At 29.3% G+C, this 144179-nt stretch overlaps 40 protein-coding genes across 40 annotated transcripts; 20 read left to right on the top strand and 20 right to left on the bottom strand.

Annotated features, from left to right (window-relative positions):
• Positions 1–2245: 2245 nt before the first annotated feature.
• GO595_010953 (60S ribosomal protein L23) lies at positions 2246–2698 on the top strand (the record flags this gene model as incomplete). The annotated part of the gene is made up of 1 exon (XM_067913688.1): positions 2246–2698. One exon carries the CDS (start codon positions 2246–2248, stop codon positions 2696–2698), a length of 453 nt encoding a protein of 150 aa, XP_067769691.1.
• A 2025-nt stretch (positions 2699–4723) lies between these two features.
• On the top strand, positions 4724–5170 carry GO595_010952 (Activator of 90 kDa heat shock protein ATPase -like protein 1; the record flags this gene model as incomplete). Its single annotated transcript, XM_067913687.1, has 1 exon — positions 4724–5170. The coding sequence occupies one exon, from the start codon at positions 4724–4726 to the stop codon at positions 5168–5170; it is 447 nt and encodes a 148-aa protein (XP_067769690.1).
• A 602-nt stretch (positions 5171–5772) lies between these two features.
• GO595_010951 (uncharacterized protein) lies at positions 5773–6384 on the top strand (the record flags this gene model as incomplete). Its single annotated transcript, XM_067913686.1, has 1 exon — positions 5773–6384. One exon carries the CDS (start codon positions 5773–5775, stop codon positions 6382–6384), a length of 612 nt encoding a protein of 203 aa, XP_067769689.1.
• Positions 6385–9310: 2926 nt separating this feature from the next.
• On the bottom strand, positions 9311–11482 carry GO595_010950 (uncharacterized protein; the record flags this gene model as incomplete). Its single annotated transcript, XM_067913685.1, has 1 exon — positions 9311–11482. The coding sequence occupies one exon, from the start codon at positions 11480–11482 to the stop codon at positions 9311–9313; it is 2172 nt and encodes a 723-aa protein (XP_067769688.1).
• A 562-nt stretch (positions 11483–12044) lies between these two features.
• GO595_010949 (Charged multivesicular body protein 4a) lies at positions 12045–12647 on the top strand (the record flags this gene model as incomplete). Its single annotated transcript, XM_067913684.1, has 1 exon — positions 12045–12647. The coding sequence occupies one exon, from the start codon at positions 12045–12047 to the stop codon at positions 12645–12647; it is 603 nt and encodes a 200-aa protein (XP_067769687.1).
• Positions 12648–12943: 296 nt separating this feature from the next.
• On the top strand, positions 12944–13858 carry GO595_010948 (Serine/threonine-protein phosphatase ppe1; the record flags this gene model as incomplete). Its single annotated transcript, XM_067913683.1, has 1 exon — positions 12944–13858. One exon carries the CDS (start codon positions 12944–12946, stop codon positions 13856–13858), a length of 915 nt encoding a protein of 304 aa, XP_067769686.1.
• A 2114-nt stretch (positions 13859–15972) lies between these two features.
• Positions 15973–17916, bottom strand: GO595_010947 (cytoplasmic heat shock protein 70; the record flags this gene model as incomplete). The annotated part of the gene is made up of 1 exon (XM_067913682.1): positions 15973–17916. The coding sequence occupies one exon, from the start codon at positions 17914–17916 to the stop codon at positions 15973–15975; it is 1944 nt and encodes a 647-aa protein (XP_067769685.1).
• Positions 17917–19469: 1553 nt separating this feature from the next.
• On the top strand, positions 19470–20093 carry GO595_010946 (60S ribosomal protein L3-2-like; the record flags this gene model as incomplete). The annotated part of the gene is made up of 1 exon (XM_067913681.1): positions 19470–20093. One exon carries the CDS (start codon positions 19470–19472, stop codon positions 20091–20093), a length of 624 nt encoding a protein of 207 aa, XP_067769684.1.
• A 198-nt stretch (positions 20094–20291) lies between these two features.
• Positions 20292–20657, top strand: GO595_010945 (60S ribosomal protein L3; the record flags this gene model as incomplete). Its single annotated transcript, XM_067913680.1, has 1 exon — positions 20292–20657. One exon carries the CDS (start codon positions 20292–20294, stop codon positions 20655–20657), a length of 366 nt encoding a protein of 121 aa, XP_067769683.1.
• Positions 20658–21493: 836 nt separating this feature from the next.
• On the top strand, positions 21494–23878 carry GO595_010944 (uncharacterized protein; the record flags this gene model as incomplete). Its single annotated transcript, XM_067913678.1, has 1 exon — positions 21494–23878. One exon carries the CDS (start codon positions 21494–21496, stop codon positions 23876–23878), a length of 2385 nt encoding a protein of 794 aa, XP_067769682.1.
• An 8-nt stretch (positions 23879–23886) lies between these two features.
• Positions 23887–24501, bottom strand: GO595_010943 (small GTP-binding protein; the record flags this gene model as incomplete). Its single annotated transcript, XM_067913677.1, has 1 exon — positions 23887–24501. The coding sequence occupies one exon, from the start codon at positions 24499–24501 to the stop codon at positions 23887–23889; it is 615 nt and encodes a 204-aa protein (XP_067769681.1).
• A 6666-nt stretch (positions 24502–31167) lies between these two features.
• Positions 31168–32631, bottom strand: GO595_010942 (uncharacterized protein; the record flags this gene model as incomplete). Its single annotated transcript, XM_067913676.1, has 1 exon — positions 31168–32631. The coding sequence occupies one exon, from the start codon at positions 32629–32631 to the stop codon at positions 31168–31170; it is 1464 nt and encodes a 487-aa protein (XP_067769680.1).
• A 1763-nt stretch (positions 32632–34394) lies between these two features.
• GO595_010941 (leucine-rich repeat domain-containing protein) lies at positions 34395–35627 on the top strand (the record flags this gene model as incomplete). Its single annotated transcript, XM_067913675.1, has 1 exon — positions 34395–35627. The coding sequence occupies one exon, from the start codon at positions 34395–34397 to the stop codon at positions 35625–35627; it is 1233 nt and encodes a 410-aa protein (XP_067769679.1).
• A 646-nt stretch (positions 35628–36273) lies between these two features.
• Positions 36274–37332, bottom strand: GO595_010940 (uncharacterized protein; the record flags this gene model as incomplete). Its single annotated transcript, XM_067913674.1, has 1 exon — positions 36274–37332. One exon carries the CDS (start codon positions 37330–37332, stop codon positions 36274–36276), a length of 1059 nt encoding a protein of 352 aa, XP_067769678.1.
• A 996-nt stretch (positions 37333–38328) lies between these two features.
• GO595_010939 (V-type proton ATPase catalytic subunit A) lies at positions 38329–40170 on the bottom strand (the record flags this gene model as incomplete). The annotated part of the gene is made up of 1 exon (XM_067913673.1): positions 38329–40170. The coding sequence occupies one exon, from the start codon at positions 40168–40170 to the stop codon at positions 38329–38331; it is 1842 nt and encodes a 613-aa protein (XP_067769677.1).
• A 482-nt stretch (positions 40171–40652) lies between these two features.
• GO595_010938 (small GTP-binding protein) lies at positions 40653–41267 on the top strand (the record flags this gene model as incomplete). The annotated part of the gene is made up of 1 exon (XM_067913672.1): positions 40653–41267. One exon carries the CDS (start codon positions 40653–40655, stop codon positions 41265–41267), a length of 615 nt encoding a protein of 204 aa, XP_067769676.1.
• A 133-nt stretch (positions 41268–41400) lies between these two features.
• GO595_010937 (uncharacterized protein) lies at positions 41401–42720 on the top strand (the record flags this gene model as incomplete). Its single annotated transcript, XM_067913671.1, has 1 exon — positions 41401–42720. One exon carries the CDS (start codon positions 41401–41403, stop codon positions 42718–42720), a length of 1320 nt encoding a protein of 439 aa, XP_067769675.1.
• Positions 42721–42737: 17 nt separating this feature from the next.
• On the bottom strand, positions 42738–43139 carry GO595_010936 (ribosomal protein L40-like; the record flags this gene model as incomplete). Its single annotated transcript, XM_067913670.1, has 1 exon — positions 42738–43139. The coding sequence occupies one exon, from the start codon at positions 43137–43139 to the stop codon at positions 42738–42740; it is 402 nt and encodes a 133-aa protein (XP_067769674.1).
• Positions 43140–44719: 1580 nt separating this feature from the next.
• Positions 44720–46318, bottom strand: GO595_010935 (MatE family protein; the record flags this gene model as incomplete). Its single annotated transcript, XM_067913669.1, has 1 exon — positions 44720–46318. One exon carries the CDS (start codon positions 46316–46318, stop codon positions 44720–44722), a length of 1599 nt encoding a protein of 532 aa, XP_067769673.1.
• Positions 46319–60121: 13803 nt separating this feature from the next.
• Positions 60122–61822, bottom strand: GO595_010934 (TBC domain containing protein; the record flags this gene model as incomplete). Its single annotated transcript, XM_067913667.1, has 1 exon — positions 60122–61822. The coding sequence occupies one exon, from the start codon at positions 61820–61822 to the stop codon at positions 60122–60124; it is 1701 nt and encodes a 566-aa protein (XP_067769672.1).
• An 8394-nt stretch (positions 61823–70216) lies between these two features.
• On the bottom strand, positions 70217–75620 carry GO595_010933 (Clan SB, family S8, subtilisin-like serine peptidase; the record flags this gene model as incomplete). The annotated part of the gene is made up of 2 exons (XM_067913666.1): positions 70217–70800; positions 72707–75620. 2 exons carry the CDS (start codon positions 75618–75620, stop codon positions 70217–70219), a joined length of 3498 nt encoding a protein of 1165 aa, XP_067769671.1.
• A 3462-nt stretch (positions 75621–79082) lies between these two features.
• Positions 79083–79559, bottom strand: GO595_010932 (uncharacterized protein; the record flags this gene model as incomplete). The annotated part of the gene is made up of 1 exon (XM_067913665.1): positions 79083–79559. One exon carries the CDS (start codon positions 79557–79559, stop codon positions 79083–79085), a length of 477 nt encoding a protein of 158 aa, XP_067769670.1.
• Positions 79560–79683: 124 nt separating this feature from the next.
• On the top strand, positions 79684–80876 carry GO595_010931 (65-kDa microtubule-associated protein 1; the record flags this gene model as incomplete). The annotated part of the gene is made up of 2 exons (XM_067913664.1): positions 79684–80767; positions 80848–80876. The coding sequence occupies 2 exons, from the start codon at positions 79684–79686 to the stop codon at positions 80874–80876; spliced, it is 1113 nt and encodes a 370-aa protein (XP_067769669.1).
• Positions 80877–92277: 11401 nt separating this feature from the next.
• On the top strand, positions 92278–94566 carry GO595_010930 (dnaK protein; the record flags this gene model as incomplete). The annotated part of the gene is made up of 1 exon (XM_067913663.1): positions 92278–94566. One exon carries the CDS (start codon positions 92278–92280, stop codon positions 94564–94566), a length of 2289 nt encoding a protein of 762 aa, XP_067769668.1.
• Positions 94567–94606: 40 nt separating this feature from the next.
• GO595_010929 (rio1-domain-containing protein) lies at positions 94607–96013 on the bottom strand (the record flags this gene model as incomplete). Its single annotated transcript, XM_067913662.1, has 1 exon — positions 94607–96013. The coding sequence occupies one exon, from the start codon at positions 96011–96013 to the stop codon at positions 94607–94609; it is 1407 nt and encodes a 468-aa protein (XP_067769667.1).
• Positions 96014–96389: 376 nt separating this feature from the next.
• On the top strand, positions 96390–96821 carry GO595_010928 (EF hand family protein; the record flags this gene model as incomplete). Its single annotated transcript, XM_067913661.1, has 1 exon — positions 96390–96821. The coding sequence occupies one exon, from the start codon at positions 96390–96392 to the stop codon at positions 96819–96821; it is 432 nt and encodes a 143-aa protein (XP_067769666.1).
• Positions 96822–97020: 199 nt separating this feature from the next.
• GO595_010927 (uncharacterized protein) lies at positions 97021–97371 on the top strand (the record flags this gene model as incomplete). Its single annotated transcript, XM_067913660.1, has 1 exon — positions 97021–97371. The coding sequence occupies one exon, from the start codon at positions 97021–97023 to the stop codon at positions 97369–97371; it is 351 nt and encodes a 116-aa protein (XP_067769665.1).
• Positions 97372–101158: 3787 nt separating this feature from the next.
• GO595_010926 (AMP-binding enzyme family protein) lies at positions 101159–103138 on the top strand (the record flags this gene model as incomplete). Its single annotated transcript, XM_067913659.1, has 1 exon — positions 101159–103138. One exon carries the CDS (start codon positions 101159–101161, stop codon positions 103136–103138), a length of 1980 nt encoding a protein of 659 aa, XP_067769664.1.
• A 175-nt stretch (positions 103139–103313) lies between these two features.
• GO595_010925 (Guanine deaminase) lies at positions 103314–104612 on the top strand (the record flags this gene model as incomplete). The annotated part of the gene is made up of 1 exon (XM_067913658.1): positions 103314–104612. The coding sequence occupies one exon, from the start codon at positions 103314–103316 to the stop codon at positions 104610–104612; it is 1299 nt and encodes a 432-aa protein (XP_067769663.1).
• A 1128-nt stretch (positions 104613–105740) lies between these two features.
• On the top strand, positions 105741–106739 carry GO595_010924 (uncharacterized protein; the record flags this gene model as incomplete). Its single annotated transcript, XM_067913656.1, has 1 exon — positions 105741–106739. One exon carries the CDS (start codon positions 105741–105743, stop codon positions 106737–106739), a length of 999 nt encoding a protein of 332 aa, XP_067769662.1.
• A 4630-nt stretch (positions 106740–111369) lies between these two features.
• GO595_010923 (Anaphase-promoting complex subunit 6) lies at positions 111370–112602 on the bottom strand (the record flags this gene model as incomplete). Its single annotated transcript, XM_067913655.1, has 1 exon — positions 111370–112602. One exon carries the CDS (start codon positions 112600–112602, stop codon positions 111370–111372), a length of 1233 nt encoding a protein of 410 aa, XP_067769661.1.
• A 280-nt stretch (positions 112603–112882) lies between these two features.
• On the bottom strand, positions 112883–114094 carry GO595_010922 (Pyridoxal-dependent decarboxylase, pyridoxal binding domain containing protein; the record flags this gene model as incomplete). Its single annotated transcript, XM_067913654.1, has 1 exon — positions 112883–114094. The coding sequence occupies one exon, from the start codon at positions 114092–114094 to the stop codon at positions 112883–112885; it is 1212 nt and encodes a 403-aa protein (XP_067769660.1).
• A 992-nt stretch (positions 114095–115086) lies between these two features.
• On the top strand, positions 115087–115593 carry GO595_010921 (acetyltransferase, GNAT family protein; the record flags this gene model as incomplete). Its single annotated transcript, XM_067913653.1, has 1 exon — positions 115087–115593. One exon carries the CDS (start codon positions 115087–115089, stop codon positions 115591–115593), a length of 507 nt encoding a protein of 168 aa, XP_067769659.1.
• A 321-nt stretch (positions 115594–115914) lies between these two features.
• Positions 115915–118695, bottom strand: GO595_010920 (protein phosphatase 2C; the record flags this gene model as incomplete). Its single annotated transcript, XM_067913652.1, has 1 exon — positions 115915–118695. The coding sequence occupies one exon, from the start codon at positions 118693–118695 to the stop codon at positions 115915–115917; it is 2781 nt and encodes a 926-aa protein (XP_067769658.1).
• Positions 118696–118924: 229 nt separating this feature from the next.
• GO595_010919 (zinc finger protein, C2H2 type family protein) lies at positions 118925–120196 on the bottom strand (the record flags this gene model as incomplete). The annotated part of the gene is made up of 1 exon (XM_067913651.1): positions 118925–120196. One exon carries the CDS (start codon positions 120194–120196, stop codon positions 118925–118927), a length of 1272 nt encoding a protein of 423 aa, XP_067769657.1.
• A 340-nt stretch (positions 120197–120536) lies between these two features.
• GO595_010918 (uncharacterized protein) lies at positions 120537–120908 on the bottom strand (the record flags this gene model as incomplete). Its single annotated transcript, XM_067913650.1, has 1 exon — positions 120537–120908. One exon carries the CDS (start codon positions 120906–120908, stop codon positions 120537–120539), a length of 372 nt encoding a protein of 123 aa, XP_067769656.1.
• Positions 120909–124205: 3297 nt separating this feature from the next.
• On the bottom strand, positions 124206–125981 carry GO595_010917 (GTP-binding protein; the record flags this gene model as incomplete). Its single annotated transcript, XM_067913649.1, has 1 exon — positions 124206–125981. One exon carries the CDS (start codon positions 125979–125981, stop codon positions 124206–124208), a length of 1776 nt encoding a protein of 591 aa, XP_067769655.1.
• A 2123-nt stretch (positions 125982–128104) lies between these two features.
• Positions 128105–129367, top strand: GO595_010916 (erythrocyte binding protein; the record flags this gene model as incomplete). Its single annotated transcript, XM_067913648.1, has 1 exon — positions 128105–129367. One exon carries the CDS (start codon positions 128105–128107, stop codon positions 129365–129367), a length of 1263 nt encoding a protein of 420 aa, XP_067769654.1.
• A 78-nt stretch (positions 129368–129445) lies between these two features.
• Positions 129446–130102, bottom strand: GO595_010915 (uncharacterized protein; the record flags this gene model as incomplete). The annotated part of the gene is made up of 1 exon (XM_067913647.1): positions 129446–130102. One exon carries the CDS (start codon positions 130100–130102, stop codon positions 129446–129448), a length of 657 nt encoding a protein of 218 aa, XP_067769653.1.
• A 12084-nt stretch (positions 130103–142186) lies between these two features.
• On the bottom strand, positions 142187–142897 carry GO595_010914 (CMGC family protein kinase; the record flags this gene model as incomplete). The annotated part of the gene is made up of 1 exon (XM_067913645.1): positions 142187–142897. One exon carries the CDS (start codon positions 142895–142897, stop codon positions 142187–142189), a length of 711 nt encoding a protein of 236 aa, XP_067769652.1.
• Positions 142898–144179: the final 1282 nt, after the last annotated feature.

Genomic DNA, 144179 nt, shown 5'->3' with positions numbered 1-144179 from the left:
GAAGAGATTTGTTTTGATGGTTCTGAACCTTCATCTAAATCAGTACAATTTCCTTTATCTTCTATAACAATGATATTACATCGTTCTTATTTACATTTTGATTATGGTTTAGAATTCTTTTTAACAAGTCAAAAGTCATATTTCTTCTTCTTTAATAAAGGGAATCGATCTAAAATATTACAAATAATGAAAAATAGTTCATTACCTAATTTGAAGCCAGGAGGATTACAATTAACATCATCTAAAGAATGTATATTACCTTATACAGAGAAATGGAAGAATGGATTAATCTCAAATTATGAATATTTAATGTATGTTAATTTAATAGGTGGAAGAAGTTTTAATGACTTATCACAATATCCAGTATTTCCATGGGTATTAAGTAATTATTCATCCGAAACTTTAGATTTAAATGATCCTAAGAATTATCGTGATTTATCTAAACCTATTGGTACATTAAATCCAAAACGATTACAAAAATTAATCGAAACTTATGAATTATGTCCTGATTCACCAGAGAAATGTTTATATCGATTACATTATTCGAATGCATTTTATGTAGCACATTATTTAGTTCGATTAGAACCTTATACTACATTTCATATTAAAGTTCAAGATGAAAAATTCGATAAACCAAATCGAATGTTTTGGAATATTGAAAAAAGTTATAATGCAGTAACATCATTAAATAATGACTTCCGAGAATTAATACCAGAATTCTTTACATTACCAGATTTCTTAATTAATCATAATAACTTTGATTTAGGTAATCATGATGAATTAAATCTACGTATTAATGACGTAGTATTACCTCCATGGGCTAAAGATGCTGATGACTTTATACATATTCATCGGAAAGCTTTAGAAAGTCGTTATGTTTCACAACATTTAAATGAATGGATTGATTTAATATTTGGGTATGCACAAACAGGAGAAAATGCAGTTAAAATGAATAATACATTTCATGCGTATTGTTATCAATCATCGATTAGTAAATATAATGCTAATTCTAATCCAGAATTAATCAAACAAATACAAATCCTTGCAAGTAATGTTGGTATTATTCCACGACAATTATTTACGTCAGCACATCCTAAGAAATTATATTATTATCCACCAATAATGAAGTTAGGGCATACATATTTGTTTCATTTATTAATCACGTTAAATATGAATATATGTTATTTAACATTCTTTAATGATAATTTATATATGTTAACTAATCATTTACAATTAATATCAATGAATTTACCGAAAACTTTTCGGAATTCAACATTCCAACCAATATTTGTTAATTTAGGTTCATTAAATAAATATTTATATATAACTAATAATGGTACTATACCACCAAAATCTTTAGTCTTCTTAACAGAACCTTCAAGAATTATAACTTCTTCTTTATGGGATAACTCTTTTCATGTGTTTCGAATAGAACAAAATAGTATTAATCATTGTTATTCACAAAGTCAAAAGTATTCTTTGATATCAGCATTATGTAATGCTGGTGGACAAAACCTTTTGACTTCTTGGAGAGATTCATCATTAACTTTATGGAATATTAATCAACTTGAAAAGAATAATCAGCCATTATATCGTGTTACTCCACATTTAACTTCATTAGTTGATATTGACGCAAATCAAAATATGAAAATTATCGCAAGTTTGGATAAGAATAAACAATTAGTTTTATCACATTTATCAACTGGTAGATATATTAGAGCAATCGATATCGACGTACAAGGAATAGTACAAAAAGTTATGTTGTTCGATATCGGATACATCGCAATTGCGTCCGGAATACAAAAACCTGCACCGGAAACAACAATAAGTATTTATAATATTAATACAAGGTTTATAAAGGAAACTAAATTCGATAATACAATCCAATATTGGAGAAAAGTAGAAGTGGATAATGGATTTAGTGGTATTGGTGTAGTGTTAGAAAATGGATGTTTCATTTTGTTGGAATTACCTTCGTTGGAAAAATTAATGAATATTAAGTTGGATAGAAAAATTATGTCTTTCATTTTCATCCAACAATATTTGACTTTCTTTTTAGTAGATGAAAATAATAATTTGTTGTATTTGGATTTAGAACAAAAAACGGCATTTAAAAGAAAAGGTTCTCAAAAGAAAATAGGAAATTAAAAAGAAAAAAAAAGCGATTTTTAAATAAAAAAAAATTAAAAAAATTTTTTTTGTAGAAAGGAAATCACTTGTAAAAAGTGGCGTTAACGGTCGTGTTATGGCTGGCAAAACCGTCCCCTTTTGGAGGATGTCAAAGAGAGGACGTACTGGTCAACAAGGGACAAAATTCGCAATGACACTTGCTTTACCAGTGGGTGCTGTTGTTCAATGTGCTGATAATTCAGGTGCTAAAACAATGTTTGTTATTTCAAAACGTGGACATAAAGGTAGATTAAATAGACTTCCAGCTGCTACAGTTTCTGATCTTATTGTTGTTACAATTAAGAAAGGTAAGCCAACACTTCGTAAAAAGGTTATGTGCGCAGTTATTGTTCGTCAAAAGAGATTATGGCGTCGTAAAGATGGCGTTGTCATAGGATTCGAAGATAATGCAGGTGTCGTAATCAATGATAAGGGTGAAATGAAAGGTTCTGCTATTACAGGTCCTGTTGCTAAAGAATGTGCTGAACTTTGGCCAAAGATTGCCAGCGTTGCTCCTGCAGTTTTCTAAATCAAATACAACAACATGATATTAATTTTTATTAAATATTTTTTTAAAAATGAGAACTTTTTGTTACTTTTTTGACCTTTTGACTTAAAAAAAAATTGTGAAAATAAACCACTGAAAAATTGTGGTTGAATAAACATTAATGTTAAAAAGTGTCAAATGGCAGATATTTATTCATAAAAATAAATGGTTTACATAGATCAAACTGAAAAATGAACGAAACAGAAACAAATAAATCTTTAGATTATGCTCCACCTTTATTAGAATCAATTCATTTTGATTCAAATCCATGTACAGCACTCTTCTTTTCATTATGGATTTTTTGGACAGCATTTTTCATCTTTAATGTTGTTCTCTTTTTTCATCTAAAAAGTTCTTTTTACATCAGATGTAGATCACCATGGCTAATATTTTCCTCTGCTATAGGTCAATATTTAATGACAACAACTTTAGTATTAAAATTAATGGTTGGTCCAACCAATTTTTACAATTTTTTTGATCATTGGTTTATCTGGTTTATGCTTCCTCTACATTTTTTCCCATATCTAGTTCGTTCCCTCCGATTCATAATTATTTATCACATCCATCATTTAGAGTATATAATAGATGAAGCTAAATCTAAGAATCTGACACCAAATCAAAATCAGTCTGATAACATTAATGAATATATCAAAGACAAAGGATGTTTTATTAAACTTATTGCGAAACTTTATGAACATAATAAGTTGGTTACTGATACAACCTTTTTAATTCTTCTTTGGATTATCATTGGTATAGCATTTATTGTAGGGCTTATTCGATGTATTGTTGTTGAACAAAATCATTGGGGAATTCGCTCACAAAGTAATTCCGAACTGTTTTGGGTAACAATTTTAGTATTTTGGGTTATTGTTCAAATTCTTTTGTGGATTGCTGTTTATTTCCTACGGAAAATTCATGATGAACTTAAATATAATTTTGAACTTACTTCGATTGGTATTTGTTGGCTTGTATTTATTGGATTATATATAATTATAGGATGGCTTGAAGATACTCCAACGATTGTGCCATCAATCATTGCTAATATTTTATGTATAGTATCAATGCTTATTTCATTTGGTATGCCAATACAACTTGCATATGTTAAACCTCCTGAAGTTAAACTTGGCGGAGGATTTGATAAACTTGCAAATGTGTTAAAGAATAAAGAAACATATAAGATATTCCTTGACTATGCTGTAAAAAAAAATTGTCCACAAAATATATACTTTTACAATGCTGTTAAAAGATTCAAAAAAATTACAGATCCAAAAGAAATAAGTGAAGAATATTTGAGAATAAAAGATAAATTCTTGAACAATGATAAACCAATTACTAAAGTAAATGTTCATGGAGAAATTATAAAGGAATTAGAAAAAGTTAAAGAAATAACAACAGACGTATTCGACGTTATTCTGATGGATAGTTACAAATTAATGGAGACTGATACATTCCCAAGATTTAAGACATCTTGTAGGGAATTCAAACAATATGTAAAACAACAAATGGCTAAAAGAGATTTGATCATAGAAAATTAATTAAAAAGAATCTTGGAATAATTTTTATAAATATATATAAAAGTTCGTTAAAAACTAAGATAAATCAAAGCATATATTTTGTTGTTATTGAATTACATTAACACATTCATGATATTGAGATGGTGAAGAAACAAACATAAAAAAAATACTTTTTTTGGCTCGGTGTGCAAAATAGGGTGAATTTAGAGAGAAAAAGAGTTATAAACTGTAGTGAAAAACCTGTAGACCGACTCCTTATTATAACCCACGCCTACACTGTGGCATTATTTATAGAGAACATGTTTAGTAATATATATTATAAACATCTTAAATTTGATATAAATGATACAATATTTGATCTCACAGTTGAAAAATTTCTTATATAAGAATGACTGCCATGTTGTGCATTTATCTTTTTCCTCGACATGTTGAGAGAGAAGCTTCATTCAAAAAATGATCGTCTTTCTTGATAAGTGGCCGGCCATTTTTTCGTATGAGCACCTGGAATTCAGGCAACTGGTTTTGGGAAGAACACAATGCCAATAAGTGGGCTAAAGAAAGATTAACAGAACTTGTCAATGCAATTTCCGTTGAAGGTTGGACTTTTTCTGACTTCGACTTCAAATCTATCCAAGCTGCAAAATCAATCAGAAAAAACCGTGAAATTCGTTCATTCGAGATTATTCTTGAGTTCAAATGGAAGTATGGTGATATGGAAGGTAAAATTTCTTTCCCTGATGTTTCCAACGATTGCGTTGACTCACCTGATGAATGGGAATATGAGCTCACATTCACAGGAGATAGCAACAAGAAGACTGCTGCTGAAAAGAAAGCAATAAGAGCACCTGCTGATTCAACAGTTATTCCTTTATTCCGTAAGGCTTTTGCTCAATGGGCAGATGAGTTTAAATCACTTCCAGCTACACCAAAAGCAGAGTAATGTAAAAATATCATATGACTAATTTTTTAAAAATTTCCAAATACCGAAAAATTAACACCAATTTTCTCATATTTTTATTTTATATGGAATTCGTTGTGCTTGAAGTTCAAATAATAAAACAAAACAACTTAGATTTAATTAATAATTTTTATTATCAAATCTTGTTATCCATTGATTATTTGGAGAATTTAGGTTGTTACTGAATTTGCTTTTGATTAAAAGCATCTCTCCTTTTTGTAATTTGATCAAAAAAAATTACCAGAAATACCATTTTTATTGAAATTCAGAAATAAATATATCAAGGAGTTGGTGTTGCATCTGGAAGTACAGATTCTTGTGGGTGATGTTTTGTACTTCTTCTTTTCTTTTGCTTTTTTTCAACAGGTGGATGCTTCTTTAGTGCCTGTTCCACAAACCTAGAAGCTATGCTACCAATGGGGTGATCGTGTTGTTGCTGATCAAAGAGCTGTAAGAGTTCTTTCTGGCTTGGCACATTCATTTTTAAATTCTCTTTTGCTAATCAATTATCAAAACCGCAAAAAGTTTTTCAAAAAAAAACATTTACTAAAAAGTGCTAAATAAACATCTGAACTTATGGGAAAATGGCAATCAAAGATGTAGAGAAAGCAGAAGAATTTCTTAAGTCTGTTCTTGGAAGAATGTTTCTTAGGCCAAGGTGCGAATGGGGTTCTACAGAAAACGTGTTTACACAAGTTTTTGGTGAGCTAATTCAAATTCAAAAAGGATGGTGGAAATTATTCAAACAACTCGGAATTTTTTATTTTCGAGAGCACCTACTAATAGAATGCGAAAAGTTTGCTTTTTTGCTTTCTGTAACACCACAAGAATTCATTGCAAAAATTGAAAAGGATAACTTTAGGGCAATTCCGATCCCAGACTCCCTTAGGTCAGTACTGCTTCAAATATTTACTGAAGATGATTTAAATTATTGGACATTATATGCAATTCCTCATGATAATTCAGCTAATAATTTGCTATCTCTTTTGTCACATGTTCAAATGCCATCAATACATGAATTTGGTGAAAACCAAGCCAAGGAAATGCTAAAAGGAGATTTTAAAACTGTTGAGATATTTAATTTACCACCAAGTACTGCCATTCCTCCAGACTTTGGTATTTATTATCAAAGCTTAATTCCAGAAGAAAGGGTACAGCGCGGTGAGAAATCATGGATTTTTGTGACTGATGAATAAAATTTTATATTATAGAATTGTTGTTATACCTAAAAAAAATCATTTTTTTTAATGAAATGTTTGATAAAAATTTAAACATTTATTCATATGAAAAATATCGTTTGAGTACATTTTTTTCTGCATTTATATTTTTGAAGTGGAAATTTGTTGATTCAGGAATCGGATTTGATGACACAAGTAGCTTTATTGCTTCTTTAACATTTCCTGCAGAAAGATGAATTGCATTCAAAATTGATAGAAATGATCTTTTTTGACCTAAAAATATATAAATAGAATACACAGTTTGATAAAATTCATCACTTTCACTTTCTGTGTCTTTAATTTCTTTTGCAAAACTCGAGAGACGTCGTGAAACAATATCTATTCGATATTGAGTTCGTGATTCTGTTGATAAAGGTGGTGCTTCGAGTGTCTCTGATGTTTTTTGAGATGAATATTCCTCTGTTTTTGAAAATGAATCTTGGGTAAAATTTTGTGAATTATTTAATATATACATAATAGGATCTTTATCTTCTTGCTGTATAAGCCCTTTATTCTGAGTAGGTTCTTGAGTGTTTTTATTAACTTTCTCTTGTTTAATCATCGAAAAAAAACACCCAAAGATACGATGTACGTTTAAAAAATACTTCATGAAATAAGAAATCCAAGAAATGTCAACCAAATCTCAATCAAACATCAGGCAAACAGTTAGTGATAACTTTAGTAAAACTTTTTCTACTTTAATTAACATTGAGGTTTGTATCAAATTTATCTCCTTTTATGATCCAGCATATACAAAATCATATAGGCTTAGAACATGTGAAAATATGTGTTAAGCAATAGATTCTAAAATACTCGTAAATTCTAATTTAATTTTTCATTTTTTACCTCAAAACGATACAAAGACGTTAACAAAAAATACATGAAAAAGGAAAAAAAAATCCCCAAAAAAGAGGAAACATATTGGGAATCTCCACAAATACAGCAAAAAATTATTGAAGAAGCCAAGTCTATAGAAGCATATATAATTAATCAAAGACAAAATTTAAATAATACTAATACATTTACCACCTTGGAAACTCTTTTCAATTTATTTAAGTCAGAAATGTCTATTAATCTTTCTCTTCGAAATGAAATCCTCAAAGAAAGAAAATTAATTTCGAAAAATGAACAAAATTTAAATGATTTTTTTGCAGGAATAAACAAAATCACTAAGTCATCTGTGACAACTTTTCAGGACGTTTTAGATTTAATTTTATCTCAAGTAAATAAATTTGCAAATTCAAAATCCCATTTCAAAGATGTTACCCAATCACTTCAATCCAAAATTCAAATGTTAGAAAACGAAATAACAGAGTCTAGCGATAAAATTAAAGAACTTGAAGATGCACAAGCATTAAATCAAAAGCATATTAATAAACTTCGATCAAAACTTAAATCATCAATTGCGCATAATAAACAATTATGTTTTTTTCTTGTTCAATCCAAAAAGAAAATAAAGCATCTTAAAGCGCATATTAAAGAAACTAATAATGATTCAACAAAATGTCAACATGAAAATCGAAAGACAAATGAAAAAAACCAATTGAAAAATTTTGATGATTTGATACTTATTAATGAGAAACAAAATGATGAAATTCAACAGAAAGAAAAAGCAATTCAAGCAAAAATTGGTGAGGTTAAGGAATTAAAATCACAAAATCATCAACTTAAAGAAAAGATTAAAGAATTTATTTCAATTACAGAAAACATGAAGCTTCAAATTGAACAATCAAATAGTGAAATAGAAAAAATGAAAAAGCAAATGAAAAAAAGCAAGAAACTACATAATGCTATTGTGCAAGCATTAAAGGAAGAGCATAAGAACAAAATTATTTCTCTAGAAAATAATGTTGAATCTCATATTATTCGCAAAATAAAAAATATACAAAGTGAAATTGAAATCAAAAAACAAGAAATCATTGAATCTAGTAATAAAATACTGGAAAATCAGCAACATATACAAGAGCTTAATGAAGTTATTAAACAGCAAGAAAGAGCCAAATCAAAATTAAATGATACCATTTCAGGTTTGCAACAGGAGAACGAAAGGTTACGAAACATTATGAGAGAGAAATCCGATTTACAAAATAATTGCACACAAAAAGATTTCACAAATACCAAAAAATGATGTTTGTATTTAAAAAAAGATATTTTGGTGATATCTTATATTATTGTTTGTAAATATAAATTAAAAAATTAATTTTTTTTTAATTAAAATATTGTAAATAATTTGTTATGTTTTTAATGAGGTATTCATATGTTTTATAATTTTTGAGAATAATCATTAAGATTGTATAAAGTCGTAAAAAAAAATATTCAAGTTTCTGTAATAAAAATGGTTATAGTTGAAAGATTCACAATGATTTAAAGAATTATCAAAAATAGTACAAGAGTAGTGAAATATGTTATAAACATCAAAGGAAAACATTTCATTATTCATTTACTTTAATTTTATAGCTTTAATACCATAACAAAACATTTTCTCGTATGATTCACTCAATAAAAGATATCACTAAACACCACACAATAATTCATTTCATTATTCATTCACTTCATATATAACACTTATCAACACAATAATTCATTTCATTATTCATTCACTTTATATATAACACTTATCAACACAATAATTCATTTCATTATTGATTCACTTTATATATAACACTTATCAACACAATAATTCATTTCATTATTGATTCACTTTATATATAACACTTATCAACACAATAATTCATTTCATTATTCATTCACTTCATATATAACACTTATCAACACAATAATTCATTTCATTATTCATTCACTTCATATATAACACTTATCAACACAATAATTCAAATGTTTAAACATTTCCTTCACTGCAAAACGTTCTTCACACATATCATTTATTTATTTCTCGTCCCATAGTTCACTGCGCGTGTGCCATTTCGTTCAGTATTTGGAAGAATTCTCCGTAAATTTTTGCAGCGCTTGTTGGCTCCAACGGCAGCACCTCGTTGAAGTACTTTGGGATCATATCGCTGTTTCCCATCACCTGCGCCAAGCACTTGTGCAGCTCCTGCGCGTTTGCCTGCGCCACCTTCCGATGCAGCGCTCCTATTTTCTCGCACGCCAGGCGCCACTTGGGCACTCTTCCGTCGAACAAATCGCAAGTTATCACTCCGAAAGTCAAGTTGAGCACATTTTGTATGAAGTTCGAATCATTGAACAAATTATTTGGTAATGCGCATATGAAAGCGAATATGTATGAAATTGTTTCAGGTATTTGTATCAGTTTTGTAATTATTGTACCGATGAAGTTTAACAAAAATGTTAAAGTTTCGATATTTAATATGTTACATATCGATGTTGAGAACTCAAATAAGTTAATGATGATCGATTTCGCTTCTTTAACTTCTTCCGATGCTTCATACCATTCATTAATTTGTTGGATATATGCATTCGCTTTAGGTATTAAATCATTCATTATTAATTGGATCCAATTATTATCATTCGGTATTTCCTTTGATAAATAATATAAATTAGATGTCTTAAATACTGACGAAATCGATTCCATACCATTCGCATGTTTAGAACATTCAATAAATAATTCAAAGCCAAATGGTCCTAATGATTTATAAATGGAATCAATTAAAACTGATAATAATTCATCTGAAGTACTAACAAGGCCAAAGATATTTTGATAAAATTGTATTAATACATTGGAGTCTTCAACATTTGTACTCTTATATTCACGAAGAAATTGTAAAAATGATAACATAAACTTTTGCTTGTTATCAACCTCTGAAAATATCTGTGTAAAGCACTCAAATACGTTTTTGAGTATGACAACTCTATCGTTCTGTGGTATATACTTAAGAAGTTTGGCACTGATTGGATATAACGACGTGTTTTTGGACTTAATGAAGCTAAAAATGATTTCGGTGCTGACAGCTATGGTTGAAAATTGTCGAATATCGATGAATTTGTTTAATAGATCAACAAATTTTTCATTCTCAAAATCATTCATATCAAAAATACAATAATAGCATAATGTATCAAATACCTTTTGATATAATTCTGGCCCGATAATGGCTTGTTGACGTCGAATGAAAAATTCAATAAATGATGTAAGTGCTAAATAATGATCACGTGAGATTTGTGGTTGACATAAAACGAGTGCTTGGATTCCAAATGGTACTATATTAGACATGATAATTTCAGGTGGATAAGTATTGTTTAGAAAATCTCGATGAAGATCAGTTAAAACATGAAAGATAGATGTATAAAGATAAAGACTACAATTAGCACCAGGGGTAAATGCCTGTATAAGAAACTGTGTAAATACTTCGGGATTAGTTTTGGCGCATTTGACCAAAAGCTTGAGGATTTCACTGGTGAAGTGATCAATTTCAATTAAATCGGTTTCGCTCTCAAAATGATGTGAAAGGCGTAAGAACGCCTTAGGAATAAGGTCAGCTGCTTTAGGAGGACTCACTTCAGCATAATTACTAAGGAGAGTAAGCACAGATTCTGATACAAGTGGATTTGGATGTGCAAGAAATGAATCAATTGCTATTTGATAGATTTGATCAGACGGTGCTCGATTACCTGCAGTGGAAATTAAAGAACCAAGATCACATAAAGTATCAATAGGACTATCTGCAATTGCTGTTGAAACAACTTCAGAAAAATTAATACAACTCAATATTCGATTGACATCATCAGGTGAAATTTCTTGTTGAATAAGCATGGAAATAATACTGATGCAATCACGTGATGTGTCAGGTTTATAAAGACCTTGAAAAATAATGTTCATAACATCACTTTGAATTATTGGTAAAGGATTAATAAAACCTATCATATTAAGCAAAATACTAAAGGCCATTTCGGAATTACTATGAAATGCATCCAAAGCATACTGAACAATAAGAGATTCGGAACCATCAATTGTCATCGTCAAAATTATTCTTTGGAATGCTTCCAAATTTTCTGTACCAAGTTTTGAAAAAGAGGATACAAACTGGAAGACAAGTGATTGAGGAAGTTTAAGAAGGCTTGGCCAAAAATCTGGCCAAATATCAGGATATGTTGCAACCATAAAACTAAGTTGTACTTTTGTAAGAGTTGTTGAAAATAAGACAGGGTGTATTTCAGTTAGTGGAATTGAAATTGAAAATAATATGTTATGAATTTGTGTAATTATTTCTGGTGTTAATTGTTGATCGTAATTATTACGAATCCAATCATCAATAACTAATAACACTATGATCAGTGTTTGAGTATTCCTAAAATTATGAAAATTTGAGATACAAAAAATAAGTCCATCAAAAGTATGTTGAATTTGAAATAATTGTGTATTTGCTTGATTTAGTTGATCAATTGTAAACATGTTTTGATTCGTAGTTATAATCGAAACTAATTGCTCAAATTCTTGGATTTGAGCTTCCATCAAAAAACAAATCTAAAAAATAAAGGCCGTTAATAAACGTTCCACAAAAAGTGTCGTTAACTTACGAGTACTTTTTATGATAAATCGGTGATTTTTTTCCGTCAACTGCTTTTAACATTGAAAAAGTTCTCAAACCGTAGTGTTTTGATGGTTGCGGTTTTAATCAATATTTGTTTGAAATTTTGTCAAAACCGCCGATCATTTGGTTAAAATGTCTTGGCTCTTTGGTAAGAAGAAGAAACCAGCCGCACCAACCCCACAAGAACAGTCCGAAAACATCAGCAAAACTATCGAAGATCTTCGTAAGAAGGAAGAATACTACGATAAACAAATTCTTATGGAAGAAAAAAAGGCAAGAGAATTTATGAAGAAAGGTAACAAGAAGAGGGCCATGGAATGCATGAAGCGTAAGAAACTTATTGAAAAAAGCCGTGATAACATGTCTGCTATGGCTTTTAACCTTGAACAACAAAAGATGAAAATCCAAGAAGTTCAAACAACAGCTAATGTTTTCGCTACATACCGTCAAAACGCAGAAACAATGAAACAACAATTCGGAAACGTCGATATCGATAAAATTGATGATGTTCTTGCAGATTATGAAGATATGCAAGCTGATATGGATGAAATCACATCTGCTATGACACGCACAATAGGTCCTGAAATGGATGAAGATGAACTTGACGATGAACTTGCTGCTCTTATGAATGAGGGTGAAGAAACTACACTTGATACAACAACTGAAACACCACAAACAATGCAAGCCGATGAAGATGAGGGTCAAATTGAACAGTTAATGGGTGGTTTTGCCTAAATAAAACTCAATTTTGAACTCCAAATGATTTAATGAAAAAATTGTTTTTATATGAAATTCTTAATAAGAATTAGGTTATGGGTAAATAAGTTTGGATTATGTAATTGATAAATAATTTATCGATAAATTTAATATTTCTAAAATCAATTTTTTCTAAATTTAAGAAACTCTCTATATTCAGCGTAACTTTACAAATAGATTAAAACCTTATTTTATTAGTATTTTTGACTAAGAAAAGGAAAAAACAATTTTGGCAAGAAATTTTTCTTTCAAATTTTGAATTTTTTTCTGGAAAAATGTCTGAACCTGAAGAATGGATCAAAATAATAGAGAGTGGAAATAAATTAAGCGAAGAACAGTTGAGCACATTGTTTGAGCTTCTTAAAGAAATTCTTTATCAAGAAGGAACAATGCATCCACTTTCAGTACCAATAACAATATGTGGTGATATTCATGGACAACTTTATGATCTTTTTGAACTGTTCAAGGTTTCTGGCGGGATTGATAATAACAAATATCTCTTTCTCGGTGATTATGTAGATCGAGGTTATTTTTCCATTGAAACTTTTGCTTATCTTGGCTCTCTCAAAGTCCTTTATCCTGACCGCATATACTTACTTCGTGGTAACCATGAGTGCCGACAAGTTAATCAGCAGTATGGTTTTTATGAAGAATTTTTCCAACATTATGGTCATGCTGGTCTTTGGCGTGTCTGCAACGAAGTGTTTGACCTCTTGCCAATTGGCGCTGTTATTTCCAACAAGATTTTTTGTGTTCATGGTGGCTTATCACCAGAAATCAAACTTATTGATCAAATCCCATTAATAGATCGCCAAGGAGAAATCCCTAACACTGGGCCATTTGCTGACCTTACATGGAGCGATCCTGAAGATATTGACGGTTGGGCAATCAGCACTCGGGGCGCAGGATGGCTCTTTGGTCCTGATCCAACGCACGAATTTTGCCACAATAACAAAATAGACCTGATTTGTAGGGCGCACCAGCTCGCGATGAAAGGTTACCAATATCTTTTCGGCGAGGAGCAACTGGTGACAGTTTGGTCGGCGCCAAATTACATGTACAGATCCGGAAACGATGCATCAGTTCTTAAGATTGATGAGAACTTTAATAGAGAATTTGTCATATTTAAGGCAGTGCCTGATAGTCAACGTGTAATACCTGAACAGGCAACGCCAAATTACTTTGCATGAAATGAATTAATAAATTAAATTATTTAATTTGATTATAAAATATTGTAAATATTATGTGATAATGGGTGAAAAAGAAATAGAAAGTTATTTTGTAACAATAAATATTTTCTTCATCAATTTTTATGGAGAATATCATTCATTTAACAAATGATTTAATATTAAAAATTCTTTTCATGTTTACATTTCAAATTTTATTACAATAAAAAATTCACATTCTAAAAGAACAAAAATTAAAATAAATTTTATCGCTACTTTAGAAAACAAAGTCATCTGCCGTGTAGACAAATCTTTTTGGGTCAACGATTTCTTCCTTATCAGCAAATATTATTCGGATCATCCCATACTCCGATATTACCGTAAATGGGTTCGACATCAAAACCTTTCGCAGCTTGGAGCAATCATCAAACAGAATGCCGAATTCCTCTGTTTTTGCATCCGCATCTGCATTACTCGTACCATAGCTTATAGCTACGTTGGATAAGTTTTCGCATTTGCTAAACGCTTTCTCTCCAATTGACACCTCTCTTGAGTCAAAAGAATTTTTTGATGGAATGCATTTGAAGATTAAGGAAATTAAATTTTTATTACTATCAAAAGCCCAATTTCTAATACAAGTTACACCAGGTGGAATGGTATAACTATGTTCTTTGTTTGTAACTAGATATGTGTGTAAACTAATTTCAGAAAATGTTTTCTTATCAATCTGGAATTGAGTAAAATATAATAGAGCACCATCTGTAAATTTATACTTTGTGTTGTTTTTGTCAATTTCTATAGTAGTCAAGCTATAACAATGAGAAAAAGCTCCATCTCCAATATTATCCACACTAAATGGTATGCGTATCGATGTTATTTTTGTGCAGTAACAAAATGCAAAGGCACCAATGGAAGTCAAGCTATTAGGAATAGTAAGAGAAGTTAAACTTTTGCAATTGTCAAATGCCCTTGCGCCAATTGAAGCAACTCCATTTTCTATAATAACAACATTTATATTCCCTTTAAAGGAATCCCATGGTGTTTTATTTATCCTTGAATAATGATTCATATTTCCTTTTCCAGAAATAGTAAGAACACCTAATTTTTGCTTGAATGAGTAAGTTAAAGTTTCTCCACATGTGCCAGAAAAACAATCAGCAGATGCGTTTGTCTCCATGGAAAGACGGGATCCGTTAAAAAAATTATTAGGATACCCCGAATTACCGATCAACAAAGGCGGTTATAATGAACTTGTTGTTGCTTCAGGCATAAGAAATAATTCAATTTGTTTCCAAGCAACGTTATTGTTGTCTAACTACTTTTTGTTAAATCTAAGAAAGTAGCAAATGTGCTGAAACAGATTTTGCTATAATTCTATTAGAATTTAAAAATTAATGATCTTGACATTCGCTTGGACTAATATGTTCTTGAAGTCTAGTTCTTGAATAAATTTTCTCATTTCATCACTTGTGATTGAAGCATGAGTAGCTTATGATTAAGGACCTCTTTAAAATTATAACTTCCTTCATTCGGCTGAAGCCACGAAGTTGTTCTGCGTAAGCTTAAATTTTTATTTGAGAATGTGTTTAGTATATAATGAGGAATAGATTGTACAGCAACTTCATCAAAATGTTCAAAATGAAGATGTGTTGTAATAATTGCTTCAACTTTGGTGATATACTTAATGGAAGTTCGCAAAATGGGTAATTCGTGTGTATTGATACAACAAGAAAAGTACAAAAAACTGGAAAAAAAAAATCGTTCTCATTAAAATCCTTTTGAATGAGTTGTTTACCCCATGACAGAATCCCTTTTTCATCAATTTTAATTAATGATTACATTTATATACTAATTTTGTTTGTGTTTAATATTATTGGGCAAGTAATCATGATTGTTTTTCAAACTAATAAAAAAATTGGCTAATTTATAATTCGGATGTATAATACACTTATAAATTTCGATTCTTTTACTCCATTTACACTCAAGATTTATCCTATACGGAAAGCAAATGATTTACTTTTTTATTACATTATTTCTATTAATATAAATTCTGCAAATAATCATTTGTGTTATTAAAAAAAATCCTTTTGAAAATGGATTAAAAATGAAAATTATTCATTGTATTACATTTTATTCATTTAATCGACTTCTTCAACGCGTGGTCCTGATGAATGTCCACTATTTGCTGATGCTCCACTTCCTCCTTGCATGTTCGCGCCTGGCATTCCGCCTTGTGCGCCGCCTGCTGCATGTTGATAAGCTGATTGCATAATTGGCATCAGTTTGCCTTCGAGTTCCTTCTGCTTAGCTTCGATTGTAGCGACGTCTGCGTCTTGGTTAGACTCGATCCATGCGAGCGTGTCATTGATTTCCTTGTTAATTGTGTCCTTATCTGATTGTGACAATGCGTTAGCAAACTGTTCTTGATTTAATGAGTTGCGTACGCCGAAGCAGTATCCTTCGAGTGCGTTCTTCGCTTCCACTTTCCTACGCACTTCTTCATCTTGTGCTTTGTACTTCTCTGCGTCTGCAACCATTTTGTCGATATCTGCTTGTGAAAGGCGTCCTTTCTCATTCTTAATCGTGATCTTCTTCACGTTACCTGTCGACTTATCTTGTGCCGAAACGTTCATAATACCATCTGCGTTAACATCGAATGTAACTTCAATCTGTGGTACACCGCGTGGTGCTGGCGGAATACCTGTTAAATCGAATGTACCGAGTAAATTGTTGTCGCATGTTCGCGAACGTTCTCCTTCATAAACTTTGATTGTAACTGCTGGTTGGTTATCTGAGAATGTCGTGAAGACATTTGACTTCTTCGCTGGAATTGTCGTGTTACGTGGAATGAGCACTGTCATCATTCCGCCAGCTGTTTCGATACCTAATGAAAGTGGTGCAACATCTAACAACAAAATATCTTTCACTGTATCTGATGTATCGCCTTTGATAATTGCCGCTTGCACTGCTGCGCCATATGCAACTGCTTCATCCGGATCAACACCACGGCATGGCTGCTTGCCATTGAAGAAGTCTTGTAGCAATTGTTGGACACGTGGAATACGTGATGAACCTCCAACTAACACTATATCGGTGACGTCTGACTTCGACATGTTCGCATCCCTTAATACTTGTGCAACTGGTGTCATCGTCGATCTGAATAATTCATCATTTAAGTTCTCGAACATTGCACGTGAAATGTTATCCATAAAGTCGTGGCCTTCATATAATGAATCGCAAACAATGGATGCGGATGTGGCTGTGGATAATGTTCGCTTAGCTCGTTCGCATGCTGTTCGTAATGTACGTAATGCACGTGGCGATTGTTTTAAATCACATTTGAACTTCTTCTGGAATCGATCTGCAAAGTAATTAACCATACGATTATCGAAGTCTTCACCGCCAAGATGTGTATCGCCTGCTGTGGCACGAACTTCAAACATGCCACCATCGATATCAAGCAATGAAACATCAAATGTACCGCCACCAAGATCAAAGATAAGAACATGACGCTCTTTATCAGATTTCTCGTTAAGACCAAATGCAATTGCAGCCGCTGTTGGCTCGTTGATGATACGAAGAACATTTAATCCTGCAATAACACCGGCATCTTTTGTGGCTTGACGTTGGCCATCATTGAAATATGCGGGAACTGTAATAACTGCGTCTTTGACTTTGTCTGTAAGTTGGCTTTCGGCAATTTCTTTCATTTTGCCTAAGACCATAGCTGAGATTTCTTCTGGATAAAATTGTTTCGTTTCACCTTTCCATTGAACTTGAATCCTTGGACGATCTGCTTCACCACGGACAACTTTAAATGGCCAGTGTTGCATATCTTTTTGAACAACTGGATCACTAAATTTACGGCCAATCATACGCTTTGCATCAAAGACTGTATTTGTTGGATTCATGGCTGCTTGGTTCTTTGCAGCATCACCAACAAGTCTTTCATCTTCTGTAAATGCAACATAAGATGGTGTTGTACGATTACCCATATCATTTGCTATAATATCAACACGATTGTGTCTGAAAACACCAACACAACTGTATGTTGTACCTAAATCAATACCTATAGCTGACATAATAAAAAAATGATCTTATGAAGGCATTTTTTGGTTGAGCATTTAATGATTCAATTTAAATATTCGACCATTTAAAGTATTGAAATTTCTATAAGAACGTTTAATAAAAAACGGTTGAAAATCAAGTTCTGAATCTTAGATATCACAACAAATGATTTGTAACTCTTAAAAAAATAATAAGCTTTGAATGCTCTCTTACCCAGGACCAGTCCACAATAATTTGCATCTTTGTCACAAGATTAAAATATCAAAATTATTTAATAATATTTTATTCAAACAATTTATATTCCTATAAAATCATCATACTCTTCTTCCTCTCCAATAAAGAACAAAGGTTTTGTCTTTGAGTAAAGAGATTCATTTTCATTTTGTATCCATTCAGCTCCAAGAACATCCTCAAAGAATGGATGCTCTGCTATCTCTGAAGCAGATATGCGCTTCCTTGGATCGACTTCAAATATCTTCTGGATTAGATTCATCATGTCTGGATATTGTTCAAATATTTTTTCGACGTTGCCATGAATCAAGAATAAAAATATGAAACCATAACTTAAGGCATCTGGCGAGTATGAAGTTGGATCATTATCATATAATTTAATCGAATTTTCAAAATTTGTGGTTTTGGATCTTCAGTTTCTATGTCATTTATAAGTATATTAGATGGTTGAATATTTCTTAATAGAATATTGCTGCTATGTAATGTTGAAAGAGCAACTGCAATTCGATACATAATAATTGAAATAAGGTGAATTGAAAGATTAGGAAACTTTTGTAAATCAAACAATGTTTCGTTGAATGTGTAGGGCATAACAACAACTCTATAAGTTTCATAATCAAATTGTTCTAAAATAGGTGTTATGTATGGATGCTGGATTTCTGCTTGCAATTGGCTCTCAGCGTAGGCCCTTCCCATGTTCTCTTTTGTCATAGGAATAAATTTGAGTAAATATTTTTTTTGATATTTTGTTGCAATGTAAATGCAAGAAATATCAGTGCTCCAACAGAGACACACAAGTTCATATCCATTTATATCATAATTAAGTTGACTGAACATTTAAAAACAATGAACTTCCTCATGATGACTTTATTACACTCCACCAGAAGGGTTTTCATTCAAATTATCAAAAAAGTGACGTTTTTGATTTTTTTTGCTGTTTTTCTGCTGGATTTAAACTTTTAAACAAGATATATTGGTGATTTTTGCCAAGAAAATAAAGTCTTTAATGATCGATATTGTATATTTAAAAATTTCTTCTTATTGTATAACTAAATTTATCTATTGTTGATTCTAATAATAACTTCAAGATGTAAAACCAAGTGTTGGTGTTCTTTAAATTATCCCAAAGAATAAACAAATACACTCATTTCATAACAAATTATATTCATACATTTTTATTTATGGGATTAAATTACCATCACATTAAATCAGTATTTATGAATGAGTTAATCTTCTTGATCAATGAGAAATCATAATTTTTAAAATAAGATCTTTCCAGTGTCACTTTTTTAACTATTTTGGAGGTTTGACGGTTTTGGTCCGTCCTTTTTGACGAATGTCTCATCGTAAGTACAGTGCTCCACGCCGTGGCTCACTCGGTTTTCTCCCACGTGGTCGCGCCTCTCATGTTCGTGGTAGAATAAGGTCATGGCCAAAGGATGATCAATCCAAGCCACCACAACTTCAAGCATTTCTTGGTTACAAAGCTGGTATGACACACGTTGTTCGTGAAGTTGTTCGTGCTGGATCCCGTCTTAACAAGAAGGAAGCTGTTGAACCAGTTACACTCATCGAAACACCACCAATGGTTGTTGTTGGTCTTATCGGTTACAAGGAAACAGTCCATGGTCTTAAACCAGTCACCACCGCCTGGGCTAGCTTTGTTGGTGAAGAAATGAAGCGTTGCTATTACAAGAATTGGGCTCAATCCAAGCAAAAGAAGGCCTTCGGCAAACTCGACAAGAAGGCTGATGACATGAAGAAGCGTATCCAAGACATCAAGGAACAATCCTCAGTTGTTCGTGTTATCGCTCACACCCAACCAAAACTTGTCAAACTTGGTTCCCGTAAAGCCGAACTCATCGAAATCCAAATCAACGGTGGTGATGTTGCTGCTAAAGTTGACTATGCCGTCAAACTTCTCGAAAAAGACAATCAATGTTGGAAACGTTTTCGCTGAAGGCGAACAAATCGATCTCATCTCCGTTGGTAAAGGCCGTGGTTGGGAAGGTGTTATCCATCGTTTTGGTGGCAAGCGTCTTCAAAAGAAGACCCATCGTGGTCGTAGGAAGGTCGCCTGTATTGGCCCATGGCATCCAATGAGAGTTCTTTGGACCATTGCACGTGCCGGTAACAATGGTTTCCACCACAGAACTGAATGAACAAGAGAATCTACAAGCTCCAACTCGTCGAAGGTGGAAAACTTGATGAAAGTGGTTCAACTGAATACGATATCTCCAAGAAGTCAATCAACCCAATGGGTGGTTTCGCTCATTATGGTAATATCACAAACGATTTCGTTATGATCAAAGGTTCCGTTTGTGGTGCAGTAAAGAGAACAATCACACTCAGAAAGACAATCAACGCTAACACAAAGAGAATCGCCACCGAAGATATCAACCTCAAGTGGATCGATACAGCATCCAAGTTCGGTCATGGAAGATTCCAAACCAAGGAAGAACGCAACAAGTTCCTCGGAAAGCTCAAGCTCTCAAAGGTTGCTGCTGAACAAAAGAAGGAGTAAACGAACTCTAATTATTAATTTCAGTTTTCTGTTTAACTTAAAAAAAATATTTTGAGCAAGAGAAAACAATTACAAGAAAACATTTCTTAACTGACATTAGATAAATTGACATTTTGTATAATAAAGAATTTCATCTTTGATGCGCCGTTACAGTGACTTACACATCAATACGTCAATACAATTTATACTTTAGATTTTATTGTTTCAGAAGAGAATCTAATTATATTTCCATATAAGCATTTTCTAGTCATTGTAAAAGATAAACTGCACCTAGTTTAGTATATTACAAGAAGAATGGGTAATTTTGAGATTGGTGCTTTGACTCAAGGATAATGGTGAATTGTTTAGAAGATTTTTGATTTCACTTTTTGTATGAAATTAACGGTTGACTTTGGTCTGGTGGAATGACCATTTCGATGTCTTTTGAAGAAATCATTGGGGGCATTAAAAAATTTGGAGCTACTATAATTTCGGGTGTAAAGCCAAGCGCAATTGAAGTCCCAATTTATGATCTAAAATTTGAAGATTTTCAAGCAATTTCTTCAAATGTTCAAACTTCCAATGATTATGAATTAAAAATAGGATTTGCTTTTGCACTCCGAAAGCAACTTTCAAAAATATTCAATTCATTCACAGAGGAAAATCAAAAATCAACAAAAGATTTTTTATTAAATTATTCACAAGGAATTACAGATGAAAAAGAAATATCAGGCTTATTAGCTGCAATTGATACAGTGTATCAAATATCTGGTGGAAATTGGCCAGAATTAATTTCATTCATCTTGGATTTAAACGATGATAAAAATGATTTATTAAGAATTCATCTTTTATCATCTATGTCATTTCTACATGAAGAAGAATTTGTTGATGCTCATAGCAATCTGTTAATACCAGTTGTACAGAAATTATTAAAATCACCATTCCCAGTTTCAAAGGTCATGCTTTTACTTATTTATGCATTATGCAAGCAAGAATCAATAAGTGAGACAGAGTGCAATCAAATATGGTTTGTTGCCATCGAAATCGCAAAAACAGATGATTTCAAGAAAATTTATCCAGCCATGAATAAATTTACCGGTATTGAAGGCTTCAAGACTATTACAGCACAGCCAGTTAAAGATATTATATCCAATTTTAACATTGAAAACATTGATTCGTTGATTCCATTGCTTCGTTTATTTGCATTCTTAAACGAAGAAGCCATAGTTCCTTTGATGCATATTCTTCTTGATATATTATACACACACTTTGATATTGCTTGTAAAGTTATTGATTATTTACAAGATAGTGATCTTGTATTACTTGATGAAGAATTAATTGCGACAATATACTCCATACTTTCAAAGGAGCTTGCAGGCGAAAGGCACAATGCAGCTCTTGCACTTATCTCTCCACTTGCAGAAGAAATTGTTTCAGTTTTTCCTGAATCGGAAGACGTTATGATTGAAAACATCAGAAACTCGCTCAAAAGTGACAACTTTTCTGCCTTTATCGCATGTAAAGTATTGAAAGACATTTCACTTCTATTTGAAGAACCACATTTTGATTTAATCGAAGATTTAATACCATTATTAACATCAGAAGATGAAAAACTTTTAATTGCTGCTAATAAAGTTGCCATTTCACTTTCTCAAACGGGTTTATATTCGACACCTGAAGTTGAGAAGCAATTTATTGAATTATTACCAAAATATAACGAAATGAATTACGACAAATTTTCCAAATTAATTATCTCCGTTCTTACATCAGATCCAGAACCAGGATTATCATTAGTTGAACCTGTATATGATTTAGCTATGCAATTATTAACACCAGAAAAGACAAAAGCCGAAAATGCAATAGCACTTGATTTATTTGCAGAGATTTCACAGATTGAAACAGAATATGTTGAAGATCAAGTAGTAGATGGCATTAGTGCTTCAGCTAACATTCTCAAATCAGAAGAAGCAAAATATTTCCCATCTGCCGCATACTTTCTTTCTGCTATGGCCGAACAATTTCATGATCAATCGCGTGATGCAATTCTTGAACTTCTTCCAATACTAACTGATATTGTTAAAGAAAGAAAAATTAACATGAAAGAATATGTAAAAGTTGCTCAAGCAACTTCTGATATAATTTCAGCTTATGATATTAGAGATGTTGCATCTGAACTTGTCGGATTTTCTCTTTCATTACTCGATGAGAAAGAATATGAAGAATGTGCTTCACAAATTATTGTTACACTTGCAAATTCAATTCTTCCTCCTAATGCTATCGAATGCTTTACAATACTTTCTACTAAAATAGATACAATAGATGAAACAGATACAGTCGAAAACTTGATTCAGGCGCTATCGTTCATTTTGAAGAAATACAGAATTCAAATTCAATCGGCTCAAGTGGTCGCCGATAAGATTCTTGAGGGTGCCCTAGCGGCCGTTAAGCCACCAAGTCTTATAACCGATACCGATACGAACATTTTCGGTTATTTCAAGACTTTCATTAAGAAGTTCAAAGAAAAGAGTACACCTTTATGTGAAAGCCTTATGGCTATTGTTCCTGATGTAGAACTTGAAATTCTTCCACTTTTACTTGAACCAATTGAAGCAGCAATTGATCAAAAACTTTTAACTACAGAAACTATTTCTAACTTCCTTACTATCATTATTAGCATGCTTTCAGAGGATGATCTTGAACTTGACACATCTCTAATTACATGTCTTATTTCTGTCAAACGAAATTATCCACAGTCAATCAATGCACCAAATCTTCTTAAGTTCCTTTCAGACCTCTGGGAGAACATTGATGAAACAGAAGGTGATGTTGAGTTACCAATGGCCATTTGCATGCTTACCCTAGAGCTTTATGGCGATAATGAAACAGGAGAAGGCGTAAACGATCAACTCTTACTTGATCTATATGCTCTTTTACCACTTCCAGCAGATGTTTGCGATCTCCAAAATGTTCTTCAATCTGTCATCAAAATCACACAGAAAGAATGGGCGCATGAAACATTGCTAATTCCATCGTGTATCTTCCTTGCGAAAGTTCTTTTACTCAAAAAAAACAAAATCGATGAATATCAGATATCTGCAGATGTACTTTCCAAGGCCAAGAAAACACTACAGATGATCGCTGCAGAGAATCAGCAAGTGAGAGATGCACTTGTTGAGAACTATGGCGGAAACAAAGCAAATACAGAAGCATTAAAATCTATTTTACAAATTAGAACTAAATAAGTAAAAATTTAACAACATTTATTTTGGGAAGCATTCGTTGGCATTTCACTAAAACTTGTGAAATTCGTGTTGAAGCCATTAGGTTGAGAGCTGAGAGCTTCTCTCCCAATTTCTTTGAATAATGATTCAATATTTGTACCATTTTTGGCAGATGTAAAAAATATCTTTGGTATGTCATTATTGTACTTCGCAATGATTTCTTGTGTATAAGAGGTAAAATCGCCTTCTAAAAGATCAATTTTGTTGATGGCTAATATTATTTTGGGGGTTTCAATAGATTCATTAATTATTTGTTTCCATTTTCGAATATGCTCACATGATTCTGTGTTAAGACAAGAAGCAACAATGATACAAACAGATGAATTTTGAAGATATAATGGAACAAGTGGTGCAAACTCTTCTTGACCAGCTGTATCCCATATCATTAGTTCAACCTCAGTGTTGTCAACCATTACTTTAGTTCGAAGATGTGAAGAACCATTGGTTTGAGGGATTAAATAATCAAATGATTTATGAATCTGATAATTTGCAATAGAAGTTTTTCCTACAGCAACATCACCAACTAATATGACTTTGAATTGTGGGCATTCTGATTCGCATGGTGAATTTGATCTCCGAATCATCGCTTAAGCTTGCCTTAACTTCCTTGATGTGAAAAAGTTAAATCAGAATTCTCTATCGTTTGTTAAAATGATAACTTATTGAACAAAAAATGAACGTTTCATAATTCAATTTGTGTGTTAAACAACACTATAGATATTTTTCTAATTGTTTTTCTGTAAATTCTCTTCGTGATTTCTCTTCTTCATATAATTGTTATCGATGTTTGGTTTCTTTTAACATTTCTTCCTTTTCTTTATCTTATAGTTTTTTTCTAGCTGATTCCTATTCTTTTTCTTTTCTGGTATAATTAATTTGTTGTTGTCTAATATCATTATTATTTCTCATATTATGTATAGCATCCAAGTTAATATTTGGAGGCGTTTGAGATATTGATATAGGAGCCGGAGATAAAGTGCTTAAAATCCTAGACCAAGCAGAATTATGATTAAAAATATTAATATTAACGTTATTAGTGGTATTATATGATTACTTATTAATATGTTTTAATGCCTTTCTTCTAAGTGATTTTTAATAGGTTTTTTATTCTTTTTATTTATTCTTTTAAGATATTTTTTAGCCATAATATTTATATAAAAATAAAACCATTAATAATGATACTTTATTGATAATATACTAACTTTCTCCATCCTTTCCTTCATGTTCTGGAGAAGCAAAAAGTGGAATCGAACTTTTAATGGCATCATCATTTATTAACATATTAAATAATGAAATGCCAAAATCAATGATCTTTGGAAGACCATTGTTTCCTATAACAATATTGGAGGGCTTTAAGTCGCGATGAATGACATTGTTATCGTGGAAATATTTAAAACCCTTAGAAATAACAATACATTTTTTGAAGTTTGTCATAAAGTGTGTCTTTTTCACATGGTTCAGTGATCTTTAAGTTTGAACATAATTCCATTTGAAAATAAAATGAAATATTTTTCTTTTGTGGATTGTGTTCAAACCATATGTCAAAATATTTGACAACATTGGGATGTGAAATTTGTGATAATATCAAGATTTCATTAAAAATATTATCAAACGAATTATTTTTAATGCGTTTTATAGCATAGCTTTTTCCAGCAGAATTGTAAATAACTGAGAAAACAGTTACGGACGTTCTATTTCCAATTTCGCTGAATTGTAAACTTTGACCGAAATCGTGAAGATAAGCTCGAATTCGAATTGTGTTTGTGTGATTGCTTAAGTTTATCTTTTGTACTTAATGTTTGATCTGTTAAATTTTTGACGCAAGTCACTAAATTTTCAACAATTTCCAGTAAACGTTAGTTTGAACTTTGTTAAACGGTCGTGTATAAAGGAGATCATAACCGTTTTTTATTATGTAAAAGTGAATATTAAATTGTTTACTTATGTAAACTAAACGAAGCCTATCAATTTTTTAGTATTTTAGAATGGGTTCAGTTGTTGTTTTGTATTCAAATATTCCTCAACTAAAACAAAAATATCTTCTAAAGCAATGCACATACTGTGATAGCAAAGGAACAAGAAAAGACAAAATTTTTTATTCATTATTATATCTCGATATCTAAAAAAAATTTACATATTTGGAACCTGTAAATTGTCAATTTCAGTCACAGTAACCAAGGAACCTGAAGCTGCCGACCGCAACTCTTTATGACATTTCCAACCAGAACGAACATTTTGAAACACACGAATAAAACATCATATCTTGCTACAAGGATATCGCTTCTCCATATTTTCTTCTTTGCTGTCACTCTAAGTAACTATTTCCATTATTATTTGTAATTATCATTTAAATTTTCAATACCAACTACATCAAATCAAAAAAGGACAGATTTTACCACCTCTTAGGAATATTCCTTTAATATTTAATCATAATACTACCTCCAAAAAATTCAACAGTTTGATTTTTGATTATCATCAATCTTTAAATTTTCATAACAAATTATATTTCCCCTTAATTTTTCTAACAAATTGTTCTTTTAATTTCAACCAAACATATTACCATTCATTTCCTTTTCATTCTCATCAAGCAAATCAAAAAATTTTCACATTTCAAATATTTAATTTTATTTTGAAACAATTTTTAGAAAACAATTTTTGTATCTTTAAAATCAGCAGTATTTATTTGATTTTATCTTTTATCTTTTTGCTTTTAAAAAATTTTTGTTCAATTAAATCTTTTTTACTAAATAAAGGCCATAAAAAATATCGAAGTGAAAATTTTTGTTTAATTTTTATTTTTATATTTTTCACAAAATGTTTCTCAACTTTTGATAATTCAACCAAAACACTTACTATTTCCAATTCAGCAGATTATGATAATAGAATGTTGTATAAAAATGAAACAATTCATCTTATTATTGGAGGTTCCATCACTGTAATTGCAGATAATTGTTTTTCTGAGTGGAATCATTTGGAAAGTATAAAAATGAATGAATCAATCACTGCAATTGGAAATTCTGCATTTTATTCATGTTCTAATTTGAAAATAGTTTTTATTGGAGAAAATGTAACAACAATTGGAACTTCTGCATTTTTATATTGCACATCATTAGTAAATATTACAATTCCAAACAAAGTAACAGAAATTGGAAATTCTGCATTTTATTCATGTTCTAATTTGAAAATAGTTTTTATTGGAGAAAATGTGGAAAGAATTGGAACTTCTGCATTTTCAGATTGCACATCATTAGTAAATATTACAATTCCAAATAAAGTAACAACAATCGGAATTAATGCATTTTCATATTGCAGATCATTAGTAAATATTACAATTCCAAACAAAGTAATAGAAATTGGAAATTCTGCATTTTATTCATGTTCTAATTTGAAAATAGTTTTTATTGGAGAAAATGTAGAAAGAATTGGAAATTTTGCATTCTATAATTGCACATCATTAATAAATATTAAAATTCCAAACAAAGTAATAGAAATTGGAAATTATGCATTTTATTCATGTTCTAATTTGAAAATAGTTTTTATTGGAGAAAACACAAATGCAATTGGCATTAATGCATTTAGTTCATGTACAAAACTTAAATTCATTCATGTTTCGAATGAAAATTTATATTTTGCCAATTATCAAAATGATGGAATTTTATATGATAAACAAATCAATAGAATAAATATTTATCCATCAGGAAATTTAAATGTTAAATTTGAAGTTCCATTTTCAGTAAAAGAAATTGGAAGTTATTCATTTGTTTCATGTCTTAATTTAGAAACGATTTATATTGGAGAAAATGTTACTTCAATTGAAGCAAATGCATTTTCATCATGCGATAAACTCAAATGCATTTATTACTTTGGAGAAACAGAACCAACAAATTCATCAAATACATTTATAGATGTAGCAGCAGAAATTGTCATGACAACAAATTCATATAATGGATCAACATTTGGCGGATTAAATGTGGCCAAAGGAACAATAATAAATGAATGCGCCTTATTAACAAATACATTTCCTAAGTCAAATACATATACTAAATCGAATACATTAACGAAATCTAATGCATTTACGAATTCATATGAAATTTCATTTGTTGTTTCGAATTCATTTACTTTTTCATATTCGAATGGTATAACATTAACGAATACAATAACATTAACACAATCACTATCTATTACGCAAACAATAAGTATTTATAATTCGACGTATTCGAATTCATTTTCTGTTTCTATTTTTAATTCTGTATTAACATATGTTTTGAGTGAATTTATTTATTACGAATATACTGTTGTTGTGTATTCGACTTATTATTACATATATTATAGTAATTTCTTATTATCAAAATGAAAATATTAATGATGATAATAAAAACACAATTATAATTATAAGTGTTTGCGTTGCAATTGTCGTAATTGTAATAATTGCAATACTTATCATAGTTTTGATGCGAATTCATAATAAAAAACAAATAAGTATTGAACAAGAAGCAAAAAGTTTCGAAGAAAATGAAAATGTAAAAGAAAATACATTTGCAATGGGAACATCAACAAATAATATTGATGAAGATCCATTTGCGGATGATTTTAAAGAAGAAAAATTCATTAATCACATTTAGCATAAAAACATTTGCTTATTAATTAAGTAAAAATTCGGTAAAATTTAAATTTAAGAGTTGAATAGTATTTTTATAATGAGATTTGTTGTGTTTAACATTTCAAGAAATTTATGATGTAATTGGATATCACTGATAACATGTTAGAAATGGAAATCAAATTGATAACACAAAATCAGAATTTCAACTACAATTTTGATAAAGATTTAAATTTATTATGATGAATTTATTAATAAATTATCTTCTCAATATAACTTTATAATAATGAATATTTCTGAAGATATTTTTGTTTTAGATCATTTTACGGTTTTGACATTCCGCCGGCGGAAGATGTACACCTTTGCGAACATAAATTCATCCGAAAAAAAATTTAAATTAAATGCTTTGAAAGAAAATTTACAAATATATTTATTATTTATTAGAATCTATGTTTTCACATAATGGCTGTTGCAAAACTTTGCTTACGAAATCATTAACTTGAGCTAACAATGATGAGTAATATATTTGGATATGCTCTGCTTCATCTGTTAATTTTTTATCTTTAATTGATATACTTTTCGATATTTTCAAAATAATACTTATTGATGTTAAAATTGCGATCATATCAGGTGCAAACGATGAAATTTGTTTACAAGTCTTAAAAATAGCAATAATTATATTAAGAAAAGTAAAAGAATTTGAAGCCAAAAACAAAAAATTTTCTTTTTGTGACAACTTTGAATCAAATTCTTTAAGAACATTTAATACTGAAGAAGAATAAGAAATCAATGATAAAATTGAATTTTCAGATTCTTTATAATATGATTTTAATATATTTATACAATTTAATATATCATTTGGAAATATATTTAATATTTCAAATGTTTGTTGATATAAAGAAGAATTATTATTCTTTAAAATATTTAACAATTTTTCCTTTTCATTTAATATTTTATTTAAATTATCAATTAATTTTAAAATGTTTTCAATATTACCATAAATAATTGGCGGTGTATCTATTTGTATCTTTTGTATTTCTATTAAATGCGAATATATATTTTTAAGTTCTTCTTGATAACCTTCATTAATAAGTTTATTAATTGGATATGATAAAATATTTAATAATGTTTCCGATCGATTATATATAATTGAAAAAATAGTTAAATAAAATTGATTTAACCATTTTTCAAATTGTTTTAATGATTTTTGTAGTTTTTCAAAATATGTAAATAATAATTGTTTTCTTTCAGTGTCAATAGTGTTTACTATTAATTTATTTAATGAACGTATTAATAAATGAAATGAACAAAAATATTTATTTTGAATTTCATCAAAACTTAAATTTTTGTTTTTAATTTCTTTTAATTTTTCGATTTCATTAAATAATTCTTTTTCTGATCCTTCATTATTAATAATATTTGACATTTCAATTACAATTTTCATAATTTCATTACATAAATTTTGATTTATTATTGTGATATTTTTTAGTAAATTTAAAAGTGTTTTTTCTGTGAAATTAAAATCAGATGAAATAATTGAAATAAATCGTATAAATGATGGTAATATTATCGTTGAAATTTCGGTATCAATTTCATATGTTTGAAGTGTTGACATTAATGTATTATAAATTGATATGTATTCATTTCCATAACTTTCTACTTTATGTTTAAACAAAGAAAATATTTCTTGTGATATTTGAATATGTTTATTAATTTCAGTTTTATCTAAATATGATTGTGATAATGTTTCTGTGATATATGAAATATCTTTAGAAACATTTTGTAAAATTATATTATTCAGCATTTGAAGTGAAATCCTAAAAAAGATTGTGGATGATAAAAAATCAACTCGAACATGCTCAGCAAGCATAATAATCTCATTAAAAATATCAAAAGCACATTTGGATAATAAAATATGATTGGAAGATTTAACCGTTAAAAGAAGTTTTTCTAAATTTGAAATTTTTTGGATCCATAACTTAAAAGCTTGAAATTTTTTTGGGTCTTTATGAATAATATCGACGTCTGCGACAAGGAAAATAAGTTCTATTTCAAGCTTATCAATTGCTGTTAATGTAATGGAAATTTTGGTGGTGATTTCATCAATAGATTCTTGATCAGGAAGTTTTGAAATTAAAATGTTTCTTTCATTTTCAATAAATTCCTTGATTTGAACGAATTTATTATGGATGTTCTTTGCTTTTTCTTCAAGAGTTCCTAAAAAACGAACCATTGTTGTTGATGTAATCGAAATAAAATATGGAATAAATGAATTAAACTCATTTAATTCCTCAATTGCTTCATGTAATTCATTTTGTTGTTCTTGAGATAATATAATTTGATTTTCCATCATAGTTATGAAAAATGAAGATAATTGAACAATACGACAATAAATTTGTTTGATTTTCTTTTGTGGTTCAGTAGCTGTCAAAGGAATGATTACAATAAACTCCTTTAATAAATCACAAATATTTGATATCATTTCATATGCGTTTTCAATTATTTCTTCTTTTTCATCAATACGAATTTTACAAAATTCTTCGTTTGCAAACGAATCGTTTAAATTGATGTTGGGAAACTTCGAAATCGCTTGTACGTAACTTTTGAAGTTTCTCATTTTCCATTCAAACAAAGTAAGTCAATTTTGTTTTATTTACATCTTAACGTTCCCAATTGACCTGTTGTTTTCCATGTTTTTCTTGGGCATTTTCATTGATGATCTTGTAGACAACAGAACCTGACTTCCTCTCATTGAGGAACTTGATATACTTTTCTTATGTGCAGTTGCTTGATGAATTTCCGTATTACTCAACTTAATATGTGCAAGTTGATCTTCATAAGGTTTTCCATCCCAAAGAAATGCAGCTCCTTTCCGTGATTTGTACTCTACAAGTGCTAACATTAACTTCTTTTCTATTCTTGGAAGAAGTGATTTGATTCTTCTGCACATTTGTTCATTCTTCGCAACTTGTTTTTGATCTATTGGCTTCTTTTGGTTCTTAGGATCCTTTGTCTTTTTATTTTCTTCCATTAATTGCTCATTTTGTTGAACAAGATCTTCTCTTTGTTTAATCAATTCTATTACTGGCTTAAGTTCTTTAGCTTTTTGGCTAAGTGTTTCATATCTTTGATCTAACCAATCATAGAAATCATTAATGTTTTCTGGATCAATTGGATTTTCTTCAATTTCTTCTTCTGAAAGGTGAAGCTCCTTTTCGAGTTTACTTATTTCTTCTTGTTGTGTTTTAATGATTTGTGGGAGCTTGGATTCGCGTAAACCTTTCAAATCGTTAATTAAAGTGTCAATTTTGCTTAACGTCTTTTTGCCAACGGTTTTTAACGTTTTCACAAATGAATCTCTTTCCTTCTGTGGGATATCAAGGATGTTCCAAAGCTTTTGTAATGTCTTAAGCTTATCCTGATATTCAGCTTGATATTGTTCACGAGTTTGAAGAAGTATGTCTTTATGGTCATGTAATTCATTTATGCTTTGAACAGAAACTTTTTTCTGTGTTAAGATTGTTAATATTGATGGTGGTATTTCTTCTTCAATTTCTCGTGATATACTTCGGATCTCTTTCTCAAGTGTTTGGAATTGATTCTTACGAGTTGAAATTTCAGAATTTAATTGACTTATTTTGGCCTCATAACGACTCAAACGCTCTTTGCTAAAGTCAGATTTGCCAATTTCCTTGAACTCACCTCTATCTTCAATTTCAAGTTGATCAAATAGTTCATTAATTTGTTTTTGCACGGATTTAAATTTGTCAAGCATCTCAGCATGTTGCTTAATGAACATAGAGTATTCATTGTTTAGGTTAGAAAGTGATTCTTTGATTGTTAATGTAAGGCATTTTGAAACTTTTGCTTTTACAGCTTCTTCTGAAAGACCAAATGCTTGAAGTGCTTGCTTATATTCATCTCTTTTCTCAGAAACTTGGTTTTTCATTTGTTCATATGTTTGTGAGAGCTGATTTTGATAATCTTCTATTGCTGATTGAATTACTTTTGAAAGTTTTTCTTTTTCCTGAAGAATTTCCTCTTCGCTATAGCCTATCGACTGCCATATTGAGCTAATATTTTCTTGTTCAGCTGGTTGTAATGCGCTTAAATACATTAAATGTGAAAATTAAACGTACCGAACCGCTCGTTGTACGTTATACTCTTTTGAAATACGTTTAGCATGATATCACAACAGTTTGATGAAAAATACTGTGCTTGATGTTCATATTGGCACGCCAAATGATGAAAAACATCCAATAACTTCTCTCTGAGACAAAATCAAACAAGTAAACTTCTTTTAAGGGTATACTCGAACGACGATCAATGTTAACTTTTTGAATACTTGGGAAAAATCTTTGTTTTTTAAAATATCTTATATTTAATTGAATTTTTATTGACAGCAATTTGATATTCATTCCATAATTGAGTGTAATCCAATATATTATGTCATTTTTATAAGTTTATTATCAATTGTTCAAGTAATAAAAAAAATTTATATATTAGTTTATACCAGTGAATCAGTATATTAAAAGATATTATCGGATCAAAAAAAAAGATGAACGATCAATATTTGAAATAAATTGAATGTATCGTCTTTCCCGATAGATTTTGATTGATTTTTGATCGGACAAAGAGTAATTTCTTATTGTAAAAAAACCATAGAGAATTTGAATGAAAATGGACTCCTCTCAAATTGAGGAATCTGCCAAGAAATTTTTGTATTAAAATATCAAAAATATATGGATAAAAAAAGTGAAATTTAGAACTCCATGAAAAAAATCTTAAAATTTGCTTGCATTTCCAGAAATATTCAAACGAAGGGTAATTAAATCATATATGTAATTTTTTATAAACTCTATTGAGATGAAGTGGATCATTTGGATTTAGGATGATTTTTGGTTCGAACATTAATCAAAATTTTTACAACTGAATGTGAAATAAAAATCAATAAAACTTTTATGAAAATTAGAATATGTAATGCCCTTCTAAATTCTATTGAAATGAGAAAAAACTATTCAATATTTATTTTAAAACACATTCTGCAGTTTTAGGTAAAAAATTATATACTATAAATGATCCAACATTTTTTTACCTACACAACAGTTATTCTCAATATATAATAATATTAGAAAAGGGATATATCTATAGTTTTCCGGAAATTACTTTTTGTTCTTGGAAATAAATTATGTAATGAGAAATTTTGGATTTTTTCCAAAAAATCTTCGATTTTTTCAAGTAAACCTCAGAAAAATTAACGTACAAAATTTTAAAACAATCGAATTGTTTTTGACCCTTGATTGTCAAAAATTTAAACCGTCGTTTTTCAATTTAAATTGGTCGCGTTTTAGGGGGGCTTGAAATGAAAGAAGCGAAGAATGAATTTCACCTCCGCTCGATGACGAAATTCAAAAAGAAAAAGAAGAGCACTCTAATAACGACCGTTAGGGTTTATCTATTTTAAAACAACATTATCTTTTGCTATACAGCCTTCTTCAAAGTACTTCCAGTTCTCTCTTTTGGAACTTGATCTCTTCAATATTGGGTTGGCATCCCTTACAACCTTTTGAAAAATTTATTTCAGCTTTCTTACTTTTTTCAGGTTGAATGACTTTCACCTTAATAACTTATGCAGCTATTACCAGGTGCACATTTAAAACGTTTGACACAATTAATACTGCACAAAAAAAACTCGGTCAATTCTTATTTTCAAATTCCGAAAACAATGCAAGGAACACCTCAACATATAAAAGAAATTCTTATGTTTCCAACACTTGCTTTCATGTTAACATAAAACATTTTCTACATCTTTTTAATTTTACTGGATTATTCGATCTTTTCTATTCGCATATAAAACGCTCTTTACACAACACAATATCAATGCCATCACAGGGGCTTCAGGTTAAAGCAAATTATTTTGATACATTTTTATCAAATCATGATTATAAAATTCTTAAGATTTCATACTATAGTTGCAACGCAATCCCAAATTTCTTTTCTCTCTTTTTATGCATTTTAGTATTAATAATTTTATTGTATATAAATTATTTCTCGGAAAACGAATTTAAGCCAAAATCTGTTGAAACGAATTTTTTCTCATTTCTTTTTATATCATTTTTTGCTCAAACATTTCAGAAATATATTAATGCCAATGAAACACTTTTAATATACAATGAAAAAGACTTTTGGAGTGATCACTCTAACACAACTGTTAGTGTTATCATAGATCTAAATTCATCAATTCCAAGCGGTGAATTCGGTTCATGGCCTCTTCTGACTTATGTTTACATCGGCGACTTAGTTACGTCAATTGGAGGCTATGCGTTTTCATATTGCTCTAATTTGGAGACAGTTATAATTGGCGAAAACGTAAAAAAAATTGGAGGTTCTGCTTTTATATCATGTACAAAGTTATTGAACATCACAATTCCTTCTTCAGTTACTTTAATTGGAGGCTCTGCATTTTTCAATTGCTCTCGTTTGGAAACAGTTATACTTGGCGAAAGCATAAAAGAAATTGAAGATTCTGCTTTTGCATTTTGTTCAAATCTAAAATGTATTTACTTTTACGGAATATCAGAACCAAGTATTGGACAAAATGCTTTCTCTAATGTTTCGGCACCAGTAATTGTATTGATTGAATATAAAGATAAATTTTTAGGAAGTTTAGCTGTCAGCAATGATACAACTGTTGATGGCTGCGCGCCGATGCCGACGCTTCCATTCACGCAGTCGAACACGTTCTCTACTTCGAACACGTTCGCTGCTTCACTTCGCGGAGATATTTCGCAGACGTTTTCGTTTACATTGACAGTTACTTTGTCTGTTTCATATTCGCTGACGTATTCTGCGCTTGGCACGCAAACGCTTTCGTATTATTTGAGTAATTCGATGATAACTTATGTTGAAACGAATTTCATATACTACAGTTACACAGTCATTGTATATTCGACATATTATAGCTATTACTCGAACTTCTTCACGTATGTGTATCTGAGTCCAAGTGATGCATCGGGCGGAATGACAACTGCGGCGCTGATCGGAATAATCTGCGGCGCCGTCGCATTCGTTTTGATTGTCGTCGCAGCTGTTACGTTTTTTGGGGAAAAGTAATAACAGAAAGGAAAAGTCGAGCGTGAAGCTGCAGTTTAAGGAGACAACGACGTCAACGACAAAGCAGTACGACGATGTCGACAGCATAGTGGAAGAGCTCGCGAAAGAAGACGAAGACAATTGGATATGACGAAATTGTTGAGTAAAATATTTCATTTTTTATGTGAAAGAATTTGATTATCCATTTTAGGGATACGTAATAGCATATAAATAGATGTAGACAAATTTAGAGTAAGATATAATGATTTTAAATTTATAAACGTTACAATACTTTTTATAAGCAAAACATTAATATAAGGAATAACAAATCAATTCCCTTGATAAACTAGAATTCACAAGCAATATAATGAAAAGTTTGAATAGAATTTATTTGGTATCTATTTTTGAATGATGTCTTGAAGTAATGTTTCGTTCAACCACATTAGTTAATCTATATCTTGATGTCGTTCGTTCCTAATTTATGTTCTAAATTCCACGAATAAAAGCTCTTTCTTTAGTAAATACACCATTATATTGATTTCCACAATAAAAAATTTTTATGCAAAAATACTTTCGGAATTTTATTCACATGTAACATAAAACACAAAAACATTTAGGCGAATATGTAATGTTTTAACAATTGGAAAAACTCATATTAAAGAAACGTTTAATTATTGCTCTTACTGCTTCCAACAAACACAACTGTTGCCTGATTAATTTTCTTTCTATTCAAACAATGGTGGACTATTATTGCAACAAATCCTCCGACTAAGCACAAAGCAATAATGACGCCAACAATTGCTTGAACATATACCTTTGGTTGCTTCCACTTATAATGACTATGTGCCCAGCAACCGTTTGTTATAACGGTCTCCAAATCGGCGAAATCGTTTTCGTTAATCTCAGAAAAAGTGGAATTGTTCATTGACAAAACGTTGTTGATGTCATCAGTTAAATCTGCGCTACTTCCTTTGTCAAACTTGCAATTTTCGACAATTATCTTTGCGTCATTAAGGTAGAAGTACTTAGTGCATTCACATTTATAGAAAACTACAGATTGATATGATTGAACATAGTTAGAAACGGTTATGAGATATGAGTCTGACTTGCAATTAATGATGTTAGAGTAGTTAAATGGAGAGTTTGGTTGGATGTTGACAAATGATGCAATTGCATTCTTTGATACAACATTAGAGAGTGTTATATGTGAAATATTAAGCCAATGAGTAGGTTGGAGTGAAAACGCTGCACTGTTTGTGAGACTTATGGATGTGAAGTTGGATGATTTAATGACAATATCTCTGGCACTTGTAAAGAGTACTGATGTACTTGTTGAATTATCCTTCTCTTCGAAGTCATCGAAGTAGCTGCCTTCGATTGAAATGTTTGTGGTAATATCAGGAGCAAAAATTGCTGCACCATATGGAGCAAAACAATTATTAAAGCAGCCTTGTGTGAAATTAAGATGAGGTATAATAGAGTAAATAGCACCACCCTTAATATTAGAAGAACAATTGCTGAATGAACTGAAATTGCAAAACATATAAGTATCAGAAATAACAAAGATAGCACCTCCAGAAGAATCAGAGTGGCAATTGGTAAATGTCATTTCGGTAACAAGTATTTCGCTTTTATCTGAAAGAATTGTTTGCTCGTTATCTATATCAATTCTTAAAAGTTCATATGTGCTTTCTATATGAATTGGGGATGATAAAAATGATTGCATTGAGCTTCTTGAAAATATGGCTTTACCTCTAAACAGAGTTGATGAATAAAATGGACTTAAGAAATAAGATAAGCGAGATGAATCAAGTTTGAAGCTAGTTCTGGAGTGCGACGAAGCAGCATGGATAAATGGTGATGAAGACAACGAAGATAGCACCAAAGATGCAAGCGTCGTATTCAACATTTTTGGATTTCAAGAAAACCACCAAAACCGCCCCGCTTTCAATGCGCAACTGTCAGTGAGTTATTTGAATTAGGGGCCGTTTATTTAAACAAAAGTGCTAATGAAGACTTTCTCAATAAGTTGTGATTGAATTAAAAATGAACGTCTAAACCTATGAGTTCACACAGCCAGTTATCCTCTCAAATAGCAAAGGGGGCTCAAAATTTCTTGCAAATATTTGTGAAATCAAATTTGGAAATATGGTTTCCAGACTTATGGAAATTTATAGTTGCCTTATTTTTTTTTTAAAACTTTGGGGTTGAGAACACACGCTAGTAACCAGTCTTCTTCGAGAAGTCTATTTTCTAGAACCTGAAAGTTATGACATTCAACTTATACCAAGACACAAATCTTCAATATTTATAATTCTTTTAGTCATCGGAGTTGTCATTTTCTTCTTTGGTAAAAATAAAAGCAAAAGCAAAAAAGAATTTTCGAGTCAACTTACAGAAAGTCAAAACGCATATTGTTAAAGATTTCAATGAATATGTTGTATATGAAGAAGATCAATGGCTTTAAGGCGTTGCTTGTTTCATAATGAAACATCTGAGCACAAAATTTAATAAAAATTTCGCATAATAATTCATGTTTCGAAAGTTTTTCATGAAAGTCTTTATGTTCGTTATCTTTGATCCATCAAATCCGTTTTAAATTCGTATAAACCAATTCCAATAATTTTTAATTGGATCCATAACACAAAATATCACTGTAAAATAAAAATGCTTCAAATCGTTAAAACAATTTCAATTTCTTTAAAGACGGTTTATTTAATCTTTAGTCTGTAAATGCTCTGAATCTATCTTCGATTTCGTTGTACAATTGCTTATAGTGGTCGACACATTTCTCTTCTCCGTCTTTAGGATCCACGAATTTCATTTGGATCAGCTTTTGTATCTGTGGTGCCAAGAAGTTCGCTATTGATTCGTATGTCACTCTTTTCTCTCCTGACGCCGCCTCATTGAGTTCGTGTTTCGCCAAGTCGTAGAAGTGCAGCATGTTCTTCAGCATCCAGAATGTCTTCCACATCGGCGACACTTTATCGTACGGCGTGTAGCTGTTTTGCTGCAAGAAGTCCTCTCGAATCATTCTCGCGACTTCCAGTGTCAACTTGTCGGGTTCCGCCAACGAGTCCTTGCCGACCAATTGCACAATTTCCTGCAGCTCTTGTTCCTCCTGAAGCAGTTGTCTCACTTCAGTTCTTAACGATGGGAAATCGGGATCAAACGACACGAAGTATGGCCTCAACACGTCGTCGTACTTCGAATATGATAATGTCCACGAGACAGAAGGGAAGTGTTTCCTTTGCGCAAGCTTCTTATCGAGTCCCCAGAACACTTGCACGACTTGCAGTGTGGCTGTGGTCACTGGATCGCCGGCGATATCACCGCCAGGTGGAGACACAGCGCCGACAACAGTAACTGATCCTTCGCGTCCAGGGTTACCAATTGTGCGCACTTTGCCTGCGCGCTCGTAAAATGAGTCCAAACGAGCGCCCAAGTACGCAGGGAAGCCCGAGTCTGCAGGCATTTCGGCCAAACGACCGGAGATTTCACGTAACGCTTCGGCCCAACGCGATGAAGAGTCCGCAAGCATTGTCATGTTGTAGCCCATATCTCTGTAGTATTCGGCTAATGTGATGCCGGTGTAGATGGAGGCTTCACGTGCGGCAACGGGCATGTTCGAAGTGTTCGCAACAAGACATGTGCGGTCCATAATTGGATGCTCGACGCCATTAAGTTCGCAGGTGAGTTCGGGGAACTCCATAAGTACTTCGGCCATTTCGTTTCCGCGTTCGCCACAGCCGACATAGATAATACCATTGGAGTTGGAGTATTTGGATAACGCTTGTGAGATAACTGTCTTGCCACAGCCGAAGGCTCCGGGAATTGCACATGTACCACCTTGGACAACTGGAAATAGACAGTCGAGAACACGCTGGCCAGTGATAAGTGGATACGTACCGTTCAATTTAGATGCAAATGGGCGTGGAGTACGAACTGGCCATTCTTGGAGCATTGGATATTCACGTTCTTTGCCATCAAACTCAATGCAGACAATTGGCTCTTTGACTGTGTATGAACCGGATTGTGCAAGCCATTTGAGTGTTCCATGTGCTTTAGGTGGTAACATAATTTGATGACGAATTAATGAAGTTTCTTGAACATAACCTACAATGTCACCGCCTGTTAAAGGATCACCAACTTTAAGTTTGTCATTAGGTACAAATGGCCATTGACGATCCATATTTAAGGCTACTGCATCAACACCACGTGGAATAAAAACACTTCCACTCTTTTCACTGATATCTTTAAGTGGACGTTGAATACCATCATAAATGTTTGTCATAAGTCCAGGACCTAATAAAACAGAAAGTGGCTTTCCAGTACCTGTAACAGGATCGCCAACTGTAAGACCTGAAGTTTCTTCGTATACTTGAATTGTAGCTGTATCGTGTTCTAATTGAATGATTTCTCCTACTAATTTTTCTTTACCAACACGAACTAATTCATACATTGCGGCACCAGTCATCTTCTCTGCAATAACGACGGGACCACTAATCGAGTAGATGGACCCACAGAGCTGTTCTTGGCGATTTGCTTCGACTGTTGTAAACATTTAAAATGGTTTTGCTTATCAACGACGGTTATAAAGAAATGTTATGTAAAAAATGATAAACTTAACGATCTCCAATTGGTTTTGCATAAAAGAATTCATTTCTATAAAATAAAAACAAAACAAAATACTCATTGTACATATTTTAAATATTTTAATATTTGTAATAACATATTATCGATTAATTATAAAATTTAAAAAAAAACAATTTGCAATTTAATTGATTAATAATTATTTAGCTACTATTTAAATTAATTTGACTAACTAACATATAAGTAATTTAAAAAACTATTAAATGATATTATTTTTTAATAATGATAGACTCATTAAATGAAGCTATCTTTATAATTAGTATAAATTTGACATCGAACCCAAAATTTGTATGGGAGTAAACCCCAAACCGATCACAACTGATTCCTATCGGGGATTGAAAAAACATTTGCATTTGAATGTAAGTTGGGGGTTACCATGTACCACAATTCATTATGGACGAAAACGAGGTCAAAGTAGTTCTTCTTGGTCAGTCAGCAGTCGGAAAGACATGTATTGTTTCATACCTCATAAATGGAAAGTATGATGATTCTGCTTCACCAACTTTAGGTGCTTCATATGCTTCTAAAACTCTTGATGTTGATGGAAAGAAAGTTTCTCTTCAAATTTGGGATACAGCAGGTCAAGAGAGATTCCGTGTTTTAGCTCCTATGTACTATCGTGGTGCTCAAGCAGCTATTCTTTGTTATTCAATTATTGACGAATCTACTTTCACAGAAATTGATTACTGGTCAAGTAACTTAAAGGAAAATGCTGGCCCAGATGTAGAACTTTTCCTCGTTGGAAACAAATGTGATCTTGAAAAAGATCGTATCATCTCTGAAGAACAAGGTAATGCAAAAGCTTCATCAATAGGCGCACAGTTCTTTGAAACATCTGCTTTAACAGGTTCTGGTATTGAAGATCTTTTCACAACAATTTCCAAAAAATGTCTTGAAAATATGAATGAACCAAATGGAGGTGCATCAACAGGCGATGATGACAAACCAAAGACAGCTGATTTAGCAAAATCTGAACCTAGTTCACAAAAGAAGAAGTTCAAGTGCTAAAAATTAATCGTTTAATCAAACTTACAATAGCTAAAAATCACGTGCAAGCATTTTTTATATTGGAATTATTTTGTTTTAATGAGTTTCGATGATATTTTTTCTTCCACGGTTAGATGGAGACCGTTTGTTTCATATGAAAACAGAAGAAGAATTCCTTGAATTTCAAAATCAACTTGCTGATTTAGGTCAAGAAGTTGCTATACTAAACGAAAAGCTTGAGCGTTTAGAATCTGAGAGTGGTAAACTTACAAAATTAAAATTAGAATTACAACAATGTGAAATCAATAGGGAAAAATTAAAAAAAACTCATGAAGATACAGTAAAATCAATCAAAGAACAAATCGCTCAAAAAAGAAAACAAGCTCAAGAAGAAGCAGAAGCAAAGCAACAAGAAGTTCCGAACAAAATTAATGAAATCAACAAAAAAATAAATGAAGCAATTAAGCAAACTAAAGAAAAACAAGACCTTATTGCTCAACTTCAATCCCAAATTCAAAATCATGCAGAAAAACTTCGTGAAAAACAACAGCGATATGAATTCTTACAGACAAAAATAGCACAAATTACGCCCTATGCTCGTTTTCTATCGCAATCTCGTTGCCTTCCGATGTATATCGAAGATCTTACAATGAAAGTTTCTACTCTCCATAAGCAAACCATCAATAATCACACATCTTTAGCAGAACTTGATCAAAAAGTCACTGATCTTCATCACTACAATGATACCATTGGTCAAAAAATCAAAGAAAGAGCTTCACAAGTCCAACAACTTCAAACAGAACATCAATCAATTCTTGATCAAATATCTGATTTCAACACAAAAATCCAAAAATCTCAAAACGAAATTGACGAAATACCAGAAAAGCTTAAACAGGCACAAGAGGCATATGATAAAGCACTTATTCAACATGAAGAACGACTTAAAAGCCACAAAATCACAATCAACGAACTGAACACTAAACTTAACGAGAACAAGAAAAAACAAAACGAACTCGAGCAACAAATCGAACGTATCAAAGAGCAAACTGAAAAAGAGAACGAAGAGAACACAAAAAAGATACAAAGTCTTCGAAAAAAACTTGCGAACATTCGAAACAATGGAATTGATGACGAACGTCCATCGATTGATCGGGAACTTCAGCTTCAAATAAACCAACAATTGAACGTGAAGGCAGCGCTTGAAGATAAAACGCAAATGCTTTTGGAGGCTGTTTCGATTGTCGAAGCCGATTTGCGTGAGAAAGACAAGAAATTACAGATTTTAGAGTTCCAGAAAATATTACCTCCGAACTTGTTGGCGAATGAAGAGCTACAGCAGAGAAGAAAGGCTGTGGAGGAACTTGTTTTACAAAATATTCAACTTCGTGATGCATTTATAGATATGACAAATCAGAAATTACGATTAATGGAAGAAAATGACTTGGTGAGAAAAAGAATAAAAGAAACTGAGTAAAAATGAGTTAGTGTTGTTTAATCCTTTCCTGCTTTCTTGGCACGGATCTTCTTGCAATGACCACAGCGCTTATGACGGCATTGTTCAGCACGGGCTGAAAGACGTGCATAGCATTTGCGGCAAATTCTGCGTTGAACGTTTGTCTTTTCAGCAAGAAGACGAAGGGATGGCTCATAGCTATCCTTACCACCGCCACCACGAAGACGGAGAACAAGATGGAGGGTGCTGTCCTTCTGAATGGAATAGTCTTGAAGTGTGTTACCATCTTCTAATTGTTTACCAGCAAAAATCAAACGTTGTTGATCTGGTGGAATTCCTTCCTTGTCTTGGATCTTGGACTTAACATCTTCAATACGATCGGTTGGTTCAACTTCAAGTGTAATGTGCTTTCCTGTGAGTGTCTTGACAAAGATTTGCATCCTGTGAAAGGGTTGGACCAAAACCGCCGTAAAAGGGCACCCCAAAATAACCGAAAGAAGAAACTGACAAATTTAAAATCGTTTTTATTTCTTTCATTAAAGTAACAACAAAAGCACTTCTTATTTGCAAAACTGGAAACGACAAAAACAGAAATTGATGTATATTTATGGATTTATTAAATAAAAATTGACAAGTTATGATTTACATTAAAATTCTTATTTTCGCAAGAATTGTTCTAGATCTTTCCGAAGTGAAACTGACTCGCTAGTGCTTTGTTTGCTTTCTTGTTCATTTGGTTGCAAGTATTGGGAATCCATATTTGGAAGGAAATAACCAAACGAATTAGAAAACAAAGAAAACCCTGAATGAAACAATGGCCCAACCTGAGAGTCAGTTGGATGCGGTGGTTGGAACGTATTACTAACATTTAAATTCGAAAATAAATTCGAATTCTGTTGGTTTGTTGGAACTTGAACAATTGGTGGCGGCAAAATATTTTGGAATGTAGGAGGCTTCAAGTTTATTATTGCTGGAGGAACTCTTTGTGCATTCAAACGTATTTCATTTGGCTGAGGTGTTGAATAAACAGGTTGAGCTTTCTTTTCTTTCTGTTTTGTAGTTTCTACAAAAGTGTATCTTACTTCTTCAAGTTCTGTAATCATAAAAAATTCGAAAATTGACATGGAAAGAGGTAATTGAATATGTGAATTACCATGTTGTGCATAAAGCGCAACTTGAAAGTTGTCTGAATTGCAATTTCCAAGTTGCTGTATGTAATTAGCGATTGATCTTAAATGTGTTCCATTTGTAACTTTAATTCTCTGTAATGGATTTTTTTTGTTCTGCGAAATTCTTTTGTTGTCGACATTTTTTAGGGGAACTATCTTTATGTATTGTTCATCCATTAACCTAAGACCGAGTCGGTTTTGCAGAGTCGCCCCATAACGATAGCTATCATTTGGCGCCAAATTATTTCCACAACATTTCATTATTATTCATTTGAAAACTTCTTCACATTTTCATTATTTTTTTCTTTTATATCTCCTTCAACAATTTCACAATTATTCATTCGATAGCCTCTTCTACAATTTCACTATTTCTTCACTATATAAACTATTAAATATATGTAATTCAATAAAATGAATCAAGACAAAGATTTATATAAATATATCTAATGAATAATTATATAGTGTATAAATGTTTATGTTTAAAATCTTTCATAAAGTGATGTCTCGATATTTTGATTAAAGTCTTCATGTGATATTTCTTTAAGTTTTTCGATATTTATATAACTTCTTCTACAATTTCACTATTTCTTCACTATATAAACTATTAAATATATGTAATTCAATAAAATGAATCAAGACAAAGATTTATATAAATATATCTAATGAATAATTATATAGTGTATAAATGTTTATGTTTAAAATCTTTCATAAAGTGATGTCTCGATATTTTGATTAAAGTCTTCATGTGATATTTCTTTAAGTTTTTCGATATTTATATAACTTCTTCTACAAAACTTTTTGTGAATTTGAAAAAGTTATCTAATTTTATGTTTATTGAACAAATTACTACTCTAAAACTCTTTAATATTTTTCAGCTCAGTATCTTTTTCTGTATCGATTTGATTTTGTGACGATGACGACGTCGAGTTACTTATTTCCTTTAGCTCTGGGTCACCGTCTTCTTCTTCATCTTCTTCGTTATCATTAATTCCTTCGGACTCCTTTGATTTCTTATATATTATATAGAATGAACGCGCAATCCAAATGAACGAAATGACGAATGCTGTCACATAACTTGCCGGATAAGCCCACAGCACTCGCGTTTGGTCATCAGTTGGCACGTAATAAAAGATGAATGCAAAGATAACGATCGTAACAAAGTTATTAATAAAGCTTAAAACTGTTGCTTGTGTACCTTTTTGTAATGCTTGCAAAAACGTTTGAGCATTATATCGAAAAACTTGGAAGATAGCAAACCCATTACAAATGGTGATGATTGAAGAAAATCGAAGATATCCTTCTTCCGTAGAAAATATCATTGCAAGATATCGTGGAATAGACCACGTGAGTATCGACAAAACTGCTGCCCACGATAGGTTCATCCAAAAAGTGTGCATCGTTAACCGCATAAACCGCTTGTATCGGCCGGCAGAATATGCATATGAAGCTGCTGGCAAATATCCCATCGTAAAGCCAACCATAACAGCATTTGATAGGGCTAATATACGAAAACCGGCATTGAAGGCTGACATGACATCATTATAATCTTCTTTAACTCGATCACCTAATAATTTACGAACAAGAATGGAGGGTAAAAGAACTGATAAGTTCGCAATAAGTTGCGAAATACCAACACGTAATGCAGGTAATGTATGTGGACTGAACTTCTTGAGTAACATATTCCATTTTGGTTTGACATTAAAATGACCTGAAAAATACATGAAAACTAACGTAAAACCTGGAATCATTTCAGCTATGATAGTCGCAAGACCTGCTCCAACAATTCCTGTTTTGATACCAAACAAGAATAATGGATTGAGAATTAACATATTACAAACAACAGCGATTAAGTTAACAACACCAAAGAAAAGTGACCTTCCTTCACCTTGCAAACAGCCACCAACTCCTAAAAAAAAGCATGTTGAAAATGTACAAATACAAAGTGGCAGCATATAATCAAAACCTAAGCTAACAACTCTCTCAGAGGCTCCAAACCATCTCCCAGCTGGCTTAAGGCAAGGGATTAAAATACAAGGTACAACAATACCACAAACTATACATATACGCAATAAATCAGCTATAACCTGCCCAGTTTCTTCAGTTTTGTGTAAACCAATAAGAGATGATATCTTTGATGAACCGGCTGTACCAATGAAATAGCCAAAGGCTCTACCAATTCCATCAAAACAATTATATGTTGAAATAGCAGCCATACCATCCGGAACTGCTCTTGAAACCCATATCGTTGTTACAATACCATACAAGGCACCTGTAATTTGAGACAAAAGAGGTCCGATGGACAATTTGAAATCTGTTTTTAAAGCACGATGAGCTCCCAAACGTCTTTCTTCTTTTGTCATATTCTCTGGGTCGAACTGTTTTTTCTTGTCTGTATTTTGAACAAGATTTTTTTCGCTGCTTTCGAGCTCTTCAACTTGGAAATCAGACATAAGAATGGCAAATGACGGTTTGGCCTTTGATAGCTTTTTCAACAATATCGGCCATATCCCTTTCAATTTTCAAAGCGTTGTTTTCTTTCTTATCATTTGACAAACCCGAACTCAAAAAAATTGTTTGAACCATTGAACAATAAAAATTGAGAGATTACGTTTTTGTACGAAAATCGACTTTTTGCATACAAGTTAATCGTCTTTTCCATTCAAAATATTTTTTTATCCATAATTGTAAAGATCTTTGTGCTTCTACCAGACGCTAAACTTTTAAAGGTACGGGAATTTTAATAGTTTTTATACTAATGTCGTCATAACATTGTATTCTTCAGTTTCAGTACTGAATTTTTAAAAATGGACCAATAAACGTCGTAAAATTTAAACGGCCGTTAATAACATTTTTGAAAGAAATTGAATGGTTTATTATACCAAAGTCCAATCTTCCAAAAATAATTTAAAGTTGTAAATTTACAACTGTGATAATTCATAGAATTTTTCTATGCTTTGAAAAATTCGTTTACAACAACTCAACAGAAGCCACGCAAAATAATTTGCGTTATTATCGTATTTGTTAAGTAATTATTTCCAAATAATCAAAAAATTGAGCGTATTATAACTATATTGATTAAATCAATTTCATTTTCATGGTTTTTTGTTTTGTTTAAAAGTTGTTTTTATATTTGAAGTTTTTATATATGATTTTATATTTAATTTTCTCTTATTGATAGTTAATTTTTATTAAAAGTATATCCTTTCATATAGTACAAGTTTTTTATATTAATAATGAATTTAATTAATTTTTTTTTTTTTTTTTTTTCCATGTTATTTTTCGATTTTTAAAACTTCTTTATTTCTTGCATGTAAAAAAGAATCATTTGATGTTGTGAAAATTTTTGGTATTTGTTATGTATCATTGTCTCTTTTTAATTTTTAAGTGTTGTGTATTCTATTTTTATTCATTTATAACTTTTATTCGAATAATGTTTTTTATTTTTGTTTACAGTTATTGTTTGTTACGAAGTTATCTTTTTGTTTCAGGTTTGTCCTGATGATTTTATAGTTATTTGTTGATATTATGACACCTTTATTTATTGGTTCATCCAATTTGGATGTGAAAATACATTTGGAAAATAAAGAAATTGATATTTCTAGATTTAATGCTTATTGATTTTTATTGATGTTTTTTCCTTATATATTCAGGATTCAATGTAAAACTAGGAATAGTGAATTTATTAACTTGTTAAATAATTTCTTGTCGTTAAATTTTCACAAAAACTAAATTGACCTGCATTAATTACTTTAATACTATCAGGTCAAGCCAAACGTTTTCAATGAAGAACAATTAAAAAATGCTTCTTCTTCAATCGTTTGAATTGAGTTTGGAATATTTATATCTTTTAATGAAATACAATTACTAAATGCACAATTTTTTTATTGTTATAATAGAATTTGGTATTTTAATACTTTTTAAGTTATAATACTTATAAAATGTTTCTGTTGAAATAGTTTTTACATTCGAAATTATAATAATTTCTTTTAATTGACAATTTTCAAATAAATTATGCAACAGTCTTTGGAAAATCAAATCGTTCATCTGTTTTACCTTGTATATAATGAAATAATATTTCAATGTTCTTTATCATAAACTATTCCATCATTTTTGTAATTGGAATATTTTGGATTTTTCATTGATATGTTTTTTATTGTAAGTTTTTACATTTCTTAAATGGATTTTCTTCAATTAATGTAACTGATTCAGGTATATAAATACTTCTTAATGAAATACATTCTAAAAATAAACAATTTTCAATTGTGGTCAAAGAATTCTATTGTTTTATATTCTTTAATGATGTGCAAAAAATGCATATTCTTTTATTGTAGTATTATGATTTCTTCTAATGAAATACACCTGCAAAATGAAGATCTTTCAATTGTTGTAACAGAATTTGGAATTACAATGATTGGCAACGATGTGCAATAATCAAATGAATATTGCCAAATTTTTATGATAGATTTCGAAATTGTAACATTCCTTAGTGATGTAGATTTTTGTTTAATCTTTAAATGTTTTTGAAAATTCGTTTTTATTTGTGATAGAAAATGTTTTTGTTGCACCTTCAAATTCTGGTAATATGTGCGTAAAAATAATTTGGAAAATTGTGAGTAATGTGAAAAACCTCCTGATAAATTTTGTGTAATTTGAAAATATTGACTATCAAAATGTTTTGTTTTTGAGAAAACAAGTTTTTTTCATTCATTCAGGGTTTTATGAATGAAATCTCAAGCTCATAACTTCAATTAGCTAATTTAACGCTATTTTTTGATGCTATTTAAGTCGAGTAATCTAAGCTTTTCGTTATACAATTTTAAAAAGATCAATAATGATCTAATTTTAAAATATTTTGTGATGAAAAAGGTAACATAAAAACTTTAATAAAAATATGTTTTTTATATATTTCATTGAGTTTTAACCCAAATTCTATAGGAGGTAATCATTATTGAGTATTATTGGAGGCCGTTTATTAAATTAAGTCGACCGTTAAATTTTCATGGAGAAAGAACAGATACATATTTTATATTCTACATATCTCAAGCAAACAACTTTTCAGCAAAATCACTCAATACTCGCTGTTTTTAGTAGTGGAGAATGTTTTATTATTCCTTTAGAATCAGATCATAATTGTTACAAATATCCAAATTATGCACAAATTTCTTCTTGTTTAAGTCAAGCTATTAAAAGCAGTAAAAGCCAAAGAATTTTATCCAAATATTATAATAAATCTCACACAGCTAAAACATTTTTTTCTAATCCAATTTGCATTGGGACAGTTAAATTCATTATGCCAATTTCTAAAACCAAAGTTGAATATATTTCCGAGAAAGAACAATTAATTATTATAGGAATTCTTTACAAGCAAATTCCTTCGGTTGGAATATATCAAATAACCATGAACTCCATGAATCTTGTATTTGTTGAATCATTATTTTCTGTTTCTGACATTACTTATTCATCTTATATGCATTATTTTGTATCTATTCCACGAAACTCAAACTCATCAGTTCTCTTATTTAAGCCACCACAAGGCTCTACAATATATTCAAACTATGAACATCGTTTAATACCAAAGCTTTTATTTGCTGGATCACATATGAAACGGACTACACATATATCCACTGGTAATGATCATCGTTGGCATTCAGTCAGTTGGTCTGATGACATATGTCCGACGATTATAACATGGAATTTTTCGTTACCTACAGACGATGATATCTTTATATGGAATAGTATTGTTTATGATTTTCTTTCTCCTTGTTATATTCATCATGTATCATTTGATCCAACGTCAGAAAAAATCGGATTTATACTTGAAAAAGATGATAAAACATTTTTTTGTTTGTGGAATATTGAGAATAATAAAGTAATACAACATAATTTCGAAGTTGCTTCAGTTACACCTATAAAAGATGCAAGATGGGTACGATCTGCTATATGTTCTCAAATGGTTTATTCCGTTTTCACTAATGAATGTTACTATGAACATCATTTAAGCGAAATAAAAATTTGGGAAGCGCCAGATTATAATTTATTAAATATGTGTTGCGATGAATCTGGTGATAGATTTTATTTCGATAAAAAAAATAACTTAAAATTTATTGCGGGCTCGGATTTTTATGATAATGTAATGATGGAAACAGCAGATGCTAAAAAGTCAGCACCATTTCCAATCGTAAAAAATCAAATGAATGGAATGTGCGATAATTTGACAGGTTTACACTTGTATCGGTGCGCTAATTGCAGGAAGCCGTTAATGTACCCGTTAATTTCTTGGGATCATGTAACAAGATTAAAAAATTGTTATTGTAGCCATAAATGTCAAATGAATCATTGGCCAACTTTCGTAACGGTACACCAACCACTTAACTTTGATTTCGATTTCGATTTTGAAGAATTAGATGAATATTAATATTAAAATAATATAAATATATTTATATAATTTTTTTTTAATTTAATATGTTTTTTATTTGTAAATAATAATGTAAGAAAAAGTAATGGTTTTAATATAAACAAAATTTACTTATTGAAGAATTGTTATTGTTTGTAAAACTTAAAAAAAAATTTATGTTAAAATGATTGCTTTTATGGTTATGTTCATATCGAATCAAATTAAGTTAAATAGAGCCAAAGTTAAACTTAAACTTATTATTAATCCTAGTAAAAAATCTTGGTACTTAGTTTACTTTAAGCAAAAACCTCAGTTTCAATATCTTAAAGAAATTGGTATTGATGTTTCAGAAATGAAATTGCATACAGTTATTGGTGATCATTATCTAATTTATCTTTATCCTGAACAAATTGCACTCCTTAATAAAAACTTCAATGTATCAATGCATTTGGTGGAATTTAAAGATAAGATTATAGGAAAAATTGATTTTAAGAAATCAAAAGATTTTATAGGATATTTTCATTCTTCATTCAATCAACATAATTATAACTTTCAAGACATTAAAAAGATATCAAAAAATTTCTATAGATTTAAAATTTCTGATCTCGAATTAGTTAAAAATATTTCTGAGTTATTATTTATTGAAGAAGAAAAGAAAAATTATTTTCATAATCGATGGTCAAGTGGATATATACAAAACAATAACTTACCAAAAATGAATAATGATGGGTTTTATACTCCAAGATATCTTCAAGAAAAAGGAATAGATGGTAAAGGTCAAATTATTACAATTTCTGATACTGGCTTAGATATTAATAGCCCATATTTCTATGATAAAGGATTTAAATTTGATCAAATTAATAGTCAACATAGAAAAGTAATATATTATGAATCATATAGCGACTCAAAAGATGAAAATAGTCATGGAACTCATGTTTGTGGAATTGCTGCTGGAAACAATATGTGTAATAATAATTTGTCATTATATAATGGTATTGCCCCAGCAGCTTTGATTAATTTCATTGACATTGGATATAGTGGGAATTCTATTGTGTTTTATCCACCATCATTACTTACTGATTCAATGAAAAGAGTAAAATCATATATTTCTTCTAGTAGTTGGGGTACACGTTCTTTGTTCCCACAGCAATCGTTTATGTTTGATGTTGTGTCATATTCAAATCCGTATTTATTATTTATCTTTTCTGCTGGTAATTTTGGATGTGAAAATTCTATTAATTCTCCTGCAGATGCAAAAAATGTTCTTACTGTTGGTTCAATAGATACGTATTTTAATATGCTTTATGAAAGTGAGTTTTATGATATCATTTTGGAGGGAACTGGAAGTAACTCAAAAATTAAACTTAATTTAAAAGAGTTACCAAATGGTAAAAAAATCATAAACATTAATAAAGGAATAGTTAATAAGGAATTATCTTTAAAGCCAGATTCAGATAAAATTCTTTTAGTTGAAGACAATTCTTTATTATGTTCATTACAAACAAATCCAATCGCAGCTCTTGTAACTGATGAGAAAATTACATGTACGGATCTCGATTTTCCTGTTCTTTTTGTGAATACATTTGCAGAAATTAAAAAAACAAACAAGATTTCGATAACCTTAAATTTAAAATCACCTGCAAGTAATCCAGACGTTGGAATGTATTCATCAAAAGGGCCGACTTCTGATGGGATAATAAAACCTGATGTAGTAGCTCCAGGATCATATATTTTATCAGCAAATATTATGAATAACAAAAAAATTGAAGATATGTGTAAAAATCTTAAAAACAATAAATTAATTATAAAGTCTGGAACTTCAATGTCAACACCATTAGTAGCAGGAGGAGCAGCTTTAATTAGACAATATTTTGATGAAGGATATTATCCAACTGGAATAAAGAATAATAAAAACATTGTAAAAATAACAGCAAATCTTTTAAGAGCTTTAATAATAGCATCTACAGAACCTCTTAACCCAAAACAAAAGGCACCAAATTGCAATTCAGGTTATGGCATCGTGAACTTATCAAATATATTAACATTTTCCAACAATATTAAAGTATTTGATTCAATAGAAATTGATACAAATAGTGAATATGTTATAAAATTCGAAGTAAAGAAAAATACAAATTATCAAAAACTAAGAATTGCTATGGCTTTTTATGATCGACCAATAATTACATGTACACATTCTTTAAATATTGACATTGATATGTATTTATTGAAACCAAATGGTGAAGCAATTTTTGGAAATCATCATGAAGATAATATTGAAGAACATTTTCTAACAACCGAAAAAATATTACTATATCCAAATGAAATCGTTTCTGGAACTCATGAAGTTCACTTAGTTAGAAATAGCCATATTGTTGGAAATACCACAAAATGCTCATTATGCATTGTAGGTCCTATTTTGAATACTGACACATTTGATATCATTAAGTATCAAAAAAGAAAATGTGAAATGCCAAAAATAGGAATCAAATGTCAAATGACCTCACTAAAATTAAGTCAAAAAATGCAAAAGATTATTATACACAAAAATTCCATGAATTATACATATGTTATATTAAAACCAGATTTTGATAATTTCACAATAGAATTTGAATCAAACATAAATTTTTATGAAAATATTGGGATGTTCTTTAAAGAAGGTTTTAATAGTATTTATCAAAGTGAATATCAAATGTACTATGAATTTAGTGAAAATAACCAAAAAGTCACTTTTTATAATTCGGTCATAACGGATAAAATTGTATCGTTTGCAATTTGTAATTATCTTTCAAATGATATAGAACTAAATATAAGAATTGTTTATGATACAAGTTATGAAGAAGAACCATCAAAAATAATGAAAGTAATTGTTATAACATTATTTACTTCAACAATTATATTTATTCTAATCACAATAATATTAATCATTTTAATTTTTATTCTCAAAAGAAAAAAACAAAAAACAGATTCATTTTCAAAATAAAATTCATGAGTAAAAATTTTTATTTTTTCTAAATTTACTCTATCTATTAAAAACATTCTAAAATTCGGGTAATAATAATATAATAATGAGAAGAAACAATGAAATAAATATAATCAAAATAGCTAATGTGAATCTATTTAAGTCGTATATTGATTCACGTTTTGTGTTTTGAGGTGGTGATGAAATTTCATTTTCTGAAACATTACTATTTCGCATTATGGAAAACCAATAAACACTTTTTTTACACTTGACATGGAAGCCAAACTGATTTCGCCTGGAATTTGTTAGATATTTATTAGTTGGCGCAAAATCTATTGATACTTGCTTTATTTGACTCGTGTAATTAAGATGAGTGAATCTTTTAGTTGAGCGTGAATATTTTTGATCCATCAGATTTATGTTATTTCCAGATTTATGAACATGATTTATACAAGTTGGATTTTTATAAACATCTTTAACTCTAGTGGAAAGGAGAAATGAATCTGACCCAACTATTTCATTAAGTCTGAGATTATCTTGCAAAATGTCTGATGAATCTTTTGATAATTTATCCTTGTGTGAATAGCTTCGTTCGCGAATCTTTGCTGGCTTGCTGAAAGGATTTTCGGTGTTATATCTGAAAAGAATTCTACTACCTTGTATGTAACTCAATTTTATTCTTCTGGTTTCCTTATCTACTTTTTTCTCAATTTACTTTTTGAAATAAGTTTGTAATTTTTGTGTTGGTTGTATCCAACTTTTGCTGTTATAAATTTACAAATTGGTTTTGTGAGGCATCACAGACTTGGATGATATGTAATCCATAGAAATTTAACTACTTCGTTATCAATTCAGTTTGTCCTTTCAACTCAAAAATAAATTTTAACGGTTTACTTTTTTTGACGGTTTTTGTCGTTTTTTTATAACATTTTCACACCCAAGAAAACCATGAAACTTTTTAAAAAGACAAATTCAATGGTGTACGATCATTTTTTAGTCTCATCCAATCGGTGGTGAGTTTCAATTTAATTTATCTTGATATCCGAAGAGAGAGTTACGACATTGCTTGCACCTAGCGAATGCATGTATAACTCCATCGTCTTTTGTTTGAGTATCAATTTATTTTTTTTTACATATTTAAAAAACAAAAGATAATGAATAATATTAGTAAATAATATTTTTTGCACTTGGACATCTTGACCCAACGGTTCCGCTTGCGAAAGAATCGTTTAATTCTATAGGAGAATGGTATAGGCAAATAAAGAATAATACATACGAAGGCACAATAATTGCTTTATGTGGAAACATGAACGATCTCCAACGCGAAATCACATACGATGAAGTTATGGAAAAGATTGATGAAAACATTAAGTATTTCGAAACAAGCGCAAACGCATTTTGCATAATTATGGAATTGATGCGATGTTCCAAACTATTGCAGAAAAGTATTTGAATTCAAATGCAAATGAAAATAATATTCCCGAACCCGATTCCAAACTTCTTCTTCTTTTGTTTGAAGTGTTTTTAAAAAATTTAAGTAAATATCAAATTCATGTTTTGGTGATGAAAATGCATTATAAACTATGTTACTTAAAATAACATTAAATGTATTTGGAAAATTTAAATCGAATAATCTCAATACTTTTTTAACTGACGCCTCGAAGTTTTCTTCAACCATGTTAAACGGAATATAATTTTCTCAAGTTTAATTAGGAATTTCAAGCAGGTTGTTGAATAATTTAAATTTTTATCTCCTGTGTTTATGATAGTCGTATCATCATTAGGTACATGGATCATCATATAAAAAGAAAAGAAGATCACTCCACTTTTCAAATTCGATCAAAGTCAATTCAAAAAGCTTTTTGAAAATATGAAAAAGATCTAAACTTTTAATTAATCTGAAAACAGTATGATTTGACATGTCTGTTCACGAAAATTTATCACATCACCACAATTGAAAATTGAAATAATAACCCGTTCCCCTCATGTTTTTTAAAAAAACGATTTTCGATTTTTCAATCATTAGAAAGGAATCTATTTTTATATGAATGTTTCATTGAAACAAAACGGTTTTTATAATTTTTTTAAATTCAAATATCTTTATTAATTATCATCAAATACTTTATGTATTTTATTTGTAAAAATAATGGCTTATGATACCTAAATTATTTTCAGTATATACTTTAATTCAATAGTTTACTTGAATTTTAAGTTCAAAATAAACGTCTATTTGCATTCAATTCTCAAATTGAGAATGATTCAGCATAATAAGATAAAAAAAATAAAAAACTAGAAATGAGTTTCCTAATTTTTATTAACTTGAATAAATGGGTTTTAATAATAGATACAAACAACTAAACGAGGCACAAATAAAATTAATTGAAGCACATTAGCATGCAGTTGAATAAACATGATATATTAAATGAATAAATAAAATCTAAAGAAATATTAAATGAGATGCAAATGAATGAGGAAGATGGATTAAATGACTCAATAGGGGGTATTAAATAGATATCTATCCTCATATATGAGCATCAAAAGAAAAAGAAATATGTGCTAAAAGAATAAATATTATTAAATGATTAAAAGTTGTATTAAATGAGTGAATAAGAATCAGGTGACTAAACATGGTGTATTAAATGTATGAACAAGTCCCAAATGTATAAATAAGATAGGTGCATACTTAATGAATGTATGTTCGACTCGTTGTTAATGTGTTAATGGGGCTCTGGAGACCGTTTTCGCCGTGGAAATACGATTTCCCGATATTTTTACACCACTCAATCGAAATATCGTAATGAAATTATCAATGTATTATTCAAGCAATTATTATATGAAAATATTATCAAAATGCGAAATATTAAAAAACAATATGAGTTTAATATTTATTTAGAATCATATTAAAAATTGTTACCTTATTTTCGAGATGTTTATATTCAGCTTATATCTGGTCGGACTGAGCCATTCAAAAAATTGTTGGCATTTTTTAACTAGACATTTTTTTTAAAAACAAGCTTTAGAATGGATAACAACAATACAATAGAACATCTTAATTGTTCTAATGTTGGCTTTGGAGCATTCTATGAATCACTTGAAGAAATTATTTTTAATCTAAGAGAAGACAATATACAAGAAACAATTAAATCGATTATTGATTTATCTCATAACAATATCTCGTATGATTTCAATATAGTTATATGCAAATTTACTTATTCATTATTTCAATCACAAATTAAAGATTCTCATATATATCTTAAATTCATGGAAGAACTTGAGAATAAAGAAAAAGAATTCAATAAAAAATACGAAATAATTCATACATTTTCGAAGTATCTTCGATACTTAAATACTGAAGAATCTTATTTTTTACTAGGAAAAATGATTGAATTAAATATGATTAATACAAATTTTATCTTATGCATGAAAACTTTTTATTTTGCGCATTATTTATCGAATGAAGCATTAAACCAATTAAAGACAATAAATATCATACCATTTTTTCTTTATTTCATTCAAAATATAAAAGATCTTGAAAAGAATAATTGGGAACTTCATAAGAAATATATTGAATTCGGGCATAATCCGAATAAAATATCAACAGTAATTCGAAGTGATGATATTAAAAAACTTCAAGAAATATCATCACAAACAAATTTTAATTTTAATCAAACAATTGAACCTTCACTTTATGAAAGATGTTCATTTATTAATAAAGAAGATGTTACATTAATTGATTATGCAGCATTTTTTGGATCAATTAATTGTTTTAAATATTTACTTATGAATGGTGCAAAAGTAAAAAATACAGGAAAATATGCAATTGCAGGTGAAAATCTCGAGATTATTCATTTATGTGAACAAAATCATTCAACATTTGAAGGTGCATATGAAGCAGCAATGAAATTTCATAAAAATGATATTTTTCATTATCTTTATGAAAATAAATTAGGAAAATTTCAAGAATCATTTTATTTCTTTACCAATAATCTTAACAATTTGTATTTATTTGTCCAAAAAGACATTATAAATATCAAACTATTTTTATTTTTACTTAAACAAAAAGAAATTGATATTAACGCTAAAAATAAAATTTATTTGAATATTTTAATATTTCAAAATAATATTTGGAAATTATTTAAATTATTTAAAACAGCACTTATAATTGCATCTTCAAATGGTCATACAGAAATAGTTAAATTACTTCTTGAACAAGAAGGAATTGATATTAATGCTAAAAATATTGATTTGTTTTGTTTTATATTTATTTTAATAATTTGATATTTCAAAATAATATTTGGAAATTATTTAAATTATTTAAAACAGCACTTATAATTGCATCTTCAAATGGTCATACAGAAATAGTTAAATTACTTCTTGAACAAAAAGGAATTGATATTAAAGCTAAAGATATTTATTTGTTTTATTTAAAATTCATTTTAATAATTTGATATTTCAAAATAATATTTGAAATTTATTTATGTTATTTGAGACAGCACTTATTTTAGCATCTGTAAAAGGTAATACAGAAATAGTTAAATTACTTCTTGAACAAAAAGGAATTGATGTTAATGCTAAAAATATTGATTTGTTTTATTTAAAATTCATTTTAATAATTTGATATTTCCAAATAATATTTGGAAATTATTTATATTATTTGAAACAGCACTTATTTATGCATCTTCAAAAGGTCATACAGAAATAGTTAAATTACTTCTTGAACAAGAAGGAATTGATATTAATGCTAAAAATATTGATTTGTTTTATTTAAAATTCATTTTAATAATTTGATATTTTAAAATAATATTTGGAAATTATTTATATTATTTAAAACAACACTTATAATTGCATCTGAAAAAAAATATATTGAAATAGTTAAATTACTTCTTGAACAAAAAGGAATTGATATTAATGCTAAAAATATTGATTTGTTTTATTTAAAATTCATTTTAATAATTTGATATTTCAAAATAATATTTGGAAATTATTTATATTATTTAAAACAGCTCTCATTACTTTACAAGAAAATGGTCAAATTGAATTAGTTAAATTACTCATTAAACAAAAACAAATTGACATCAATGCTAAAGATATTTAAATATTTTGTTTAAAATTTATTGCTAAAATTTTATGTTTCAAATTTATGTTTGGAATTTGTGTAAAATATTTGAAACAGCACTAAAATGTGCAGAGGATAATGATTATACTGAAATAATTGAATTACTTCGTGAGAAGGGTGCAATAGATTAAATACAAAAAGAAATCTATTTAAATAAAACAACTTTCACAATAAGTATCCAATATTTTTTAAATTAAACGTTGTTTATAAAATGGTTTGAAGTAACATAATTTGTTAACCAAAATGTAAAATTAAATTCCTTTAAATGGCATATGATATTACTTCACTTACTTGATTAATGGTTCATTTCTAAATGAAGGTATATCTTGTTTTATCGAAATTGAGAATATTACGAAAACAATATTTTGTTAACAAATTTGATATTGCAAATTAATATTTTAAAGAAAATTTACAACTGTTATAAGAACCAACATTTGTGTAATGAGGAAAAAATGAGAGTATAAGACCATTTTTGCATGTTTTATGTGTTGCTTCAAAAGACGTTAAAAAATGATAAGATAAAACTCTTTTATGCATACTAAGTCAAGGAAGAAAATGATATGTATAATTTAAAAATTTTATTTGAAAGCAATAAATCAATACGAACCAGAAATGGTAGGGATATATGGAGCAAATATCAGCAATACAAAATGAAATTAAACTTAAAAGAATTACTTAATACTGCTTACATTGAAAATTCCATCTTGAAAAACAAGCTCAGCTTAAAGAACTTCGGAATTCACAACAGAGATTAAAAATCACCATAAATTTTCAAAACATAAAATTACTTAACTCAACCAAAAATAATCTATAAAAAGCGCAATATTTCAGTTCCAAAATTTTCCAATTCCATCATTTTTTTTAATCTTTCATGTCAAGCAACATTCATACATATGATTAATCATAAATTTTCAACTGAAACTTTAAAGCCTGCTCTTCGTTAAAGCAGCAAATTCATGCAATCCGTACAACCTCTTTTTTCAATGTCTACATTTCATACATTAAAATTTGCTGTTCATGAACAGGAGCCTCATGTTAAAAATTTTATTTGTATCACAAAAAAATAAAAAGCAATGTTGTTTATAAATAATGTAGAATATTTTGAATTCTTGTTGAAATTTATTGTGCATCAACTTTATCATTCGTGATTATGTTGCTGGGAATTGGGGGGGTATGTACATGTTATGTGAGACACCAAAGATACCATTGCTGATTAATATTGATCGAAACGGTAAGGTTTTTATGTTGATTGTTGTGAATGTGACTCGTACATGTTAGGTACGCTAAAATAAGTTATCTTATTAATATTGATTAAATAAGCAATTAGGTGTGGATACTTTTATATATATATTTTAAAGTCCACGCAAAAACTGACGTCCGAAACATCCCAAACAAGTACAATCTTCAAAATATTATATGAAGTCTTGCTATTTGAAGTGAATTTAAAAAAAAAAAAAAAAACAACAAACATTGATAAAAACAAAAAAATATTCGTAATATTAAGATTGATAACATTTCAAGAAGATTGATACCTTTTATTTCCAAAAGAGCTTTGGCAATTTCGACTCTATTTTCAGAAGCTGCATACATAAGTGCTGTACAAAACAATTATGATATAATTATTTTCATATATTGTTTTGATTTTTAAAACTCGTTTAAATTGAATATTTTCAATTTTAATTCGAAATAACTTAAAAATTTCATTATTTTCTCTCAATAAATTAATAATTAATAATAAATCTCAATGCCACCCGAATGTTTTTAAAAAAATTATTTTCGATTTTTTAATCACTAATACAACAGACACAATCAGCATCAAAGAATTCGAATTTTGCTTGAACCTCGTTTACAGGTTTTACATTAACACATTTCATTGGTGATTTTTCATAAATCCAGAACGCAGTATTTGCTATGTATTGTGGGTCCAAAGAAGCCAGCATTTCCTGGAATCCCTTTTCACTCATTGCCACGCTTGTAAACTCGTTCACAAGCTCCATTATCTTATGGAAAGACAAAATCAATGCAGCGCACATTGTATATGTTAACCAATTTTGTGGCTGTGGAGATATGTTAATGCTTATCCATAAAGGCCAAACATTTTCGAAGCTCCTTTTGAATATTAAAACAAAGTCTGAGTAACACCATATTGGATTCTTAAGTCCGTTTTGATTTAACCAAATTTCCATGACGGGTGATATTTTACCGATCATATGATGAACTTTGATCATTTGCTTTTTACAAAACTCTGTAACATCGTCAAACATTTTAATATGGCCGGTATTAATTATCATTGATTCAAATGACCAAAAAATTAAATGCATAAATTTGTCAACATCAATAACCGTGCCGATAGAGTCTATCGGCTCTCCATCTTCGTTCCAATCTGGAAAATAAGCTGTGATGATGGGGACAAAGAGATCGTTCATCCCTTGAAGATACCCTACAGGTGGGTTATACATTACAAAGGTTTTAAGAAGTTTTGTTAACATTCGATGGCCGGTTTTATCCGAATGTTTAAATGCCATCGTTTGGCGATCAGTTCGAGAAACATCGTTAGCAATAACATGCCACATGTCAAAAACCCTTTTGTTGTTTTTGATTTGTTTGGGAAACAAAGAATTTACCTGATTCGAAATTACATTAAATTCTTGTTCAAGCTCTTTTTCTTTAGTCTGCCGTTCCTGTTGGGTACTACCTAAGGAGTGGATGTTAAAAATCAGGGGAATAAGTTTTGGCAAGAGATTAGAATCTACGCCAGAATGATATAATCTCTTCCGAAAGTAATCTTCATCTTTAACCCTTCCATCCTCATCGAATACCTCTGAGATGTTGTCCTCGCTAATTTTGGGGTATTTTGGAAGGTTTTCGATATATTTGTTAATTTTATTGACAACACGAAAATATGAAGATTCGGCAGCCACGTAAAGTGGGAAATCAGGATCTCTAGGAATAGAATTACATGAGTATAAATATCCAAGTAAAACATCAAAATAATTGATAACATCGTCCCAAAAATCTGAGAGAATAGTAAATGGGTTATTTGGCATTTGAATATGAGATGGAACAAACGAATAAACATCTGCACGACAATTTTTGTAGAATTTTAGAGAATATTTGTATTTGATCGAAGGAACAGTGATTCCATTTTTGATTAATTGTTCAACAAATAAAACAACAGAGAAAAATTCAGACTCTGGAATTTCAAATTTCCTTGAGACATCTGAACTAAGACGATAAAATGTGATTGATAATGGATTTTCTTGAAACTCTATGTATGATGCATCTTGACAATTAAAAATAAATGGTTTCCCTGGATTCCAGTCATCTGCTTCTGGTGTCCTAACTGAAAGGAAAATATTATTGTTTAATTGATAAGGATAGCCTTCGATCGGAACCCATTGAAGTTCAAATTTGTTTTCTATTTTGGTTAAACATATAGTTCCAGGATTTTTTCTTCTCCTTCCAGAAATTATTTCACTCGCCATTTCGATAGTACATATATGGATGCGGTTTTCTTTTTCCATCTCGAAGCAAGCTTATATTCCTGTCACTTTTTTGTATTCACCAATTTTAACACTTTTTGTAATTCTATTAAAACCCTTTTTTGTTAACTGACTTTTCTTTCATAACGGCCGCATTTCGATTCAATTATTGAGTGCTTTATTTCATCGAAATTCACAGTGAAAAGTCTTTTTTTGAGCGGTTATTTATTCATTTCCGAAAAAGTGCCAATACTGGATGTTAAGTAAAGTTATCAATGAAGCGGATATTCAAATGACAATTAATTTCTAAAAATGGAATGGTTTTCACAGTTGGCTATTTCTATTTTAGAGATTCCTGTTCCCAAATCAATGGATGTTCAAATTTCACACGAAAGAATTTGTAACTTTCTTCAAACTGTAAAATTTCCAAAAATCAACATTGAAGAACTTGAATTTCCATTAACAAATGAAATGCTACAACAGCAGAATTTTATTTTTCCATCTGTTCCGACAATAATTAAAGATTTTCATCAATATCTTTCAACAACTGATAATGAAATTGATTTAATTGCTATAGTATTTTTTTATATGTTCATATCATGGTATTTATTTTCAAAAAAGACAAACTTTCTAATCATTGGAGATGTGTTATATTTACTTGCAGATCTAATAAATTCATCATATTCAGATTTAGCCACAAGTTTATTTCTTCTTACTATATCCACTTATGTTAACGATTCATCAGAACCATCAGAAAATATTATTGAAGATACTCTTGATTATTTTATTAAAAATCATCCGTCTCAAATTTCTGAACAAGACTCCAACAAAATCAATGTCCAAATCTCTATTAAGCTTAACCAACTTGATAAGCCAGCTTTAATATTAGTATCACGACTTTCCAAATTTTTGCCGATTATTTCAATTCAAGTCAACACCTCCATCATTATTAACTCGTTATTCTCTAAAATATTTGAAGAAACGGATCCGACGATTAAGATCCCAAAACATGAAAAAACAAAATATATTTTAAATAAACCTCAATCATTCGAAACAAGTCTAAAATTTAGTTTTATTCATACGTATGAAACCGAACTAAACATTAATGATATAAACATATTAAAACCCATTAACTATGTAATAAATTATCCATATAATGAAATCATAAAATTATTAGCATCAATAACAAGTCAAATAAAAAGTGAAATTGTTCATACGTTTAATGAATTTAATAAATTAAAAGAAGAAGTTAAATCCAAACCGAATGAATTTGATTTCTTATACACCATAATATTATTTGCTTCTAACATCGAAATGGATGAAGAAATAGTTTCATTATATTGGGACATAATTCTAAACTCAATAATATATACAGAAGATGTATCATCATTTGATAACAATGATTATTCATTATTAATATGTAAACTTCGAACAGATTCAATTGAAGCTTTATCCAAAAGTGGTTTTGTTAATTTAAGTTATATAATTAATTCATTATTTAACAAGCCTTTATTATTTTGTGAAGTTATGCAACGAATTGTTTTACTTTATTCGAATATTAATGAAAACGAATTAACGAAAAAGTCATTTATTGAAACAATATCTAAGTCTTTAATCTTTATGCAAAATTTACATTTTATTTCAACAAAAGATAATATAAACATAATTGAATCAACACGAAAATCATTGTTTTTGTTCATATCAAATGTTTTCTTAGCAAAAGGTAATGTTTGGATTTCAAGTAATTATTTTGTTACTATTTTCATTTCATTTCTTTATGAATTACCTGTTCGTTCATTTATATTAGATTTAATTCATAAATTTTTAATAAATTGTAAAAACATTAATGATATTGATCAACATTTTATAAATTCATTTGAAAATGTTATTATTATTAGTTATCCTTTTGTCCCTGAAGATGAATATACTAATTTAATTACTTCGTTATTACGTATAATAAATGAAACACTTTTACATAAGAATGATTTATATGTATTATTTAAAGAATTAAAATCATATATATATGAATTAATGTATAAATTAAATGAAAGTGAAAATTCATTTAATTTGTTATTACAATTATTACAATTTATTTCATTTTATAATGATAAAAATATTAATACTAATGATATATTAAATGGTTGTTTACATTTTAAAGATGAAAAATATTTTAATGAACTTCAAATTAAATTATTACAAATACTTTCATTTAAACAAAACTTAGAAATTGATAGTATTTTACCATTTAATGCACCAAAAATTTTACCTGTTTTATTACAAATATGTAATAATGATGATGATTTTATAAATGTATTAAAGACATATCAAAAATCGTTAATATCTTCATATGAAAATCGATTATTTGCACATGAAGGTGGTTTAGATTTATATTTACTTGAATGTTTACATAAATATAAAGAAGATACTATTGATCGATCGAATATTATTGATATGATATTAGAAGTTTTATTATTAATTTATGAACGAATTTCTACATCTATTATAGTACAACGACATTTAAATTTATTGACGCCAATAAATTCACAAATGATATCAATATATCAAATACATTTCATAAAGAATTTAAGTGATATCTTTTCTAAGATTAATAATTGTCCAATTTTTTATTCCGAATTATCATCAAATTGTACAACGATTTGTATTGAGAATATTCCTTCATATACAACTAAAAAAGGGTTTTCTTTTGGGTTTTGGATATTTTTAGAGCCAATTAAAATCGATTTACCAATTATCTTATTTGAAATATCAGATAAAACAAGCTCAAAGTTTTCATTAATATTAAATGATTATTATTTAATAGCTAATTTAAAAGTTATTGATGGAGTTTATTCGAATAAATTACAATGTATACCAACAGGGATATGGTGTCTTGTTATAGTAAGTTGTAAATTTAATGATAATGATGAAGCTATAATATCAATGGAATTAAGAAACAAAAAATATCAATGTTTTTCTGTGGATTGGACAGGATTTATCGAAAATGAACCTTTAACAATGACTGTATGTAAGAATATTAATACAGTCAATATAAATTCATGTTCTACTTTTGGTTATTTATCTTCATTTGCTTTTTTACCTTGTAATTTAACTCGAGATGATATATTTAATTGGACTTCTAATTATAGACTTGTACCAAAGAGTTCATATTTTTATATAACTTTTTATGAGACAAATTGTGATATTAATATTGAAACACATACACAAATTAAAGATATATATGTTCATTCGAATGATATATCATTTAAATATGAATTAACTTTTGCCGATGTTTTAATAAATATAATAAAAATCGAAACTTTATTACCTCTTTTTGCTCAGACACAAGTATTACAAACTAATTATGATCTTTCTTCCAATATTTTGGAATTATCTGTTGATTTATTTTTAAATATATTAAATTTCTCACCAAATGTAATTCAATCATTAGAGAATTGTATTCCAATAATTTCATATTTTTTAATTTCATCTATAAATCAATTAATTACATATAATTTATATAAGAAATTTATATATTTAACACAATTAATTCAAGATAAAAATTTGATTAATTTAATATTTAATGAAATTATATTAAATTTCGATATATGGGATAAATCTTCTAATAAAATTATAATTTATAGACATTGGGGTAAAATATTATTTAATGAATATCATGAATATTTTGATTTTAATAAATTGTTAAGTAAAATGCCACATATTGATATACAATCAGCTACAGAAATTTCATCAATATTAGTTCGAATTTCTGATTTTTTATTTGATAAAGAAAATTTGGAATTTCTAATTGGATTAATTTTATCTAAAATCGATTTAGCATTAGTAAAAATATTATTATCTGTATTACAAACAATTGTATCACAAAAGAATTATCCATTTATAACAAATTATTTAACATATTTATATTTGTTAATAAGTTATAATGATCAAGATATAACTTATTTAATAATTTCGATAATTTTGGAATCAAATGATCAAGTTAATTTCCGAATATTTTCTATAATTCAAATATTCCCTAAATCAATTTGTAATAAAGAATTATTAAATCGTTTAATGGATTTAAATAATAAATATTTGTTCCCTTTAGAATGCTTTATAGCTATTCAAGGGAAATTAGTTAATGAATATTTGAAACGAAAGAAATCATTTAATTTAGAATCTTTATTTGATTATTTGTTTTGTGTTTCTTTATTACATGAAAATGAGAATTGTATTCAATTAATTTTTGAGTTTTTAGCTAATTCTTCAACTGATATTTTTAAGACATGTTTAATTTTATATATATTTTCTTATGTAATATGTAATGATTCATTATTTTATCCATATTTAGAATTCTTGTTTTTAAATAGTGAAAATAAAAAAGAAGAATTAATCTCTGCTGCACATTTCTTTATATTATTCCAAAATAAAATTAAATATCAAAACTTTTTCTTGAATTTATTTAAAGATTCACCATTTTTATTATCTGAGAATTATAGTAATAAAATTACAGATCAAGGTAAACCTAAAAAGATTATAACTGTAATAAATAATATGATCGAATATATTAAATCTCCACAAGATATAATATTTGGTATAAGTATAACAACTAATAATACATGGAAAGCAACGAATGCTGCAAAGTTATGTATTAGTGAATTAGAATTAATAAATAATAAATCACCTTATATATATGGTGATATAATAATATGTTCATATTTATTAAAATTTGATAAATCACATGTATTAAATCATATTAAAAAGATGCATTATTATACAATATATGCACAAAATCCTTTACCATTTAAAATATTGGAAATTTCGGCATTAAGAAATAACATTGATTTAGGATTCCAAAATGATAGTAATCCATTACTTTCTGTCGATTCATTCGAAATTATTCATCAATATACAAATTCTCAACATATTATCGAATTATTTAAACAAAAGAAAATTCTCATTAATGAATGGTTTAATCAACTTCCAGATATTAATGATCAATTTAAAGCATTAAATAGTGACAAAATTGTACAAAAGACAGTTTCATTAATTGATATATTATCAACAGAAGCAGTATCACATTATGAAGAAATACATAAAAATTGGAGAAAACTTTATTTAAATTTATCGAAAAACATTTGGAAAAATAATAATGAAAATGATATTAATTTACATTTTAAACTTGATACTTTATTATGTGGTAATTTAGGATTACCAATGAAGATGAAATTAAACTTACATTTTAATATACATCTTTTAGCTTCATTAGCGAGAGATACTGGAAGTTTAACAGAAGCTACTGAAATGATTAAAGGTTATACACAAGATATAAATGAAGAAGTAATAGAAGAAATCGAAAGAAGTAATTCATATATTGAAAAGAAGCCATTAAAACAATTTGATTGTATTTATATACATCAAAACAATGATAAGAAATCGATTTTTTCGATTTATTCAAATGAAATAACAATTCAACATGAAAAGAAATTAATACAAATTCCAATAAATAATATCAAATATATACAACAAAAATATTATTTAACTATACCTAAATCAATCGAAATATATTTATTTAATCATAAAAGTTATTTCTTAATATTTGATAATCCAAATATTATAACAACAATTCAACGAAACTTAAACATAAAAATTATAAATTCATTAACAAATAAAAATAATTTAAATGTATATACTAATAAATGGATTAAAAAAGAAATATCAAATTTCGAATATTTGATGTTTATTAATTATTATTGTGGTAGAACATTAAATGATTTATCACAATATCCATTTTTACCATGGGTAATTAATAATTATAAAAAAGAAACATTCGATATAAATGATATAACTATTTATCGTGATTTAAAGTTACCTATGGGTTCTCTTATGCCAGAATCGTATAATAATAACACGTTAATGTATGAAGGGTATAAATACTTCTTAAAATCCGGTCCAATATGTCCACAATGTATATATAAATATTTAATTCGAATCGAACCTTTCACTACATTTCATATCGATTTTCAAAAAGGAAAATTCGATAATAAAAATCGAATATTTCGAAGTATGACAAAATGTTTTAAAAGTTCCGTATTTGATAATTGTGAATTAACGCCCGAATTTTTTTGTTGTCCTGAAATATTAATTAATTCGAATCACTTCGATTTAGGTATTGATAAGAATAATGGCGATGTTAAATTACCAAAATGGTGTAAGACGTCAATGGATTTAATATATTTAAATCGGAAAGCACTTGAGAGTAATTATGTGTCTGAAAACATTCATCATTGGATTGATTTAAATTTCGGCGTAAAACAAAAAAATGTTGAAACAGGTAATGTATATAATAAATATATGTACGTAAGTAATAATTCGGAAATTAAAGATCAAGAAGAACAAAAACATGCGGACTTACTAAGGAAACAATGTGGTCAAGTTCCAATTCAAATATTTACAGAACCTCATCCAATTAGAAATAATATAAAATGTTCTTCATTAATTAATGATATATTATCTAATTTAACAATTATCGATAATGCTAAAATATTAAAAACAAAATTCGTTTTCAAGAAAAATAAAATATTTTCGGGTTATTTCTTAAGTGTTCCAAACCAAATTTACATTTTTAACTTTAATTTTAAAGATAATAATAAATTCATAATCACAAAAAATAAGAATTACGTGTTAAATGATATACAAATTTCTAACAATGCTTTATTTATCGATAAATCGAATATAATTGATATATCAATAGACTTAAGAAGATTTAATATAATTAACTTCAAAAATAAATCAGTCAAAACTTCGCGTCATATTTTTGGCAAAATTAATTCTATCGTTTATAGTAGTCCGTTAATTATGACGATAGGGTCGGATTCAATAGTTTACGTGTGGAACGTTTCGGATATATCAAAACCGTTATTCTGCATTGAGTCTTCACACCAAGAATATATATCTTCTGCTATATCTTATGATTTCGATTTAGTTGTTTTGGGGACTAACGACGGATTTCTTGATATTGTTTCCATAAACAAAGAAAGAATTATTCAAAGTATTAATTTAAATGAAGAAAAACCACAAATCATCAAAATCTCGAAATCTTTTGGATTTATTTTGATATATTCCATCGATGATAAAAAGAGAACTTATTCATTGTCTTTGTATAACATAAATGGATTGTTCTTAAAGAAAGTCCAAATCAAAGAGCCAATTGTCTCAATGATAACTTGGGAAAGCAATGATGCGTTCGACTATGCGTGTGCTTGTACAATATCAAACAAAGTTTATGCGTTCGAACTTTATTATTTGGATTTGCATGAGCCGATCTTTCGTTCAAATACGCAAATTTCATCGATGCATTTTTGTAAAAAAGATCAAATAATTGTTTGTGCGCATTCTGATGGTAAAATGACATTAATTCCTTATGAGTACCAATAAAATTTCCATTTGTTTCATCTTTTTATTAAAAAAGTGAAGGAATTCAAAACTTTACGTCAAAGATGATTTTAAAGCAATATATATATATATATATATATATATATATAGCGAAAATGCTTTTTAGTATGATTATTACCTTCTTAACCATCATACTCTAATTCAGTACCATTTGGATCCGCTCCTGGGTTTTCTGTATACATAACTCATTCAAAGCAAAATATTAAAAAACAATTTCTAAATGTAATAAAAAAGTTATATAAAATAGACATATTTATGAATTCAAATAATGCAGACATTGAAATAAATCTTGGCGCTGATGGTATATGTATTTAGAATTCCACCACTTAATCAAGCAGAAGGATATAGATGCTCTGGTTGGGAAGGAAATCAACTTTGGCACGGACGTATTCGTGTTTTCATCAAAGGGAAATTATTGTACTTGATGAACCTGACACAGGAAATTTTTTTGAATGTCTACTTGATCATCCAAATGCTGTTGAACCTGTTACTGATTCATCTCGATATTTTGTTCTTCGTGTAGTGCAAGGCACACGCCATGTATTTATTGGCCTATGCATAGGTATGCAAGAAAGAAATGAATCATTAGATTTCAAAATAGCAGTTGATAATGAAAGTTGCTGATGAATTTGAAGCTGAACAAAGTGCACCACAATCACCAGTTGAAATACATTCATTAGGAAGGGACTATTCCCTTCATAAAGGACAAAAAATTACTATCAATCTTCCAAATGGACAAACAACACGAAAGAAGAGAACTGCCAATGGTGGCTTCAAACTTTAAATGATTTACTATTTTAATTTTTAATTCTTATTCATATAAAGCGTTTCACAAAACGATAGACCAGTAACTGATCGAAAATTGGTTAAAAAGTCAATTTTATTATCAAAAAGTTTCATTTAATCGTTTGTTATTTTGTGAAACCGAATTTATTTCATAAATGTTTAGTAACCATTTGGAGCGCCATTTAGTGCAATAACACGAGTCAATCTATCTGGCATTGAGTCAATGAGATTTTTGATTGTTTTCTCTTCTATGGTTTCCCATACTTGAAAAACAATTTCGATCAAGTTCTCAATTGTGTCAGGTTCCAATTCTTGCACACGTTCCTTCATAATCGACCATAAATTTTCGATAGGGTTCAAATCGGGTGAGTTTGCCGGCCAGTTTGGCAATACATTACACATTAGCTTCAAATAATCCATGGTTGAAGCACATGTGTGAATTGCTGCCCCGTCTTCCATTAATTTCCATTGACCCACGCCATATGCTTCATTCATGCCGATTATCAAACCAAATCCATCGATGCAATCATCAACATAACGATTTGCGTCAATAGTTCCCTCCATTGCAATCAATGGTGTTCGATAATTATATGATATCCCACCAAATATAATGATTTTCTTTGGAAACTTTTTTATATGAACGAAAATGGCATCATCTTTCTCTCCTCGACGACGCCAAAGCCATCTTCCATTTTCTCCGCACACAAATGATGATTCATCAGTAAATAAAATCGATTTCGAGTCTGTGTTGGATGAGATATGAAGTGTCACAAAAGTTAATCCTTGCTTGCATCTGGGAGTCGGTTAGAAGAAATGTTTCTCTTGATGGCAGATAAGAGTAATGATAATCATGAAGAACCTTGCTTACCAATTGTCTGCTGACTTTGGGAAAATTAGAATTCGAACTGATTCTTTCGGCAGTTTTTTCAAGGCCAAGTCTTCGATTGGATGTAATAATACTTATTATTTCTGCTTCGATATCTTTCGTTCTTTTTCTTGGTGCCCCAATCTTGTTTTTAAGCTCGATAACATTTTCTTGTGCCTCCATTTGTTTCTTGACTTGACGAATAAGATTTCTTTAATGACCAGTTTCAAAAGCTATTTGACTAATGCTCTTACCTCGTGAAAGTTCCTGGAAAATTCGTAGGCGTGAGTTAACCATGTGATTTGGCATAGTACTTTGGTTTTGCATTTGATGTACAATAAAATGAAATGTTATATAAAATATATGCAGATGACAAATTTTTCCTATCGGCAGGTTCATCGTTTTGTGAAACACTTTGTGTCAATATGTTGGTGAACGATCAGTAATTGAATGTAAAACGATTATTTTTAATTCAAACGCTTCAAGTTCAAAATCAACTCAAAAAACGCAAAAAAGAAAACCAGACTTTATTTGGAAGATTATTGTTGTAGGCAGCCAATTTGTTGGTAAGTCTAGCTTTATTTCTCGTATCGATAATGATATGAAAGAAGTAAGAAGTGCAATTGGTAAAGTATTGAACACAAAAATATTTAAAATTGGAGATAAACTTATTGAAGCACAATTGTGGGACATCAAGTACGGAGAAGTTTTTATGTGTCCCGCACCTACTTATTTTCGTAATGCAATTGGAGTATTCCTTCTATATGATATTACAAATCGGCAAACATTCCAAGATCTTTCGATGTGGCTCGATCTTATCCATGAATATTCAGATAAACGAGTTGTTATTATCATTATTGGATCGAAATGCGATCTTGACACAAATCGAACTGTTACAACAGAAGAAGGAATTGAATTCAGCGATAGTAAGAACCTTATTTTCTTTGAAACATCATCACTCAAAAATATCAATGTTCATGAATCATTAGCTTATTTGGTCACCAAAATATTCTATCTTCGTATAAATGATCCACAGCCAAAGAAAGAGCCAAATCAAACCGAAAGGAAACGTTTATTTCATTTATCCTAGGAGATATTCTTCATCAGAATTATTCTCAAAAATATTTAACCAGTTCCATTTTATTTATCTCTTTACGGAGTATATTTCTCTCTTTTATTGTCAGAAGAATCCAAAGTTTTTGTGTAATTATTTCTCCTCTTCCTGATCACCAAGAAATAAGTCGCAACTACAGCAGCCACCACCACAACGATGCAGACTATTACTATTGCAGCGATTTCGCCATCACTCAGACCTTTATCATCACCACCAATAGTTGATATGTAAACTATACTTTTCAGTTTTTCATCTATATCACAACTATAACCATTTGGATTAGTAAATATTATAAAGACCTTATGTTCTGTTATAATTTCCTTGTCATCACCTTTAACAATTTTCAAATTTTCAGTACTTTCTCTATCGGTGATAAATTCCGTTAAAGCATTGAATGGCACTTTTTTAGTTATGTTATTTTTACTTATGAATTCAAAATGTGTACTATAAACTTTGATCAAAGGAATTGGATCTGATGAGTCATACATTATTACTGTAGTTGGATTCATAATATTATCATTATATGAATCAAAATCACTTGTTAACTCGTTAACATTTAATTGAACATTATTTGCGTTAACTAACGATTTCGATATATTTAATGTTTTGAAATTAATTTGTAAATTGGAATCAATATCAAATAACAAATTCAAGTTTACGAGATTTAGACTGAATCCTTGTGGATAATTACGTGTTAAATTATCAAGTGATGTAATTGTTACATTATATTTTGTATTCTGATTTAATGAATGTAAAGCAACATTAAAGAATGCTAAGAACAATGAATCGATTTGAACATTTTCGTCAATATAAATTAATCTGTTATTTACATATTGTCTTAAGCCATATAATACATTCATATTCTTATAAACATTTTGTGTTACGCAAATTTCTTTGTTGGAACATTCATTATTATTACAGATACAAATTGGTCCTTCATTCGGTGCATTTAATGAATAAAACATGAATTTAGTTTCTTCAGGGAAATTGTTAAATATTAATATGTCATGTTCTTCATTCGAACTAATTGTCGGATATAATAATTCAGTATCAAAGATAACTCTTGATGTATATGTTGAATCATATTTAGGATCAATAAGTCGTGGAATTTGTGATCCATTTAATGATAATGCTATTAAATAATTCTCTGGTGAACCAGTTTCATATATAAATGAATAAGCGTTTTGACTTGATAATGAAATTATTGTTAACATTAACTTATCATAATTTGCATTAGAATTAATATGATAATATTGCATAGAATGTGGTGGTATTGTAATATAAATATCATTAATATTATCATATGATTTAATTTCTTGGATTTCTTTCTCACATAATTGACCAGTATAACCTGTATTACATGTTAATCTTCCATTTTCATTACATTTACCTTTAGTTGATGGAATACAATTTGTAGTGTTTGTCATTGTGATATAGAATGGATTTGTTGTTGTGTCACTATTAGTAAATGGACCTACTACAGTAACTATATATGGAACACCATTTTCTTCTTGAATTTCATTATTAGTTATAACATGAATTTCATAATCACCAATTTCTAATTCATCAATATCAATTATAACTTTCTCATTTAATGTGAAATGTTCTGTTTCATCCTTACGATCATTTCCAATATATATTTTCTTTGATGGTGATATAACAATTAAATCTAAATCATAAATAATCGGTATTAATGAATCTGCATTAGAAGCTGCGTCAAGTGAACATAATACTATTCTTAATGGTACATTTGTATTTGTGATAGTAATTTTTCCTATATGATGATAATCTTCTGAATACATTTTAATATTTCGTGTAAATCGTAATCCGAAATTAGAACCTTCAAATGGTAATACATTCGAAATATCAATCATACCATGGCCCATTAAATAATCTGGTGCCTTACTTCCATCTGGTTTATTAGCAGATGCTATTAAAATTGATTTCGATAATAATGAATTAAAATTAAGTTTTGTATTTAAATGATAACCATTTGAGAAATAATCAGAAATTAATGCTGTAATACCTGCAACATTAGGTGTAGCCATTGATGTACCTTGATTAATCTTTAAATGTTCATTATAATTTGCGTTATCTGATCCATGATTAGGTGTCGGTGTAGTTAATGATTTAGCACTATAGATAAATACGCCTGGTGCCATTACATCTGGTTTAATTAAACCTATAAATGATGGACCTGTTGAAGAAAATGAAGCTTTGTTAATATCAGTTAATAATTTACTTTGAAGTGAATCATATTTTCTATTAACAGTTAATGTTGTACCAATTAATGATGCTAAACTATTTGTTTTATTTGTATATAATATTTGGACTGATAAAGATGTGAAATAAATACTATACTTATCAAAATCTTCTTTTGTTATATCAAGAAGAAAAGCAGCAAGTTCATAATATGAAGATTGAAGAGAAATATTATAATTAATTTCGATTATTGATTGCGGATCATTTAACATTGATAATGTGTCTAAATCAAAATATAAAATTTTAGTTGTGTGATGATCAGTACTAAAGTCATTTAATCGTGATAAATATATTTCATTTGGCGCATTATGTAATGAGCCATCAGGTTGATTATTTTTATCTTCTGGTATATATAATTCGATATTATTATTAATAGTTACTTTATAATTATTAAAATTATATATTTGATCAGATGCTGCAACTGCTAATATGTTTTTACAAGTGGAAGGTGATGAAGCCGAAAAATATTTTTGGGATCCATCATTACCTGATGCAAAGATACATAAACAATTTTCACCTGCTTTAGTAGTAAATATTAAATTATCAAGAGCAGAATTAATCGCAAAGTTCGGATTATTAACACCATAGCCCCATGAATTAGAAAATGCACATGCATTACCTTCGGCTAAAATTTGTGCCATTTGATATAGATTGGATAAAAATGGATTATGTACTGCATGTAAATGACCTAAATACATAAGTTTCGTATCAGGCGCAACACCATTAAATTTGCTGATTTCACTCGATGAATCATATGAACTACCTGCAATGGTGCCTGCTACATGTGTCCCATGTTCACCAATCCCAACGTTTTGATAATAACTTTGTTCATTGTAACCAAAATCATTGTAAACATATAAAAGTTTACGATGTGTTGGCATAAATTTTCCATATGTAACTTGGACATTAGGATCATAAAACATAGTGTGATAATAATCAATGAGTGTGTCTATCATTGCAATCGTTTGATTCTTACCACTGATGCCTTTATCTTCGAAATATCGTGGAAGTGTGGGAACAACACCATAGTCGAAGGTGGTTTGTTCAGAGTTATGTTGAGTAAATCCAGCTGCCATGTTATTATTGATCTTAGGTAATGTATGTTTGGTTATTGATTCAACTGAATCAATTTGACTTAAATATTTGGAAGCTTCCTCAGGCTGGTTTGTCTCAATAATAAGGATTTCTGGCGAGCTAGAGGTGACTTTGAAGTATTTTGATTTGGGAATTTGATCAAAAATGCCAGTAACGAATAAATATTCAGCTGTTTTGATTTGCTCTGGTGATATAATCTTATCATTCGGTTGAATTAGACTAACCATTACGTTGATGCTTTCTAAATATGAAATTTGAGATGGTGTTAAATAAAGTTTATACACATTTTTATTGACCATGTCACGCTTGGTGAACTTGATTCCATGATCTTGTAATTGAGTAATGGGTACTTCTGTTGGAAAATAAAGATATGCCCATGCATTATGAAAGGAAAGAGTTTTTTTTCGTTCGCTAGAATCAAAAATGATTTGCTTTCCTCTTGCAGTTGGGAATACATACTTATTACTTATCGTAAGAGGCAGGAACAGCAAAAACATCATGTGAACTCATTGCCTTTTTCGAAATTTTTCAATCAAACTGTCAGATGGAACATCGGAGCTCAAAATTTGAACAGAAAATCATCGTTCATCCTACCAAAAAAAAAAATTACACGGTTTTAGTGAACAAAGAGCGGTTTTACTCGACGGTTATGATCACAATTAAAATCATATTATCCAAGAAAAGATCATAACATGAAAAAAAACGCTGAATATAAGCAGTGTGAAGAAGATTTATAGACAGCCGATTTTAGAGAAATTCAAGGAAATATATCTCGAAAATTATCGAAAATTGTTATATTTTCATTCCACTTTTATGTAATTTTAAATTTTTCTCCTCAAAAACTTTTTGTTTTACCTTAACATGGTGAATTATCAAATCAGAAATCATTCGGTCACCTTAAAATCTAAACTTTATCTACATGAGGTTTTAAAAGGTGAAATTATATATGGTGCTGATAAAATCAAAATTGGTTTTATTCCAAAATATGTTGTGGATGTTGAGACCTATCTAAATTTCTTTATTTAAAATATTTATATCTTACAATACATATAATAAAATTGCTTCTTATTTTTATTTTGGTTGTACATTCTTCGAAAAGAATAAATTATTATTAATGAGCAATATTCTGTCTTGAGAAGGAAATAATTTTATTTTTTGTTATTTGCACTTTTTGCCATCATCGGCATAACCGTTTTTGCTCTTTTCCAAAACAATAAGGTAAGAAATTATTCGTAAAAATAAGCGTAGTGTTGTTATAATAATTATAACTATTACTACACAAACACAAATAATAATTATTAGTTATTACTATAGTAATGCATTACATTTCATATGAGTAAAACATTATTTTTATCTTTCGTTTGATTATAACTTTTGTATATAAATTTTCGACCTTTCAGCAAAATATTGATTTGCAAATTAAACTTTTAAATTGAGCTTTAGCATTAATGTTTATGTTGTTTTCTTAAGTTTTTAATAAGGTGTTTATCAAATATTTCTTTCTTTTTACTTGTAATTGTTTATAATTAATTTTTTAGTGTGTTGTGTTGGATCAATATGATTTAATTCAAGTAAGTTGATTTACAATTTTATGAATTCATAATCTCACACATACTTAAATTTCATCACATATTGTTAAAACTTTATAAAAAAAATTCAAACTTATTCTTTCCATATAATTCTTAAATACAACAAGTTTTGATAATACAGAATAACAAATGAGAAAATTATCAATTTTTTATCTACGAAGAAGTTATTGTTTAAAAGAACTTAACATATCCACAATTTCTTTATTTTCATTCATAGCTGCAACTTTTAATGCATTTGAAAAAAAAAGAATAAACCACCGAAACACAAAAACTAACTTAAAACAAATCAATGAACGTGAATTAAAGTTAGGATCAAATTTTTCTGAATTCAGAATCATTTGAACTATTTCTTTATATCCATTTCTAGCAGCAACATAAATTGGTGTTTCTTCTTTCTTTTGAGTTGCTTGTATATTTGGATTTATTAAATCATTTTCTAATAACAATTCAGCAGATTTATTTAATCCAAGTGCAGCAGCATAATGCAAAGCAGTCCAACCCAAAGAATTTGTTAAATTCACATCTATTTTATTGCTCGCTAAAATGAATTTAAGGATTTCTATTTTATTATTCATAACAGCATAAAACAAAGGCAGTCTTAAAAATAATAAAAACAAATGTTTTCATCTCTCATATTAATATCATTACCACATTTTATACATTTAAGAAAATCAATGATGTTATTAGATTCAATACATTTAAAAATTACTTTCTCTCTATTTATATCTTTTCCTTTGGTATCAATTAACCAATCAAAGATTTCATGTTGATGAAATATCGACGAAATTTCAAGACATTTATCAAAACTTATATCATTTTGATCAAGTATATGAATTATCTCAAGATTTCCTCCTGCAGTAGCAAATTGTGTAATAGTCCAATCAGTAAAACGCTTTGGAATCATTTGACTTCCATTTAAATATAAATATTTAAAACATTGAATTGATCCATGAATTGCTGAAAATTGTAATAACGTTGATTCTTTATGTTTAAGTGAATGTGGATCAAATAGTGATGGGAAAATCTTTTGATTATAATCAAAATCAGGGGAAGAACAAATATCTTGAAGAAGTTCAAAATTGTCAAGAACGATAGCGCCGGCAATTGAATTTTTGGGGTACCCTATTTTGATGTGCTCTTCCCACAGCTCTTTGTTGTTGCAGAGTGTTGTTCGCTTGCCAAGAATGGCTTCAAAATATTCGCGAACTTGAAAAGATTTCATTTTGTGTTCACAAAATATACAAAGAGTAAGACTAAATGATGGATCTTTCTGAGTGAATTCATACATAAAATATACATAAATAAATGATAGTTGAATACAATATTTTCGCTTAAAGCTTTTAAGTAATTTGGAAAATTCAAAAATTTCATCAAACGAAATTAAATTAAGTTCATAACATTTTCTCATTAAAAGTGCTTGAGATACAGCCTCCTCTTGTATATACTTAGTCGAAAGAACTTGATAAGGAGTAAAAAATATTTGTTTAAGCAAATTTATTAATTTGTTTATTTGATGATTTTGTGATAAATCATAAATAAGTTGAGCATAAAGAGAAGCTGATTTTGGTCGAAAGTCTGTGGCTATTAAAATATCATGAATAAAAGTATCAATAGTTTGATCATCAAAATTATTTTTGAGAATTGATTCCAATTTTGCGTTATAGTTCGTGGAAGAAATTGAGATTAAATCATCTTGAAGTCGAGCTGATAATTGTATTTGATCAATTGCAGACTTTGGAAATTGTTCCAAAGACATCAGAATAATTTGAAAGTTTTACTTCGAAGAAGAAGAAAGAAAAATCCATTTGAGACTACATGTAGGAAAGCACACCTCTCATCTAATATAGCCATTAAAATAAAATTTCATACATAATTCAGTATTTTCATCAATAAAAAGATATCAGATATGATAAATGTTGAATTTTTATGCTCAAAAAGTATTCATTTTAAATGCTCTCTAGTGCACTTCTTGTGACTAAATAAATTTAATAGTTAAAATAAGAATGAAGCACATATGAAAAATGGATTTGGATTTCAATTAGAAATTATCGTTTTTTATGAAAATTCAAAGAGATTTTTTTAGGAATATGCATCTGATTTTTATTGGGGTTTGCTTTTTAGATTTATAAACCTGCAGACCGTATAAATACTTAATGTTACAACAATAAATAAAGTTGAAATGATGGATGAATTCGAATATTTGTGTTTTGGTATTGGCTGCGATCCAACACGGATAGTAACCTTTGCATTTTCTTCACCATATACACCCAGCCCTATTATGTCTTTATTGTTTTTAGATGATAATTCAGCTGACGACCAAAATATTTGACCTGTTTCTAAAAGGACTCTATCGCTTGTTGTTGGGCAAAGACCATTCTTAGCTTTGTACATTGGAACAGTAACATTTGACTTTGCTGATATTTCTATTGGAACATTGGCTCTTGGTAAAGAAGTATAAAAGTAATACCATTCTCCCTTTGGGATTAAAACATCACGTGCTGTTGAACCATAAAGATATTGTGTTGTTGGAGGACAATAAATTGATGAATAACAAGCTTTCAGCACAAAAAAAAACATTTTTATGACATGCTATGTGAAATGTTCACAAAAAAAGTTACCTCAAATTTGAATGAGAACAACTTTTTGAAAATCAATTGAAATTTCAATGCTTTCTCAAAAATATTGATACGTTTAAAATTTAATGTCTTTCGAGCTCTCAGGATTAAACAATGTGATTGATGAAATTGAACATCTGTGGGATAAATTAGGACTTTCCAGTGAAGAGAAAAATCAAGAAAAAGGAAAGCTTGACTTTGATGTTATGAAAGTATTCATTGATTTCAAAAAATCTCTTGAAAAGAGATGCCTAGAAATTGAAAGTCAAATAAAAGAAACTATTTCCAATCATATTAAACTCCTTAGTTCATTTCCAGAGACAGAACCTATTATTCAAAAATTAAAATCAACACAATACGAACCTACCAAACCAAATTTAGCATTAGTCGTTCGTTGTTATGAAGAGGACAAAATCAAATATCAAAAGATCTTAGAAAAAATTGAATATCTTAAATCCGAGGTCATTAGATTATTTACCCTTCTTGAAATACCAGATTCTGAAAAAGGCGAATTTTCTAACATTGATAATATCACCTTTGATAGTCTTACCATTCAACGTCTTGAAACTTATGTTACAAATCTTTCACAAGAAGCTTCAACACGACAAAAACATATGCTTGAAATTAATTCTCAGATATCACTTCTATCCACCGAGCTTGAGCTTGATATTCCCAATGAAATTGTAAATTTATTCATCACTAATTCACTTTCAACCCAATCAGTCATGAGCGTTGATTCATATTTACAATTTCTTGAAGAAAAGAAGTCACAACGAATTGTTGAGATCACCAAAATGGCCAATGAAATCACCAATCTGTGGAATATTCTTGAAGTTCCTGAAGACACTAGAAACAAATTCCTTCAGTCCCATTCTACACTTGGTCCATCCGTTTTGAAGTCATGTGTTGAAGAAATCGAACGATTGAAGCAAATTCGGAATAAACGTCTTCCGATTCTTATTGAAATCCAACGCAACGAAATCAATGAACTTTGTTCATATCTTCATTTGTCTTCACAGTGTACAACATCAAATGATCTTGAAGAAACGTTTGAAGCAAATGAACTTGAGATAAAACGACTTAATAACTTACGAAAGAAAATGGAACCTTTCATCGAAATAATAACAAAAAGAGAAGAAATGATTGAACAAATCAACAAAATTACAGAAAGTATGAAACACAATAAAGTACAACAAAAAGATGAACAATTAAGAAGAAGATATAAATCTTTATTGCCGAGATTAGAAAAGAAGTTATTGCTGCAATTGATACAATTTAAAGAACAAAATGGATTTGATCTAACATGGAACGGAGAAATTTATGCAAAGAAATTGTCACATATTTTATTGTCTGATGTGGAAATAAAAAATGCAAAATTAGCAGTGAGGAAAAAGAGTTTAAATGTGTGCGAGAAAGAAAACATGCAAAAAGCAAAAAAGAAACATTTATCTGTGGAAAATAATAAACTTTTGGAAAATGTAATGTAAGTAAAAAGTTATATTAGTAAATGTTGATTTTTTGGAGAAATTTGGTTTTTAATTTCCTTTGTTTCATTTATCTTAATTTGTTAAGACACAAAACTTGATAATTGTGAAATTCCATACTTTGGGATTGAAAATCTCTGCACCATTCAGAGCGTGAGTGTTGCAAAGTATCGAAAATAATATACCTACCCATGTGTGGGGTGCAAATTTGTTTGTTTTTCTGTTGCCACTTTTGTTAGCTTCAAAGAAAAAAAATTAACAGATGCAGTGAAAAAAATGACAATAATTTACTCCAATGGCAACAGAAGTTATTGAGCAAATTAAAACAATTCCACCAACAGAAAATGCTCAAAAGGTAATAGAGCAACAAGAAAAAATGTATATTTTGTTATTAACTCCAGAATTTCAGCTTTAACAGAAACAGAAAATTCGTTACATGAAAAAATTGAAAAGAGTAAAGAGCGTTATGAGCAGTGCATGAAAGACATAGTTTCAGCAACACAAAAACTTGTTGCAATTCGAAATCAATTAACAGTCATCACAAATCGTGTTAATGATCTTAAAAAATATTGTTCAGAAGCACACCAACAAAATCCATAAACAATCAGATTAATATCGTTAAACTTTAGGTACACTTTTAAATTGAGTCATATTTTATGATTTTCCTATGGAGATCCAACTATATACCACTGTATGTATATGATTAATTTTTTAATTTCACTCTACATATGGAATAACTTAATTTTATATTTTTTGTTGAAGAAATTATTATAATATTATGATTTAATTTTTATTGAATGATTGATTCAAAATTCGTATTTTCATCTATTCGCTTAGAGAATTCGAGATTATGATAATTGAAGATCATCAAAATAATTTATCCAATTTAAATTGGATTAAATCCATGTCATTTTGATTATAATAAGAATTGAAGCAAAGTTAGCGAGCTGCAATCACGACAAATTGAGCTGCATTATTGGTACATTATATTCTTCTATTGAAAGATTAATGTACCAACAGATTTCATTACTTAGGTCCAATTAGTAAAAGCATTATCAATAGGACAGAATTAAAAATCCTAGTCAACCTATTACTTAGATGGTTAATCACCAGAAAAGAAATAATTTTATGAAGAGAAGATACAAGTGAATAAAAAAAAAAGTTGAAAGACTTCAATAGATTAAGAATGGAATGGCGAAAGTAAATCAGACAAACGTATAATCATTATTAATAATGATAATTCGTTCACAAAAATATTTATTACTCGAGTTACATAACAATTATCATATACACACATTTTTATAAATTAATTTTCTATTTTTATATTTTCATTCGCATTCGTATTGTGCAAACCCATCAGAACATTACTGATTTCTTCTTCGTTGTTCATCAATTCCAAGAATCCGCACGACAAATCTTTGATATCTTTATCATTTGTATTATAGTACAGTGGACTTACTTCCCATACATCATTTTGCATGTTTTCAGCCAATGCAATTACTGATGCGCTTTGTTTCGCCTTACTTAAAGGGAAGAACAAATACTCAAACTTTTCGTCGCCTGATAATACTCTTAAGTAACTTGCGTCAACATTATTAAGGGGAATTGATTCTGGCGATGTAACGCATATAGCGATGAATCGAATTGCTTCTGTCACTGGAAGCTTTTGTAGTTTTATTCGAATTAGTTCGTCATCTTTGTTTATGTGATATGGTTAATCTGATTTGTCGTCGATTTCATAACCATAGATATTTCGGCCGCTATGTGCAATTGCTCGATTGTAACAGTTAAGATTCGAATAATATACTAAGCGTATATTATATTTCCCATCAATGCCTTGAGAATAAACAACACATGATAAATCAATATTACAATTTTCCCATCCAAGTGCAAATATTAAAGTGTTGGGATATTCATCATGATAATATTTTAATGCTGTTGTTAATGTTATTGGATGTCAAATGTGAGGTCATTGGCAAAATTAACCGTCTTCAGGAAGCCTCTTAAAAATTTCGAACTGTATTCGAGATAAAGAGGAATTGTTGTGATAACTCCTGGCCGAACACCAAATGTACATTGCTCTACAATTTGATGCTTGGGAAGATCACTAATGGTTGTTGTAAAATGGACCCGCTGATGTGGGCGATAAAGAAATAATTTGGAATCATATGGAGTGTAAAGAACATTAAGTGTGATGTCACCAGAATACGTGGAAGAAGTAATGAAAAGAACAATGATGGATTTGGATGAAATATAAGTTGTCTGGAAGCGGAAAAATGGTGTTAATCCAGTCGGACCATAACAAAGACCTTCCAAATTTTGGTAATATGGAAGTAATTCAAGTTCGGTGTTAAGAGGAATACATTTGATAAAATCTTTTTTTTCGTTATATTTACGTTTAAATATTTTAAATTCATTAGGATTAGGGAAATATGGTTCTGGGTATGTAAAGAATAGGTGATAGGATGTATGAGGCTTTGGTTTTGGACTGATTGCAAAATTTGTATTTGGTAAATAATATTGAATAGTTATACTCGAATTAATAAGTTCTTCTTCCATCATAGAAGAATCTTTTTCGCATTCAACAGGGAGTTTTACTTTTGTATTATGGTTCTCTGGGGTTAATGGTACTTTAACAGTTCCTATCAATTTATCCTTTTGAAAAACATAATGATCATAAATTTCTAATGTCAAGCCTTCAGAATAAAAAAAGGAAAAACAATCGGTTCCTTAAGTTTTTCATCCCAGACTGGATTTGATGTTTTTTTAATATGATCTGTTTTGCCTAAAAAAAAGCGTACACCTGATGTGTACGAATAAGCTTTGACATGTGGGCTTGGGGGCTTTTGTGTTGAAGGATTTGTGAGATCTTCAGCAGAGATAATGAAGATTTCGAACATTTTTTGGTATGACTTTTTGGTATATCAAGTGGCCGATAAGCCATTTTTATGAGAATTAGCCGTTCGACAATTCAATGAGATCTCATTAAAATATAGTCAGCGGTTTTCAGAATGACGTCACATTAGAACGTTTTCATTGTTTAAAGCATATATGATGTAATATTTAGTCATTGTAGTTAAAGTCAAACAATGCATGCGCATTATTCAAAGTCTAAATATGATAATGAAATTCTTATTAAATTTTGTTCAAGATGCCTTTTATCGTATTTTATATTATATCTTTCATTATATTTATGAGAATAAAACAAAGAAATGAAAAATTAAATTGAATTTATCGAATTGTTTTTTCCAATAAATTCATCAATTTTGAAATATTTGACTTTTGCTTGAACATAAAGTAGCTGATATTTATATAAAAAATGTTTAAAAATTGTATTTGGAAATTGTTTTCTTAATTTGAGATTTTAAAATAAAATTTGGAAATTATTTAAATTTTATTATAAAGCACTTATGTATGCAGCTCAAAATGGTCGTTTTGAAGTAATTGAATTACTTCTTCAACAAAAGGAATTGATGTTGATTCTAAAGATATTAGAATGTTTTATTTAATATTTATTTTATATATTTGAAATATTAAAATAATATTTGAAAATTATTTAAAATATTTTTTACAGCACTTATAAAAGCATCTTCAAATAGGAATTAGTCACATCAAAAAGAAACCAAATGATCAATCATCTTATTATTTGGCACTAAAGCTTATGCAAGATTTGGAATCTATTGAAAATATTATTTTTGATTTAAGTGAAGATAACTTTTTAGAATCCGTTGATGCAGTTATTAATCTGTTATATAAATCACATTAGCTGCTGCAAAAAATAAATGATATTCAAATGTTTTTCATTATATTTTAAACAAATTAAATATTTATATGTTTGATGATATTTTAATTTTTATGTCTTCTTAGGAGATTAAGACTTATAAAGAATACATGATAACTTTCATGATTTAAGTCCATTTCTACCATAATATTTAAAATGCATTTTAAATTAATTCATCTAATTACCTTATTTAGAGTTAATGCATCCAAATTTTAACATGTTGTCATTGTAAAGGTATGATCAAGTAAGAAAAATAAAGTTAAATAATTTTTATAAGAATCCAAAAACTTAAAGTAATTTGATATTAAGTATATTGAAAATGTTCAAAAATCAATAAAAATCATAAACATTCAGATTAATATAATCATAAAGTTTAGTTAAACATTCTGAATTTTTCAATTTGATAAATCTTCATTAAAAGCTATTTCACCTAATTCTGTTCCTTTTGTTTCCCTCATAAAGAACAATCCGAATATACCTGAAGCCAAAAGGCTTGAAGCAAAAGCTAAAAATGTCCAACGTGAAATTTTATCTTGGTAAATTCCCCATACATAAATAAGTATTGAAGAAATCACCCATTTAAAAGTTGTTACAATTGATATAGCAAACAACCTAAGAGAGTCAGGAAATATCTCTGCTGGATACATCCAAGGGATTGCACCCATTCCTAAACCATAAAAAAATATACAACAAAAATAAGCAACTAAAGTTGTTACTGTTACTTTATCACTTTTCATATAGAAAGTTAAAACAATTAAACATATTGATTGAGTTATTGAAGATAAAATCCATGCTGGTCTACGTCCAAATTTTTCAATGATAAATAATGAAACTGTTGTTGAAAATGCTTGGCCAAATGCAAAGATCAATGAAGAAACATTCCATTCCATTGTTATATCATCTGCTTCTTTATCTATTAATGATTCCATACATGTAAGTAATGGATCTATTCCCGATAGTTGTTGAAAAAGCATTAACATTAAAGATTGAAAAAGAAGTTTTAAATAATTCTTTTGAAACATGTTTTTAATTGTGCTTTTTTCGTAATTTTCATTTTTTGGAACTTCTGGAACAAAATGTATAACTAAACATAAAATAAGTTGTGGTAAAAAACAAAACGATGTATAAACTTTCCATTCCCAAAATGCAGCAACTATACTTACATATAAAATGCCATTCGATATCATTAATTGGCCAATAGCTCCATAAGATCCTCTATACTTTGTTGGTGAAATTTCAATTATGTACATAAAACATAACCCTGATAAAATCCCAGCACAAAGACCTGAAAGTGCTCTCCCAACAAATGCAAGTGGAATAATGTTTGGTGTACATGCAGCTATAAAAATATATGAAATTGATGATAGAATACTTGTTACAAAAATCATTTTTTTCCTACCAAGCAAAGGCACTAAAAAGAAAATAACTATTCCACTAAAAATCGCAGAAAAATGAAAAATAACATTAAAGTGTATTGAATAAGAATCAGGTAATTCTAATTTGTTGTTAAAATCAGCTCGAATTACAGAATAATAAGAAATTCCTTGACCTAAAACAAATGATCCTAATCCAATAAATATTGCATTTCTTAAATCTACTGAAAAGAAACCCATGATATTATTTAAAATGGTTTTACTCTGTTTTTTTATGATTTTGTAACAGAAAATTTCATTGGTTTTTATCAAAACATTTAAGTATAAAGGCTATTATATTTAAAACTTTTATAAAAAACAAGAATTTAAGAAATTATGCTTTTTGATTTCTATTTTTTGCACCAGTTTTAATGTGGTTAATGTTGTGTGTGTGTGTTTGGATTTATGAAAGCTACGAAGAACTTTAGTGGTTTATATCAGTTAATGTTAAGTGTGATATTTGGTAATTCTGTGTATGCGGAAGAAATCATTCATTTATGTGAACAAAATCACTCATCATTTATTGATGCATATGAAACAGCTATTATTTTATATAAAAATGACGTCTTTAAATATCTTTATGAAAATGAAATTGTTGAAGTTCTAGACAGAAAAGATTTGGTTATTTTAAGTATTATGAATGGGAATAATGAAATTTTTGCCTTTTTACAAGAAAAAGGAGTAAAAATTAATGATAGAATTATTGATATGCTTGCAAACCTTGGGAATTTCTATTTAGTAAAACATTTTATTAAAGCAAACAAAATACCAGATGATATTTTGATATACGCAGCAGAGTCAAAAAATATTGAACTTGTTAAATATCTTCTTAAACAAGAAGGAATTGATATTAATGCACAGAATGTTGATTTACTTTGTTTATAATTCGTTTTAATAATTTTTTGTTATAAAACAATAAATGGTAATTACTAAATATATTTTTAAACAGCACTTATGTCAGCATCTTCTAATGGTAATATAGAAATAATTAAATTACTTCTTGAACAAGAAGGAATTGATGCTAAAGATTTTTATTTGTTTTATTCAATATTTCTTTAAATAATTTGATATTTCAAAACAATATTTGGAAATTATTTAAATTATTTAATACAGCACTTCATATATCAGTTAGAAATAATAATATAGAAATAGCAAAATTACTTTTAGATAAAGGAATTGATGTTAATGCAAAAAATATTCATTTGAATAATTTGAAATATTTTTTAATAATTTGAAATATTTTTTAATAATTTAGAATATTTTTTAATAATTTAGAATATGTTTTAATAATTTTATATATGTTTTAATAATTTAAAATATGTTTTAATAATTTGAAACAGCACTTCATATAACAGTTAGAAACAATAATATAGAAATATTAAAATTACTTTTAGATAAAGGAATTGATGTTAATGCAAAAAATATTCATTCGAATAATTTAAAATATGTTTTAATAATTTAATATATGTTTTAATTATTTGGAATATGTTTTAACAATATTTGACAGCAATTCAGATCACCCAACAAAAAAGTTACACGGAAATAGTAAATTTACTTCAGAAACATTCTAATTGTATTCTTCTATGAACATTAAATTCATATTCAATTAGAAATTGAAACGAAACACACACATTCTCAACAGATACTCAAAAATTTGAAAAAATTCAAAGCTGAGTTTATTGGAAACGTCATTGTGAATTTTTTTAATAATAGTTTATCTTTTCTCTTGGTTGAAGATGAAGATTTAGGAGAACTGTTCTCAAGTTTACATCGTTGAAAATTTATCAAATATTTCTGAGCAGGCAAAAATTTTAATAAATTCATGTGAAAGCTTAACACTTTCACTAGATGAATGAACATATGCTTCAAATCGAAGGTTTCTTGGTTTTACACTTTTATTATTTAATAATTGGCAAATCCAAAAAGTAGATCTTCCACATATTTTTCATAACCACAAATTCATTTGCAACCTTGTTTTTGCCATATTTTAAATTTATTTATTGATTCTTTGATGAAAGCATTAAAAACATTGTTATCAGACATATTTTCATTTCAGAATATATGGATTTGCTAAACAACAATGTTGTATCTCTGTTGGGGCTTAGCTTGGCTTAAGAAGGGAAAATTTTGCGGGCTTAGTGCCTTACTATAAGATGGGATAACCCATAAAAAACAATAAACCTTGATGTCCAGTAATAAAATTTAGTTAATAATAGATATTGAAGAAATTTTGTTTATGATTATTTTTACTTTTTCTTCACATAAGACATCTCAACTCAGCCAATCATTTCTTGATCGAACATTTTTTCTAAAAGGTAATATGATTCTTGAGAAGTTAGGGAAAGAAGATATCTTGAGAAAATGATTATTATTATATCAAATAATTTATTATCTAATTTATTTTTTATTATCTGATCAGATCAATTCAATTGAATTAGTCATGTGTCTTTATCAAATGATGATGCTGGTCATATTTCTATTCGATGTTCAGCTTTAGCCTTGCGAAAGGGCATGAAAATTCACATTCTACCCATCCCCAAACCGTTTTATACACAATAGATATATCATGCATGACATGGTATTTTTTTACATGATTAAAGATATCATCTTATATTTAAAAATTACTTTCTTATTGTTTATACCTTCATTTGGTATCATTCATTACCTGATATTCGTAATAAATTTTGAATAATTTGATATTTGAAAACTAATACATCAATTGTTGATAATACTCAAATGAATAGATCTCAAACTTTGCATTTTAAAAAATTTCGTTAAATAAAAATATTCTCCATCACATAATAAATCACATTAACTGATCTATATCTGTTTAAAGAATTAACAACAACATATTAATATGGTCACATTACTATTTAATTCATCAACAACAAAAAATACACAACAAAACCAACTCGAATTTCAAGTATATAAAGAAGACAACAAAAAGGAAAATATCAAAACAAAAGTTCAGATAAGCACACAAACTTATGAAAATCATCAAAGTCACAAAAAACATTGTCATATTTTGCTTTTGAAGAAATATATTCATGGAAGCACATGTAAAAATAATGTTATAAAGCGACTTGTAAAAAATGTCAATCAAAATAGTTCATGAAATCAAGACTCTGGACAACTTACTGTTTTATAATGCCATCCATGTTATCATGTGAAAAAACAAATACAAAAACAAAACAAAAAAAAAAAAAAAATTGTTTACCCACAAGTTGCCCAAAGAATTCGATTCTATTCAGCGCAAAAAAGTAATTGTTAACCCAAGTCAGATCAGTTTGCGTTAGTTTCAAATAACGGAATTGTTCGTTCATATTCTGTATTTCAAATAATTCTTCTTTAAGGTATCCACTTATTGAGTTATCATAAGTTCTTTCATCAAGAATTGTCCAATTACATTTATCATTTGAACCCTCTAATTTCCAACTTTTCGGAGGAGAAAAACTCCACATTGATGAATTAGATTTTAATGAATATGCAGTGAGAGAAACTTTTTTATCTTTGAAGTCAAATAAAACAAATTGATTTGGTTTGTCTTCCGTACTGAATTCTTTTTCACTTTGTACAATACTTTTTAATGGATAACGAACAGAATCAAATTCTGACGATGCAATTGCTTCTATTGTTCCATTTTCTATAATATTTCGAGGAGTTAAATTACTTTTCGTTGAGAGATAATTAAAAATTCCTTTAAATTTATGGACTCCATCATATGCAAATCTCAAACTTTTCAGAAATCTTTTGTTGAATTCTGTTTCAGATCGTTCTCCTCTAATTTTATTAAGTGCAGGCCACAACTCGCCGATTTTTTCATGTGGAATTGTGTTGACAATGGATATTAATCTATCAGTATCTTCTTTTTCTAAAAATTCGCAGTGAATAAACTTAAACAAGATATAATTTTCTGGATCTTGGCGATATTTATCAATAACAAAATCAAGTAATGATTTCTCGTCAAAAAGTTTCAGTTTATCGCAACTCAAAATCGACTTTAATTGTGACAACGAAAAGTTTTTGTCTTTGATTTTTTCAAAATGAATTGCTCCATATTCTATTTCTTTGTCAATATTAACTTCTGCCTTCGTTTTAATGCTGAGAATATCTACCAAATTGTCATTATTGATTTGAAGTGGTAATGATTCAATAAGTTCTGGATTTTTGAAATGAGTAAAAATGTTGATTAGTGGATCTTTCAGATCAACAATGTTAACACTTTGTCCATGTAATAAATTCTCTATTTTATCCACCATTTCATCGGTTGCAGTTTCCTCAACTTTTAAAAAATTTATATTTGGATTATTAGCTTTCATATTTGAAACAACAGGTGAAATAAATTCTGCAAGAAAATCAGGGACTTTCAACACCCTACCGTCTTGGAACTGAAACTCGAAATTATTTTCATAATTATTAAAATTAATCCTTTTTAAACCTTCTGCTGAAAGAGAAAAATTCATCAAACATCTGCATCTGGACCTTTCTTCATAACGTATAATACCATTATTTGACATAATTAATAATGAGAATTTCCATCACAAAAAATGCCAAAGTTTGGCTTCACCCAAAAAACCGTAATGGCTCTCAAATTACAATAACGATAGAATGGTTAAATTTTGTGGGTTTTGGTTTTGTCTCAACATTTTTTGATAATAAAATGATAAAAATCAGAACATATAACATTATAATTATAAAAATATTAGTTTCATCTTTTTTGATTATGATTTTATTGAAAATATAAAAAATGGTTTCCTGCTTTTTTACAATATTATTAGCTATAGTAATAAAAATTTCCTATGAATTTAGCCACTTCCATTTTAAAATTCATGTACGATACAATACACAAACGGTCATCTAAGCAAAGACTGGGCTTACCAATTAACCACATCTAAACCAGTATATACAAGTATTGTTGAAAAAATGTTTAAAATATTTTTATTTTCTGTTTAATTTTGTGATTCTTTTTTGTGGATATCGCTCGTGGAGCAACGGATCTTGATGTGTTTGTAACCGCAAAATGAATTCAAAAAGTTATTTTTTCTTCTTTGTCCAGAGTCTCCAATAATGAATAAATTGTTTCAAGAATTATCCTATTTATAGAACATATAAATTATAAAAAATTGCAAAGACCGATTTTTGAATTTTTGCCCTGATCTATAGATATTGAAAATCTTGTATAACATAAAAACAAAATGAAAATTATATAAATTAATATTGATTATTATTAGTTCTATTTATTTATTGAATTTGAACTTCTGTATTTAATTCGAAAGCTCGAAAAAGCATTTTGAAATTTTGGAGATTGCTCATAAAAAAATAAGATAACAAAATTTGGTTAAGATAATTTTATTGAATAGAATGTGTATACTTTTTTATTTATATTTTTTTAAATTTAGTTCAGTGGAAAATGAAAAAAAAAAAAATGATTTTCTGATTTGAAACGACCGTTTATTTGGTTGACAGCGTCTTGTGGAAATCAAACAAAGTTCATAGTTATTGAGCAAATTTACAACATATCGTAAAACGTTTGGACATTAATTTAAAATTGCTTCATATGCACAGCTTCATTTAAATATGATTTAATAATTGGATTTTTAGAAAATATTTTTAAAAGATGGCTGTGTTCTTCTATTTAAATAACAAAAAACTGATTCTTCATCAAAATTTTATTTATCATGGCAAATTGATTATTCTCAAAATAATCTTAAGTACAGTGAATAAAAAGTCTTTAAAAATCATTAACTGATATATATGTCAAATGCTTGATTAAGAATATAAAAAAATATTTCATGATTTTTCCTCTAATAATTATTTATTGAGTAACTTTGAAAAAATTTTCTTGATTTTTTTGTAAGTCAAATGATTACAAACCTCAAATAAACCATCCGACCATTTAAGTATTTGGCCAAATCACAAATGTTTTTTTTCTTCATCTTTTCCTGTTTAATTAATTCAGCTGTATTTGGAATTGATTTTGGCTGTGAATACACAAAGGTTGGTATGGCTAAACCAGGACAAGGTGTACATGTTGCATTAAACCAACAATCAAAACGTCTCTCACCTTCTTATTTCGCTTTTTGGAATTTAACAGATCCTAAAAATTCAAAACCAAAAGAAGAACATTGGACACTTGAGGAAATTGAAAATTGTAATTGGGCATTTCTTGATGCAGCAAAATCTCATTCCCTTCGTTTCCCACAAAACATGATTAAAGGAATTTCACCAATTTTATCAACAATTAATGGTTTTACAAGGCGTGAAACCACAGCACTTTTATTACGTCATTTAATTTCAACAGTTGATGAAGGTCAATGGACACCAGAAGTAGCCCAAATTGTTATTACAGTCGAACCACTTTTACCCAGGTCAGAACGCTTAGGTCTTATTGATGCAATAAAATTATCAAATGCAACTTTAGCTGCAATTGTTGATTCTCCAACAGCTGCTGCCGAAGTATATGCATTAGAGAAGCGATCTCTTTACCATGACAAAGAGAAAATTGTACTTTTCATTGACATTGGTGCAACCAATACATGGGCTGCCGTCTTTAAATTTGAAAACCAAAACGACACACCTGTTGTCTATGAGCTTTCCATATCTACGAACTCATCACTTGGTGGAAATCTCATTGATAAAAAGTTGTCAAATTTCCTCTTGAAAAAGTATGCTGAGGCCAACAAAGTTGAAATCCCAACAAACGATCGTGTTATCAGCCGCTTTACTGAGGAAGCTCGTCGAGCTAAAGAATATCTGTCAATTAACAAAGCCGTCGATATTCATCTTGAAGATGTTGTTGATGACTATGGGTTAGACTACAGTCTCACTCGTGAAGAATTCGAGAGTCTTATCACCGAATTTAACCAATCGATTTGTAATGTTTACAATGATGCACTTTTGCGCGCTAACATCACATCAGAACAATTAGATTCTATTGAACTTATTGGAGGTGTTACACGTGTACCATATGTTCAAAATGTACTTTTAGAGCTTTCTGGTATGGAGAAACTTAATCGTACGATGAATTCCGATGAAGTTGTTGCATTAGGCGCAGGTTATATTGGTGCTTCATCAAGCAGTGCATTTATTGTTAAGAAAGTCTCACTTTCACCATTTGCAAATACGAACGTATCAATTATTCATGACGGAAACACGACACAAATCTTCACTACGAACTCGAGACTTAATGAGACATATATTTATGAATATAATGCAACTGATAATGGAAACATTTCCATTATTGCCGATAAGCTATTGTTTAACTTCTCATTCCCATTACCAGAAAATACAACAGAGAATGAGACAGTTAAAATCAAATTTGGCTTCGATGATTATACGATTCCAGCGATCATTGGAATTTGGGTTAATGAAACACAAATTCCACTTCGTAACATTACAATCGAAAGAGCAAATTACTTAATGAATGAAACAGAATTTATCAACAGTACAAAACTTATCAACAAAATGGATAAAGTCCTTGATAAACGTCGTAAGTATCAAGAGATTCATAACGACTATGAAAGTTATATATACAGAGTGCGTGATAAACTTAATTATGATGTTGTATATCAGAAAGTTGTCACTGATAAAGAACGGAAAAACATAATAAAAATAGTCGAAGATCATAACAAATGGTTAACAGAAGACAGGAAAGAAGCAGTGCCATTAAAAGTAATCAAAGAAAAACTTAACGAATTAAAGGATCAAACTGAAGCAGTACGCAAAAGAGCTGAAGAATATGTAAAGCGTGCACCTGCTTTCATGAAGTTAAATAATACAATTAATATGGTAATTAACGCACTCAACGTGACATGGCCAATGTCGAAGCCTTGGCTAACAGAAGAACAATTGGAGCCTCTATGGAAGGTATACAACTCAACAAAGAAATGGTTCGAAGAAAAAAGAAGTGAACAACTCCAAAAGAAGGATACAGAAGACCCTGTTGTGTTAGCAAGTGAAATAGATACAAAGAGAATGATATTGGAATGGAATTATAATTCCACAAATCGTATTAGAAAGCCAACTCCGACACCAACTCCAAAGCCAGATCCAAACGTTACGACAACCGAAAATAATTCCACAAATATTGAGAGCAACACAACAATTGAAAGCAATACAACAAATATTGAAAGCAATACAACAACAATTGATAATAATACAACGACAATTGAAAACAATACAACAAATTTGAATGTGAATAATTCGACAGATTTACCGGAAAATAAAATTAATGAAACAGATGTAGGAGCTAAAGACAACTCGGACGACAATGGTGAGAAAAAAGAACTATAAAATAAACAAATCAGTTACATATGTTTTATATGTATTATATTTACTTTGCATTTGGATGAGATCGACGATATTGTTTTCGCTTAAGCGCTTTCGGCTTCTTCACTTTGCGCTTCTCGCGGCGCTGCTCCTTAATTTTCTTCTGGATTGCTTTCCATTCTTCCTTTGTATAATTCTTCCGATCGAGAGTACCAACAGGAATTTGATCTCCGTTTTGTTCTTCCTCTTCTTCCTCTTCTGTTTGTTCATTATTTTCTTCCTCTTGATCATCTTTTTGTTCTTCTCCAATTTGATCGATATCTTCTTCCTCATCATCATAAGGTGCTAATTCAGATGGAATAATACCTGTGAGAGCACCGTGAAGAGCAGCATTAGAAAAGTCTCCGTCGATCATATCTTCGATTTCAATATCGGGATCATTAACTTCAGCTAATCGTTGTGGTATATATATCTTAGTGAACTCATTGGAAGTCATGTCTTCTTCCATCTCAACGATTTCATTAAACACTGTTTCCCTATCGGCAATCAACTTCTCTTCAACAACAAATTCAAACAAACGCATCAAAGGAGCGGTTTTGACACCTTTGTTCTTGAAGTATTTCGTTATTACAGCAATATCATTACGGAGAAATACAGTAGAGTTCATGTTGTCTTGTTCAACGGATTGACCTACATCAATAATAATAGGCATCTTGTTTTTGATGAGAATGTTATATTCAGAAAGATCTGCATGAACAAGATTACATTTGTGATATATGTCACGCATATAAAAGCAAATGAGTTTGTAGATATTCTTGTATTCATCTAAGGTAAGATTGGCATCTCTAAGACATGGTGCTTGATACTTATTCTCATCATCAGTGATAAGCTCCATGAAAATTATATTGGCTTTGACAAGAAGAACACGTGGTGAAGGAATTCCACAATTATTAAGTCTAGATAAATTTCTAAATTCTTTTTCGGCCCAAAGAATAACGCTTTTACGTGAATTACGTGACCCTGCTTTGTGTTGGAAACGCATTTCACCACTTACATATCGATCACGATCTTTGAATTTTAGAATACATGTTTTGTAAATTTTGATAGCAAATTCATGAGGCCAATCTTCTGGAGCGTTAGCACCACGAATACCAATGTAAACATTTCCTTCCTTTCCAGTTGAAATGCATCCATTAATTTCATGTAAGATATCTCTTTTTAAAAGTTTAAAAAGAACAACCTTAGTTCGATTGTCTAAAACCATATCTTCTGTTTTTCTATGATCTTTTCCAGCACGTTGATTCTTTTTCTTTTGGTCATCCATTTCCAAACGATTTCTCATTGTATCAACGAAGTGATCAGGGTTAATTTCCAAATGGATATGACTACTGAAGCGATCAAACATTTGTGGTGTAACATGAGAGTCATGATATTTGTGGTTCATATCGAAAGCAAAGTCATCATCATACATCACAAATTCATCGACCAGAGTAAAGTCAATGGGGCACCCCAAATTATTGCAAAAAAAAACGAAATTTCGATAAACACAAATTAACAACATATCTATAATATATTTGTGCACAAACCATTCCCATAACTTGATTTTTGTTATAACATTGATAATATTGCAGAATACAGGAATTATGGTTTGGGATGAATTTTGGCGAGGAAATAAAAAACAACATTATATGGTAAACAACTTTTTGATAAGATTACACCTTTTAAAAGAAGCTGGGCTTTCAATTGATGAACGCTCAATTTAATCAAATAACGGCTTTTTCAATGTATAACGGCTTCACATGGAATTGAATGACTGTTGGAAATTTTCTGAAAAGTATTTTTAACGAATGAAGGACGGAAGAGTTCAACACCAAAAGACCTTTACTGAAAAAGAACTCGCTGAGGTCAAAGAGATTTTCGATGGAATGGATGCCGACCATAACGGAGTTCTTGATAGAAACGAAATGTCAGAATTTCTTGCAAAATTGGATATGGAAGGTGAATTAGCTGATTTAATGTTCGCTATTTATGATCACGATCATAACAAGGTTCTTGACTTCAATGAGTTCTGCCACTTTGCAAAAGATATGATGAAAACATCTGATGATCCATTATATTTTGTCGGCGTTTTATTCACAGCACTTGATACCGATAAATCAGGTGCACTTTCAGGGGATGAGCTTGCCCGCTTCTTGAAATTATTAGGAATTAATGCAAAACCAGAAGATTTTGGCAACCGCCAAATCACACTTGCTGAATTCCTTGAATCACTTCAATAAATTGATGAACTAAACAATCATTAAACACCAAATCTTCCAAAGTTATACCGCCAAAAAATGACTTTTTGATAGCATTGAATTTTCAACAAAAAATAATCGTAATTGAATTACTATCGTATTTTTATGCCTGAAATTGAATACTCGTTCAAATCATTCGTGTTCGTTTTTGGGTTGCTGGTCAAAAAAGTGGCTTTCCATAATGGAGATCCCACCTAATTACTATTCTTTTTGGTCTGCTGTTGTTTCCAGTGATAGAACTTGTAGAATTGTTGTTCCAAAGGACTCTGATTTATTCTTAACAAATGCTGCAATTTCTCCAGATGAAATGCACGCGAGGGGAAGAGTAGTACTACATGTTTCCATTAACAAAAGGCAGCCAGTTGTAGCAGTTGCTTTTACAATTGGATTATACGAAAGCACAAACCTCGATCTTGTTTTTTCTGGTGGAGATACAATTGAATTTACTTTATCAGGTGCTGACATACAAGTTCACATTTCAGGATACACTACAGACATTCGCAATTTAGAAATTATCAATGATCACAAATAATTTTACCTATTTCAATGAAACCATGGTTATTTGCATAATTCCATGCTGTCCAAATTGATCAAAATGAACTCCGAATTAATAAAATAAAAACGAATTAAATTCAATATATATAAATTAATATAAAAAAATATCTTTTGCATTAACATCAATATCTTTTTGTTGGAGAAATAATTTAACAATTTCAATACGATTAGATTGAGATGCATACATAAGTGCTGTACGTAATAATTAAAATAAATCCCAAATTAATAAAATAAATATCATATTATTAAAATAAGTTAGAATTAAAATGTATAAATATCTTTATTATTAATATCTATTTCTTTTTGTTCAAGAAGTAATTTAACAATTTCAATTTGATTATATAGAGACGCATACATAAGTGCTGTACGTAATAATTAAAATAAATCCCAAATTAATAAAATAAATATCATATCATTAAAATAAATTCGAATTAAAATGAATAAATATTTTTTGCATTATAATTGATCCGAAGTTTTTCAATTAGAAATTTTGCAAGCTCAACTTTAATATTCTTAGTAGCATATATTAATGCTATCCCAAATATAATAAATATATTCCAAAAAAATATTATAAACATCAAAAAGTTAAATTGAACTACAAAAAATTTAAATAAACGTATGTGTTAAAATTCTTTTGCTTGAATAAAAAAATAATCATTTCTTTACTTTTCGCACTCATGCAGCTTAAAATTTCTTGCTTATAAATTATAAATAAACATGAAATATAAAAAACGAAAATTATTGATATAAAGATTCATACCTTTGATACTTTGAAGTAATTTAACAATTTTAATATTTCCAGATAGACACGCTAGCGCAAATGATGAATAAAGTATTTGATACATATTCCATTTTCATTCTTTGCAAATATATCAATTCCTGGTTGTTCAAGAAGCAATTTAACTATATCAAATTGACCATTAAGAGATGCATACATAAGAGCTGTAGTAAACATAGAGAATAAACACCAAATAAAAAATTCAAATTTCAATTTCTTAAAGTAAACTTTAAAAACTATTAAAAAATGTCTTTCATATTATAAACTATTGACTTCATATTTAACAAATATTGAACAACTTTTAAATGACCATTTTCTGCTGCAAACATCAATGGCGTTTTAAAAAATTTAAACAAAAATCAAAAATTAGTTACAAACGTCAAAAAATACTAATAAGTTTTAAATATAAAAGAAAAATATTTTTTACATTAACATCAATTTTTCCGTGTTTTAAAATTTGTTGAATAACTTTAAGTTTACCATCTTTAGATGCATTTAGAAGAACTTTTTTATGTAATGCAAAATAACAATAAATAGAAAAAATAAATTTGAAAAAATACAAATAAACATCATAACAGAAAAAAATAATAAATCCTCAAAAATTTTTTTATTTTTAAGTAGTAAAAGAACAATATCATAATTCTTACTTTCAGATGCTTTATAAATTGCTGTTATAAAAAATAGAAATGAAATCCGAATTTTAAATCATGGACAGAAATTTTCAAAAGAAATTTTAAAGATTTTTTATAAACATTTTTTAAATTAATTTTAATATCTTTATGTTCAATAAGTATTTTAACAATATCAATGAAACCATATTCGGAAGCACAAATTAATGGTGTCAATAATAACATGAAAAAAATTCATAAATTTTTTAAAAAAATTATTTTTTGCATTAACATCGATTTCTTTTTGTTTGAGAAGTAATTCAACAAGTTCAGTGTTACCTGATTTTACTGCATATATCAATAAATCTTTTGGATATATTGAATAATTTTCTATAAAGTAAATATTTCCTAATTTCGCTGCTGCTTTAATAATTTTTTCATTAATTTCCATTCCTTCTTCTTTTAAAAACGAAAAAATTTCATAGTTATTGTATTGAATACATATTTTTCCTAATCCTGTTAGGTCTTCAATTTCGATCACTTTATTATCATAAAAATAATGAAAAATTTCATTACGATGAAATTCAATTGCTGTTTCATATATGTATTTATATGATGCATTATTTTGTTCACATAAATGAATAATTTCTAAATTACCTCCTGCAACAGCATTTTCAAGCGTATATTCAACATTTGCTCCATTTATTAACAAATATTTAAAACATTTAATCGATCCAAAAAATGCTGCGTAATCAATTAATCCAACATAATAATTAATAAATGAACATCTTTCATAAACAGATGGTTCAATTCCTTGATTATAATCAAAATTACTTTGAGCTGATATTTCCATTAGTTTTTCGATTTTGTCATTTCGAAGAATTTTCAAAATTTCATTTGGATTAATTCCATCTGAAATTAATTGCTTATGAAGTTTCCAATTGTCTTTTGATAATTCGTCGATATTTCTGTAAAATTGGCCTTCGAATCCATGAAAACCAAATTTTAGAAGTTCATCGATTTCTTCACTTGTTTTATAATGTGCAAAATATAAAGTATCTAACGTTTTTACAAAATTTGGTTTTATAATTTTCTCTTCAATCATTTTTTCAAGAAGATAATTATGTAACGATTCGTTTGCATTTAATTTCCTTAAATATTTACAAAAAAAATCGATTAATAAATATAAGAACATGTTCTTTTTGCTTTATTTCGATTCCTTTTAAATAGCTAAATAATATGTTTTCTTTTATATGCCCAGAATCAAAAGCAGAACAAACAAAATTGCTGATAACAAGAAGAAAAGAAAATGGGAAATATTCATTAAATAAATTCAATGTTAATTTAGTTGATAAATCGATATTATTTTTATTCAAATTGAATATGATTTGTTCCAATGATTGTAAAAATTGTAAGTCATTGTGATCTTTGTTTATCACAGACTTCATTGTCAATTGATTGGAACCTATGAACGATATGAAATTAAAAGAAGAATTTTCGAATATTATACTTAAAAAGTGATCCGCCTCAAAATTGAAAAAAAATGAACCAGTTTTTATTACTTTTTATCATTTCGCTCTTTTCAAGCACAGAAAAAATAATATTCGAAATTTAATCATAAACAAAATTTGATTTTGGGTATATCGTCTAAATGATTGTTTAACTGTTTTTTTATTTCTATTTGTTTAAATTTTGTTAATGTTTTGTAATGAGAATGAGATATTTTTTTTTTTACAATTTTTTTTATTTTATTTTGTATATATTTATACCAGACATACTGACAAATAGTTTAACAGATGTTTTTTATGATATCTGATATTTATAAATAATTATCGAATAGATACTCATAAATAATTTTATATAATTCTATAAAATAACCATTTGATAAAATATATAGAATTGAATAATTTATTTTGTAAAATTGTTATCGAATAAATAAATAATTAATTAATTAATACATATATTACAGTGTATAGCTCGATGATATCATGTTATCACAAGGCTATGCAGATCTCAAATGTTTAGCAAATATAAAAAAAATAAAATTAAGATAAAATTTGTAATTGCATTTATTATATAATCAACGATTTCATGAGCAACACTTTAGCCATTGATATATTTAAAATATTTTAATTAGATAGATATCATTTAATAAAAACAGTCACTTTTTGAATGGAAAAATAACGGCGGCTTTCCCAACGCTATCGTCAGATATCGTTAAAAAATATGGTCACCTCAACCAAATTTGAATGGCTCGATGTTTTTTGTTTGGGATCTCCAAATGACCGTTTCTCAAAAAGTCATTCAATTGAGGGTTTCTCACACAAAACTGATCAAGTGATCATTACACCCAACAGAATAAAAATCACTTCACATTGATGGGAAATAATCTCACAACTGAAGATCGATCAAAGTGTATTATTGCTGCTCCTCCAGAAGCAGAAGGTGAAAGTCCTATTTATATTAACTCTTCACGTATCAAAGAAAATGGAGGCGAGTACATGAAAACACTCAGATCATGTCCAGAATGCGATACCACAACAAAAATTTTAGACTCATCAGCGGTAAAATTTAGAGATATGCCAGCACTTGGTGAAAGAGTAGTAAAACCAGATGGCACTTTCGGTGAATATAAATTCTGCACCTTTAAAGAATTTCAAGAAAACAGTCTTAACATTGCATCTGCCCTTAATGCACTTGGTTTTCAAAAAGGAGACACTATTGGGATTTATTCTTATAGCTGTCCATTCTGGCAAATGATTTTCTTCGGTTGTCAATATGGCGGTTATATTCCGGTACCAGTTTATGATTCACTTGGTGCTGGTGCGGCCAAATACATTGTTGAACATTCAGAATGTAAAGCAGTTTTTGTAATTCAATCCAAAATTGAGGAATGTATTAAAGCATGCCAAGATTCTAAAAACATCAAAAAAATTTTTGTTATTGAGTCTGGCTTACCAAAACCATATGATAAATCTCGATTTATGAATGTTCAGCAAGTCATTGAAATTGGCAAAGAAAAACGTTCCAATTTTGTAGTTCACAAGCCAACAGCCAGTGATACTGCAATATACATGTATACATCCGGATCGACAGGTAATCCTAAGGGATGCATTCTTACCCAAATTGGCATAGTTGGAGGTGGCACTGGCTTAGCGTCCATAGATGCCTCTGTTACTCCACGAGATTTATATTTCTCATTTTTACCATTAGCACATGTCTATGAAATGTGTGTTCAAATCGTTTTAATTGCGCAAGGAACACCCATAGGTTTCTTTAGTGGCGACACACGTAACTTAGTTGATGATATGTATGTCCTTCAACCAACAGTAACATGTGCTGTCCCACGTGTCTTTAATCGTATCTACGAGAAATTCGAAGAAAACATCAAAAAGCTTTCATGGCCCATGCAAAAGTTAATTCGTTGGGCAATTAATAACAAGAACGAATATCTTATAAACAATCGCCCACCATCATTACTCTTAGAAATCCTCTTTTCTAAGTTCAGGGCGGCATTAGGAGGACGTATGCGATTAATTGTTAGTGGCGGCGCACCAATATTACCCGAAGTATATGTTTTAATCCGAGCAACATTAACGCCGAATGTAATTCAAGGCTATGGCCTCACTGAAATATGTGCAGCTGGTTGTGTACAACAAGTCGGAGCTAAGAATCCATGCGATGTTGGTCCACCAGCAATTTCCATTGATATGAAGTTACGACCTGTGAAAGATTTCGATTATGATCCATGCGGTAATCCGCCAACAGGCGAAATATTATATCGCGGGCCAACAATATTTGCTGGGTATTATAAAGAAGAAGAATTAACAAGACAAGCATTAGATAATGGATGGTTCTGCACTGGTGACATTGGAATTGTAACAGAAGATGGTTACATACAAATCATAGATCGAGCTAAGCAATTGGTTAAGTTATATCAAGGAGAATATTTATCATTGACAACTTTGACAGAGAAATATAGTAATACACCAGGAGTCGCATTCATTTACTTGTACGCTGATTCACACCACGGTGCACCTGTGGCTTTGGTTATACCAACAGAACAAAAAATTGCCGAATGGAAGAATAGAGGAATTGTCGATTTCAAGGAATCGAAAGAAGCTAAAGATGAAATATTGGCGGCATTAGCTGTCACTGCAAAGAAAGAAATGTTGAGAGGATTCGAAAGAATTGCTGCCGTTGCTTTGGATGATGAACCATTTACTATCGAAAATGGTTTGTTGACACCTTCTCTAAAGCCACAATTACATTCATTAAGAAATAAATACGCAGGCGTCTTGGAAAGGGTTTACGAAGAAAACCCGAACATCCTCGGTGGTGCAAAGAAAGTTGAATAAATCCTCAAATAAATTATAATTTTCCACATGTCTACAGTATATATTTGGAAAAGTTGTCCAGACAGAAGAAGAAGAAGAAAATGACGTTTTTTGGATTGAAAAAGTGCAATTTACGATATCGATTTGAGAGCTTTCTAAACGATGCCTTCTCAAATTATTGCTTCACATTCTAAATATGGCCAAGCCTCTCCTTATCCACGGAACACTCGTTCACACTGTCGAAGGAAAACTTGAAGTCCTCGAAAATACATATGTTGCTGTTAAAGATGGCAAAATTGTAAGTATTTCTCAAAATAAACCAGAAGGTGATTTTGAATTGATTGAAACAACTGAAACCCAATTAATCATCCCAGGTTTAATAGATACACACATTCATGCACCACAATACGTTTTTGCTGGATGCGGTCTTGATCTTCCTCTTCTTGATTGGCTTAATACATACACATTCCCAGCAGAATCTAAATTTAAGGAAGTTGAACATGCTCGTAAAGTATACGAAAATGTTGTCGCGAAAACATTAGCATCAGGAACAACAACTGCAGTATTCTTCGCGACCATCGATAACAACACTTCATTGCTTCTTTCCGATATTTGCAAGAAGCAAGGCCAACGTGCTTTCATTGGAAAGGTTTCAATGGATCGCAATTCACCAGATTATTACATTGAAGAAACTGATAAAGCAATTACTGCTGTTTCTGACTTTGTCAAAGCTATGGACGATCCAAACAGCCTCGCTCAGCCAATTCTTACTCCACGCTTTGTTCCATCATGTACCGAGAAGTTAATGAAAGGAATTGCATCAATCCACAACGAACATCCAAACCTTTTAATCCAATCACACGTTTCAGAGAACACATCTGAGATCGAATGGGTCCATAGCCTTCATCCAGAATGTCCTAATTATACAAGTGTATATGATATGTGCGGTCTCCTTAACGCAAAAACAATTTTAGCCCATGGAGTCCATCTTACTGATGACGAACTTCGCCTTCTTGCTGAACGTCATGCCACAATTGCACATTGCCCATCATCAAATTTCCAACTTTTCTCAGGTGCTTGCGACGTCAGACGCCTTCAAGCTGCCCACGTCAATGTTAGCCTTGGTACTGACCTTGCTGGAGGTGAATCATCATCAATGATTCACGCAATGCGTAATGCTCTTGTTTGCTCACGCTCTATCCTTTTCACCCAAAGAAAACTCGGGCACGATGACTACAAACCATTAACTGTTCCAGAAGTGTTGTATCTCGCAACCGAAGCAGGCGCACGCGCTGTTGGACTCGAAGATAAAATCGGAAACTTCAAAGTCGGAAAGGAATTCGATGCACTTGTTGTTGATATGCAAAAGGGCTACGTAGATTGCTTCGGACAGGAAACGAAGTTGGACTTGTTGGATAAGTTCGTCCACCAAGGCGACGATAGGAACGTTGTTAAAGTCTTCGTAAGAGGAAACTTGGTCAAAAATGAACAGTAAATAATTGAAAAGAAAATGATCTTTTTGTATTGAATTGTGTAAATTGATGGGATGTAATAGAAAAACGAATTTTCACCGGATGAATTGGTTTGTTTGCTGTGCCAAAATCATATTCATAGAAAAATATGTTGTTTTATGCCTAAACTCAAAAATTATTCATTTTAGGATCTGAAATTAAAAAAAATGATTTTCGGAAAAATTTACTCAAACCATAAATTTGGTCAATAGGAATTGTAAAAAATTTTGTGTAAAGTTGAGTGATATCAATATGATAAATAATATCAAATATTGGGTGAAATCTATTCATTTTAAAATCGAAAAAAATGGTATTCATTTCTTCTATGAATAATAAGTTTTATAAAATTCTTTTCTAAAATTACGAAAGCCATTCAAAATAATATTATAAGATATTTTATCCAATTTTTATTGATGTATTTTTTATTTAAAAATCAATTTTATTTATTCCTTCATTAAACGTAAAAGTGGCAAAAGTAGTAGTAACTTTTTGAATAAGATATAAAAAGTGACGATTTCGAAATTAGAAATTGCATGCAAGCTAATCCACCACATCCAATTTTATCAGCTATCAAACAAATACCGAAGAAGTGTTGGAATTTCATGCGCAAATATCCAATGTATTTCATAAATTTTTTTGAGATTTTGGTTATTGTAATTTTCATTTTTCTTATTGTTGTTCCAACAACAAGAGACACATTTCTCAAAAGAAAGGTATTATCAGAGAATTTATGCATAGGTAATGATGATGACTTGTATCGCCCACTTGATAATATAACTGAAATAGAAGAATATTTTGATGATTTCAAAAAAAATTTACAATTCATGATTTCTTCTTCTTTCATGAAAATATACTTGGAAGATGAAATGAATCCTTACGAAATCAAGTTAAAATGGAAAAATGGAACAGAATCGAATCATCGAACAATTGACATTTCATCAAATCTTTTTTTACACCTCGTTCATGTAACAATACAAGCAAAATTATATTGGATTATAACTCAAACAGATTCATTAGGATGCACAAAATGGGAAGCTGGCACCGAATTTCACCAAGAAATTGGGAGCTTTTCATTCAAAGCAAGGCCATTAATTAAAAGGTCTAATTGTCCTATGTCATTCATGAAAGCAATCTCAAGCTCAGAGAAAAGAACACCAACAGCCTCAAACCAGGCACCCAAAAACCGTTTAGGGTCCCCCAACGATCAGAAAAAGTGGACTCATATTAGGAGTGCCCCTAACCGTCGAAATGTAAAGAAAACTGCCAGCAAACATCGAACCAAAAATATTTCTCCTCGAAGCTTTTCAACAAAAGCAACATTTAGTTCTAGCAAACTCTTAGAATCTAGTCCACCAACAGATTTACTTAGTAGCCTCTTTATTCCACAAGCATACAAGCAAGAGATTCTTTCGTTCTGTCTCCTCATTATTTCATTAGCTGGTTTCATCATTTTAACCTTCGAGCTCATAAAGCGATTTAAAAATCATATTTTTCATAGGGAACATCAAGGAGCTTATAAAGATCTCGACATATATGAACAGATTCATTCGACAATTGGTTTTTGGCCTTTAATCCACATTGTCTCAGAGCTTTATATTATGATAGCATCCATAGTTATTCTTGTAGATTCTTTCCATTCCACACAATATATATCAATCACGTCACTTCGTATGTTTGCATTTGCTGCTTTTCTTTCTTTTGCCACATCAAGTCAATGGTACAGTGGATCTCTTTACTTGTACCAATTAATTCTTCTCATCAGAGCATCTTTTGTTCGACTTTTAAATCTTTTCATTGGTATCCTTCCCTTGATTATTGGGCTTATGGTTCTCGGCGTTTTCATCTTTGGCTCTTTCTCTGAGGTATCTAAGACGTACATGAAGTTCCTTCAGATCTTCATCGGCCTCATCTTCGGCGACAACATGAAGGGAACGTTTGCGTTTTACACCGACGGTTCCTTAACGTTCGACATATTAAGTACAATTTACGTTACCGCGATGGCTATAACATCAGCATCAATTCTTTTCCCTTCTTTCACTGCTACAATTAGCTTCATTCATGAAAAGGAAGTTTTGCCATCAGATGAGGAAGTAGAAGGACTGGATTTATGAGTGTTTTATATTGATCTGTAATCAAATTAATGTTTTTTTATGTGTGCGTAACTAAATTTTAAATTTTATTCCGGAAATGTTGAATTGAACAAATAAATAATAAAAGTGTTTTTTAGCAGAATTGATTTTTTGTATGTGCTTGAATTCCTTCAAACAATTGTTTTGTTTTTATGATTTTTTATTTCTTGATTCAAGAATGGAATTGGAATGTTATCATGAAAAGGACAATTTTTTAACAACAAATCAAAAAATTTAGCTTACGTATATAAGACATTACATTTTTCAGTATGAAATCAAAGTGGAAGACGGCAATTCGGCTTGGAGCAATTTTGGGACAGCCCCCATTTAAGAAAAGTGACAAAATGAACAACTGGACACTTTACAATCCTTTTAGTCCCAATAGAAACGCAAATAATTTCCAAAAAAGCGAACCACAAAGCGAAAAATTCCAGTATGCAATTTGTTATTCAACTCAAAATAATTACAAAAGAAATCCGATTTTTAATTCTTTTGGAGCTCGATATAATGATGAAAGAACAAAAACGGTTATGTTTTTAGATCCAAACCTTGGGGTTTTCACATTTAATAGAAACAATAAGTACAAACAATTTCTCCAATTCAATGGAAATACAGATCTTTTAAAATCAGAAATTCTAATATCACCATGCGATATCTCAAAGGCGCAAAGCATAACACATAATATATCCGAACTTAGAAAGCGAAATTTTGCCAATTTTTATTCAAATGGAATTCTTAATTTATCTAACATATTCCAAAGGCTGCTGAAGATTTCTAAAACTAATGAACAAATCAATCAAGGTACTTTCCGTTTTATTATTTTTATGTTTTCAATTGCACTAAAAAGCAATGATAGAAACATAGTAACACATTTGATTTTAGATTCCAATCGCTTGTCGGCAAGCTCAATTGATGGTGTATCAATTTATTTTCCAGAATTAATTGATATTTCAATGAAAAATTGTAACATACAAAGAAGTGCTTTAGAGCCATATCTGATAAATCTCGTTAACATTCATCATCAAAAGATTAATGTTACTGTTGGAATTCTTGATCAAATTCAACCAAAAGAATTTGTTGTTCCAGAAGTAAGCATCCCTATTAAAACAGAATACCAAGCAGCACCCAGAAAGTTAACTTTAGAGAACTTCCCACCAATTTCGATAAATGTTGAAGAATGTGCATTTAACAGATTTATTGTCTCCTTTTTCTTCACGCAGTGGAGTTACATTCAAAACAGTTCTCCTTTTTATGGTGATAATTCTGTGTTCTCTTTTATGGTTTCTCCTGATTTGATGAAGAAAGTTTACGGTGACACTTTTATGAAAGCTCAAACAAACCTATTCAATGTTAACGGTCTCCGCCATTTTGTAGGGAGAAATGCAATCCAAAAAATTTTATTAATTCTATTTCAATCAGGTTTTTGTGCACATCCAACATCTATTTCAAAGGTTCTTCTGGGGCAAACAGAAAAGTTATGTTCTGTTGTAATGCATGGAGCTGTTCAAGTTGGAACAGAATTGATGATGTTTAATCGATCATTAATTGTGCAACTGAATAGTTTTTACGATCCACAAAATGAAAATAGCGGTCAGCCATTTTTTATTTTAAATGATCATTTATATCTTCGGAGTCCATAAAATATATTTTTGTTAAAATAAAACTACTTTTAATATTAACGCAAATTTTCATTTTTATCAATATGACAAAAACTAAAATTACAGCAACTACAACTATAATTCCGCATATTACACACCCAGCAATCAACGCGACATTACTTTCTTTTCTTTCATCATTTATATCTGCTTTTGTTAAAATAATACTACTTTTAATGTTAATACAAATTTTTATTATAAATTTTCATTTTCTTTTTTCCTTTTAATCAGTATTACGGAAACTAAAATTACAGCAACTACAACTATAATTCCGCATATTACACACCCAGCAATCAGTGTAGTATTGCTTTCTTTTCCTTCATCATTTATATCTGCTTCATAAAATCCGATTCTATTACCTTCAGTTATAACATTTTTTGCTTTATTTTCAGTAAAAGTTACGCCCATTCTAACTTTGAAGTTACTATTGTTATTTAAAGGTATATAAACATTATTAACAATTTTTATATTTGTTGCAACATCTATATAAAACGAACCTCTATAATCCAATTCATTATAACCTTTTTTATCGTTTTTAATAATATTATTTCGAAACGTAACATTTTCTACTGAAGCAATCCATGCTATTAACCCGTAAGTATAAGCGAATGTATTAATATCAAACAAAATATTCCTTAAAATCGGAAATTTCGTTTGTAGAGCATCCACTTTACTAAATGTAGTAATTTCGATGTCACGGCCAAATTTAGAGTCAGGACTTTTCCCTTCAAATAAGTTACATTGAGAAATTACTTATTTCAACATTATTAACACCATAACCTTCGCACCAAGAATTTAATGTAAATCCAGTTACTATTTTAATTGCAGCTTGAGCAAAATCATAAAAATAACAATTTTCTATTGATTAAATATTATAAATCCATCATTAATATTACCAGGAATTGTATTATTTAAAATTACTTCATATATTTCATTCGATTGATCGATAACTTTTCGATCAGTAATTGTTGTTATAATATTTGTCGGTGAAAAATCTTCATAACGTAATTCGATTGTTTGTCCAATTGCTACTAAATGTAAATTATTTCCTGAATTTGTCGAATATTTTGTTAAATAAAGTGTGTTATCATGAAAGTTTAAACAATTATCAGTACCAAATGAGAATTCACAATTTTCCATTAAGAAATATCCTTTCGATCCATAACAATGACAATGATCTGCTGTGCATGTTATATGTCTTTTAGTTTTATCTTTAGGTTTAACAATATTAACATTATCAAAATGCCAATATTGTTGTGAACCTCCAACAGAAAATGCATGTCCAGAACATGAATAAACATAAATATTTCTAAATGTTAAATGTGTATTCGATTCAAGATTAAAACATCCATATTGATAATAACTATGTTGAAGTCTAAGATATCGATTAACGGCAAAATAAGTTGGTGTATAATCATAAATTCGAATCGAATTCGGAGATAACCAATCAACTCTTATCTCATTAAGTTTTCTTTTTAATTCATTAGATTTAATTTTATTATCCGAAGTTTTATCTATTGGTGGTATCAAAGAAGAGTTTATATCTAATATTTGTAAAGTTTGAACATTAATATCTTTAAGCGGATATTCATCATATTAGACAAATTCAAGTTCATATGTATTCGAAGTTTTTGATAATACTTTAACAAGACTTGCAAGTGGATTTCGACCCCAATTCCAATCGAATTTCCTTGATGAGAGGTAGCATCATTTTCTCTTTAGTGATTGACCAATCGAAAATGTAAGAAGATTTTTAAATCAGTCGAACAATATTTAACAGGTAGAAAACTTAAACCAACCACCACATGAAGCTAATAAAAGCTCAGCAACAACTGATTTTTCTTCTTCAAATAATTTCACACTAAACTTATCCCCTAATAACCAATGGTGTGACCTTTGAAGGTGTTGGAGTAGGAATTTTTGACATGTCTCAGATCGAACAATTTAATAATGCCAACTATAGAAATTGATTTAAATAAACAAGAGAATAATGCTGTTGTTGAAAAGTATCAACAGAATCAGTTCCTTGAGCATGATTTTGAAACAGTTTATATTTAACGTTCTTTGGATTACAACCAATTTTTAATACTTTATTTGAAATTGACAATTCCGAATGGAGTTTGACCCCTTTGGAGTGAACTCAAAAGAAAAAAATATTGAAATGCCAACATTTGGTTCTTTTGCTCCACCAATAAAAAATGAAAAACCACCAGAAAGCATTTTTGTTAATTCAAATAACTCACAAAATTTTCAAACATCACAAATTCAAAAAACAGATTTAAAACAACAAACTTCATCAAACAGGTCACAATTGTCATTGTCTTTATCTCCTATTTCTTTATTATTACAAAGAATTCCACATCCAAAGGAACAGATCAATTGTGAAAGTATATCAAATATAGTAATTGAACCATCCAAGCCTTTTGATGAAACTCCTCTTGCCATTGAGTTACAAAAATATTGTAATCAATATCAATAATAATTATAAACAACTTTATTATCCTAAAACCATATTACATATATGCCTTTTAATAAATCTATCTTATAAAACATAATTATATGCTTTTTAAAAAATTTATCATAAATCCATATTGTTTTATTTGAACTAATGCAAAACATTAAAAAACATTTTTATATGCATTGGCATTTAGACTACATATTAGTATATTAAGCAGACTATTACTTTTTTTCTTTTCCTTGCTTATATCTGTTGTTTGATTAGGCTGTCTTCATTATCACTACTAACGCGTCGTAACCTTCATTTTGAAACAGCAAACAAATAAAAAAATAATATTTCTTCAAATGTTTACTTTTTCGGCGATTGCAGTATTATATTTCTTCACTACTATTTCGAATTTCAAAAAATTATTATTTTAAACATATTATTCAAATTAAAATAACATTTTATTTCAGTCTAAGAACAGGTTCAAATCGTAAATAAGAATCATATTGAAAATTCAAAATCCATTACGTAAAGCTAAATCAAGCATTTTTGTTGCAAACGGATGCACAGGGTCCACAGATAAGCAGTTGTTATAGTGTAAAATGGCAACGTCAATTTTTCCAATTAATTGATATGTAAATCCAATTGATGCTAATGCCTCTGCTTGCTTAAACTCAAAGCTCAAAGCGCTTTGATAATTTGCTATAGCTCCATCAAATTCCTTTAATCTTCTAAGGCAATGTCCATAATTCAAATATGTTGCAGCAATTATGTCTTTTTCGACATTGGCTTGTTCGTCAATAATTTTCTCGAAAAGCTTTTTTGCCTCATGCAGTTCTCCTCCCATCAAAAGAGCAACGGCTTTTTCGTGCATCAAAAAATAATTTTTTGTATTATTCATACTCGCTTTCTGTATCCATTGCCATGCGTTTTGTATGCTATTACTTTTAAGATTTAAAGAAATAGCAAACATTGAAATAGATTGACTAGCAGGGAATCTTCGACTTGCTTTCTTTAATATTGAAAGTCCCTTATCCCACTCTGCTGTTTCTATATATATGTATAACAAACAAAGCCATGGTAATTCGAGATCTGGATCATTTTCTGTTGCTTTTGTGATGAGCATTTCACCATACTCTGTTCGACCATTTAAGTATTGATATGAACCGCAGACCGATAACAAAAGTGCATCGTTATTTGAAGTGTGGTCAAATTTGTTTGTAAACGGTTGAAGAAGCGACGGTTGGTGAAGTGTGAATGCTTCAACGACTTTTCGCTGGATTGAAGCCGGATTAAATGGATCATTTGTGGGTGGAAGAATATCCTCCATTTTTTTGATTGGATTTGTTTCGATCCTTGATAAATTAAATAATGCATTATCACGAATAGGTTTTAAAATTTCAGAAGTTTCAACTTCTTCAAGACTAACTAAAGGAGGTAAGAGAAGGTTTGATGTGTCACCTCCAAGAATGGATAATATTTGAGGATAAAGTTTTTGCGATTTAAGACCTTCGCATCGAATTTTTAAAATGTAAGGGTCTCTTGCTATGTTTTGTGGTAGAGATTTTGCGTATTCTTCTAGTTCGATATATTTTGTATTGCAAAAGAATGCATAACATTTTGCAAAAATTGCTTCAAAATTATTCTGATCTGTTTCTAAGATTTGATCGGATAAAAAAATTGTTGACTTCCAATCACAACTGTCGAGACTTCTATGTAGGGCAGCAAGCAAACTTTCTTCAGCCATTTTTCAATAAAAATAAACGTGCAAGTAATGTTGACTGTAAAGTACACAAATATTCAACGGTTAAATGCGTTTAAACAAAAGCATTTTTTTTTCTAAATTACAACTCAAAACATACTACAAAGTAAGATAGCAGAGAAAGCATATCAAAAAATCAAGATATGTATCACTTTTTCGTAAACATTCATGTATATTTCGAAGATACATTTATTTCATAATTTATAATTTCAGAAATTATCAAAAAAAAATCAGATATCTATGGAAATATTTTAGTTATTTAGTTTTAGTACTCACCATCAGATTCTTCGTTAACCACAAAAACTTTATGGTGATTAAATCCGTTGAAGAACGATGTTGGCGAGTACGTATAAGCCCCGAATTTCCTTATTGATAAGTAATCACCAATCTCCATCTTGGGCCACATCATGGAGTCATAAATTACGTCTGCCGAATCGCAAGTTTGTCCCCAAAGTGTTGTTGATATTTTGAATGAATCATCTCCTTTTCCATTTTTGCGGTACATATCGAAATGAGGCTCAGCATGATCATATGAAAGTGAGTTAAAAGCACCATACATTCCATCAGGGATGTATACAGATTGAACTAACTTATCATTAATATCATTAAATTGTCTAGCGCAAATAATTGGAAGATGGAGATCCATATATTCACTAGCAATAAAGCGACCAGGTTCGGCACAAAATTCGATATCAGCTTCATCGAAGTTTTCCTCGATGGCGCGGTTGATGGCTTTTGCGATCTCTTCGAATTTATAATTTGATGGAGCATTCGGAGGGAGGAAGCCGCCACCGATATCAATGAAGCGCACGTGAAGTCCATAGCGTTCTGCTTGTGACTTAAGGTCAGATACATAGTTTAATGCAACTTGAAATGTGGTGACATCATCACATAATGAGCCAACATGGAAGGAGAAGCCAATGAACTTGGCTCCATACTCTTTGGTAATCTTAAGAAGTGGATCAATTTCTTCAGTTGATGCACCAAATTTGTCACTCAATTGAATCTTGGCATTTGTGAATTTTGGTTTAACGCGAAGATAAACTTCAGCGTCAGGATAAATCTTGAGGATCTTCTCAAGTTCTTCCTTAGTGTCATAAACCATGCGTTTGACACCTTGATCTTTCGCATAGCGGATTGCTGAATATGATTTGAGTGGATGTGAAAAAAGAATATTGCTTGGATCAACACCCAACTTGAGGATTGTTTGAATTTCGACTTTTGATGCGCAATCAAAACCAGCGCCACGGCGAGCCAAGAATTTGAGTAAGTTTGGTTCATCACAACATTTCATTGCATAAAATGGTTTTACATCAGGCAGATTTTCCTCCCAAAGGGAAAGACTTTCACGTGGACAATTCAAATCAGCAACCCAAAATGCTTCATCTTCATCAACTTTCTCGAGAATCGAGCGAGTGTTTTTGTCCAAGCTAGAAACAATAGTAAAGTTGTGTTCAGGAGCTTTATGTGTTGCCATTTGGAATAGTGAAGTGGAAGACTTGGCCTAACTCATCCCTGAAAAAAAAGGATATTTCTGAGTATTTCTGTGCATTCAAACAGAAGGATATTTCTGAGTTTAACCGTTCAATTTATTGTAAGGAATTCTGATAAAATTTCTTTGTCACGAGAAAATTTTGAATTTTGAAAGAAATTTTTAATGCATTCTTCAAATGTGAAATGTTTTTCCAACAGCCGCTCTGAAAAATTGAATATAAGGAAGTTTTTTCGAAAAAACTCATATTAACACAGTTATTCCAAAATCGATGAAAAGTGATTCCGCTGAAAGCCGATTCATTTATTGTTTTTGAAGGACTCAAATCCATTCGTTGTACAATTTGGTCAATTTTTTTCTGTCTTCCAAAAATATAATCATATAACTTCAAATGTATCACTTTCTTTATTATTTCCCTATCTAAAAATTACAGAAAATTGGGAAATGGGGCGATCGCATTTTTGTTGTTGGGAGTGGCTACTTTTTGAGTAAAATATAATCGTTCAGAACCTGAAAAAGTTAAAGGTATCATGTTGGTTACCATGAAGAAGATAAAAATCATACCTGTATATCAATTTTATCTATATTTTCAGATTGACTTTCAAATTAGTATGCCATTGATAATGGTATTGAAGGGAAATAAATTGGATTGCTTAAAAAGTAAAATGAATTCAAAATATTTTTTATTTATGAGAAAAGAAATCATCTCAAATGCAAATTTAAAATATATATAATTTTTTAATGAAAAATATTTATGAATACATTGTATGTAAATTTACTTTGGAAAATCATTTGTATTATTAAAATAATGTAAATATAAGTAATGAGGAATTATTGAAGAAATAAAACGTATAACAGAAACAATGAGAATTTCTTTGAATCAAAAGGAATGAGAAACACTGAGATCTTTGGCCACTGCAAAATTTTTTATCACTTCATCACCCAATTTTGAGTAACTGTGTTCGATCATTTCCTGGATGCCTATAAGCCTAAGAAGAGCCCAAGTTGATGATTTAATCCAAATGCAAAATGCTAATTTACATTGCCTACCAGAAAATTATCACATGTGGTATTGGATTTATCACCATCTTATGTCACCACAATCAGCACATGTTGCAGTCGATTCAAAAGGAAAAGTTTTGGGTTATGTTCTTGGTAAGCTAGATGAAGAGGGACGCAACCAAAAGCCTCCTGTTCCACCACATGGTCATATTACATCAGTTGCAATTTATTCAAGATATCGAAAACTTGGATTTGCAACTAAATTACTTAGTTACACCCATTACACTCTTCGCGAATGCTTCCTTGCTCAGTATGTTAATTTGAATGTGCGTGAAACGAATCGAGCTGCACATATTCTTTATCAAAAGACATTTGGTTATAAGTTTGTTAACGTTGATGAGAAGTATTATGCAGATGGGGAAAATGGGTGGACTCTAAGGTACACATATCCAAAATCAGATTATAAAAGCGAAAAGACGTAAATAAATTAAATAATTTATGTATTTTTATTCATAATTCCACACACTTATTTGGGATAAATGCCTTTTAATAAGCAAAAATAAAATAAACATACGAAATGCATTTCCAAGAAACATGTTAAAATCGAAATAAAATAAATTCCTTTACTAATGCATCTTACAAAGTGTCAAAAGTTTTTCTTTGAATAAAAAATTGTTTTCAGCTCAGATTTATAACAAAATATTTTAGACATATACAATATTTTAATTAAACAAAAAAATATTTTTTCGATCGTATGATCTGCTTATATCTGTCTGGGTTTACATGTTACATTTTTTCGTTTCCTATTCTTCGATATGAGATTCACATTCTTTAAATTCTTCTTCACTTTCGTTATATTCTTTTTCGCTTTTTTGTGCTTCCTCTTCACTTTCATTTGATTCTTCCTGTTTCGATTTTCCTTCTTTGTCTTCAGGTATTATATCGAATCTTTCTTGGGAAACATATTCTGCGAGTGTTTCTTCATTAATACAAATTTGTTCTCCATTAATATCTGATATTACACTTTCATGTGAAACCATTTCATTTGTTTCGCCTTTGAATTCACTTTCAGTTGATTCATACCATATATGATCATCAGCTTGAACTTCTTCATCATCATTTTCATTTTCTTCATCGTTATCATTTTCATATTTCAAATCTATAGTAATTACAGAAATATTATCAGCACTATGAGCTGAATAAGCCAAATTTCTAATATTCATTGCAAACTTTTTTGCATTTTCGGAATTAATTGCTGCTTGTTGTATCATATAATCATTAACAACGTCAAATACACCATCACAAGCAATTAAAATCCATTTATCTGTTTGTTCTAATTCTAATTCTTGTATTGTAGGTTCAGAAGAAATTCCATTAATAGAAAAATCTCCAAAAGCTCTTGATACACCTAAAAAACCTTGAATTCTTCCACCTACAACAGTTGAACCTTCATCACGAATTCGTTCAAATTCAAAACGTGATTCAGGTTTATGATCAATTGTTTGAAATCGAATTTTCCCTTCATCATCAATAATTATAATTCTTGCGTCACCTAAATGTGCAGTAATTATTTTATTACCTTTCTTTAATACTATTGCAGCTGTTGAACCATCTTTATAATTACGCTTTTGTAATACTTCATTAATTCTTCCAATACATTTAGAAATAAATGTTTGATCAAATGTAACATATTGTGAAACAATTTTAACATAACGAAAAGCAGCAAAATATGAAGTTTTACATCCGCCATGACCATCAAACACAGCAAATGTTGAAATTCCATCTTTAATATTATTTCGTATAACTATAGCATCTTCCATTGAATCTCTAATCCCACACATTTCAGAAAATCCAATTCCTAAATTTGATTTAATCACTTTAACTGTATAATTTTTAAATAATTCGATTTGATTTGTCATTAATTCTCGAACTTCAGGAATTTCATTAACTGAATATATAATTCCAGTTTCATCTACATCTAATATTTGTAAATTTGGAAACATTATTTTGGTGATTTGTTGTTTTAAATTAATGTTATCAGATAATCGAAGTGATTTAAGTTCTGGACAATTAATATTTGATGGGAAACTTTCGAGTTTATTATGAGATAAATCTAAATCTATTAAAGATTGATAATTTAATTCATCTGGAATTTGATTTATTTCATTCATTGCTAAATCAATAATTTTAATTGATTCAGATAACATTGGAAATGTTGTTAATTTATTATCAGATGCATAAAGTTTTGTAAGATTTGGTATTAATGGAATATTTGTAATATTATTTCCCATTATTACAAGTTCAGTAAGTTCAGTACATTCGGAAATATTTTTTGGAAGTTGCGTTAACTTACAAAATGAACAATATAAATGTGTTATAGATTTTGGCATTTCGATAGAGAAATCTAATATTGGATTATAAGACATATCAAATTTATTTAAATTACTTTGAGAAAAAGTATTTGGTAATTTTTGTATTTTATTTGCACTTATGATTAAATATTTTAAATTTGGTAATAAAAAAATATCTTCTGGTAATGTTTCAATTTGATTTTGTGAGATATCAATAAATGTTATTGTATCAAGAAATTGAAAATCATCAATTGATGTCAGGTGGTTTCGTGATAATGATATTTCTTCACTAACTGTAAAATGTGGTGGTACAGTAAGCAAATTATTATGAAGATAACATTTACGAAGTTTTGGCGTATCACCATCAATCATTTCTTTAATGTGATTATTATGTGCAGAAAAATATGATATCGAAGAAGGTAATTTAGGAAAATATTGTACTTTATTATAACATAATTCAATATAACGTAATTCTGCAAAATAACTAAAGTTTTCAGGTACAATAGAAATTTCATTATTACGAAATGTTGCTTCACGAATACAATCAGGAAGTATTGGGAACTGAATGAGTAAATTATAGGAACAATTTAATATTCTGAGTTTTGGTGTGCAGAAAGATAAATTGGGCAAAATTGCCAACTTATTCTTTGAAATATCAAGAAACTCTAAATTAGGCAAAAAGATATTTGACGAAATTTCTTCGATATTATTAAGAACTAATGATAACTTTGTTAACGATTCAAAACTTCCACCAATTGTTGTAATTCGATTGAAATCCATTGTTAAATGACGAACGTTTGATGGAATTATTGGAACTTCTTCAAAACAATTTTGTGACAAATTAATTTCTTTTAATTTCGATATGTTGAGTGAAAGTGTTGTTAGCTTATTACCGGAAAGTGTTAAACGATGAAGGTTCAAAAGTTTATTTGCTTCAGATGGAATATATTTAAGACCATTATCAGATAAGTCAAGTTCATGAAGATCTTTATATGTTACAATTGTATCAATCATTTTTTGAGGTATTTCTTCGAGCTCATTCTTTGCAAGTTCTAATACTTTTGTTTTTTTAGCTTTTTTTGGAAGTTTCCTAATATGATTATTTGTAAGGTGCATCTGCTTTATATTATTATTACGGACTCGATGTGGTATAAGACCTTCGATTTCTTGGTCATTTAAGTCGAGGTTTTCTTCTTGGGAATCAAAAATAGGCCTCGAGTCTTGGATTCCCATCTAACCTTCCGGCAAAAGCTTCCACATTCAATTTTCAGTGATTGTAAAATCATTAGATGCATTCAATTTTCTTTAATTTTTTTCCAGCTGGAATTCAATATTTATTAACTCAATTTTTCAAATTCACAACGTGCTCAGTTTTTGAATGACAGACAAAACACTCAGAATTCTCTATCGTTTGGGTAACAAAATGTGGGGTACCCCAAATCACTTTTTCTAAAAACAAAAATTAATCATCATCGAGTTCATTGCGGTGGTTATTCCAGCAATGTTCGAGTAGTTTTATGTAAGTATGACATCCCTTATTGCAAATATTACACTTGAACTCACCTGATGTTGGATCAGATATTTTCATCTTTGCCTGTAATGTACATTCCAATCTATCCAATTTATTCCAAAATGACTTTCCAACGTTTTCGCTATTGCTTTCTTGCTTATTTTGTTGTATCATTACAGGTCTAATTTCACCTATTGTTGCGACAGCATTATTCTTTATCCCGCGAGTCCGAATTGTTGAAACAATCAAATTGGTATACTCTTCGTCTTCTTCACTTTGCAGATCTTCATCAACAGCAGGAGCTTTTTCGGGTTGTTTTGTCTCAACTTGAAAAGCCTGTTGAAGAAACTCGTTCATTGATGGAGAAGAACCATCGCGAACAAACACAGATCGAAGGTTCTGTGGATGTTCATGGTAAACGTGGAGAATAAATTCGTTAATACGATTTAAGATTTGATTACAATGTAAACAGACAAATTTGTTTTGTGGATGTGTTGGAGACGCATTGGCATCAAAGTTGGCTTGTTTAAAGTGGACTTTAACAAGATGTAAAATGATTGCTTCAACATTATTAGATGTTATATTTCTGCAAATAGGACAAGAATGCAATGTGGTGGTGCTTGGCTTTTCTTTAGGTGGTTCATTTTGAACTTGTGGAGGTGGTTTAGGCTTTGAAAGTGAGATTCGTAAAAATTTGTATAGTTCGACACCTGTGAAAACTATGGAAATGACATCATAAATGGAAAGAGGTGTGTTGAGTGGAGTAGAAAATAAAGTTTTGTGATGTTGAATAACATCATTATATGGGGCATTAGATAATTGGGTTTTAAAGTTTGTGAAAGATTGACCATATTCAGTATCAATTTCGATATCAGGGATGTTGAATTTAAAACCATAATTGTTCGCGAGAAGTCGTTTATAGCTGAAAAAACCATAACAATAACATTTTTTCGTACTGATTTCACTGAAAAACTCATGTGTTGATTTGCCTAAGGGAGCGTTAGCCTTAAAATTTGAAAAAACAATTGTTCCAAGATTTGTTACAACAATGATAAATGCTGGAGTTGGTGTTCCACTGATAGTTCTAACATCAAGATAAATAGCAAATAGATCAGCATTATAGAAATTTTTAAGAAGTTTGATGTTATTATCATTTTGTGAATCAATCAAGTATACATTTGTCGTAAATTTTTCAAAAAAATTTACGGATTTCACTTGGTTCATTGCCCATTTAGTGATTCTATATGAAGGAATTTCGTTTGTATTAAATATTGAGAAACTTGAGTTCATCTATTTTTTAGATTGGCTCAATGTAAATGTCACTTTTCTCCACATAATTAACTGTCAATGTTTACTCAAAATGTGTTCATAATTGATATGTTTACAAATAACGCATTGAAATATTTGAACGCTTTTACAACGATAGATCTTTTTGAAGCATGATTCAATTGAATTTAATCGTTTTTATTTTCCAAAAAAATTTTTTGCACAAAGTTTCAATAAAAAATTTTATATTTTTTACACTAAAAATAAGCATTTCAAATTCTATTATATTTTTATTATATTAAACAGCATTTAAAATTGATTCATGTTCTTGCACAATTGCTAATGCGAATTTTTTCTCATGAAATAACATCGCATTAGCTAACAAAGGTCTATTTCTAGAGAAGTTTGGAAGTTGTTCTTGTCTACCAGTGAACAAATGTAAACAAGTAACACCATAAGGATGAGCTATTGCTGCACATTGCGCATATTTATGTGCAGTAAAAGCATAAGTTTGTTGTTCTGTTTGATCCATTCCGAAATACGGAGTTGTAGTTCTAATTGCTTCAGGATGTTTAAGTTCCAAAGTATAAACATTCGAAGTTTCTGAAGCTATAGCAAACGTCGGACTAACCTCATCAATAACTCTTAACGAATATGCGTTCGAATTCATTAAAACGTTACTCACAACAGGCTCATTTATACTAACTCTTAAGTCATAATACTCAAAACTATTTCCACACAACGCTATACAATTCGGAAAATTTTTTAACGTTTGTAATGACATAGTTTTCCCATTTTTAGGATGAATTGGGCTTAAAATTTTATCGTTTTTTAAATCATGAATAATAAACTCGTCACTTTCGCCATAAACATATGAATACATATAAAAGTTTTGATCTGAAATTTCATGTTGTACGTTTCGTGAAGTATTTTCTACGTCCATAATATGAAAAGCTGCCTTAATATTAAAATTAAAATCATTATCAATTGAACAACATAAACAATCGCCATCTTGATTCGCAGAAAATATTAATGGATGATCATTATTATTAATATATTTAACATCTGTGATAGGTCTTTTAGATATTTGTGATTGATTTAATATTGTTACATTATCCCAAAGTTTAATATTAATTCGACCATTTGAATCACCAAATATTAATTTATCGTCTGGAAAATATATTAAATTCGATGTAATAACTGTATTATGATTATAAATTGTATTTAACTTTAATGTCTTTTGTTCGATTTTATTATTTCGTTGTTGTGGAATAAAATTCTTTCGTTTTGGTTTAATGATTTCTTTAGTTTGAAATAATGTAAAAAATGGATTTGTTATATCTGTTTTCATCACAATATCATAAACAGGATTCAAAAATAATGAAATATATGAATCTAATATAAACGATGGTATAATTCCATTATTCTTTTCACCTTCTTCATATGCATTTTGTACTATTTCTGATGGATCTTCTTTACATTTTGATAAAAAAGATCGAATATCTTTATAAAAATTACTTTGCTTTTCAATGATTTGTTGTTTATGATTAACTTCAAATTTATGTATTAATAAATATAATTCACGTCTCGTTATAGAAGAAATAGAATTAGAAAAACGTAACGCTGCTTTAACAGCATTTTTTTCGATTTTCTTCTTTTGCATAATATCATTAGTTCGAATCATACAAGAATCTTGTATAAAGCCGGAAAGCGCATTAATTATCGATATTTGAATTTCAGGTTTTGCAACTTTCGATAATTCGATTATTTGCGTTAAAATTTTCTGGCAAATTGTTGGGTTAAGTATTGATTGTAATGAACAACCGATTAATTGTAACTTCCAAATTAATGATTCACCTTGAGAAGGATCCAAATTAAATGACTTAAAGACGTCATAATTAAAGACAATTCTTCTTGAAAGTGAAGCACTTTCATTTAACAAAATGGTAAAAAAAATTAATGCGAATTTTGCATTTGATGTTTTTAATGCCGGAATTATTACTTCTTCGATGATTCGACTGTTATTATTCTTAAATAATATATTTCGTGTATCTTTCGAATAACTAAAAATTTTAATGCAACAAAATAAAATCGACGGATTTAATATCTTCGAATTTAATAACTTAAATAAAGGCTTTAATATATTTAATGAGATACAATAATTTATACCGATTGATGATCGATCTAAATATTTTGCTAATATTACACATGCTTCTTCAAGTAATTCTTTGTCCGATAATATTTCAGGATAAAAACATAATTCAAATGGTACTTGTTGAACTTCGTTTTCCGCTTCAACAAAATTACGCATTGAGTATAACGTCTGTGATAAAAAATTATGGAAACTGACTTCATTATTAGAGTTAAACTTATTGGATAATAAAAATAATGATGAATCAAGACGTAAATCAAACACATGCCAATTATTATGTTCAACAAAACTCGGAAGTTTTGGATATGAAATTGGATGGACATGAAAATTACTTAAAACTCGAGTAGATAATATAAAACCAATAAAAAGTTCGGCAATCGTTTCATCAGTACGAAAAAATAATGAAAATAATTTCGGATCTAAGAGCTCAAGTGCAATCGATTCAACTGTTGCCCGAAGTGTGATTTTAATTTGCAAAAGAATTTCTTCAGTTCGTTGTTTGTCTTCACTTTCTTCTACAAAAAATGTGTTTAATGGTTGCAAAAGTCCGCAATTAAAACAAAAGTAATGACGCGAATGCCATAACAATGCAACTCGTGCTGGTGTGGTGAGACATGAGGTAAAAAGATCAACGGGATAATCTGGCGAACGTGGCATGGCTTCATTGGCTGAACACGAAAAAAAAGATATGAAATCTAAGTCTGTATGTGTTTTGTTGATTTTCTCAATTATTGGAAATAATGAACCTGAGTCATCACAGTCAAAAACAAAGCAGGTTGAAAAGCCAGAAATCTCTGCAACTTTAGAGAATTCGATAAAGTCCGGTGGTATGCTTAAATAACCTGGAATTAATTTATCAATATCATGTGCAATGTAATGCAAAAGAATACGTTGCTGTTTTTGACGAGCACGTACTTTTTGAAGTGCTTGGATAAGTTGAGATGGCCATGGATTACATAAAAGTTCAATTGAATTTGTATTCGGAATAACAGATGAAAATTGGGATTTTACAATAGATGATAAATCATCGCTGGTCATTTTTATGGGAGTGTCTGGATTTTGCCAAAAATGTATGTTGTGTTGTAAAGAAATAAATGAATCAGAATGTTGAGTTTTACTACAGAAACAAACATAATATTTAATTACTGTTGTTTCATTTATGCAATTGTTTGTTGTTAAAGGGTGATTTTCTTGAGGTTTTGTTTTAAATTTATAATAAAACCAATCCTCAAATAAAGGAATTTGGGTTTGATTTTCACTATCTGATGTTTCTTGTCTAGTATTACCCCGTGTTTGATTTTTACGAATGATTCTCCCTTGAATTGGACTTTGCATTTTCGTTTAGCCACAATTGAATATTCAATGCATAAAAGCCGTTTGTAAAGAAAATTTTCAGCTTTAATTCGACTTTTTGAAAACCAAATAATCGTTGAGTTTATCGCTGAAGAAGAAACCTAAATATAAACTTTCACAAAAAATAATTGTATCTATAACTTTATATACATAGTAAAACATGTTCGCCAACGATCTTAGGCATTGATATTGTACCAATCAGTCAAAATCACAAAAATAAGAACAAATATGACTAGATTTATGTTGCCTATAATGGAATCACTTTAGACATTTCGCGGTACGTATTAAAGTGAAAATATTATAAAATATGTTTACAGGATCAAACCAATTCACCACACAAATGCATGGAAAGGGGTATTCACATATTTCAGTGATCATATGAAAACTAAACAGAAACCAATGTAATCACATTTTTCATTTTGAATTGATAGAAATAACTTGTTTCAAATTTTTTGTTTACTACTATAAGTTAATTCTTTTTTCGAATTCCTCAATTTTAGATGTAATTTCATTGTTATTATTACGTAATTTTTTCAATATTTCCACTTTTTCTTGAATAATTGATGATTCAGAGTTGATTGTTGTTTCTACTTCCATAAATAATTTTCGATGATTTTCTACAGGATCTATCAACACTTGTTCCATAGCGTTTTGTATTTCAGAAATGGATCCAAAGACAGCATCTCCTATACAACCAACAATTTTTGATTGTTGTTTTGTAAGTTCTTCTTTTAACATTTCTTTTATTTTCTCCTTCAGTCGTTTTTTAAGGTTGAACTGAGTAATTCCGCCTCCAATTAGAGTTGTCACGAATGAAACCAACAAAGAAAGAGGCAAATTCAATGAAATAGCGAAAAATCCAAATGCAAAACCAACCAAAAATTCGCCAATAAAAATCGGAATTAGAGATTTCCATCCCATTAAACCTCCTGCTATTGCACCACCAGGTCCACAAGTAAGAACGCCAACTATCATTGAGAGAATACGATTAGCAGCTGAAGCAGTTTCACTTTCTGCTATTTCATCTTCAGTAAACTTAAGATTAAGTTCAGAACGAACATCTTTGATGTAATTTTCAATTGCTTGAATGTTAGCTTCTTGTTGTTTTGCAAACTCTTGAATACGTAAGATAACAACATTTGGAACAATTTCATTTTCGATCCATTTAGCTAATTCAGCTTCTATTTGTCCTTGTATAAATTTAACACAACTTTCTGTGAATATCTTAACTGAGTCAATTGGATGAAGAAGAGTAATATCTTGACCTTCTCCAGGAGTAAAATCACTTACCCATTTATCAACCTTTGGCATTACTTGTTCCATAAAGAAATCTTGTCCTTGAACTTTACATTCGTTTATAAGACTCATTATGACAATCTTAAATTGTGCAAGAACCTCATTAGTTTTAGTTTCCGCTTGTGTAAGGCTATCATGAACTTTCTGAAGGTTGTCTCTGAGTTTATTTTTATCAGTGTTATAAATTTCTATATGATCTGTGATTTGCTGTAATGTACGGCGATTAATTTGTCTTGTAAGATAAAGCCATTTATAAATCTTCATGCGTCCTTTCTGATTGAAAAGTATCTGCTCAAGTTTCTTTTCTAATGGCGGGAAGTTACTAGATTCAAGTAAATCACTATTGCCTATTCTTTTTGCTCTTAATGCAGGCAAAGAACCGACAAAGAAAATCCCATCAGATCCAAGATCTGTATAATGTGATAGTGTATTTGTAAATAGCTTTTTAAGTTCTGCTTGGTGATTTGTTCCTTCAATTTCATCATTATTTTGTATTATATCAAAATATGTCAGTACAAAGATTATCGATCTATATCCAAGAGCATACAAACGCTCAATCTCAAATTTATCATGTTGGGTAAATGCTTGTTGAGCATTCATGCAATAAATTATAGCATCAGCTTTGGGAAGATAATCTCTTGTTATTACGTCATGACATGATGGATCATCAGTTCCAGGAGAATCAATGAACATAACGCCATGTCTACACATGTTTAAGGGATATTTTATTACCACTTTTTCATATGGATTATCTTTTCTTACTTGTTCTTCTTCGATTTCAGTTGTATCAATGGTAACATATTTTGAAAGTTCTTCTACTCTGATGGCTAATGGGTGACGGAGATCATTTTTTTTAGGGTAAAGAATAACCTCTGGCTCTTCTGAGTAAATTATTTCACCAATAATTGCTGTTGTTGGTTGTGGCTTTGCAGGCAATAGCATTTGACCCATGAGGGCATTAAGAAAGGTTGATTTACCACTTGAGAAACGACCCATAACTAAAACACTTAATCGGTCGTTGTTAAGACGATTAGAAGCTTCTTTGAGATCAGATAAAGGTTTTTTTTTCAGTAAATTCAGCAATAGTGGATGTACGAACTTGATAATTAATTATGTCAAGAAGATCATTGCATAATTTCTTAAATTGCTCTGGAGCAATCATGCACGAAGTGAATTGAAGTTCGGTGGTTATTCAACCGAATAAAATATATTCAAATTTTGATAGAAAAAAATGCCATTAAACGATACATGTACAGTAAATTCAAAAAGTAAAATTTAACATTCAATTTTTAATCAAAAGATTGATTGCTCTTAAATTCACCAAAAGAAGGTAGGCCTACCTTCAGGAATCCTGTTGCCTAAAACCAACTTCTATCAAGCTACAATCAACAATATTATTGATTGCGAAATAATATATTTGAGATGAATTTTTTATTTTTTTTTTGAAGCCTAGTATGGGTGTTGAAGGTGTTGCCAAAAAAAAAAATAGAAGCTTTTTAATATCCAATATAGCTTTTATTTCAGTAAATTTAGCAACATTGGATTTAGCAACATGATTTTTGAAGCTTATCATTGCATTATGTCTTCAATTGATCTGAAAATGTCTTTGAAAAAAGTGATATGACCGCCAAAAATAATTCTTTTCAAAATTTCAGAGAAAAAAATGCCAAAGAAGGAAAGATCTTTTTAAATGTTTTTTCATCGTTGTCTGAAGAAAACATGTATCCCAAACCAATACCTTTTTTAAATATTGATAAAGAGAAAAACATTTCAATTAATAGCTATTGAATTGCTATCTTCATCATTAAAGCCATCTCTTATTGTTATAAATGGTAAAGCACAAACAGGGAAAAGTTCGATCTTAAATCAAATGACCCTGGAGATAATAATTATTGTATTAAGAATGGTCCAATTGATCTTAAATCTACAAGTAATGTGATTTTCATTGGACCTTTTAAACTTAAAGATTTAAGTCAAGAAAAAATGCTTATTAAACCATATAATAATAACCTTTTAAACAAATAATAATAATTCAATCAAAATCATTTCACTAATTCAAATAAAGGATTTCTGCCCACTTCAAGCTTAAGTTTATCACAAAATATTAAAACAATTTTCACACAAAAAAATTCTGTGAACAAAAAATCAAATGCTACTTGTCGTTCTGTTTTTATGTATCAAGAAAATGGTTCCAAAAAGAGCCAAATGCGCCAGTTTCTGCTCACATAAGTTCAAAACATCCAATGAAACAAAAGCATGCTTTGCTGGATGCCTTCAAGTTGCACCCAAAGTTATAAAGAAAATAATATCACCTCCTCTTTTGGATAATGACAACAAACTAACTAGGCTTGATGTAGAATATAAATGCTTTAATAATTGTTATCAGAATTATGGTTAAACAAACCAGAAATCATGGCGAAATAGCTGAGTTAATTCGTGAAAAGGGTGTAATTTGAAGAAATGCTTTACAAATATATTTTGTACACGAAAGATTTAATGATATTTTAAATAAATAAAAAACTAAATTTCATTGTTACAATGTAATCGATTATTATTTTATACTTTCATACAATTTAAAAGACAACTCTGGTTCAAGAAAAGTAAAATAATCTATAATAACATAAGTTTTTATTAATATATTTTCATACAAAATTAAGAGTTCTTTTATAAGAAAAGGAAATATATATGTATAAACACAATTTACAGCAAAATATTTGTGTTTAAAAAATTTTAAATGTCGTTGAACTTTTTGTTTAGCTTAACGACCAATAAACAATTTAATTTTCAATGATCGGCCATTTATTTATAAAACTGCCAAGCCAAAAGACCTAAAAAGCAACAATTCATACTCATAACCCCCTTATATCCTAGTAATAATTTCATTATTTATATCATCAACTCAAGATAACATAAGAAAATGCTCAAATCAAATGTGTTTGTTATCCTAAAACTTTATAGATCGAATAAACAGGAAATTTTATTCTGAACAAAATCTTTATGAAAAAATGCAATAACGGTCCAAACTGCCAAAATTGAATTGCAAAGCCGCGCCTCTCAAAAGTAAGATGGATGAAGACAGCCCCATGGCAGCCCTTCTGGCGCAGCACGACCAAGATCGTACCTTCCTTGATGATCACTTCGACCATTCTATTTATCCCAAAATAGAATCCCTTCATCAAAATAATTCTGAAAGTGAAACTTCCAATCAACATACACGCGAATCAATGTATAGTAGCTTGAACTCAAGATTAGAAAGTTCAAACGACCGCAATAAAGCAGATACAGAAAAAGATCGTTCTAGTCCAATTATTGTTTTTGATAACCACACAGATGATGATAACAAACCAATCGGATTGTCTTATAGACAACCATCTTTTTCATCTTTAACAGGTGATTTGATACCAAAAGGTGAAATAGCACCAGATACTCAAATCAAAGAAATCCCTGAGGAAGAACCAAGAAGACCAAAGTTCCAACCAATGAATGAAACAAAACCCAGCGACTCAACAAATAAGTCTGATGATGATAATCATAAAAGAGTCCGAAGATGGAAGAGCGCTGGATACCAACGAACATTAGGGAATCTCGAGCTCCCAGATAATATTTATCCTACACAATACAACACAACGTCAGAAAAATCAACTCCAATTGTTCATAATTCCAATCAAAAGGAAGAATGTGAGGAAGACTATGACGACTATTTTGGCTACAGTGAAGAGGAAGATGAATTTGAGCTTTTTGGTCGGTTAGATTATATTGTCAAAGAACCAATTAATTCTGTTGTCACACAAGTCATTAAGACTGGAGACTTATCCAATGTTAGTGATCCATTATCAGTTGCTAAAGTCATTCGGAAGTATCTCAATATATGCAATAAGAATAATTGGAAAGAAGAAGCCAATTATCTCACTGAGCTTATCCAAGCTCTTGAGGAGCCGGAGCCAGAAAGCCGCCAATCCCAAATTGACGAGGAAACAGAGAAATTGCAAATTTCGATTGATGCACTTTTTGAACGATACGCGAAATCTGCCAAAAAACTCGATCAGAAGTACAGCTCCCAATCGATCATTGACAAGTACAGCGCCCCATCCAAAGAGTTAATAGGTCTTAAACGAAGGGCTAATCGAATGTTAAAGGCCGGGAACCAAAAAGAATCCGAAAGACTTCTTCGACAAGTCCGAAGGCTTCAAAAGAAAGAATCGGACGAAATGACGAAGCGACTTCGCGACAAATATCTCGAAGATGACCGAAAGCTGAAGGAAAGTTACGCGTTTAAGTTGTACAGACTTCAGCAGAAGTACGAAACGAAAATTAACAAATTAAAATAATGTAAAAGAAATTTAATAAATAAATAAATAATTATTTAAATTCAATTTACTTTGCACACGTCCAATGTTTTGTTATGTTCATGCGTCGTTGTCAAGAAGCCATTTGTCGTCTTCGTGCTGAACAAGTTCGTGCACATCTTCGTCGACGAGTTCCCGCTGCTCTCGAACAGAAGATGACTCGTCTTCAATTATCGCTTCGCTTTGGTGCGGACGATTTCGCTTAAGAAGGAATATGGTGATGCCTACAATGATCAGAACAATTGCGATGGCGCCGCATATGATGCCAATGAGCTCCGCTTTGGTGAGCGCGCCCGACGTTGTCTCGCTCGTAGGCATTAAGGTGAAGAAGTCGGTGTAAAAGCTGATGTAAAAGGTGAATACGATGACTGTGTAGTCGTGGTATACGAAATCGGTGGTGATGTAGGCGTAGCCAGAGCCGATCTGTGTGAGCGTGAATGAGTTACGGAGAAACGTAACAAGTGTCAACGTGTGCGTAATGGTGAGCGTGAATGTGAGAGTGAGATTAGAATCGGATTGAGTGAATGTATTTGACTGTGTGTATGTGTTCGATTGCGTATATGTATTTGACTGTGTTAATGTGTTCGATTGTGTATAAGTGAATGTGTTTGATACAGTGAATGAGTTTGTAGGCCATGGAAGACATTCTTCATTTGTAGTACCTTTGATAACTTTTAAACCACAGAATTTATCAGAGTCATATGTGTCTAATGTCATTATCGTGGATAAATTATTATTTTGAAATGCATTTGAATTGTTAATAATTATATTACCATAATAATAAACACATTTGAGTTTGTTACATTGATAAAATGCATCGTCTTCAATAGTATTAACATTTTCTTTGAGAAAAATAGTTTCTAAATTAGAACATGCATAAAATGAATACTTGCAAATCGTTGTGATAGAAAATGGTATAAAAAATGTATCATTTAAATTTCCTGTCGGATAACATATGATTTGTGTAATGTTTTTTATCATAAAAAACTCCATCATTTTCATAATTGGAATATTTAGAATTATCTTTTGATACATTTATATATCGAAGATTTGGACAATTATGAAATATTTGTGATCCAATTAATCTGACACTGCTTGGAATTATAATATTCGTTAATGAAATACATGATTCAAATGCTGATGCTCCAATTTCTTCAACACTTTCTCCAATTGTAATATTTGTTAATTGTTCACATGATTTAAATGCTGCTTCTCCAATCATTATAACATTGTTTGGAATTATAATATTCGTTAATGAAATACATGATTCAAATGCTGATGCTCCAATTTCTTCAACACTTTCTCCAATTGTAATATTTGTTAATTGTTCACATGATTTAAATGCTGCTTCTCCAATCATTATAACATTGTTTGGAATAATAATTTCTATTAATGAAATACATGATTCAAATGCTGATGCTCCGATTTCTTCAACACTTTCTCCAATTGTAATATTTGTTAATTGTTCACATGATTTAAATGCTGCTTCTCCAATCATTATAACATTGTTTGGAATAATAATTTCTATTAATGAAATACATGATTCAAATGCTGATGCTCCAATTTCTTCAACACTTTCTCCAATTATAATATTGACTAAATTTCCACATGATTTAAATGCTGCTTCTCCAATCATTATAACATTGTTTGGAATAATAATTTCTATTAATGAAATACATGATTCAAATGCTGATGCTCCAATTTCTTCAACACTTTCTCCAATTGTAATATTTGTTAATTGTTCACATGATTTAAATGCTGCTTCTCCAATCATTATAACATTGTTTGGAATAATAATTTCTATTAATGAAATACATGATTCAAATGCTGATGCTCCAATTTCTTCAACACTTTCTCCAATTATAATATTTGTTAAATTTCCACATGATTTAAATGCTGATGATTTAATGACTGTAACATTGTTTGGAATAATAATTTCTATTAATGAAATACATGATTCAAATGCTGATGCTCCAATTTCTTCAACACTTTCTCCAATTGTAATATTTGTTAAATTTCCACATGATTTAAATGCTGCTTCTCCAATCATTATAACATTGTTTGGAATAATAATTTCTATTAATGAAATACATGATTCAAATGCTGATGCTCCAATTTCTTCAACACTTTCTCCAATTGTAATATTTGTTAATTGTTCACATGATTTAAATGCTGCTTCTCCAATCATTATAACATTGTTTGGAATAATAATTTCTATTAATGAAATACATGATTCAAATGCTGATGCTCCAATTTCTTCAACACTTTCTCCAATTGTAATATTTGTTAATTGTTCACATGATTTAAATGCTGCTTCTCCAATCATTATAACATTGTTTGGAATTATAATTTCTATTAATGAAATACATGATTCAAATGCTGATGCTCCGATTTCTTCAACACTTTCTCCAATTGTAATATTTGTTAATTGTTCACATGATTTAAATGCTGCTTCTCCAATCATTATAACATTGTTTGGAATAATAATTTCTATTAATGAAATACATGATTCAAATGCTGATGCTCCAATTTCTTCAACACTTTCTCCAATTATAATATTTGTTAAATTTCCACATGATTTAAATGCTGATGATTTAATGACTGTAACATTGTTTGGAATAATAATTTCTATTAATGAAATACATGATTCAAATGCTGATGCTCCAATTTCTTCAACACTTTCTCCAATTGTAATATTTGTTAAATTTCCACATGATTTAAATGCTGCTTCTCCAATCATTATAACATTGTTTGGAATAATAATTTCTATTAATGAAATACATGATTCAAATGCTGATGCTCCAATTTCTTCAACACTTTCTCCAATTGTAATATTTGTTAATTGTTCACATGATTTAAATGCTGCTTCTCCAATCATTATAACATTGTTTGGAATAATAATTTCTATTAATGAAATACATGATTCAAAATGCTGATGCTCCAATTTCTTCAACACTTTCTCCAATTATAATATTGACTAAATTTCCACATGATTTAAATGCTGCTTCTCCAATCATTATAACATTGTTTGGAATAATAATTTCTATTAATGAAATACATGATTCAAATGCATATGCTCCAATTTCTTCAACACTTTCTCCAATTGTAATATTTGTTAATTGTTCACATGATTTAAATGCTGCTTCTCCAATCATTATAACATTGTTTGGAATAATAATTTCTATTAATGAAATACATGATTCAAATGCTGATGCTCCAATTTCTTCAACACTTTCTCCAATTGTAATATTTGTTAATTGTTCACATGATTTAAATGCTGCTTCTCCAATCATTATAACATTGTTTGGAATAATAATTTCTATTAATGAAATACATGATTCAAAATGCATATGCTCCAATTTCTTCAACACTTTCTCCAATTGTAATATTTGTTAATTGTTCACATGATTTAAATGCTGCTTCTCCAATCATTATAACATTGTTTGGAATAATAATTTCTATTAATGAAATACATGATTCAAATGCTGATGCTCCAATTTCTTCAACACTTTCTCCAATTGTAATATTTGTTAATTGTTCACATGATTTAAATGCTGCTTCTCCAATCATTATAACATTGTTTGGAATAATAATTTCTATTAATGAAATACATGATTCAAATGCATATGCTCCAATTTCTTCAACACTTTCTCCAATTGTAATATTTGTTAATTGTTCACATGATTTAAATGCTGCTTCTCCAATCATTATAACATTGTTTGGAATAATAATTTCTATTAATGAAATACATGATTCAAATGCTGATGCTCCAATTTCTTCAACACTTTCTCCAATTGTAATATTTGTTAATTGTTCACATGATTTAAATGCTGCTTCTCCAATCATTATAACATTGTTTGGAATAATAATTTCTATTAATGAAATACATGATTCAAATGCTGATGCTCCAATTTCTTCAACACTTTCTCCAATTGTAATATTGACTAAATTTCCACATAATCTAAATGCTGCTTCTCCAATAGTCATAACATTTTTTGGAATTATAATATTCGTTATTGATGATCGATAAAATGCAAATGAATCAATTTTCGTGATTGAATTTGGTATAAAAAAATGTATCATTTATATTTCCTGTCGGATAACATATGATTTGTGTAATGTTTTTATCATAAAGAACTCCATCATTTTCATAATTGGAATATTTAGGATTATCTTTTGATACATTTATATATTGAAGACTCGTACATTCTAAAAATACATTTGTTCCAATCAATAAAACTGATTTTGGAATGATAATATTCGTTAATGAAGTGCATGATTCAAATGCATAATTACATATTTCTTCAACACTTTCTCCAATATCAACATTTAATAATTCTTGACATAGTGTAAATGCACTGGTCGGAATCTGAATAACATTCTCAATAATTGCAGATTTAATATCGTCCCTGTAAGTCCTGATTTCATTAAAATCATTTTGACTTGATATTGTAATTGTAGATGTTTTATGATCAAAGTATTGCAATGCATGTGTGAAAAAATATGATAATAAAATATATGTAAATATACACATTTTTTGTTTTATGTTTGCATGAAATTTTTTGATTAAAAAATTGTTTTAATAAATTTGATATCTTTTGCTTCAGAACTAATGAAACAACGAAAATTGTGAATAAGAACAGTGTCAATAAATGGTTTGCTTGTGAATCAAAAAGAAATTTTAAAAAATAAATATGATAATAATCAAAATATATATTGATGCCATTGTGTGAAATGAGCAACTTATTGGTGTGCACTAAATGAGTGAAAAATAAAAAAAGGGAGATTATGATTATAATAACAAAATTATTTACAATATTTGGGAAATGATGAACTCTCGGTGAAGAATCAAAAATTCTCATGTAGTGTAAGTTCATAGCGAATAGGTGAGTACTGACTTGCAATGCGAATGATTAAAAGTGAACCAGTTCCCCCGACTTCCTGGTGAAGGAATTTCTGTCATTTGATAAAATAAACCACTTAAAAAACATTAAAAATCCGATACATTCAATAATTCAAAAGAAAAAAAAATTAAAACGATAACAAATTCAAATTTCAACTAAACTTTAACCCAAAAACGTTGGGACAGACGATAGGATGTTAAAAAACACCTTACAGTACGATAGAAACGGATTTTCATAACAAATTTATCTGAAATTTTCAAGACACAAGTCGTATTAGGTACAGGATTTTACATGTAAAATTATCAGGTCTTGAGAGAATAAGATCAAATAATAGAACAATGACAGTATAAGGACCTATCGTACTACAACCAAAAATGAATTTTTGAATCAGTTTATTAACCAATCAAATATTTGTTTGGAAGAAGGAAAATTATTCAAAAATTGAAAAATATTTTTTAACAAAAGAATTTTTTTATTAACGACTGAAGTTATACATTGGAAACTTGCAGGCAAGATGCATGATTTATTCATATGAATAAATATTTAACAAAAAATAAATTTATAATGACAAAAATAGTTAAGACACAATGTCGTTTCCTTAGAGCTTCAACTAGTTCATTATTATCTGGTATTGTGACCAAATAAAATTTACTAAATGCTTTAGAAAGTTAGATAAGCTAATGAACAAAATGTTTAATGGTAACACATTATATAAACAAGCTCAGGAAATGATGAAATATTCTTTTTTTTCACTTTGATAAAAAATAAGAATTAACAAATTTTTTTAATTGCTGCGTAGTTTATACCAAAGAATTAAATTTACAAATTGTAGTAATTTTTTATATCATTTAACTTAAAAAAATAATGAAAGTTGATATAAATATTTCGAATCGTTACTAGACATTCTATTATGCTGTAAAAAGAATATGGAAAGAATTTTTAAAGCTAAAGATATTATTTATAGATCGGTTATAAATGACTTTACCAAAACACAATCTGCGATTTTTTACATATTTTATTATATAATTTAAAGAAAATAAAAAATATTTAAATTGAATTTTTTTTGCTTCTTTATCTTTGATCCTATTAAATTTCTATGACACTGTTATCTTCCTTAAAATCTTTAGCAAAAGGATCATCTTCAATGTCTTTCATTTCCAATCCAGATAAAAATGTTGTGTTCGTTTCTTTTTCTTCTTCTAAATCATTTGTAAAAATATTACTATTTTGTTTTTTATTTTTTAATCTAATTAATAATATAACAAGTAACACAATAATAATTATTATTACAATAACAACACAAACAATTATAATTATTAGATGTGTATTGTCGTTTTTATCCAATTCATTCATATAAAAAAATAGTGAAAAAAATTAGAATAGAAACTATAATATGTAGAATAAATCAAAAATAGTATAATTATAATATATAAATTCAGTTATAATATAAGTTAAAAATTGAGTTAATATTAGAAATTGAAATAGAAATTGTTTGAAAAGAATTAATAATACTTAATGTTTGCGTATTGGATAATGAATATATCAAGGTAAATGAGTTAGAGATAGTTAATTCAGAAATAACAAGTGGGAACGTGTGCGTAATTGTGAGCGTGAGATTGGTTTCGCATAATGTGTTTGACTTAGCGAATGTATTTGACTGTGTTAATGTGTTCGATTGTGTATAAGTGAATGTGTTTGATACAGTGAATGAGTTTGTAGGCCATGGAAGACATTCTTCATTTGTAGTACCTTTGATAACTTTTAAACCACAGAATTTATCAGAGTCATATGTGTCTAATGTCATTATCGTGGATAAATTATTCTTTTTGAAATGCATTTGAATTGTTAATAATTATATTACCATAATAATAAACACATTTGAGTTTGTTACATTGATAAAATGCATCGTCTTCAATAGTATTAACATTTTCTTTGAGAAAAATAGTTTCTAAATTAGAACATGCATAAAATGAATACTTGCAAATCGTTGTGATAGAAAATGGTATAAAAAATGTATCATTTAAATTTCCTGTCGGATAACATATGATTTGTGTAATGTTTTTATCATAAAAAACTCCATCATTTTCATAATTGGAATATTTAGAATTATCTTTTGATACATTTATATATCGAAGATTTGGACAATTATGAAATATTTGTGATCCAATTAATCTGACACTGCTTGGAATTATAATATTCGTTAATGAAATACATGATTCAAATGCTGATGCTCCAATTTCTTCAACACTTTCTCCAATTGTAATATTTGTTAAATTTCCACATGATTTAAATGCTGATGATTTAATGACTGTAACATTGTTTGGAATAATAATTTCTATTAATGAAATACATGATTCAAATGCTGATGTTCCAATTTCTTCAACACTTTCTCCAATTGTAATATTTGTTAATTGTTCACATGATTTAAATGCTGCTTCTCCAATCATTATAACATTGTTTGGAATTATAATTTCTATTAATGAAATACATGATTCAAATGCTGATGCTCCGATTTCTTCAACACTTTCTCCAATTGTAATATTTGTTAATTGTTCACATGATTTAAATGCTGCTTCTCCAATCATTATAACATTGTTTGGAATAATAATTTCTATTAATGAAATACATGATTCAAATGCTGATGCTCCGATTTCTTCAACACTTTCTCCAATTGTAATATTTGTTAATTGTTCACATGATTTAAATGCTGCTTCTCCAATCATTATAACATTGTTTGGAATAATAATTTCTATTAATGAAATACATGATTCAAATGCTGATGCTCCAATTTCTTCAACACTTTCTCCAATTGTAATATTGACTAAATTTCCACATAATCTAAATGCTGCTTCTCCAATAGTCATAACATTTTTTGGAATTATAATATTCGTTATTGATGATCGATAAAATGCAAATGAATCAATTTTCGTGATTGAATTTGGTATAAAAAATGTATCATTTATATTTCCTGTCGGATAACATATGATTTGTGTAATGTTTTTATCATAAAGAACTCCATCATTTTCATAATTGGAATATTTAGGATTATCTTTTGATACATTTATATATTGAAGACTCGTACATTCTAAAAATACATTTGTTCCAATCAATAAAACTGATTTTGGAATGATAATATTCGTTAATGAAGTGCATGATTCAAATGCATAATTACATATTTCTTCAACACTTTCTCCAATATCAACATTTAATAATTCTTGACATAGTGTAAATGCACTGGTCGGAATCTGAATAACATTCTCAATAATTGCAGATTTAATATCGTCCCTGTAAGTCCTGATTTCATTAAAATCATTTTGACTTGATATTGTAATTGTAGATGTTTTATGATCAAAGTATTGCAATGCATGTGTGAAAAATATGATAATAAAATATATGTAAATATACACATTTTTTGTTTTATGTTTGCATGAAATTTTTTGATTAAAAAATTGTTTTAATAAATTTGATATCTTTTGCTTCAGAACTAATGAAACAACGAAAATTGTGAATAAGAACAGTGTCAATAAATGGTTTGCTTGTGAATCAAAAAGAAATTTTAAAAAATAAATATGATAATAATCAAAAATATATATTGATGCCATTGTGTGAAATGAGCAACTTATTGGTGTGCACTAAATGAGTGAAAAAATAAAAACAGGGAGATTATGATTATAATAACAAAATTATTTACAATATTTGGGAAATGATGAACTCTCGGTGAAGAATCAAAAATTCTCATGTAGTGTAAGTTCATAGCGAATAGGTGAGTACTGACTTGCAATGCGAATGATTAAAAGGTGAACCAGTTCCCCCGACTTCCTGGTGAAGGAATTTCTGTCATTTGATAAAATAAACCACTTAAAAACATTAAAAATCCGATACATTCAATAATTCAAAAGAAATAAAATTAAAACGATAACAAATTCAAATTTCAACTAAACTTTAACCCAAAAACGTTGGGACAGACGATAGGATGTTAAAAAACACCTTACAGTACGATAGAAACGGATTTTCATAACAAATTTATCTGAAATTTTCAAGACACAAGTCGTATTAGGTACAGGATTTTACATGTAAAATTATCAGGTCTTGAGAGAATAAGATCAAATAATAGAACAATGACAGTATAAGGACCTATCGTACTACAACCAAAAATGAATTTTTTGAATCAGTTTATTAACCAATCAAATATTTGTTTGGAAGAAGGAAAATTATTCAAAAATTGAAAAATATTTTTTAACAAAAGAATTTTTTTATTAACGACTGAAGTTATACATTGGAAACTTGCAGGCAAGATGCATGATTTATTCATATGAATAAATATTTAACAAAAATAAAAAAATAGTTAAGACACAATGTCGTTTCCTTAGAGCTTCAACTAGTTCATTATTATCTGGTATTGTGACCAAATAAAATTTACTAAATGCTTTAGAAAGTTAGATAAGCTAATGAACAAAATGTTTAATGGTAACACATTATATAAACAAGCTCAGGAAATGATGAAATATTCTTTTTTTTCACTTTGATAAAAATAAGAATTAACAAATTTTTTTAATTGCTGCGTAGTTTATACCAAAGAATTAAATTTACAAATTGTAGTAATTTTTTATATCATTTAACTTAAAAAATAATGAAAGTTGATATAAATATTTCGAATCGTTACTAGACATTCTATTATGCTGTAAAAAGAATATGGAAAGAATTTTAAAGCTAAAGATATTATTTATAGATCGGTTATAAATGACTTTACCAAAACACAATCTGCGATTTTTTACATATTTTATTATATAATTTAAAGAAAATAAAAATATTTAAATTGAATTTTTTTGCTTCTTTATCTTTGATCCTATTAAATTTCTATGACACTGTTATCTTCCTTAAAATCTTTAGCAAAAGGATCATCTTCAATGTCTTTCATTTCCAATCCAGATAAAAATGTTGTGTTCGTTTCTTTTTCTTCTTCTAAATCATTTGTAAAAATATTACTATTTTGTTTTTTATTTTTTAATCTAATTAATAATATAACAAGTAACACAATAATAATTATTATTACAATAACAACACAAACAATTATAATTATTAGATGTGTATTGTCGTTTTTATCCAATTCATTCATATAAAAAATAGTGAAAAAATTAGAATAGAAACTATAATATGTAGAATAAATCAAAATAGTATAATTATAATATATAAATTCAGTTATAATATAAGTTAAAATTGAGTTAATATTAGAAATTGAAATAGAAATTGTTTGAAAAGAATTAATAATACTTAATGTTTGCGTATTGGATAATGAATATATCAAGGTAAATGAGTTAGAGATAGTTAATTCAGAAATAACAAGTGGGAACGTGTGCGTAATTGTGAGCGTGAGATTGGTTTCGCATAATGTGTTTGACTTAGCGAATGTATTTGACTGTGTTAATGTGTTCGATTGTGTATAAGTGAATGTGTTTGATACAGTGAATGAGTTTGTAGGCCATGGAAGACATTCTTCATTTGTAGTACCTTTGATAACTTTTAAACCACAGAATTTATCAGAGTCATATGTGTCTAATGTCATTATCGTGGATAAATTATTATTTTGAAATGCATTTGAATTGTTAATAATTATATTACCATAATAATAAACACATTTGAGTTTGTTACATTGATAAAATGCATCGTCTTCAATAGTATTAACATTTTCTTTGAGAAAAATAGTTTCTAAATTAGAACATGCATAAAATGAATACTTGCAAATCGTTGTGATAGAAAATGGTATAAAAAATGTATCATTTAAATTTCCTGTCGGATAACATATGATTTGTGTAATGTTTTTATCATAAAAAACTCCATCATTTTCATAATTGGAATATTTAGAATTATCTTTTGATACATTTATATATCGAAGATTTGGACAATTATGAAATATTTGTGATCCAATTAATCTGACACTGCTTGGAATTATAATATTCGTTAATGAAATACATGATTCAAATGCTGATGCTCCAATTTCTTCAACACTTTCTCCAATTGTAATATTTGTTAAATTTCCACATGATTTAAATGCTGATGATTTAATGACTGTAACATTGTTTGGAATAATAATTTCTATTAATGAAATACATGATTCAAATGCTGATGTTCCAATTTCTTCAACACTTTCTCCAATTGTAATATTTGTTAATTGTTCACATGATTTAAATGCTGCTTCTCCAATCATTATAACATTGTTTGGAATTATAATTTCTATTAATGAAATACATGATTCAAATGCTGATGCTCCGATTTCTTCAACACTTTCTCCAATTGTAATATTTGTTAATTGTTCACATGATTTAAATGCTGCTTCTCCAATCATTATAACATTGTTTGGAATAATAATTTCTATTAATGAAATACATGATTCAAATGCTGATGCTCCGATTTCTTCAACACTTTCTCCAATTGTAATATTTGTTAATTGTTCACATGATTTAAATGCTGCTTCTCCAATCATTATAACATTGTTTGGAATAATAATTTCTATTAATGAAATACATGATTCAAATGCTGATGCTCCAATTTCTTCAACACTTTCTCCAATTGTAATATTGACTAAATTTCCACATAATCTAAATGCTGCTTCTCCAATAGTCATAACATTTTTTTTTTTTTTTTTATTCGTTATTGATGATCGATAAAATGCAAATGAATCAATTTTCGTGATTGAATTTGGTATAAAAAATGTATCATTTATATTTCCTGTCGGATAACATATGATTTGTGTAATGTTTTTTATCATAAAGAACTCCATCATTTTCATAATTGGAATATTTAGGATTATCTTTTGATACATTTATATATTGAAGACTCGTACATTCTAAAAATACATTTGTTCCAATCAATAAAACTGATTTTGGAATGATAATATTCGTTAATGAAGTGCATGATTCAAATGCATAATTACATATTTCTTCAACACTTTCTCCAATATCAACATTTAATAATTCTTGACATAGTGTAAATGCACTGGTCGGAATCTGAATAACATTCTCAATAATTGCAGATTTAATATCGTCCCTGTAAGTCCCTGATTTCATTAAAATCATTTTTGACTTGATATTGTAATTGTAGATGTTTTATGATCAAAGTATTGCAATGCATGTGTGAAAAATATGATAATAAAATATATGTAAATATACACATTTTTTGTTTTATGTTTGCATGAAATTTTTTGATTAAAAAATTGTTTTAATAAATTTGATATCTTTTGCTTCAGAACTAATGAAACAACGAAAATTGTGAATAAGAACAGTGTCAATAAATGGTTTGCTTGTGAATCAAAAAGAAATTTTAAAAAATAAATATTATAACAATAAATATCTATGTTTTTGAAGCATGTGATAAGGAACTTTTTAATGTTTACAAATTTGATGAAGTTTAAAAAAGTGATAAATATGTTAATAACCCAATTCTCTATAATATTTGGGGATTGACAAACATTAATCGAAGTATTAAAATATTTTAAATAAGGCATTAAGTTCATATATTGCGCAATATTTTTTTTTTCTCCTGATACTTTGCTTTCAAATTTCTGTTGTGAATATTGACAAAGTAAACTACTAAAAAAAATTCAGGTACCCCACAAAATTTAAACGATGAACAAATTTTAACTAAGTTTGTCAGATTCTGAAAGTCAGCGATTGCCCAGCAGCACGTTCCATTTATCTCAAATCACTTGAGGGAGCCACAATCAAGAAGTGATTAAAGTTTTCGATGTGAGCTATATTTTATGATTATAAATCAATATAAACTTATTAGCATATAGTTTTTTCCGACAACGATCAGTGTAAAGCATTTTGTTTTCCAAAAAGAAAATGATATTTTTTTTACAAATTTGTATACTATAATTTATAAATAAACATAAATAATGTTATGACAAATTTCGCTCAAAGAAAGGATGTTTCAAAGCCGATTCCGCGTTGCACCTTTCATCCGGGTCAATTTTGAGCATCATTTTCAGCAAATCAGCCAACAATTTTCTATTTTCTATTTCATCTTCCGATATCTGTTTTGCGCCAGTGCAGTTATAGGTCAGAATGTTCATTTCCATATCCTTATAAAAGAAAGGGTTTCCATCGTCGAACTCTTCATCGTTTTCATTTCTTAAAGTTTTTATTGGTTTCAATTCTCCGCTTTTCAAGAAGTATCTATTCCTTATTGGCCCGCTAATTTTTTGTACAAAGTTCAATGGGTAATGTCCCAAAGTGATATCAATAAGATATATCAAATGTGTCTTAGACTCGGATGGAAACAATGGAATTCCGAAAAACAACTCCGCCGCAACACATCCCAACGACCAAATGTCCGCTTTCCATGTGAACCCCAAATCGAAAAGAACTTCAGGTGATCGATAGAACAAGGATTGGATACATGTAACCAATGGATTATCAACAGAAGAACATAACCCATAGTCAATAAGCTTGAAGTCATTGGAATTTTGGCTGACTTGCATGATGTTCTCTGGTTTGATGTCGCAATGTGCAATCCGAAGTGACTCAAATATGACTAATGTTTGTAGGGTACAACGTAAAACATTTTGGATAAGTGAAAGCGATAATCCATGATTATCATTACATTCCATGAGTATGTCATAAGTGGATTTATAGAGTAGCTCTGTAAGAATACATAAATGGTTGTGGTAAATAAAGGATTTTTCATAATGAAAAAGATGATTATGATCAATGTGAAGACAAACATTTGTAAGCTATGTGTTAGATTTGCAAAAAAAGACTTTGCTATATGGATATATACAAAGCCTTTGGAAACATACGAAATTTAAAACATTGGATTCCCATTTGCGTATTGAATAGGAATCTTGATCAGACTTGGATATCTTTAATGCAAAGATTCCAATAAAATTGTTGATCTCATCAAATGCCGTAACTTTATAAACATTGCTGGAACTCCCTTCGCCGATTTTTTGATTGACTTGATAGGAATGACCATCTGAATCTACAATGATTGAATTTTCGTACAAAATTAAATCACCTTCTTCGTTGTCATATCCGTCATTTGTTTTTCTGTCAGAAATTGTCACAAGTGGCTGACCTGGTATTTGTGGTGATAGATTGGTCATTCCAAAACTACTAGGGCATCCCATTGCCCACTTTTTTGTAAACAAAATGTGTTGAAGTGTTTTGTCGCTTTCTTAAAGTGTACTTGCGTATTCTTGAACCCAAAGATGATATTTTAGCGTGCTGAAATAAGGGTGACACCTCAATCAGATCATATTTTATTAATATATTATTGGAAAAAAATAAAAAGTTGTATCAGAAATTATTTTTAGATAGAGCAAATTCAACTTCATGTACGTAACTTCGTTTATAGATAACAGTGTTTGAATATGTGTTACACCGAATTGTAATGATTCATGTAAATTTATTTGATTTAGTAAATGTATGTGTTGGCCAGACATACTGAAAACATTCTTCAACTGATGAACCTTTTGACACATTTAGTGAACTAAATGTTGTATCTTGATATAAATCTGATGTCATAACATATTTCATATTTACATTATCAAATGCGTTATAACTTATGTCAGTTGATGATTCATAACCTGTAAAATAAATAAATGTTAAATTGTTACAACCAGAAAACGATAAAGTTTCAATTGTCTTTAATGATAATTGTTGCTAATTTTATACATCGAGAAAATGCATAATCTCCAATTGTTGTTACATCTTCATCAATGGTTGGATCTGAATTTTGGTTTTCTTAAGTTAAGTTTGTTTGCAATTTAACATGCTTTAATTCTACCTAAATCGTTAAAGATGGATGTTTCCTCCTGATTAAGGCTTCTGTTTAGATATTTGAGTTAGTATTCAAATACAACCAATATTTTAGGTATTTGTTTTAAAAAA

Source organism: Histomonas meleagridis (genome assembly GCF_020186115.1).
Source record: "Histomonas meleagridis strain 2922-C6/04-10x chromosome Unknown scaffold_61, whole genome shotgun sequence".
NCBI lineage: Eukaryota > Parabasalia > Tritrichomonadida > Dientamoebidae > Histomonas > Histomonas meleagridis.
This window is presented reverse-complemented; position numbering and strand designations above follow the sequence as displayed.